Genomic DNA, 119,062 nt, shown 5'->3' on the forward strand with positions numbered 1-119,062 from the left:
CCTATGGATGTCTGGGGCCTGGATCTCCTCCATGCCTGCTTCATGCCCTGGGAGACGGGGCTATGGCTCGCTACATCCTCTTGCAGACCATTACATGTGGAAACCATTTGAATACAAGCACACTGATCCACACAGGTGTGCACACGGGTGTTCACTGCTCGTAGACTTAAATTACACCTTTCTTGGCTGCTACTTCAAAGCACATTGTGCGCTGTCTGTCCTGCTTGCTGCACAACAACATTGAATATTCAGTATTTACTGCTGTTTACACTTAGCTAGATTAATGCGATGGTGTTGTGTTTAGTATGTTGCTTTGTTGTTTTTTTTTGCCTGTTTTCTATTCTTCTTCTCTCAACAGGTGATCCAGGAGATTTTTTTTCCTCCCCCCCTTTCTCACCGTCCCTCTCCCCTTCTGTTTTTCTTTTCCTTCCTCTTTCTCTCTCCCTTTCCTATCCCTCACTCATGTCCATCTGAAAATAAAATATAATAAACAATAAAAACAAAGGTCGATCAAATGGACCAATACGGCAATGCCACGATGATCCATTTGGCAAAGTAAATTCATTGGGTATCCTTGTTGGTCTTCAGACAACAATTCTGATGGCTAAAGAACCAAATGGGACAGGCAAAAAAAAAACTCCACCGAAACAATGTCATTAAATGTCATTAAAATGTAATAAACTATCATCTTGTCTTTATTTTTAGTTAGCACATACCTTACACACTTAAAGCTGTAAGCTAATGATAGTTATATAAGAGCAGATGCTGCTGGTGCAATAAACTGTACGTTGTACATCTAATGGATGCATGATCTGATTAGTTGACTGGAACTGAAGAAGCTTCTCGGATGAGAGGTGAAACGTCTTCAAGTAACTTAAAGAAGTCCAGACGCTTTTCTTTGCAAGCTCCTTTGATTACTAGGGTATATTAGACGTAATAGTTACCAGTGTTGGGAAGGTTACTTTTAAAATGTATTCCATTACAGAATACATGCCCCAAAATGTATTCTGTAACGTATTCCATTACATTACTCAATGACAGTAACGTATTCTGAATACTTTGGATTACTTAACATATTATGATTTTTACAACTACATGAATGTACTATTGCTGTGTGATTTATTACTATTACTGAAGGTCCGCGGCTCCGAACCGTAGTAAAGGGACATCTGACTAATACGGCGGGTTCGTGTCGGGCTCGTAGCCGAAAAAAAGCTTTACTTTGTCTGCAAAGTTGACCCACACAACAGAGAGAGGCGTTGAAAGGCTGCTCCAACGGAACTTATTGTTTTCGGAGGAGAACAGGAACACGGTGTACAGTCGAGTCTTAACAGCTTACTTACAACTGGGCTCGTCAGGCTCTCTTCTTGGCTGCAGTGGTTATTATTATATTTACATGCTTCCAGCTCCTGTTTTTGCTCGATGACAACTCGTACTTTTCCTTTTTCTCCCTCCTCTTCCTCACAGACACATCACGTGTATGGCAGTCCATTCTCCCTGCAGCATGGACTACACTGCCCATGAGGCTACATTCTTTAGAGCTATGCCTGTAGCACTCTGCCTGTTAGCTTAGCACAACAACAACAACAACAGAAAGGCGTTCTCTCACCCAGGAAACACACAGTCACAGAGAGAGAGATCGTCGCTCTGTAACCATGGCAACCTTAGCGCTGCTGCCTGGAACAACAGCACGTAGCTGTCAAACAAAACCCAAACAGTCCTGACCCGCGACAAAATGAAACAGGAAAGTACCGCAGTGTAATCCATTTATTTCAACAAAGTAACTGTATTCTGAATACCACCTTTTAAATGGTAAGTGTAACGGAATACAGTTACTCATATTTTGTATTTTAAATACGTAACGGTGGTACATGTATTCCGTTACTCCCCAACACTGATAGTTACTATATACAGTAATGGACTTCTATACATTTTACATCAGATTAAAACTTTGGGTGTAAGATTCGGATCATTATTTCTGAAAAGCACTTTAAATGAGAATAAGAAAGAAATTTATGTCTTTGTGCCCCCTTTTCCCTGTTAATGCCCTATTGTACGATGGCCCTGAGAGGAACGGACTGCAACTTCAGAAAACACTTGCAAAAAGAAAAATGCTGCAAAAAGAAAAATGCTGCAAAAAGAAAACTTTCAAAAGTAAGTACTGAATATGATGTCACTTATTTATGTGCGAATGTTTACTAATGAGGAACATTAAAACATTACTGTTGGCCACATGTCGGCAAAGTTATGTGACATTAGTGATGTTTGTACTTTCAGCGTTAACTTGGTTTTAAAGCCTTTAAATATACGCCGTTAGATAGTCGACCTTAATCTTACAGAGAATGTGATGATTTTGTGGATAATTAAAGTCAGTCATATATCCACAAACACAACAAGCTGAAAGTCAGTGATGCTGCTCGGTTTGCAGTCCTGAACATCACGGCACAAGCAGGATTCACTGCACTGTTAATGTTAGCTGTGTTATATTGCTGCCTCTGTTCGGTGGTGTCGAGCCAAACGGACTTTAACGTGTGTTTGAACGAGCTGACGGTTCACTCGTTAAGCTGAAAGAAAGATGCTTTAATCACAGCAGTCACACATGTGTCCACTGCACCATCTGGAACTCTTCTTGTTTACACTCGTAATAACACAAACACTAAATCCTGCTTCTCTGGTGCTGTTGTGTAGCAGTGTGTACACCTGAGACTGTCACCTGTCTGTCTGTCCTGCACTCTCTCTCTGTTTCTTTCTCTCTGATTGTGGAATAAAAGTATGAACATGTGTTTATAAGTTACACTTGTGTTTGAATCCTGCAGCTTATCACACATTTGATTTCCATGTGTGACGACTGCAAGTGTCCAGAGTGAGGACAGACTGAGGGACACACTGCTGCACATCATCTGTGAGGCTTTGCACCCCTGATGATCCACCAGGACAAACTCAGCAGTGTGTGAGGAAGAGGAGGAGGAAGAGCCAGCAGCAGCTGACAGATGGAGAGAATAGACAGACTGTTCCCTGTTTGTGAAGGACTGCTAGGAAAGTTTAACATAACTGTCTGTGCTGAATCAGTCTTGTTAGGTAATGTTCACATAATGTGATCATCCCAGTGTTTCCAGTGTGGGAGAAAGTACTCAGGGCCTTCAAGCTACACACTATGAAAGGCAGCAACAAGTTTAATGTTCAGAAACCTAAAGTATGTATCAGCAGCAGAATGGAGCTAAAAATAAATGTTGGTTTCAGTTCTATGAAGCTTTGAGTATTTTGGATCAGTAGCTGCTGTGTGTGTTGCATCATATTGCTGTAACTGTTTATATGCTTTATATATTCTGAGCTAAGTTGATCTATAGTGTTACATCATATTCTATAAGGATGTTATGTGTTTGTAGACTTTCTGCCCAGTTTGACCCATTTAGCAGACGTCAGCCTGTTTAAGGCTCTGATATCTATTCTGTGTGACTTACAGCAGTTATGACATGGTCTGATTTTCTCACCCAATAAAGGAATATTTCATATATCAGTCGACTCTTCATTCTATCAGAAACAGTTATCACAGCTCGTACATTTGCTTTTTACACATATATGTAAGCATTGAGCCAAATTTAGTAATGCCAACGTATTAAACAAACAATATTTGCCTCTTATATATATAATACATCTGTATACACACTGTCAAAGATACTTGTCTTTGAGTGAAGATTTAAGGTGATAGAAAATATAAATAAATGCAACTTGAATCTTTACTGAAGCTCAGTATTTGACACGGAGTTCAACCTCACTGCTGTAATAACTAATAATTATTAATATAATAACTATCATATTGGCCATATTATATTTACATTACCAAAGTGAGATGACTTTAGTCTCATGAACAACATTAGCTAATTGTTATTTACTAGCTAATCTTAAATGACTGTTCAGTACAGAAATGAAGCCCAACAATCATGTTTTACTGTCCTGTGGTCTCAGCCTCAGCTACAAATCACAAAGAGCTCATGTAGAAACAAATGTACAAAATATGTTCTCCTTCATTTCTGTCAAACAAAGCTGTATGAAACGTTTCCAGCTGTTAGTATCATGGTTGCTAGGCAACCTGGGCAGCGCGACGGAGGCTAGACCGTCCCATTTCACAAGCCTACAAGCCTCGCACTTCTGGCCTTAGTGGTCTTTGAGTACGCAGCCCTTGAGGACGGTTAAGGCTGCCTACTTTAAGGCTGCAGACCCTGAATTGGGATACAACCATACATACATGTTTTGGTTCGTGCAACTAGTCCGTCGGGTTATTGTCTCCCCAGAAACATTTCCGTTGTGTCTTGTGTGCTTTTGCTTTTTGCAGCGTTTTTCTTTTTGCAGGCGTTTTTCTTTTTGCAGCGTTTTTCTTTTTGCAGCGTTTTTCTTTTTGCAGCGTTTTTCTTTTTGCAGCGTTTTTCTTTTTGCAGGCGTTTTTCTTTTTGCAGCGTTTTTCTTTTTGCAGCGTTTTTCTTTTTGCAGCGTTTTTCTTTTTGCAGGCGTTTTTCTTTTTGCAGCATTTTTCTTTTTGCAGGCGTTTTTCTTTTTGCAAGTACTTTCTGAAGTTGCAGTCCGTTTGGCCACTCAGGGCCACCGTACTATCGGCCCCCTTGGCTAAACTTTGGTAGATCCGCCCCACAGTTACCAGCCGTCAGCTATGTAGAAAAAGATCCTGGTGTAGAAAGTAATATTAAATAAATTCTAACAACAGCTTATCAAGCTTAAACGTGCTGCTGTTGTTCAGCCGCCGGTTTCCTCTTTCTGGCGCAAAGTGAGCAATAAACAAACAAGAGAGACGGACTCGCGACTAGGGGTGGGTACCGGTATCCGGTGCCATCATGGCACCGGTTCTGACATAAACGGTAGGAACCAGACCGAAAAGTAGCGCACATTTTGCTTTATTTCGGTGCTTTTTTTTCCCTGAGACGTCACACACTTTAGATTCTAGCCAATCATTTTACCTTTGCAAGCGTAGTAGGCAGGCCCAGGTATGTACGTTCTTTTAGAGCAGAGCTACAGATTAAAAATGCCCAAGGCGAAGCGGTCAAAGTCTGTCTGTACTTCACAGCAAACGATGCAGACTCAGCACCCTGCAACAAGTGCTTTAAGGTGATACTGTGCAAAGGAGGTAACACCTCGAATCTGATGAAACACCTAGCGATGTATAGCATTTTGTTAAAAGCCGAGAAATGCGCCGTATTTGATAGCCTGCTGACTTCACACCGACTGATAGACTTCACACCGTGCACATCTACTGCAGGTGGTGTTGTGTTTACATACACTGCTAAGATGGTGAAGGGTTGCTTACAAGGGGGACTGAATATGAACATATACTCAGTTACCAGTAGGGGGCTCTGTGACTAAGGATGATGGAAGGAGAGAAGAAGTGAAGTGTATGGTGAGATGTAAAATGGCGAACTACTGCTGAATATATACGTTCCATTACAAACCAAGCCGTCTCCGTTCTTCTGTCGAAACACCACAGGTGGGTTGCCTGTTATCGGACCCGGAGTTAGCAACATCCCCCAAAAACCCGAAGAGGAGAGTCCTGGGCCCTAGCCCTGCCAGTGTAGCAGAAATGATGACAGATGATGATGCAGCAGCAGCCGTTCTTCTCTGCGTGAATATCATAATATTGTTCGTGTGCAATTTACGTTGAGTAGACTAACCACGTTATTACATTAATGCATGTAAGGTGAACTAGCAAACACCGTCATAGTTACATGCGGCTGTCTTCTTGTTTGATGGCAGATACTCCCTTCACCCTGGCCAAAAAGGCTAAAATGACCAAAGAAAAAGTGGGAAACAGTTAAACTTGAGAGGTTTTTGGACAAAGTTTGTCTTTTTTCCATTGACTAAGCACTGCTTCCAGCCAAGAGTGATGCCATAAATCCCCTATAGCGACAGAAAAGGCTAACATTGTTATCTTTTTCCAAAAAAACAGCTGAACATGAGAGGTTTTTGGACCAATTTTGTGTTCTCCATTCTTTAAGCACCGGTTCGAGCACAGTTTAAGCACCGGCACCATTTCAAAAGTACCGGTTTGGTACTGGTATCGGATAAAACCTAAATGATACCCATCCCTACTCGCGACACAAAAGCCGATCAGCCGATCATTGATCAGTTTCACGTTTGAAGTACCAGCAGGAGAGGGAGGGAGAGAAAGGCAGTCGCTCCATATATCGGTTGTTAAGCTTAACGCTGGAATGCTTTACAAACATTCAGAGATGAACTTACACACTTGCTTTACTTCTCTCTGGGATAACTTTCTCGGAGATTCAATTCAATTCAATTTTATTTATATAGCGCCAAATCACAACAAAAGTCGCCTCAAGGCGCTTCATAGATACAGAGAAAAACCCAACAATCATATGACCCCCTATGAGCAGCACTTTGGCGACAGTGGAAAGGAAAAACTCCCTTTTAACAGGAAGAAACCTCCAGCAGAACCAGGCTCAGGGAGGGGCGGGGCCATCTGCTGCGACCGGTTGGGGTGAGAGAAGGAAGACAGGATAAAGACATGCTGTGGAAGAGAGACAGAGGTTAATAACAGATATGATTCAATGCAGAGAGGTCTGTTAACACATAGTGAGTGAGAAAGGTGACTGGAAAGGAAAAACTCAATGCATCATGGGAATCCCCCGGCAGCCTACGTCTATTGCAGCATAACTAAGGGAGGATTCAGGGTCACCTGGTCCAGCCCTAACTATATGCTTTAGCAAAAAGGAAAGTTTGAAGCCTAATCTTGAAAGTAGAGATAGTGTCTGTCTCCTGAATCCAAACTGGAAGCTGGTTCCACAGAAGAGGGGCCTGAAAACTGAAGGCTCTGCCTCCCATTCTACATCTGGGTCCTGGTTTCGTTCTGACTGTTCCCTGCATGCCGAATCAGCCATGTGGCTTGGGCGCTCGGTTTATGAACAGGTGCTCTTCACTTGGAATGTCTAGCTCCAGCATGATGAGCCTAAGTTTTTTTCTTCATATTCGTGGTGTTGTTATGACTAGTTTGCTCTCTGTTGTGGGCTACAGGGTTAGTTGTTTGCTTGGTCCCCGTTTAACTGGGAAAAGACCCTCAACCGTATTATTCTTTCTTTCTTGTTGTTCTATTTTGTGTTTGCAGCCCAGGTTTTACATGCTCTTTTTTCTCATGCTCGGCTATTGTAGGCACCATTACCTTTCCCTCTCTCTCTCTTTTTGTTGCATCCTCTCTTCCTGTTTGATTTTGCCATTTATATCTGGGGAGCTGAAGTTACTTGAACATTCATTTTACATCTGTGTGTGGGGTACATGATTAGTACTTCAGTTTCTGGTACTATTAAGTTATGTTCGTGGAACGTTCAAGGTCTGCAGAAACCCACCAAAAGACTAGCTGTGCTTTCCTTTTTGGAAAAGGGTGGAGGTTTCTTTGGTGTTTCTCCATGAGACTCATTTACAGGATAAGGACAACATCAAACTTAAGAGGGGCTGGGTTGGACAGGTGTTTGCAACTTCCTATTCTTCTTTTATTAGGGGCGTAGCGATCCTCGTTAGCAAAAAGCTTGCATTCCAGTGTCTCAACTGTGTCAAAAATGACCATGGTCGCTATATAATAGTTAAGGGTACACTTCTGGGAAAAGAAGTGACATTTATGAATCTGTACTGTCCACCTGGCTACTCCCCTAGCTTTCTTGCCTCTTCTTTTGCCACGTTTGCCGGTCTTGCATCTGCAGACATGGGCGGGGACTTTAACTGTCACATTGATCCTGTGCTGGATAAGCGGCCGTCTAGTAGTTCCCCTCCCTCGAGCCAGGCCAGAATGCTCCCTTTGTTATGCTCTGACTATAGTTTCTGTGATGTTTGGAGGCAGCGACACCCTACCGACTTAGGATTTACATTTTTCTCCCTGCCCTAATAAAAATGTTACACCAGAACTGACTATTGGTTCATCCCCGCTTCCAAAATTCCCCAGTCTCTCTCATGTGAGATTGGTAACATTATCTTATCGGACCACGCTCCCCTGTATTTATCTTATTCCCTGCCAGATGTTAGGGTTCTGTCTGGATGCTGGAGATTTTGCTCGTCCCTGCTTAGAGACAAGAAGTTTATTTCACATTCTAATTCGTAGTTCAGGATCTCAATCAGCTCCCCCTCCTTAGACAACCCTTCTATCCTCTGGAAACGTGTAAAGCCTTTTCCCGGGGTCTGATCATCTGTTTTGTGGCCTTTAGGAAGCGACAAAGGAATGAGCAATATTTAGCCCTCAAAACCAAGCTGACCGAGCTGGAGAAATTTCATATTGCATCTCCTACGCCATATTTACTTGAGGACCTCGCTGCCACTCGCACAGCTCTAAATACTCTTATGATCCAGAATTCTGAGCATACTCCTAAATTTGCCAAGCAGAGGATGTACAAATTTGGCGACAAACCGGGTAGATATCTTGCCAACAGGGGCGATTTTAGCCCATTTTTGGGGGTGCTTCAGCACCCCCACAATGAATCAAAGCACCCCCAAAGATCTCTTACTTTTTTAAACAATATTTGCTGTTTGTGGGACACACTACTAAAAATATAAAAAGCATACAGTACTTAATTGAGATGGAACATTTTAACAACAAAAGTATAGATAACCCCTCCCCCCCTCCCAAAATGGTTTGTTCTCGCCTCTCCCCTACTCTGACTCTAGCGCCGTTGCTGCCAGAGCGATAGTGGCTGAGACGCAGCTGAGCGGAGGTATGAGTGCCTGGCTTAAAACAGGACCTATTAGCTGCATTTAACCCTAAGTTACTCTTTAGTTAGGTAGGAGTCAGACCATGTTTCTTTTTAGCTGAAAAACATTACATCCAGGTAACCTGCTGTGTTGAAAACGTGTTTCCCGACTATGTTTGCTGCCCTATAATCTGTCCTGCTCTGTAGTAAAATCAGCGATATTTGACCGTCCTGTTGCTCCTATTGAAATGTATACAGGCTGTTTAAAATCTAAAACAACATTGTCCGTAGCCTGCTGTTATTACCACTGTCCTGTTTGAAATCTAATGAGAGAAGCTGGTTATTTTGTCATATGTGCATGTGCCGATATTGAACCCAAGGTACTAACTAGCCAACTGACTGGATGCCCATTAACCTTATAACTCCTGTTGTTTGTGTGTGTGTGTGTGTGTGTGTGTGTGTGTGTGTGTGTGTGTGTGTGTGTGTGTGTGTGTGTGTGTGTGTTGGATATGAGGTTTTTTCAAAAAGAATGAGCCACATTCAGATAAAAGTGTAAGATCAAATGAGCAATCAATAAGGGATAATGTTGGATCAGTGTTTCAATATTTATATCTTTTATTAGATGTACATGTGGTTTGGTTATTTGCCTTTTGGTTGAAAGTACACTGAGAGAGGACTTTTTTATTAGTGATCTTAATAGTTTTTTTTTTTTTTTAAATCTAATTGAATACAATCTATTTGTGTATGACTGTCAGTCCAAAGAGGGAGAGAGGAAAGAGGGGAACATGAGTAGAAAGTACAAGGTCAGGAAGAACCAAGTAAGAAAACAGGCAGGGAGTACTAACAGGCAAAAGAGAAACTGTTAAATTGGCAAAGAAAAAAACCCAACTAATTTTACTCACAATCTGGAAGTTGTGTCTCCCTATATTAAAGCTGCTATACAGAATCTGCAAAACAAACTGGGTTGTCAGCCCTGGCACTGCATTACCATATTGAGCTTCAGTCAGAGGAAGTCACGGTTGCCAAAAACTTTTTGAAGCTCGAGAGTGAGGCTGGTGCCATCCCAGATATGTTAACATTGTACAATCTTCTGGATAATCAGATCTTCCCCACACTGAAAACTGTTATTCAGGTTGCCCTAACAAACCCAGTTAGCAGCTGTAGCTGTGAGAGGTCTTTTAGTGTCGAGTCAGCTCCATACCTGGCTGAGAAGGACCATGGGTCAAAGCCGACTCCAGCACCTGGCTGTGATGTCAGTTGAGAAAGAGATGCTTGAGAGACTTGACCAGCAAAATGTGATAGACAGATTTGCCAACCTCAAGGTGAGGCGACATAGGATAAAAGAAAAGAAAAGAATCTGCAGAGCCGTAGTAGTATCTGCAGTAAAGATCTTTTCATACATTGTATACATTGTACCAGAGGCCAAGGTGTCTCCATTTTTCTAATTTTTTAATAGTAATTTGTACATTTCAAGGACTCTTCTATTTTTGGAGTGTATTTTTTATGTATCTGTATTATATTATACACACACATTAAAAGTGAATGTCTGTCCAAAAAATGCAAAAAGTAAAAAAATTTAGTTTTTATTCACTGTGAGCATCATTCATTATTCTCCCGCAGTAATTCAGGTTAGCATATGTATTTTTTTTATTCCAATCCATTCTTCTTTTGCAGCATTTAAATAACCTTTATCAGATTTGATGGTTTTGTTACAGACTTTTCAAAAAAGTGTTTTGCTTTTCTTTCACAAATGTGGGATTAAATTGTGTTAAAATGTACAACGAGGACCCAGGCACAGAGAGACTTGATTATATAAATAAATCATAAGATTTAAGAATCTTATGATTTAATAAAGAAATTTGCAGACTTGCACAGAGATGGTAAAATTATGAGGACTGATAATGGAGATGAAGACAACAGACGACGAGGACAGGGAGGAACAAGGGTTTAAATGCACCAAGGAGACAGTCAGAGGGAACTCAGGACAACTGGAGACATTTAAGGATGCAGGGACTGACAGAGACGGGGAAGAAGTCTCATCGTGACAAGTAAAGTTTATCTTGCCTGGATGGGCAGCTCTCTGGGTGCTCAGCACCCCCAAAGCTCTGATTCTAGAATCGCCCCTGCTTGCCAACCTTGTAAAAAGAAGGGCCGATTCTCTTGCCATTACAAGAGAAGAAGCCCTGTTTGCCTTGAACGCCATGCCATCAGGTAAAGCTCCAGGATGGATTTAGCTGTGAGTTTTACAGTTTCAGACAGTCCTTCTGGATCCACTTTTTAAATGGCATCCTGCCCCAGTCCCTCAAGGAGGCCAATATTTCTGTTATTCTTAAAAAAGGTAAACCCCCTGATAAATGTACTTCATATACGCCCATTACCTTGCTGAATTCAGACTTGAAGTTACTCTCTAAGATATTAGCCCTACGACTCGAGAAGGTACTCCCCTATATAATTAATGAGGACCAAACAGTTTTTGTTAAAGGCGTAACTCCTCTGATAACATGAGGAGACTTCTTAATGTTATTCATCTTTCACAAAATTCTGATGAGCCATTCCTTGTACTCTCTCTTGATGCAGAAAAAGCATTTGATCACGTTGAATGGTCGTATCTATTTTTTGCCTTAGAGGAATTTGGATTGGGTGAAATTGTTGTAAATTGGGTGAAAGTTCTCTATAACTCCCCGGTCGCAGCAGTTATAACTAACGGGATGCGCTCCAGCAATTTTGCTCTCCACCGTGGAAATAGGCAGGGCAATCCTCTTAGTCCTCTACTCTTTAATAGAACCGCTGAACCAGACCATAAGACAGGATGTTTTAATTTCTGGTATTTGTGTTAAAGAGAAGATACATAAAATCTCTTTATATGCAGATGATGTGTTGGTGCTCTTATCCCGACCTGAAACCTCCCTCCCCCGTAATTTCATCTTTCGGTGCATTTTCAGGCTATAAGATTAACTTTGCCAAGTCAGAGGCCATGCCCTTGGGTTCCTTGTTGACAGTTCCGGTTACAACTGTTCCCTTTCCATTTCGTGGTCTCCTACTGGGTTTACTTATTTATATAAGGGTTTCTCCCTCTTATCAGCTGTTCAAGCTCAACTTTGTCCCTCTTTTCGATTCAATTAAGGCTGATCTGGAGTCGTTGGACTCGTCTCAGTTTGTTTTCATCAACCTCTCCTTGCGTCCACTTTATGACGGCCTGTATAGAGTTATTGACCAGAGGGCTCCACTCACATCACATGATGATGTAAAGACATTGTTCAGGGACTTTTGAAGACAGGATAAATGTAATCTCTCTTTTTTAAAGCGAGGACACATGCAAAGAAAAAACATTTGAAATTTTCTAGTTTGAACATTGGTCCAGCGGTTTTCAAATGTGTTCCTCAGCCCATGTAGAAGAATTTTCAGCAACGAATCTGAAGTCACATGAGGGCCTGAAGTTCACATGTGCCTCTGTACTTTAGACTTTCCAGAATGAGCCTCTGTTGTCTTTGGTACCTTTGCATTTAGGCTTCAAACTAATTATTTTGTTTTGATTTTTTAGTGTCCCAACAGACCTGTTTTATAGAATATGCAAGCTTAGTGCCAACCTGCTTATTTACAATAAAATTCTATGTTTCAACATGTGGTCATTTGTTACTTTAGTTATAGACAGCATGCTGCACATGGTCGAGGTGGGATTCCAGTTTTATTAAAAGCACGAGGGCTCTGACGTCCACTGACAGTAATCACTCCGTTGGAACACTCACACGCTGTTCTAGAGAGATCACTAGAAAAAGTTTCCAATGTTCAACTTGAAACTCCAGAGTTTTAGTTCTGTTCCCTACAGTCTAAATTTTAAGGAGACCTTTACGGAGGTCACACAATGTTTGAAGCCATCCAGTCTCAAACGGGGTTCTGCTAAATTCATCAGAATAATAGGTTCTATCAGATCTGATAGCACATTGGGATATATTGGCAAAAACTCCAGACCTATCAGATCTGATAGGTCTGGAGTTTTTGCCAATATATCCCAATGTGCTACTTATCCATAACCCATAAGTTCTAATGAGGGTCTAACAAGGTTGTGGTAAAGTCACATTTCTAATGAAGGCTATAAAGTTTGAAGGAATTCTGTCGATATGCTAGTTAAGACGTTCTAAGACCAGTCTGATTTAAAATTGGGCTCCATGTTCTACTGTTGAATACACTACTACTTAATGGGTAAGTAGTAGTGCATCCAAAAAACGTTCTTTAGACATTTTGCTTGTCTAATGAGGGCATTAGAACACGTTTGTGTTCCATGTCAGCGATGTCGATTTCACTAGTTTCTACATTTCTCCCCTAGTTTCACCCCATGATTAACAGAGACGAGGCACGGAGGCATCAGTTCTGCCACAGGCTTTTATTGCAAAGTGGCTTCCTTTGATCTCAGAAACAACGTTCCACTTTAAGGCTCCAAATGTCGTGTTGTTGTGGGGTAGTCTCTCACTGCTGGGGTCAAATCTGCATCCTTTAGTGTTTCTTTACAAAATAAAAGTGCACTCTAACTCTGGTGTGACAGTTACATTCAAACTGAAAGTAAGGCGATGACCAAAACTAGAAAGTAGTGAGTCGAACAGGAATGAAAGCTGAGGTAAACAAATTATCTTGGAGACATAAATACAGAGAATTTAATGCAGATCTTTGCTGTCTTAACCTGTAGTGTTTCAACAGAAAGTGCTGGGTAATCTTTTCTGAATGCATAGTCTAACAGTGTCTGTCTGGCTGAAACATACTGGAGAGAGAGAAAAAACACTTTATAATAATAAATAAAGTCAAAAAAGCATGGTGAGTGTGACCTGTGTGCTGTTGGAGGCGCAACCCTCGCTTTCAACACACGTGGCTGCGTCTTTCACTTTTTGGCAAAAGTGGCTGTGTGAGAGAGACAGCCTTTCCTGTGGTTTGGTAGTGTCATCTCTTGTTTGTTTCTGAAAGGTGAACAGAAGTCATGTGGCAACAAACTGGGAGGTGTTTGCATATCATTATGTTAATGAGATCTTCTTAATGTCGGGGGAGGGAAAGTAAAAAGAACAAAAACCAAAAGAAAACAAAGAGGCCTAAAGATGCTAACTCCTTCAGGACATTGATACAGACAGAGCAAGCTGCTGGGTGAAGCAGTGGTGTTCAGGTGGGGTCAGGTGCTTCAGTCTGGATGGCACGGCGGTTGGCTTGACTCTGCTCAGTTTGTCGCCGAGACATCACAGCTGCTTGCCCTCCAGAGACACCACCGTGTTCCCGCCCAGCTTCTCAGCCAGTGTGCGAAAGTCCTGGATGTCATCCAGCCCGTTTGCCTGCCACTCGTGTTTGATACCTGTGGAGACACACCCACTCAGCACAATGTACAAACACTTCACAATGTTCATGAAGAAATTCCATTTAATATAATATTAAATGACTTTTTCTTTGAAGATGACTCATCCAGGAGAAACAGTATCAGCCCACTTCCTTATCCCTTCCATGTAATTTTCTATTTCATGAAATGCATCTTAACACGAACCAGCTCCCACACTGATGTCGTCAAACGACGTTAAAATTGTTGGAATTGTTTCCTTTGTGACACGGAGAAGAAAGCAATAGGAGATGTGTGTACATAACAACAGAGATGGGCAGTAACGCGTAATCTGATTACTTTTTTCAGGTAACGAGTAAAGTAAGGGATTACTATTGCAAAATCGGTAATTAGATTACCGTTACTTTCCCGTAGGAACGCTGCGTTACTGCGTTACTAAAACCGTGATTTCTTTGCGAGAATGTCTCATGACAGTGACGTAAGCGAGTGCGACGTTCGTGACAACAGCTGTGTGCAGATCAACAATGGATCACATATCGATTGTGGGAGAGAGTGTGAGCGTGCAGCGTTTAAAGCGTGGAAGTACTGACCTTACTTTGAGTTTGATTCCATAAAAAGTGACAAAAACATTAGTGTCCGCTGTGCGTGGGAAGAAAACTTCTTTTTACAGCGAAAAAACCCTAAACTTCCAACAAGCACCGAGTAGCTACGACGTAATGGGAAACTCACAGAGAAACTCGCGGATTCTTCCACTGACCGCGGCACACCTGCACCAGGGTAAACCTCCGCCTACCCCACTCCTGCTTTACAGGTGAAAATAGAGCAACAGGACCGCTGAGTCTTTGACTTTATTTATTTTCTGCTGTGTTTTACTTGCATCTATTTGAAAGACTGAGTGTAAACACAAAAAATATTTTATTTCATGTGCTGGAATGTGCAGAAAATAGGTTTAAATGTTAAACTAATTTCTTCCAGTCAGAGAATGTTGCAGATAATTAAATTTTTGCTTGATGCATAAAGTTAAAAGATTAAAACTAATAAAACAAGTTTTAAAAAGAGACTTTTCCATTTGATTACATTTTGTATGATGGATTATGCAGAAAAAGTAGAATTGGGCTGAAAGATCTATCGCTTTATCACCTACTCAGGTTGTAAATCGTGTTTTTAAAAAGTAACTAAGTAATTAATTACTTTTGAAAATAAGTAATCAGTTAAGTAACGGGATTACTTTTTTGGGGAAGTAATCAGTAATTAGTTACTGATTACTTTTTTCAAGTAACTTGACCAACGCTGCATAACAACCAAAAGAACTTTCCAGACACATTGTGGGGTTTCCACAGAACAAAGCTAATGGGTACTCGTGTGGCTGCAGTCTATGAGGAAACAACCGCTCACTGTGTAACCTCAGCAAACATTTTCCTCCTGTGTTCCTGGTTTCACTCGCTAATCATACTGCGAGCAATGTGTAATTTTGTAAATTAGGGTCCAATTAGTCAGAAAGGAGACTTGTGATTGACAAGTTGTTGACTGGGCACGTGCAGTGCTCCCTGGTTTCTCAGTTAGGTCCACGTTAACCTCACTAACCTATGGATCGTCTCACAGTGGCAGAGGTCATTCTCTCTATTGAAGGCTCTTTACCTCCCAAAATAAAGCTCCTTGAGATGACTGCTGTTGTCATTTGATTCTATAAAAATTAAACTGAACTGAGATGAATGAGCAGCAGCTCTAAAAACAGAAAAATCAATTTGGCAGTTCCCAAATATACACTTATAGCTGAAAGTGCTTCCCTTCTCAAGTAGGGCTGTTCGATATAACGATATATCGGATGACGATATAAAAACATCTGTTGTTTCATTTTATGCTATCGTTTGTTTCGTGGTGTCGCAAAACAAACGGTTTACTGCAATATTTTTTCATGGTTTTGATCGTCACTGTAGTGGCTATGTTAAGTTCTCTCTTTCTCTTATATGTAATATAACCACACTACAGACGGACAAGCGCCTGTTTTTATGCGTTGTCGTTAGCAACAACGACGGTAAAACCATCGCATCTCCACTTGTTTATTTTCCACATAAACCTTTCACAATAAAGCTCAAGATCCTGTTGAGACTTTCCAAAATAAACTGAATCACTCGAAAGAGTATGCAGAGTGTTTACGGACGAGAAGCAAAGAGCCGTCAGGTGCTAAAAAATAAACCTTAGACTCAAACGTTAGAACAGGCTTTTCCCCGCAGCACGCCGTGTAATAAATACAAAGACAATGGCGGCCGTTACAACTTATGTCTAAAAATGCATCCTTTAATGCATCGGTTAAAACACAAGACTCCAGGTACACGACGCCCAGCTGGAAACACTTCACGCAAGTCGAGCTGCCCGAGATTCACAGAATTTACAGAAAATGTTAAATCTTTGTGATTTATATCGTTATCGGACGATAGATGTCTTATATCGGGATATGAGGTTTTGGTCATATCGCACAGCCCTATTCTCAATTACATCACCTGGAATGATATCTCATTCTTAAACCCTCGGGTTTAATGTGCACCCTTTGCAGCTGTAACAGGTTATAACTCTTCTGGGAAGGGGTCAGAAAAATAACCCTACAATAATCCCATCTCCCTCTATGGCAAAAACTACTGTAATGTGTCCTGTCCTCCTGTTTTCTCAGAAGGTAACACGGTAATAAATTTCCTTTTTATTGCCAATAATCATGGAACAAGTTAGTTTGAAAAGTAACGCTACCCAACACTGACAGTAGCATTGCGTTGGCGGTGCTTTAATACATGTTGAGCTGGCAGGAGTGAACCACCCTAACCCTGAAGGTCTTTTTATTACTGTGTGAGTTTTTTCATGCATTTATCATGTTTATTTGGTTACTACGAGTTTGTCTGTTCCGTGCATTACTTTTACTGTAAATCTAGCCCTATTCTTTTTAAATCAGTCACTTGTTCTGACTTGACTAAAATCGCCACGTCTGCTCTTTCATACAGGTTTCTTAACAACACCTGAACCCAACAAATATAACCTGGACCCACTCAGCCAATCACAAATAATCCTAACAAAAAAAACAGTAGCTGTCCTCATCATTGTTTTCCATACTCTGAGTGGGTTTTAGTGTATTTTTAACTTTTTATTCTATTACTTATGTTAGGCTTTCAAAAAAAATTGTGTTTTTTTCCCTGCACTTTGTGTAAAAACCAAGATGATATTCACACAGGAGCCTGGTTCTGCTGGAGGTTTCTTCCTGTTAAAAGGGAGTTTTTCCTTCCCACTGTCGCCAAAGTGCTGCTCATAGGGGGTCATATGATTGTTGGGGTTTTCTCTGTATGTATTATTGTAGGTAGGGGTGGGCGATAGAAACGATATAAATTTGGCCAACGATAGAGATTTTGACTATACCGCTCTATGGCGATAGCGCATGTTGATGATGTCATCAAACTGCGCCTGTTTTGGTCGAAAGCATCGCAGCGGCTAAAACCATTATCATCTGCAAATTATGCCGAGAGTCATAGCAAAGAGATGAAGCACTTTTGAAATATGGGGAAAGCCAAAAACTGCGCTTCCTCCACTTCCGTAATATTGATTCATTAATGTTGAATTCTCTCTCTATTCCCATGTTGTTCCAGTATATTAATAACTAAACTCGTATTGTGGATGAATAATCTCAGTTGTTCTCTTGACTGAAGTTTGGCCCGTGTACAGCATCCTGCTATACGATTGCATTTGTCCCTGACCACCAGAAACCTTCACGTTAACTTTTATCCAGTGGAAAAAAAGTTGGCGTTCATCCTCCAGCTTCACTGTGCTAATGTTATGCTAACATAGCTGTGTTGTTAGCAGTCACGTAGCACAACATTATGTACCAGGTAGTCCAACTTCAGTGACCCTGCAAACGCCACTGCTGTTTAGTTTTCTTCTAACTCCGTTAAATTTAATAAATTCTGTTTTCATGGATGCCTGGATGTAAAACTTAATACACCTGGTAAAGCAGCAACGCTGATCATTTTATTAAAGATGAAAGAATTTAGACCGTTTTTAACTCTCAGTGTTCGTTTGACTTTGGGACCTGAAACGGACGGAGTTTTGGACCCAGATTACTCTGGGAAGCTCCTCACTACGGCAGCGTAATGCTCTGACAATCCATCGAGCAGTGCGGCTTACCAAAGTTGTACTAAAACATTTTTTAACAGATTTCTGCCAAAATCGGTTCGAGGTCAGTAAGCACAACCAGAATTCATACATGAGGCACACTCTCGATTTTTGAGAAAATTAAAGGATTTTAAGTCCTTATAGTGTGGAAAATATGTTATACAGAAGAAAAGAATATATCGCGATATATATCGTTACTGCACATGCTTCAAATTATATCGCGATATGAATTTTAGGCCATATCGCTCAGCCCTAATTGTAGGCTCTACCTTACAGTATAAAGCACCTTGAGGCGACTGTTGTTGTGATTTGACGCTGTATAAATACAGTAAAATTGCATTACAGAGGACAAATGAATAGGCTGGGTCTCAGCCCAAGCCCCCCACCCCTTTAAAAGCTATTTCACAGGAATATATGTTCAAACTTTGGACCATGAAATTTTTAAGCAGTGAATGTCATAACCACAGGTGTGTCAGACGCGTGAACTTCCGACTCGTGCTTCTACCTAAAAATAAGCAACATCATCAATAAAGAGGCTCGATGATGGCCCAAAAAAATAACAGAGTGGTGTATATGCAGATCTGAACACTTACCTGTAAACTTCTTTTTAATGGCATCTTTAGAGCTGGCATAAATCATCTTGCTCTTCAGTGGAGCGCTCTCTGGAGCCCTGAGGAGGAAGAAAAACAGAGTCACATGATGTCATGGTGGATGTTCACATTAAACGGTGACAAAGGTTCAAATAATGAGATCAGCTTATGGAAAAAGCAAGACCTGCGAGCCAAAAGCTCAGGCTTAGGACTAGGGCTGGGCTATATCATACCGTTCTCTGCAACACCGGTATAATGTTGGGCAACGATAAGAAAATGAAATATCGCGATAGAATATGGTTAAAACGTGCACGCGCAGTGCCTATGTTTACATACGCACATGGCCGAAAAAGCATGGCGGCGACGGAGAATGAGAAGAGTGAAAGTGGATCGTTGAATGAAACAGATGAATCTGAACTGGTTTGTAAAAATGCTGCAGCTTCACTGGTGTGGAACTGGTTTAGCTTTCGTCCGTCAGATACACAACAAAGCACTATTTTTGGTAGCGCATGCTAGCGGGCCGTCGTTATTACCGTGTTGTTTGGAAAATATGGCGCACTTAAAATCAATCCTTTGATTTTTCTGAAAGTCGACAGAGCCCCTTATAATCCCGTGTGCTTTATGTATGAACTCTGGTTGTGTTTACTGACCTGGAAACGATTTTATGTGCACGGCGCTCGAAAATCTGTCAAATGTTTCAGTACGACTTTGCTGAGCTACGAAGCCGCACCGCTTGATGGATTGTTGGAGCATTACGGCTATCGTAGGCGGAGCCTCGCAGAGTGATACGTACTGTGCTTCAACATAATGTTACCGTATTGTGTGTGTATGACCTCTTTTTAAGTGTTGTGGATATTATACATGGTTATGCTGAGGATGTGTCGGCCAGTTTCCACTGGAAATGCCTTTTGGTTAAACTGTCAGCGAGGAAACTACAGCAAATCAACTTTGTAAAGAAAATTATTTATAGCATATGTATATACTGTCACAGAGAAAGATTATGTATTCAAAGTCTTGCACCCATCCCATCTACTTCAGCCCAGATTCAGACTGATCTCATAATCCTGACTACTCCCAAATAATACAGTACCAGAAGAGGAAAACCAGGTCCTCCTTCTTGGACTCCTTGGTCTCGTAGGTGGCATCATACAGAGCGTATCTACAATCATTGGGTGGGAGGAGTTTGACAAAGCTGGCGTAGGGGTCTTCCACTGTGTCGCCGATGTCCCCCACCAGGATCTGCTTTCCCTCTTCCACGATGATTGTCTTCTTGTCGTCACTCAGACAGAACAACACCGCCTTCTTCCTCTTCTTCACCTCATCCTGGGTTGAAGACTTCCTGACCTTCATGTCATTGAACACTCTGATGACTTCATCGTTCACTGTCACACCTGATGCCTGCAAAGAAGAGGCAGTAACTCAGTGAAGCTCTTCATTTGTTGCAAAATGTCAAAAAAGAATGAGGAGCCTCAGTCTACAACTGTTTGTAATATAGTCTCCAATAATACCGGTCCAAATTTGATGACATTTTATATTATGTGACATAAAGTTTAATACTGCTGACACCATGTATTTAAATTCTCTAGCACACAGCGAGAAAACAGACAAGCCCAGCAGTATCTGAGAGCAGCAGTCACGGGTCGGCCTCCAACGACAGTAAGTTAGTATTCTTAGGAAAGTCAACACTGTGATTCTTAAAGAGGAGCTGATCAACATGCTGTGAGGTCAAAGTGTGACGATGTCTCCAGCCATCGAGAAGACTTCTATTAAAACACTAGTACCTGGGATACAAAGGAGTTTTTCCCCCCAGCATGGCCAGGAGAGGACAGACTTGCTCATGGGATTTCTACCAGTTTAGTGCCAGTGGTGTAGCCCTCCTGAGATCTTTTTTCCTCCTCTGCAGCTGTGGCAGATAATAATTTTGGAGGTGCTCCAACATCATCATAAGTGTGACCAAGCCAGTCTGTTAGCCCACACGGCTTCCTCATCCTGGCTGGTATGACAGGGTGTCGGTCTGTCATCCTGCTCAGTGATGTCAGATTCCTCCTGAGCTTTATCGCCTACTGGCTCGGGAACGGCCTCTTCTCTTTCTGTAGAGAATCCACGTTGTGATGGTATCCCATACCTGGGTTCCAGTGTTTGGAGCATTTTCCACAATGCTGTACAGACACAGGTCTTTGCAGATAGAGTGTTATTTTCTTGGCTTGCTCTGAATTGGGAGGTAGCCAACCAGCACTTGGCTTGGATCATTTTTCAGTTGAGCTGATTCAGAGTTAACATTAACACAGGAAGGCAAAGCCATCCCTGGGTGTAACATGAGTCCTGATGTTCGTAGAATTTCTATATTTTCATATGACACTCCTTGCAGACCCCATGTATCACTTCCATTTCATTAAAAAAAAAAATGTCCAGAAATTTGATTTAAACACAAATGACACCTTCCTCGTTTCTATCTCTGCCTCCGTTATCCCACATGTGGTCATCACCTCTGCCGAGCTCACTAAGGGGAAAAAACTCTTCAATTGCGCCATCTGGTGGACTGCAAGAGCAACTGATACAAAACGAGTTTGCTTTATATTTGCATTTCATATAAGAAAATATCACTATTTGGCATCACTGGATCGATACATATTTGACAAATATGTAAACACTTTTTGTTTGTTATACTATGCAGCACTGACCGCGCCCCCATACACACACACACGTTTACAAATGTTTAAGTGTATCTTTCTATGTTAAAGGAGGATGATACCCACGACCTGAGGAAACACTACAAGTGGGAGACGGTGATGACCACAGCTGGCATGACAGCTCCACCCAAAGTCTCTGATGATAAAAACAATCTCTGGTTTGGACTTTGGATTCTGAAGACCGAGAGGTGATAAGTGAAAACGATAAAATGCAATAGGCAATATGATGATGATGCTTTTCCAACTTAGGAAAGCATCTACAGAACGGCATCCACAAATACTGAATGAGTTTCCATTTCAAATGAAAAATATTCGAGGTATAAAAACACATCGATGCGCATACACAAACAACTGATCCATATTAGTCAGATTACACAAAGTTAGTTGCTGCATTAGCTGCTTATAAATAACAATAACAACAATGAAGAAAACCGCCGGATGCATTAATAAATTCAGAATAAAGCAAAGAGAATCAGGACTGCTCTCTTTAAAACAATCAGAAGTGACATGAAGTCCCCGGCTGGTTTGACTGGTGCACCACAGCTTAGCCTACAGGCCGCCATACAGACTGCACAGTCACCGTCCGTCTCATTCACTCGGACTCGGTCGGGCCTTCCGGACCCCATTCACCTTAATCTAGCGGGTCCAGCCGGCCGGATCCGGTCCGAACCTCGTTCACACGGACCCGCAGGATTCAGGCCCGTCACCGCACCAGGACATCAACTGGAATAAGATGGCCGCCCCGGGCCACACGGCCTGCGGCTAGGCACGGCCCAGTCTGGTCCGGCCTGGCCCAACTCACAATACGGGCCGTTAATTTGGATAAAAATCTTTGAACACAAACTAAAAAAAGACAATGTACCGACGTCAGTAGACTAAATCCTGATGTCGGAGGTGGCTCGACCACGTAGACACCGAATAATCTGCTGAGAGAGCGGCTAATTAACGGGAGCGGCAGCCATGCTAGCTAACATCATGCTACACGCCAAGACGCAAATAACGGCGTGTCACAGATCCGCACCGCAAACAATGAGCTTCCTCCGAACCTCGGCCCAGCACACGGGACCGTTTCGGCTGGTTCTTACCATGTTGTCCCGGGGTTTGTCCGGACTGCTTTGCTGTCAGAACGGTATTTCTCGTGGGTGAAAGGTAGCGGGGAATGTGGCCGGCTGACCAAAGAAGAAGGAAAGGAGGGGGGAGTCTGGAAGGGAGTGGAAGAGGAAGAGAGGCGGTTCTTGACCGATGTCACTCCGTAAGACTCACCAGGAAGAGCTGTGGAGGCGCATTCAATGTTTAAAGAGCTTCGTTTACTTCTTTCTTCACTGTAAACTTTTACAAGATCAGCTTAGTTTTAGCGAGAACTCCATTCAAATGCATGTAATAGCGAGAAACGCGAAATAAAGCGTTTTTCTACAACTTCATAAAGACAGCTGTAATTTTTGATAGAAGACTCAGACACACCTATTTATGGCTTTCTTATAGAATTCAACACGCCCGAGCTGGGAAAAATAGGCTTTTCAGCTGTTTGAGCTAATATCTATCTATCTATCTATCTGTATATAGATATCTCTCTCTATATATATATAACACCCAGCACGCCCCTGCGGGCGGTTTATCCTTGAAGCTCGGGTCCTCTACCAGAGGCCTGGGAGCTTGAGGGTCCTGCGCAGTATCTTAGCTGTTCCCAGGACTGCGCTCTTCTGGACAGAGATCTCCGATATCTATCTATCTATCTATCTATCTATCTATCTATCTATATATATATATATATATATATATATATATATTAGGGCTGCCACAAACGATTATTTTGATAGTCGACTACTCACTGATTATTTTTGCGATTAGTCGACTAATCAGATCATCATCCATTAGACGTAAAACTACAGCTTATTGCACCAGCAGCATCTGCTCTTATATAACTATCATTAGCTTACAGCTTTAAGTGTTTAAGGTGCTAACTAAAAATAAAGACAAGATGATAGTTTATTAAATTTTAATGAAATTTGCAGATTGTTTCGGTGAAGTTTAATAAACTCCTTGCTATCTAAAATATAACAGGACACTGGAGTAAATTCTGGAGCATCTCACACTTCTGATAATCAGCTGTCTGCTTGATGTTTATTCAGCTGTGTAAAAACTATAACTTTAATCTCAGCCAAACCGATTTACTCAGGAACAAATAAAATACTAAAAAAAAAAAGCCAAACAATAACATTTTAAGTTATCTAAGTGACTCATATATATTTAACCTGAGTAGCGAAAGACAGTGGTGGGTTTGAAAACGATTTGCGGGGAGTCCGGTGTTCTCAGGGCGCTAGTGAGCCTAGCCCCCGGCTAGCTATCGAGCTAGTGGGTAACAGACGTCTCCGAAAACGTCGGAGCGCTTTTGAAAATATGTGGTGTCCTGATAAACTGAGCAGATATTTGAGGTTTACACAGCTACATTCTCGCCTGAAAATATGTTAAACGTTTATTTTGTGACCCAGAAAGAATAATAAGAGTAACATTAAAACTAACTAGCTGCCGCCATTGTTGGAAACTGCGCTGGGCCGCGCTATGAATTCTGGGACACAGCTGCTTCTTCTTCTTCGGGGTTTAACGGTAGCTGACATCCTTGTACATGCAATGCTGCCATCTTCTGTTTCAGTCCGTTATTACACTCTTAAATCCTGCCACTTATTCCTGCGTCTTTTGTGATCGTACAATATGGCAAGCCGTTAGAGCCATAAATCGCCACTTTCCTAACCCGTTTGGTTAAGAAATGGCGTAAAAAACGCCGTTTAATTATTCAAAACGCCGAAAAAAGCGGCGTTCTGTTCCGACAAACGCCGCTTTTTCCGCCACTCGGATGGCGCCCTGAACGCACCATCCGAGTGACGTAAAAAGCGGCGTTCAAAGACAGACGGAAACGCCGTTTTTTACGCTACTCGGCACAAAACGCCGTTTTTATGCATCTTTGAACGGCGTTTTTTACGGCGTTCTCTGCCAGCTGTAACGGCGTTTAAAACGGCGTTTTATTGAAATTATGCAGGGCACTCCCCATGGTTCCCTCATCCAATTACTTTCAACTCATTTCACCCAATCAAAGAAGAGGAAGTGCAGACCACACTAATGCATCACCGATTCACCTTGCTGCTAAGTGATTGCCTATTCAGTACCAGTGCTTGTCACAGTATTCACTTGTATTATAATCCCACTATGCATTTTGATGTGTTTAAGGCATGATCGAGCAAACAAACGACAGAATACTTTTTCTGAAACCTTAACTGTGTTACCTGTTATGGCAGCTAACAGGTAATGAGCAGAGCTAGCTCTGCTCATTTCTGAGCTTCTTTCTTATTTTCCTCTTTACTTCTCTTAACCTTTAACTTATGTTTTAGCAATCAGATCCTGCCATCTTGCATTACCGCTTCGTGCTAGTTATGTTGACTTTTCTCTTCTTTTGTCTCCACTTTTTTCACCCGTGTTTGGACACTCGGCGCATGGCTCCTTTGTTTACATTAGGGATCAGCTGTTAGCGCTGCGCCCTGCAGCTGCGCTACCGGCAGACAGACCCTACATCCCCAGTGAGGGAAGAAACGGGGGTGATGTCTCCCGAGGACACCTCACCTCATCTCTCCTTCCTGTAATCACTTTAAATGTGAGATCGCTCCCTGTCCTCCCGTACTGGTGATGGTGAAGCCAAGGAGAGAAGGCCCAAGTAATAAACACCCGTTTCAAAGAACCGACCTGTGTCTGTGTTGTTGTGAATTCTGTCATGGAAATCAGTGCATTTCCTGAAAGAAATCTCTCCTTCCGGGTCATCCGTGGATCGAGTTTCCTTCGAGACGTGGGCAGCGATAAGCAGAGTTTTGTATAAGATTAATTATTCAAAGTAAGCTCAGGTATGCCGTTCAGCGGGTTAGTTACAGCGCCGGGAGTAGCCTGGGAGAACAAAATGATACAGAGACTGCTTTCCCAAAATCAACTCAAAGTTTATTCTTCTGTGCAGGGTTTTTATAGGCAGAAGGGTTCGTGTGTCAACAAGTTTCAAGTTACAAGTTACAACCATATAAGGAAGTTCCCCCTAGCTCTGAAAGGGGCCTTCTATAATCTCAACATACTTTTGACAGGTCCATTAAACACTAGACAGTTAGAATCCTTTAGTGATATAAGTTTGCACATGGTAGAATACTGCATGTAGTTATTTGCATTAGGAAATGTTTAACCATATATACCTAAAGGCACATAATCAATGGTGTGTGATCTTTAGCAGGCTGCAAACTTGATGTGCACTCGAGGAATGCACTGTCCCACTATACCACAGCAGGATCAACGCAGCTATGCCTGTTCCAGTTTAAGTGCCTTCTTTACATATAGATGAACTGTTGGATTTTCCAGACCAGCAGGCCAAAGGAAGTTGCCCGTGGGGTCGCAGCAAGAGGAGATGAAGTTCAAACAAAGGGCATTGCAGAAACAGGGTCCTTTGTATAATATCATCAAAAAAGGTATTCAGTACATGCTCCCAAAATACTAAAATATCTAACATTTCCTGTATCCTTTGGGGCAACAGACCTGAGTCACACTTTTAGAGAAGTACCTGGTGAGGTGGATTGAGAGGAATATCCATGATGCATGGCAGTTTGTTCACTCACTTCCTCTCCACCACAGCTTCCGAAGTGCAGCCAATCACAGAGCTTGCTCTCCTGATCCAAGAAGAACACATCAAAGTGCGCTGCACAAGCTTGCTCACAAAAAATAGCCTGCCCATACACTGCTTGTGTACAGCTTCTGTTTTGATCTTCCAGTTCAGCAAATGTATATATGTGGGTGTCCAGGTATTTGTGCTCCTCCACCACATCATATCAGTGGGTTCAGTATCTTATACTTTTGTCAAGATAATGCACACTGCAGCCGACAGTTATCAGAAAGAAGCCATTACCAAGTTACATGGATTCTTTTTTTTTTTTTATAACTTCATGTCATATAAACTAGTTATGTTATGTGCAACACTGTCATGTGCCACTCTGGTTTTATGTTTCAAATTCGTGTAAGACATCCACAGTACTCTGATGACATTGACAAGGACATCTCCAGTTTACATGGGAAACTATTATTTCAGGTTCTTGAGATTACTTATTTACGTCACTTTTGAGAAAACGTACATACAGGTCTGATTCAAAACTGTATATCTATTTTTTTAATGCATGTTGAAAGGGCAAAAATATTCCTGAGATACTGTTAACATTATTAAATTTGAAGGCTATTATACAGTGGTATTACTTTAAACTGAGTAAAACGGTATTTTGATAAAAGTTAAGGTCTCCGTTTGTTTCAGTAAAAGCATACTGTCATTTACTTGCTTTTATTATTTATTTATATGCCCTCCGCGGACCATCTCTGCACTGCGTGGGTGATTAGTGGCTCCCTGCACAGTAAGGGCTGCACACAGGGACAAGACGCACTCGGTTACGATCGGATCTTCCCTGGGCAGGGGGAGGTGATGAACTGTATGCCACTTTTTCATTGGCATACATTAAGTACAATGTTTTATTGCCTACGGTGGGGCAGGTCACATACTGGGTGAAGGTGGGCAGTGTGGAGTCCAGCGAGACATGATTAAAGTCCCCTGATATTAGAAGAAGAGCTCTCGGAGATTGCGTTTGCAGTCTGCGGACCACAGAGAGTCACAGGCTACCTCCACGGATGCTAACCGCTAATAGCGCAATGTCTGTGTTGCAGAGTTGTTCTTTCACAGCGATGTGCCCAGAGATACCACAACCGTCTTTAACAAACACTGCCAGCCCCCCTCCTTTCCTCTCACCGCTGTCTCTCGTCTTGTCCGCCCGCAGCAGCTGGAAGCCGGGCAGCCTACTCACAGAGGGAGTACCGGGATACTGCCACTGTGACCGGGTTAGCGTCATTAGCTCCTCAATCATATCAGGGAGCGATCTCACATTTAAAGTGATTACAGGAAGGAGAGATGGTGTGTGAGGTGTCCTCGGGAGACATCACCCCCGTTTCTTCCCTCACTGGGGATGTAGGGTCTGTCTGCCGGTAGCGCAGCTGCAGGGCGCAGCGCTAACAGCTGATCCCTAATGTAAACAAAGGAGCCATGCGCCGAGTGTCCAAACACGGGTGAAAAAAGTGGAGACAAAAGAAGAGAAAAGTCAACATAACTAGCACGAAGCGGTAATGCAAGATGGCAGGATCTGATTGCTAAAACATAAGTTAAAGGTTAAGAGAAGTAAAGAGGAAAATAAGAAAGAAGCTCAGAAATGAGCAGAGCTAGCTCTGCTCATTACCTGTTAGCTGCCATAACAGGTAACACAGTTAAGGTTTCAGAAAAAGTATTCTGTCGTTTGTTTGCTCGATCATGCCTTAAACACATCAAAATGCATAGTGGGATTATAATACAAGTGAATACTGTGACAAGCACTGGTACTGAATAGGCAATCACTTAGCAGCAAGGTGAATCGGTGATGCATTAGTGTGGTCTGCACTTCCTCTTCTTTGATTGGGTGAAATGAGTTGAAAGTAATTGGATGAGGGAACCATGGGGAGTGCCCTGCATAATTTCAATAAAACGCCGTTTTAAACGCCGTTACAGCTGGCAGAGAACGCCGTAAAAAACGCCGTTCAAAGATGCATAAAAACGGCGTTTTGTGCCGAGTAGCGTAAAAAACGGCGTTTCCGTCTGTCTTTGAACGCCGCTTTTTACGTCACTCGGATGGTGCGTTCAGGGCGCCATCCGAGTGGCGGAAAAAGCGGCGTTTGTCGGAACAGAACGCCGCTTTTTTCGGCGTTTTGAATAATTAAACGGCGTTTTTTACGCCACTTCTTAACCAAACGGGTTAGGAAAGTGGCGATTTATGGCTCTAACGGCTTGCCAACGGCTTGCCAATGGCTTACAAAGTTTCAAACGACGCGTCGACTATTAAATCAGTCGTCGACGATTTTGATAGTCGACGTAATCGTGACTAGTCGACAAATCGTGGCAGCCCTAATATATATATATCTATATCTATAGATATATCTATATCTCTATATATATATCTATATATATATCTATATATATCTATATATATCTAGATATATAGATATATAGATATAGATATAGATATCTAGATATAGATATCTAGATATATAGATCTATATCTATATATATAGATCTATATCTATATATATAGATCTATATCTATATATATAGATCTATATATCTATATCTATATATATATATCTATATCTATATATATATCTATATCTCTCTCTATATATATATAGATATATATATATATAGAGAGATATAGATATATATATATATATAGAGAGATATATAGATATATAGAGATATATAGATATAGATATAGATATATATATATATAGATATAGATATATATATAGAGATATAGATATATATATATAGAGATATAGATATATATAGATATCTATATATATATCTCTATAGATATATCTCTATAGATATATATATCTATATAGATATATATATCTCTATATCTATATCTATATATCTCTATATCTATATATCTCTATATCTATATCTATCTATATCTATATCTATATATATATATATCTATATATATATATATCTATATATATATATCTATATATATATATATATATATATATATCTAGATAGATATAGATATCTATCTATCTATATGATATAGATATATATGTGTGTGTGTGTGTGTGTGTGTGTGTGAGTGTGAGATTCTCCTCATATATCTGTGAGACTGATGTGACCAGTGTGGATCTTCAACGAGGCACCCCAATACAGGAAGGCAGGGAGCCGGCTCACAAATTCGATTCAATTTTATTTATATAGCCCCAAATCACAACGAAGGTTGTCTCAAGGCGCTTAAAGTTAATAGGATCTCTCTCTTTCAGAATCATGTATAATAATAGGCTGGAGACACTTTAAAAAAATATTTTCCTGCAGCCAGTCTCACATTCTCTCTCTCACACACACACAACCACCATTCTGCCAAGGTTGAAGTTGGATCAGGTCTACACACACAAAATCCAGATGTTAAAATTATTTTCATTAACTACTAATTTTTTATTAGTCTACATATTTTCTTTGGGACGGGGGTTGGGGTTGTCATCTCTCATCGTATCTCATTGGGACAGCGTACTGGCTCAGGGAAAGTCCGTTTACAGCTAAGACTACACCTGCAATAACCTTTATGGCAGAGGGAGCAAAGCCAGCAGTATCCAGTAAAACCAGCTGAAGTCTACTTCAGTCAGCCTAAGAATGGAAAACAAGAGCAGACCTGAAGAGGAGGCCCCAGGTTCCAGATGTCATCCACACTACCATAAGACCAGTAGTTTTGCTCTCCACAGAGGGAAAAAGATCATCATTGTGTAGTTGGTCATCGGAAGAGGTGTGCGAGGAGCCATGGTGCAGGACTGTGGTGATAAAGACTGGCAGACACAGGTGAACCTGGTCGAGATAGGTGGCAGAGGCTTCTTTGCCCAACTAGTCTGCAAACTGTTTTTGTGCGCTCAAATGTGGACTTTACATGATGGCTTTCATTTTTTTTTAGATCCTGATTAATTTTGATAGTAACAAAGACCGGTGAATATTTCAGTTATCGCCTCAGATTATAATGTACGAAAAAAAGAAAGAATATATAATGTAAGAAAACAGATTCACAACAGCAACTTTCAAGATGAAAGATCATGTGACTGGATGTAGTTGCTTATAAAAAGGCAATTTATTTTTACATTAGAACAACAAACAGATGAAAGCTTCAGGAGGAAGAGGGAGGCTAGCAGTCATAAATAAAGACAATACTGAGGCTAAATAAATACACAGCAGATGGGGAGGGGAGGAGTGAGGCTGCAGCAGCTCCAGTGTAGTGTCTACTGCTGACCTCCATCCTTCAACGCAGACATCATCATCATCATCATCATCACAGCATGTAATTGACAATGCTGACAAAACCAAAACAACTAATGTAGAAAAACTCAGTAGTCAAAAAACAAACAAACAAACAAAAAACTACAAATCCACAGAGGCAGCTGCAGCTTAAAGGACCAGCTCAAATCGTGCACTTCTTTAGTGATCAGATCTGATCAGACTTTTGTGTTTTGTCAGATTAACAAGGAGAATTGTTATCAAGTAGCTCAATGCACGACAGACTCAGATCCACGCCTTTAAACTGAATCCCGTCTGAATGGAGCTTTAAAGGAATCCTTTGAGTCTCAATGCTAAGCTGGGGGAAGGTGTTCCTGAGATGTTGAAGCATCTTCATAGTCTCTCAAACTGCATCTATAACTCTGCCAATGCAATATAATGAAAGGGTTTGCACTACTAGCTGCATGTTATTGGTTACAGTTTGAAATTCACCCAGTAGATCATTACAGAAGTCTGTGGAAGCCACAATCAACACAGTCTGGTTGAATTGATAATTAGCATAAACAGGTGTACATGTACATATTACCTGCGTGTTTTAAATTTATACATCCCAATAAAAACAAGGCTGTTGTTTCAGTGTCATCATTAAATGAAATTTAGCCAAAAAGTTTTTATGGTCTTCTGATTGTATCCTAATGAAAAATCAAGCATTTCCGTTCAAACCAAGCTAAAGTTACTCAGCTCTACGCCCCACAGTGAGTCTGAGTGCATGGAAGCTGCAATCACGTCAGCCCAAGGGTCATGCTGCAGGCTGTGCATGCCATCAAATAACTTCATGTAGAGGAATTAATCAGTTATTTTTCTATTATTAAATGTTCCTTTGTAAACCAATCTGGTCATACTTCACGTGCTAGAAAACCTATTTAAATACAATTTACTGTTGTAATAGTGCTGGCCACAGACTTCCATCGATTGAGCCCCGAATCCCTGCAGCTGCTCCGCTTCAGTAAAACTAGCTGAAACAGTTTACACTGAAATCACAAATCCCTGAGAAAACACTGAGGGCCTCAAGTCCCAGAGTATTTAGTGGTTTTTGCTTTTCTGGATTAAAGGAAACATCAGGTGAAATCAGGTGGGACTCTACTGTCGTTACAGCGCCACAGGAATGTGTCTGTGCCCATCAATCTGCTACATGTCTGTCTATCCAATAGACTAGAAATAAATGCCCTGATCAGCAGGTCATACAAAGCCTAGCTCACAACTTTCCCATGAACTCACAGCAGCTGCAACGTATTTAATTTTGAGAGAGACGCTTTTAAACGCACAACACATGAGAAGGGCAGAGCTCCCAGAACAGATTCATGTAAGGAGCAGTGGAAAAAAGCTCATTTTAACAATGGAACTTTAACTCTTTTTAACATTAATTTAATGGTTCTGCTGACCTTTGCCCTCCGTTATCCCTTTGCTTAACGGAGCACACAGGTTGCTAATATATTTTGACACCTTTTCAGTCCTTCGGGAACAAAACAACTGCAACTTCTACATCTGTCTCCTCTTTCCAGTCCCTGGACGGCGGTGAAGGTGACAGGAGTGCGTCTGCTTCAGTGTCGGGAGCGTTTGGTGGGCAGGGCAGAGCCGTGCTCCAATAGGCCAAGTCTGCTCAGCTCAGCGTGGAAGAACCGCTGCAGTCGATGTCCGGCCTTCGCCTCATTAGTGTGACGAGGATTATACTGAAGACAGTTGGAGAACATCAGCTCCACATCTGAGATATACTCGCCTGCAGACACCAAATGGAGAGAAATGAGAGTCACATGTTCACATTGTGCACAGAAGCACGCATGTTCTGACCGCAGTGATCTACACGTGGCTCACCTGCAGTCTGGTATTCACAGTTGTTGACTTTCTCTCTGATGGTGTTCAGCGCAATCGGCTTCTTAATGATGTCATAGTAATCTGGAACCTGTATGGAGATGTAACGGGTAAAGAAATATGCTACAGGCTGCGTTTCTGGTCAGACACAATGACATCAAATATAGACTCGACCCGGGCCTGAAGTTAATTACTACTGTGGAAAAAGTCTAAATGGCAACTGCTCCATTTCCCAGCATGACAATGATCCCAAACGTACTGTCAAAGCATACCTGCATATTGCTGCATCCATTTCCCTCACAAAACAAAGGATGCACAGTGCTGTGGTCCACAACATCTTCAGAGTTAAACCTCCATCCTGAACCATAGTTCATGTTCCTAAACCTGACTCGTCTGCTTTTCCTACCAAGTTGTGTTTGAGGTAAGTATCTAACTGTTACTAAGATGACTAAATTTAATTCTGATGTAAACGGACTGAGAAACATTTCTGCTTCGTTTTCATCAACTTCTTGTTGGTCTAAACATAAAACTAAAACACAGCTACATGGGTGCAGTACCTGGGTTCTGGACACCAGCTTCATGAAGGGCCAGCTGTCTTCATGTCTGACTAGCTCCACTGTCAGCTGTTCACAGGCGGACAGCTCGTGTACTCCTTGGTTCCTCCCAGAGGAACGACGGTTAGAGGACGATGAGGAGGCTCCTGGAGAGTGTGACGAGGGAAGGACAGGCAGGATGGGTCTGGACAGTTTACGAGGAGCGGCGGTTTCTACGAGGAGCAGAGGGAGAGACCGATGTGTGCTCAGATCAGAGCAGCAAATGCACCAATTCTGCTGGCTAAGAATCAGGATGGTGCCACTGTGGTCCATGCTCCTGTACTGCACAGAAACCTGCCTGGACCACAGTGTTCACCTGTCAGAGTTATTTGATGTTAACTGGCTGGTTACTGATTGGTGCACACATTGTTGAGTGGATGTTTATATGTTAGTTGTTAAAGTTCACCCTCAGCAGGTGTTTACTGTTTGCTGACTGGCTGCTTACCTGTTAATGACCTCTTGCGAGACTCGCTCTGAGCTGGTGCAGTTTTGGTGTTGCGTTTGCTTATGTGACTGTTTGGCTCCACGTTCTCATGGCTCACATGAGCACCAGTCCGACTCCTGGAGCGGGTTGGAATTTTCCCATCAGAGGCCGGAGGGGTTATGGGCTTTTTCCCTGAGGATCTGTGATTAGACAGAGTCAGTAAAGTGGGACTGGAAACACAGCAAACTCATCTAGATTAACACAAAATGAAGTTTCACAGTTAGCATAAGTAAATAGTAAAGTTAGATCAGGACTTGTTGTGACTGCACTAAAGTTTAGTTTCGCTGCTTTATAAGAAAGCCCTCCACAGAGCCAGAACATCTTACTATTCATCACTGATTGAAGAAAATAAGAACAACCCCAGGTTTCTCTTCAGCTCTGTAGCCAGGCTGACAAACAGTCAGAGCTCTGTTGAGCCAACCATCCCTTTAACGTTAACTAGTAATGACTTCATGAACTTCTTCACAAATAACATTTTATCATTAGAGAAAAAATTACCAGTAATCATCCCACAGATGTAATATTATCTACAGCTACTCTTAGTACCATTGATGTTAAGTTAGACTCTTTTTCTCCAATTGATCTTTCTGAGTTAACTTCAATAATTACTTCCTCCAAACCATCAACGTGTCTTTTAGACCCCATTCCTACAAAACTGCTCAAAGAAGTCCTGCCATTAATTAATGCTTCGATCTCTAATGATCGGCTATGTACCATTTACATTATACATGCTTTTCTTAGGCAGTATCATCCCTGAGCCTGGTTCTGCTGGAGGTTTCTTCCTGTTAAAAGAGTTTTTCCTTCCCACTGTCACCAAACTGCTTGCTCATAGGGGGTCATATGAAGTTGGTACTTTCTCTGTATTATTGTATGGTCTTTACTTTATATTATAAAGTGCCTTGAGGCAACTATAAATAAAATGGAATTAAGGTAAGGTCAGGGAATATTGCAAAACTGCCATCAGGACTACATGACCTAAGAGGTCAATCTATGGTAGACACTCACTTGGAGGCTGATGTGTTTTTCCCTGACGTGGTGATGCTGTTCTTGGGTGTGGCCTGTTGGCTCTTGCCCTTGGGGAGTGGAGTCTGCCTCTTCTTAGGGCTGCAGAGATTCAAAAGAAAAGCTCCAGAATGATTCATTCCTGAAGAACAAGGTCATTTATTGATTTATTTTTAACACTTACTTCACGACAACTTCTTGCTCCTCTTCCTCCTCTGACTCTTCTTCAGATTCCTCCTCCTCCTCCTCTTCAGACTCTTCCTCCTCCTCTTCCTCCTCATCATAGTCTCTTTCCTCCTCCTCGTCAATAGACGAGCGCTGACGGGATGGGAGGCGGTTGGATCTCTGTTTGGGTCGACAGTCTGGACAAAACCATTCACCTTCTGGAACAGACTGAGTGAAAACACACTGGTTGGTTCCCTCAAACATGTCAAACACGTGCTCAGCCTGAAGCTGCCTCACAATCAGAAGCTTTCCAACTGTGCACACAGCTCATTCTTTTCAAAGAGTTTAAAAGGCAGATGTAATTGCTCCAGCGTATTAAGGCCTACACATGGGGGTTCCTCTCAGTATGACATGCTCCTCCCATAACAGCTGGGGGCAGCCTCATGGTGTGACAGTGTGAACGGCACAAATCCGATATTTTCAAATCCGCTCTGGGTCACTTTCGTATGTGGTGCTGAATCTGATACATATCTGATGTTTCAGAAAGCGACTGCTGTTTGATGGTCATGTCGCATTAAATCCGCCTTTTACGTCAACGACACAAGACAGACGCCAATTATCAGCGCCGGAGAAGACATCGCGAACGCTTCCTGTCCATCCAGCGAAACTCTTGGGAAGACAACGTAAACATTTTATTTGTTCTGTATAATCTGCAGATTCTGACAGAAATCTGCAGCTATCCTTTGAAGCACCGCTCCTCTCTTAAACAGCAATAAGGATCATTATTTTGTTATTTACATTATTATGTAAATAACAAAGTAACTTAAAGCAAAAATTGGGAAACGTGAAGTCCGAAGTCTTTATATTAAGGCCATCAGTCACACATACTGTTGCTCTGGGTCTAAACAGAGCGCATTGTGTATGACGTCTTCTTTTGCACATGCGGGCGCTTTGAGTGTTCACACTAGAGCGCGTTTGCTGTCACATTTTATTTGTACTGTGAACGAGCAGACAAAAACATCGGATTTGATCAAAAACTCGGAATTAAGCATCAAGACCTGCAGAGTGAACGCAGCCTTAGACTGAAGGACTAGTAAATCCGGTACTGACTAGTAACAACAGCGACGATCACTCAGCCTGTCATGCACATCCCTGGTAACGGTGCTGTTCATGGCAAGTTCAAGAAGGTTGGGTGGAGCAGGAAAAAACATTTACCTGCTTACTGCCCAACCTGCAGGTTTTGCAATCACAGAGAGCACGTTTTTTTAATTCCAAATACTTGCTGGTTCATGGCTCACACACTTCATACATTTTATATGTGAAACTAGAAATTTGTACACAGGAGGAGGAAGGAACACTAGATCTCTGAATTTAGCACATTTATGCAAAATAGTAGATGAAAGAAAACAGCAGCACTGTAAACATGCAGTGTTAGTGCACCTGCAAACAAAGCTGTCCCTCACAGTGCCGGTGTAGTGTGCCTACCTTCATGCGTGGCCTCAGACAGTGGGTGTGGTGTCCTCTGTCACAGCTGTCACATAGCACCATGTTGTCTGCATCTCCTTTGCATCTACAGATGCGACAGCGGGCGTTGAGAATGGAGCGAGACCACAGGATACTTCGCTCCAGACTGGACAGGTGAACAAACACCTGAAAACAAACCACCACATAAACTTGTTAAGACGTTAATTCAACCATAAACATCAGGACGGCGCAGAAATCACCACAACATAAACCTGAATACATTCCTAAAACTATATATTGGCTAAAATCTCTGAAGTTTTTATCTTCAAAAAAGGTTTGTGGAAAAAAGACAAAACTAAAACACCGAGGTGGCTAAAAAGCTCCAAGTTTCTCAAAATTTCATTTCTCAGTCAAAAATACAAACACACAAGAAGAAAAAAGAAAAAACAAAGAGTAGGACAAGAAAAGAACTTGCATGAGCTCAGGGGGGCGCTAGTGAGCCGTGGGATAGCTCATCAGAATTACTTAAAAAATAAATCTTTGAATACGCTCAAACATGCAAATTTATAACCTGTTAATCAATGTGGATAGATTTTTTGAGAGTTTTTCAACAGTTGTGAAGCCTAAACCTAAGAGGAATGATGCGAGCGATGTAGGCCTGGAAGCCTCTTCGGACTCACCCAGTGCCCTCACCCAGTGCCCTCACCACTGCATTTGCAAAGTGCAGATGGATACTAGGTGTTATGCAATATGAAGAAACGCTTTACCGATCCTAAAGAGGCCCTCGACTACACAGTCGAGGCCCCCCCCCCCCAATTAATATTAAAATCTGTAACATAATGTATTGTTTGGAGTTTAGTCTGTTACTGTTGCTATTTTTACCATTTCTTCTTGGAGCAACTGTAACTCTCATAACTTCCTTAGAGATTAATAAAGTTTTCTGACTCTGATAGTTTCAGGATGAGCTGCCATTATCCAATCACACATCTGCTTACCTGCATCTTTTGCTCGTTTCTCCTCCTCTTCTTTTCTCTTTTTTCTAACCTGAGCACCTGATGGCTTTGAACTTTTCTTGTCCATCTTACATTGGTTTTAATTTTGCACTCCAGTATGAACACAAATCCCTCAACCCAAGGATCACCACAACTTAACCTAACAGACCTTAGTTCACAGATTCTCTTTGTCTAAGGCGCATTTCTGGGATTTCACACAACCCAGGATTCAAATCATGAATACATAATGGGCTTGGATTTACAACATTATAAATGAAATGTGCTCTATTTGGAAGCAGCCGGCCCCTCCCCTTTCGACGTCTTGTGTGAGACTTTAAATCATCAAACTGTAAATTTTAAATTGTTATTGATCCTTTACTCCTGGTCCTAAACTGTATATTTATTTTCTTACTCTTCTTATATATATTGTTTGTTTACTTGCACTGCTGTAACTGCAGCCTCGTCGTCTCCTCTCTGTATATGCTGGACTGTCTGTAGCGGAGATGACAATAAAGTTTACTTTGACTTCAGCAGCGAGCAGGTGCACCGAGGGCTCTCGCGCTCACTTTTCGTGTACAGAATTTCGAAAAAACATCGGTGCAAATTATAAAGTTAGGTTATAAAGTCTGTATCATGATGTCTGGTGTTTTCGTGTTTGTTGTTTTGTTTTTATTTTGTTTTATTTTGCGAGTTGGTTATTAGCTGCTGCTCCAGCCAGAGAATCCCCCGCCGCCCCGCCCTCTCCTCTCTGTGCCGCAAACAGAGGGCGCCCTTACTCCCAGCAAATGGGCGATAGAAAACCGATCGGTGCCTGTGCCATTCCCAGTATGCGCTGGCTGACGTCGGGGCAGCATGAGTACGAGCATTTTTTTTTTTTTGCCGATGTCCGTGATGCCCCCCCCCCCCCCCCCCCCACCACCACGATACCGCCCGTATCTAAAACCGCTACTGGTAACATGTGAGTAACTCATCTTGGCTACAAAACCTCCCATTCGGTACAGCTTATGAGAAGTTCACGTATTTGGGTATTCAGCTTACAAAGTGCTATTCCTCGCTATTAAAATCTAACTTCTCTCCCTTAATATCTGAGCTCCAGTTGAGTATACAGTAAACACGCTCCCTCTATAATGGCATTAAGATGATAATTTTACCAAAGTAGTTATATTCATTTCAAAATCTCCCGTTATTTCTTGCTAAATCACATTTACAAAATTGAGTTCACTCATCTTTACTTATGTGAAATTCATGGTTTTTAAAATGTTATTTCGCGTTATTTTGTAATCTTTTTTATTGTTACCTTGGGTTCACTGGGTCTTTTTCTCTGTGTTATGAACAAATCTTCTTTTTTTTGGGTACTGGTTTAATTTTGTTGTATTTATCCGCAACACCTTAAAGGCCGGTCCATGAAAATATTGTTGGACATGAACTGGTCCGTGGCGCAAAAAAGGTTGGACAGTCCTGCTCTACATGGTTGTAACTGGAGCAGGAAGCTCGTCAGCCTATGTATGACAGCAATGTGGTGAAACATAGCACCATACGTATTCTTAAGCAGATTAAACTACACTTTAATTTGAAGTCTTTATCCTATCATATCTATTCTACATAACACATTTAGACTTTGGAAACAGGTAGGACAACCACTAATCAACACTGGGAGAGTGTCTTTGCCTCTTTCAAGCTACCAGGGAGAAACTTTTCCAGATACCTGCAGATAAGAGACTCTGTCAGGAAATGCATACAGGGCTGTGAGAGTCTTAACAATTAATGTCTTGATAAAAGTCTGCAACTTTCACCTCGTAGGAAGAAATTACTTTCTTTGTCTAGCTTCGCTCGGTGTTTCACTATGGGAATCGCCTCGGCATGACCAACTACGGAATCTCCAATGCCACCATGTCTGTCTATGACAGACCTGTCGAGCCGTGCTCAGGGCTCCGCCCCCTCATTCTAACACGGCTGACCAGCTCCTCCTAACTCATTCTCGCTTTCTTCCCGTGACAAACTACTTTTAGCTCCCACAGCGCATCCAGGCTAACTTGATTAGCTGCTTAACAGTTTTCAGGCGTCCCGTGTAGGAGCACGTCGCCGAACGCAGTTTTTCCGGTTCCAGTTTGGATCGTGCTGAGTAAGTCCTTCGAAAGAAGTGTACTTAGAGTTGCACTGTGGAACAGCAATGCGTCAGGCGAGCTGTCCCAGCGGTTCCTGGTTTTAGTTAGCGAGGTAGCCGATGTTGTGTAACTCGGGCTAACGCGTTACGGCGAGCTGTTCGTTCAGTGTCCGGCTAGCATTAACTTGTTAGCAGGCCACGAACCACATTAGCGTCTCACTAGCATTAGCTTGTTAGTCGACCTAGGGTTCGGTTACCATTAAGTTGCTAATGATATAGAGATTGACAGACCACATGACTTTCGCGCATTGCATGTCGGGAACTCGAGGCAAAAACAATCCAAGTACCGCATCAAATGCTGCACCGCAAAACGTTCATTCTCCGGTTCCAATACCTTGTTGCTTTTTCTTTGCCCCCCAAAAAGGTATGTACAAAGACAGACTTGATGAAAAGTCAAAGAAAAGATACGAGGAAAAAAAAATCAAAGGAGTGAAAGGGTTAGACCCTTACGAGCACACAGAGGGACAAAAGACGTTAGCGTGCTGCCCAACTTTCACCACGCTCATATTTATAATTATACGGTTCTTGGAGTGAGTGCATACACTCATGAAGTTTAGTAACTTCAGGTCACTGCAACAAGCCCAGGTACAGTTTACGGACGGATGGGTGCAGGACCTTGAAATGCACCGTGTAGAACGACAGACCATCGTACGTATCATAAGTTTACCAGTCTCACAAATTGTCTTCATAAATACACATTCGTTAACCGTTTATTAATAGGACCTTTGAGCTCAACGGTAATTAATTAGTAGTGGAAATAATTTCTGGTTCGTTACAGAAATGTAGCAGTGACGATAATATTGTATGTTGTAATCGTACTGGACAATTAGTGATACAAAAAACCTGTTTTACCCTGTGAATAAAAGTATATGTTTTTGTCAATGTACCATAATAACAGAAGCGAAACGCAATATTGTGTCAGGACAATTCACTATTTATGCACAATAAATAAAGGAGCATAGCACGACCATTTCTGTTCAGCAGACTGACCTTTGTGGAAATGCTTGGAGCAGACTAACCTGTGAGCTGGAGGGTTCTGGGACGTTATATTTGGTCTTTGAATGGCTGCAATCCAGTCGCCTCTTTGTTACTTCGGAAACACGACTCGAACAATTTCTCTTCAACGACGTAATCCGATAAAAACCGATCTCTTTACCCGTCGGCTTCCCGTGGCTGTCATGCGACCGGCTATTGCAGTTAATAATACAACAGCTTCTTGCCATTTTTGTGTTTCTTTTTATTGCTGTGTAACGGATTTTAATTGAAAGCCTGCGTGCGCTAGTACCTCTTGCCATGAGTTCCCAGAATCCTTTGCGGTTTTACCCCTGAATGACGTCACATTTTCAATCTCTATTGGCTAGAGGAGTGCAGCTAACGTGTCATGACGAGCTGACTCTCGCAGCGACTGGCTCGGATTTAACACCCGCTGCTAGTCCTAGCTACTTACGGGCTAACGTGTCGAAACGAGCCTGGTGTAGCCTAGTCTCACCCCTTTCCGCTAACCATGTCTGCGGCTCCTACTCCTGCCAAAAGGTCGGAGCCGAAGGCCAAAGAGGCTGCATCCCGCCCGTGCCCCGTCAATGCCCCCATCTCGGGCAGGGACCCTCATCCAATGTGCATCATCTGTATGGGTGCCAAGCATGCTCAGGCTTCACTGGTGGCCCTCAGGGATGCCCACACTGTGCTTTGATGCCAGAGAAAGTCCTGGAAAGGAGGCTTAGAGTAGCAGTAACGAACAGTCAGGACCCCTGCCTGTTGGCCGCTACTGCTACGAGCAATATCCGTCATCCGCGAGCCTCCACAAGCTGGGCGGACATGATGGAAGAAGAGTACCTGCTCATGCCCCCATCGTTCGAGGACCTCCTCGATCAAAACGTGGGCGAGCCGGGTGGCGAGGACGCGGAGGGCAATGCCGACTCAGACCTCCTCGACCTGGTGGACATGGATGAGGAACAGGAGGATGACTCTACCTTTCCTCCCCAGCAGTCCAGGACACCGAGTGTGGCTGAAGTTGCATCCCCGGTGGACGGCAATTTGTACGAGGTCTGCAAACGGGCCAAGCTAGGCATCCCATGTCCAGCCGCCCAGGATGCCGAAGGGGCAGAACGCGACCTGTATGACTGCAAAAGGCTCCCTCCAGCCTTGCCGCCATCGAAGCAGCTTCTGCCAGCAGTCCCGGCCTGCATGAAAGAAATGAGTCGCTATTGGTCAAGCTCTTTTAAAAGCAAGCTTCTGACCAAGGGCTTCTCTAAGCTTGAGATCCAGGGGATGGGTGAACTGGGGCTGACCGAACCTTCACCCTAACCGCAGGGCAATCTCAGCTTCTTCTAGCATTTCTTTGCCCAACAAGATAGATCGCCTCACGGCATCTATTTATCAAAGGATGTACAAATATGCTGCACAGTCAGTTTGCTCGCTTAATGCAGTCACACTGCCATCAGCATATCAGGCAGAAATTCTGGAAGACATGGGCCGTCAGCTTGACTCGGGTTCCCAGAACCCAGTCCTCTGGGATGAAATCTGCGTGGTTAATGATCTTGCAGTCGCGGGTGAGAGAGCCTTGTGGCTAAACCTGTCAGGCCTAGGTGATGCTCAGAAGGCTGAGGTCATGGATGCAGCCTATGACCCAACTAAGGGTCTCTTTGGCCCAGCCCTGGAGAGAATGAGAGAAACAAGCACCCGCAGAAAGCAGGAGGGAGAAGCATTCAACCTCTGCTTACCCAGAAAACCTAACTCTCAGCCCCAGCAGGTGCCAAGAGCTGGCTTTGCCGCAACAGCAGCAGCTGTGAGAGGGAGACAGAGTGGGGTCAGAATGCAGAGAGGAGCAGGAGACCAGCAGGGTGCCCACCAGGCCAAGGTAGAGAACCAAAGACCTTGGGGCAAGCATTCCTTTTCAGCAGCTGCTGCAAAGAACAAGCCGTCACACCCCAGAGAGGGGAAAAAGAAGTGGTCAGCCAAGCACACATGCAGCATTCTGTGTCACCCCTCTCTTATCCCCCAAAGAGAAGGAAGGTGTTAGAAGGGGTAACCAAATCACTCCAAGGTTCAGGGTCTCTGGAAGTTTCCAGTTCACCAGGAGCACCCTCTCAGTCTCCTCCTCCAGTTCAGGGAGGACAGACTTGTGGACAAATGGCGCAGTGTCACCAAGCATTCCTTCTGTGTCACCAAGCACTGCCCAGAGTCACCAGACACTTCACTGTGGTTTGGGGGTAACAAAAGAAATAAAACGTGCATTTCTGCAGCCAGGCAGTTTGCCAAGGGCAGAATGTGACCCCAGTTTCAAAAATAAAAACACAAGAAAGTCACTGCCATTTGTCTTTGTTCCCAGCGGGGGGAGCTCACGCTCTTCCCGAGGGGGAGACCCCAACTCCTTCCGGGAGACAGGGGTGACGTCACGCTACCGCTTCTTCAGAGGCCCGCTCGCAGCGCGGCCGGAGCGGTGGCGCGCATGCGCAGTTCATCCCTGGGTCTCGTCAACCATTTCCCATGGTTACAGACTACAGTTTGCGGTAAAACCACCGAGATTCGGCGGAGTGTTAGCTTCTGTGGCCAGTCGCGATTCAGCGAATGTGCTGGAGGAGGAAATATCCTCCCTGTTACACAAACAGGCGATCAGTGCGGTTCCGAGCGAAGAAGCTCAGCAGGGCTTTTACTCCCGCTATTTCCTCATCCCGAAAAAGGACGGAACGTCACTCCATCCTATTCTGGATCTGCGTGTGTTAAACAAGCATTTGAGAAAGTACACGTTCAGAATGCTCACACACAAGACGCTTTGTCGCTCAATTCACACAGGCGATTGGTTTGTTACAATCGACCTATCAGACGCATTTTTTCACATCGCCATTTATCCTCCACACAGGAAATATCTCACATTCGCTTATCAGAGCGTAGCGTACGAGTTTCAAACTATCCCATTCGGGCTATCCTTAGCCCCAAGGGTGTTCAGCAAATGTGTGGAGGCAGCGCTGCCTCCGTTAAGGAACGGCGGCATCAGAATTAGGGCTGCCACGATTTGTCGACTAGTCACGATTACGTCGACTATCAAAATCGTCGACGACTGATTTAATAGTTGACGCGTCGTTTGAAGCTTTGTAAGATCCCAAAAGACGCAGGAATAAGTAGCAGGATTTAAGAGTGTAATAACGGACTGAAACAGAAGATGGCAGCACTGCATGTACAAGGATGCCAGCTGCCGTTAAACCCCGAAGAAGAAGAAGAAGAAGCAGCTGTGTCCCAGAAATCATAGCGCGGCCCAGCTTAGTTTCCAACAATGGCGGCAGCTAGTTAGTTTTAATATTACTCTTATTATTCTTTCTGGGTCAGAAAATAAACGTTTAACATATTTTCAGGCGAGAATGTAGCTGTGTAAACCTCAAATATCTGCTCAGTTTATCAGGACACCGCATATTTTCAAAAGCGCTCCGACGTTTTCGGAGACGTCTGTTACCCACCAGCTCGATAGCTAGCCGGGGGCTAGGTCACTAGCGCGGTGAGAACACCGGACTCCCGGCAAATTGTTTTCTAACCCACCACCGTCTTTCGCTACTCAGGTTAAATATATATGAGTCACTTAGATAAATTAAAAATGTTATTGTTTGGCTTTTTTTTTTTTTGTATTTTATTTGTTCCTGAGTAAATCGGTTTGTCTGAGATTAAAGTTATAGTTTTTACACAGCTGAATAAACGTCAAGCAGACAGCTGATTATCAAAAGTGTGAGATGCTGGAGAATTTACTCCAGTGTCCTGTTATATTTTAGATAGCAAGGAGTTCATTAAACTTCACCGAAACAATCTGCAAATTTCATTAAAATTGAATAAACTATCATCTTGTCTTTATTTTTAGTTAGCACCTTAAACACTTAAAGCTGTAAGCTAATGATAGTTATATAAGAGCAGATGCTGCTGGTGCAATAAGCTGTAGTTTTACGTCCAGTGGATGATGATCTGATTAGTCGACTAATCGCATAAATAATCGGTGACTAGTCGACTATCAAAATAATCGTTTGTGGCAGCCCTAATCAGAATATTCTTTTACATCGGCGATTATCTAATATGCTCACGATCGCACGAGCAGGCGATAAAAGACTCCGAGGTGGTAGCAAATCACCTACCACCTCGTGTGAATCACAATCAACCTGGAAAAGAGCCACTTGGAACCCGCACAGTTTACAGAGTATCTGGGGCTCAGAATAGACTCCATCTCTTATCGCACTTTCAGAGCGGAGGATCGCATCCTTCACTCACTGTCTTTCCCGTTTTCAGCTGGGGAAAGTCGTGCGGTTCCGACTCTGTCTGCGCCTCCATGGCCTCGGTGATATCGGTGGTACATTTGGGGCTGCTTATGATGAGAGACTTTCAGCGGTGGGTCGCTTCTCTGCAGCTGTGCCCTCGCCGACATCTCAGTCGTGGTGTAAAAATAACGCAGCCGTGTATCGCAGCTCTCCGGCCTTGGAGGAGCCCGACAGCTCTTGCTGGTACCTCTCGGGGGAGTATCATCCAGGGTGACGCTGACCACAGATGCATCCCTGTCAGGCTGGGGTGCGACTATGATGGGCAGAGCAGTGAATGGCGTTTGGTCACAGAGACTCACTCTGAATCACATAAATGTGCTGGAGCTCCGCGCGGTGCTCCTAGCCTTACGGCATTTTCTGCCGTATCTCCGGGGTCAACATGTTTTAGTGAAAACAGACAACTCCACTGTTGTTGCTTATATCAACCGCCAGGGCGGCACCCGTTCCCGGCAGCTACACAGGTTAGCCAGGGAAATAATTGTGTGGAGCAGCACTCGGCTCCTCTCCCTTCGGGCAACTCACGTGCCAGGAATTCTGAACAGGGGGGCGGACCTCCTGTCCAGAGGAAATCCACTGTTCGGAGAATGGAGGCTTCACCCACAGGTGATGGAGCAGATTTGGCAGAGATACGGCCAGGCTGCCGTAGATCTCTTCGCCTCGTGAGAAAACACACCGTGCCCTCTGTTTTTCTCCCTGTCAGACGCAGATGCGCTGGCCCATTCATGGCCAAAAACTCTGCTGTATGCTTTCCCTCCCCTCAGCCTGATCTCCCCAACACTGATCAGAGTGAGGGATCAGGGGCTGTCACTGATTTTGATAGCTCCACGGTGGCCATCCAAACACTGGATAGCAGAAATCATCCAGCTTCTGGTGGACGAGCCATGGCCACTCCCCATCCGCAGGGACCTTCTGCGGGGGGGAGATATACCATCCCTATCCAGACCAGGTTGCTCTCTGGGCCTGGCCCGTGAAAGGTGGAATTTGAAGGCAGCAGGCATGCCTCCGAAGGTTATTGAAACCATTCAGAATGCCAGAGCCTCCTCCACTCGTTCCATTTACAGCAGTAAACGGCGTGTTTTTGAAAAGTGGTGCCATGAAAAGCAGATTATCCCTTTTCAGTGTTCAGTGGTGGCGCTGTTGTGTTTTCTTCAAGACTTGCTGGACAAAAGGAAAGCTTTTTCCACCATAAAGGTCTATTTAGCAGCTATTTCAGCCTGCCACATGGGGTTTGGTGATAAACCTGCCGGGCAGCACCCCCTTGTATGTCGCTTCATGAGAGGGGTGCGTCGAACGCTCCCAGTTTCTAGACCACTGGTCCCTTTATGGGATCCGTCAGTCGTTTTAGACATCCTCAGTGGGGGTTGAAGTTTCTCTCTCTTAAAACCACTCTGCTGTTGGCTCTAACCACAGCCAAGCGAGTTAGTGAATTACAGGCTCTGTCTATTCACCCCTCTTGTCTACAGTTGGCCCCGGGACTCACTAAAGCACACCTGAGGTTCAACCCAGCCTTTGTCCCTAAAGTGTTGGAAACATCATACAGGTGCCCTACAGTAGAGCTCCTAGCTTTTCACCCCCCTCCATTCTCTTCCGAGAGGGAGCAGAGGCTGAACACTTTGTGCCCTGTCCGGGCCTTGGGGACTTATGTTGACAGAACAGCTGGATTCAGGAAGTTGGATCAGCTGTTTGTTTCCTGGGCCTCACCTCACAAGGGCAGGCCCGTATCACGCCAGAGGCTAGCTCATTGGATTGTAGAGGCCATAGCTCTGGCTTATAGCTGTAAGGGCTCGCAGGACCCCCCGGGACTCCAAGCTCACTCCACTAGGGGTGTGGCCACATCCTGGGCTTTGTTCAGAGGTGTATCAGTCCAGGATATTTGTGCGGCAGCAAGCTGGGCTACGCCGCACACGTTTGTCCGGTTTTATCGGCTGGATGTTGCACAGTCATCCCTGGCTCAGGCAGTGCTGGATTCTGGTGCCTCAGGTTCGACCTGAGATCCTTGAGTAGCACTGGAGAGTAGCTTCGGGAGCTGGCGCAATCTGGGAGTGGGCCATGTCTCCCATAGTGAAACACCGAGCGAAGTTAGAAAAAGAACGTTGGGTTACTTAACGTAATCCCTGGTTCTTTGATAACAGAGTGAGGTGTTTCACCAACACTTCCCTCCTTGCTTAGGCACGGAAAGAAATCTACTTGGAATGAGTTAGGAGGAGCTGGTCGGCCGTGTTAGAATGAGGGGGCGGAGCCCTGAGCACGGCTCGACAGGTCTGTCATAGACAGACGTGGTGGCATTGGAGCTTCCGTAGTTGGTCACGCCAAGGCGATTCCCATAGTGAAACACCTCACTCTGTTATCAAAGAACCAGGGATTATGTTAAGTAACCCAACGTTCTTGCATCTATCAGAGCCTAATGTCAGTGAGCCCTGTGAACTCGTCCTTTAACTAAATGAGAAGAGGGATTAGGTATTACAATCACTGATATTCACTGGGAAAAGGTTTTGGAGAATATCCATAAATGCTCTTATGATGCAAGACAGTGCTTGACTCAATTCAATGCTCTACATCTACACTTTTAAAGAGGAAGGTTAATTTTCTCCTGTGAGAAATGCTCTCCAGCTGAAGAAACCTTTTTGTCCCAAGGGGCAGACATCTTTGATTCAATGTGTCAAATTCTTCGCGTGCAGCTGAGCTCTGATCCACTGACAACTATTCTGGGCATTTTTAATGATGCTGTGGGGATAGACAGTGCAAAGCCATGTTTTATATCCTACTGTATTATTTTTGCAAAGAAGCTTATTCTCACTCGTTGGAAGGAAAGAGACACAACTCCCTTAAAGCTCTGGCTTATGATGATGTTGCAAATGCATTACATCTGGATTGAACACAACATACTCTTAGTGACAGACTCTCCTCCTTCAGTAGAGTTTGGGTACCCAGCTCTACATTTCTGCAGCTGTAACCAGCAGGTAGTTTTTAGGCTTCTCATTAAGACAGACTAGCTGGACAGCTGGGACTGTGTGTGTGGGAGGCTGTTGTATCACATAGTGTTGCATAAAAAAAACAATTACTGATTCTGTAAATTCCACTCTGTCATACAAACATGTGAACAGCTCAATAAACATATCTGGGGTGGAAGAAGAACTTGCATGACCATAAACAGATTTTCATTAAGATAAAATAAACGCAGTGAACATAACTGAGATGGGATATGTAATAATCTGACCTGAGACAGGCTGGAGCAGGACTGCAGAGATTCCCTCCATCGCTCCAACACCGTTTTACTGACTCTACCACAGTCGCTGCCATCTGACACACACACACAGACACACACAGGTAAGACCACAGTGATTTTTATTTTTAAAATAGAAACCCGGCTCTACTGAGAAATGTAGAATATCAACCAGATGATAATATTATTAGAAGACAGTCATACCATCACTGGCTTGGTCCTCATCTTTCTTCTTTTTGTTCTTCATCTTATGGTCCTTCTTTGAGTCTTCATCAGCTGCAGATGTGAAAGAGGCAGTTGTTATGCGGTAAACATAAGTGGAAAGGTTTAGTACATTTAAACATGTAGCTCTAATAGTTTTGGTGCCACCAACATTTTGCCCTTTCCTGCTCTTCTGTCAGGCAGTCACCTTCACTCTCACACACCATTTACATGCGATCATGTAAAGAAACTCACCGAGCGGAGCTTTGAGGAAGCGTCTCTCGATGCCTTGCTCAATGTTGGTAAGAGCCTGAGCCAGGATTCGTACAGAGTTGCTGACCACCTGAGGAGTTCCACTGCCGCTGGACCCATACGCTGCAGAGCTGTCAGACTTCACCTCCTGAAGCCTGAAGAATAAGCAGCTGTTTACACCGCACACAGGAACGTTCAGCTTTGAACGCACGAAGACTGAAACCCTGATTTGGACACTGGATCATCATGGCCAAACTACGCACCTGTCTCTGGCTCTCAGGTGGGCAGAGTCCACCTCCATGGCCTCCACTCTTCCGTTCATCCCCGTGTTCTCTCTGCCATCAGAAGCGAGCAGCTCATAATTTCCAGCTTCTAACGCCAAGCGCCATACCTGTCTATCCATCACCTGAACATCAAAAGAGAGATGAGTCAGCTGTGGCTTAGGATACCCATCCTTTACCATCGTCAGCAGGAACTCTCACCTTCAGAGTTCCCAGAGTTCCCTGGTGGATCCGGTCCTCAATATCCAGCAGAAGCTCTCTGAGTCTCACCTCCATCATAGACTCAGCTGCAGCAGTGCATTCTGGGAGTGCCTGGGATGACTCTTGATCCTCTGGGTAAAGAAAAGGTGTGAGTGATTACTACCTGCATCTGAATAATATTTGTAGTCCTAATGTCCACCCATGTATTTAGGCTCAGGCTCTCTTACCTGTGTGCTCGTATTTGTTTCTGTCACAGCTCTTCAGCAGGTGCTGCAGCCTCTGTCTCTCCTGCAGCAGCGCCTCCTTCAGGCTGCTCTCTCGGTGACCTCGAGGATTCAGAGCCTCGATTAGATGATCAACCTCCTCCAGTGAACTGTAGAAGGACCACTGGTTGGACTGGTTGATTGGTGGGCTGCAGATGTGGAGCGGGGCGGGATTTGAGGCGGCACTTTTTAGTCACGTCACCATCAGAAAGCTGTGTTATGTGTGTAAAACTAACTGGTTCACTCCCAGTATAAAATGTTACCTACCCTGTACTAGCTGCTTTATCCTTGGCCATTTCCTCTCCTTTCTCCACCTTGGTGGTGCTTGTGTCCTGGTCAGGTTTTGGGCTAGGCTGCAGCATGTCCTCGGTCAGGCCGAAGTGGTCTGCCTCCACAAAAAGGGCGGAGGCTGAAGGGAACAGCCAGTATCGGCGATACAGACGATCTCTACCCAAAGGCAACAGGCAGGTGCAGGCTGCAGCTTTCTGGATGCGTTCCTGCAGCTCTCTGACCTGCAGTGACGACAGAGCTGGATCAAACTGAATTCTTCTGCTTTTTAGGCTTTTGTCATTCTCACTAAGAAAGTTGGCTGAAGAAGACGCCACGAAAAACAAAAAGTGCTTTATGAATACAGACATGTTCACACACACACACACACACACACACACACACACACACACACACGCCTCAGTACCATTCAGTATTTATTATTTACTGTTGTGTGGTTGTTGCCATGGTTTCCCTGCTGTGTTGTTTTCTTTCTGCTTGTTCTTTCTGCTTCCTGTGCCCCGGTTGTGTTTGTTCTGATTGTAATAACTTAAAAAAAAAAAAAAAATAAAGACTGAATAAACTAAGACAATCAAGTGGAACGGTAAATCATCCACTTATAATTCTGATTGCTACAGGGGGAAAAAACGCTGGTTTTAAAAGCAGTTTCAAACGCCTGGACTTTGGCAGAAGGCTTTAATTAAAAGCCCGTTCAGATCAGACGACAACAAGAACTAGGATGTTCAAAGAACACTGAAGTGTTGGTGACTGATATAGCTGCTGTATGACAGTGCTGTGCGTACATGCTCTCTCTTTGTATCGATGACAGTGTGAACAGCAGAACTGTTCCCGACTCCCTGACAGAGAGACTAATAACCAGCGTCTGTTTCTGACCTTCTCCTGCTCTCTCTCCAGCTCCTCTGCCGTCAGGCTGGTGGGAGGTTTCAGGTCAGACGCCGTCTGCTGCTGCTGTTCTTTCTGGTTTCCTTTGGCTGGAAGACAGAACAAACACATCTGACTTCAGACATTCACAAACGTTATCGTTCTTCCTGCTTCTTCTTGTTGTCTTTTTCACCTTTCATTATCTTGCTGCTCTGCTCCTCTTCATTTCCAGTGTGATGTTCTGTACACGAGTCACTGCAGAACAAATACAAGAACGTTCTGATATCTGTCAGAGACTCAATGAAAACCAGTAGGAAGGCAAATAAAATCAAAGATTTTATAATATTGACCTAAGTATTGCTAACACGACTGATGGAGTGTCATACACTCGTGGTAAAGATGCCCTTTTACTTGGTTTTTACCAAGACTGTAACCGACATGTGAAAGCCAGCTGTTTATCTTAAGTCTGAACGTTTCAGGCAGAATAAAATGACTTTGCACTTCCCAGTTACTGAAGGAGGCAGTTCACTAAAGTTACGAATGTCTGCAGTTCCCTGCGTACCCATTGGTCTGAAGTCGTCCCTTGAGCTCCTGTTCCTTCATCTTCTCCTCTTTCGCCCTCATCCTCTGCTCCTGCTCTCTCATCTTCTCCTCCTTACGGAGACGAACCCTGGAAGTACACAGCAGGTTAAACCGGTCATGTTCAAGCTTTGACTTTTGTATATACGGTCATGTGTCCCTGCATGTCTGCATTGTGAGCACACTATATAGGAGTACCTTTGTACATCCTTCTCATTACATACGGGTTCTTTTAACTATTGTACATGATGTATAATGTTTTTGAAGGCTCAAAGTGGTTTGTTATTTTTTTGCCACAGTTGACAATGTAACAAATTACATTAACTTATGCACTGCATTGCTTTTAATGTGCTCCCGATCTGCTGATCTCCTTCTTTTTGGCGGCTCCATATTGTGCTTACATCTCTGTGCAAGCTCGTGACGACCCTCCGAATGTGTCTTTTCAACAGCTCGAATCATTTCAGAGAAATGGGACCTCGTTTATCTTTGGTCTCGTGATGTGAACAGCCCTTAACGTGAGCTCTATTTGGACACGCCGCCCTTGCTCAACTCATGGCTTCAGTGTCAGATGTCCTCAATAGGCCACATGAAAGGATGAGGCAAGGTCACACAGTGGTTTGACCCCAAACCTCTAGTGGCCACTCTTTTTTTCACACCTTGGCTCATGTGATGAGGCAGATGATCAATGGGTCAACGACCCTCGAGGGGGTTTTAATGCCTGGGACTCTCCACCGTTTGAGAGAGGTGAAACGTTTTCATGACAGAAAAAACAAAACTACAAAATTTGACAGGGTTTCACAGGCGGGTGGTTATTTGTCCTCATCTGTAGGACAGACTATGAAGGAACTGGGTCCCGTAAACACTGCAGCACAGAAGCCTGAACCAGTCTGTTAACCAGTTCTGGTGACTGAACATTGATTTCAATATTGACAAATCTACACTGCCCGATAGATAACCTTCACTCTTCAGCCGAGTTGTGTGTATTTGTTGGTAAACTGTGCCCGCCCGTGTGCATATACCTATGTGCAGCCTCCTCCCTCTCCCTACGGTGCTGCTCAGCTCTAATCTCCCTCAGTTCGTGCCTCGCCGCTCGCTGCTCCTCCACACAGTCTTCAATCAAGTCTCTGCTGGACGCCAATGTCAGCACCTTCCCCACCAAAGCCTGCAGGATCCTCAGCTTTTCCCCTGTAGACAGCAATGCTGACTGATGAAACGTGCACACAGCACTATCACTGTATCATTATCTGATCTGTTACATATTCGCTGACTCTTGAACACAAAGCAGATGGTATCTGACCTGGGGTGAGGTCATACACTGCCGTGGATGACAGCTTCTTCAGCAGCGCTGGATCTGCCAGTCGCAGCTCCACACAAGGGTCGTCCATTACGGTGAACCCGCCTTGCTTCTGGTAGCGGAACTTTGCATTCCCGTGGTTACAGTCAGCACCAGATGCCAAAATGTGCAGGCGCAGGATTTCAGACAGCGTGCAGCTGTCTAGGTCGAGCTGCTTCAGACTGCAGCCCTGATGCAGCTGAGGCCAAGCTGCAGCCAATGAGGCGATAGCACTCAGAGCCGAACACGTGGGGTCAGAATCGTCATCCAGAGCGTCTGTCAGGTCTGAAGGCACATGCATAGTAAGAACAAAAGACACATGACACAGACTGTGCACACATGCATAGAACTGAACAGGACCGCTGAAAAGTCTCACCATTCAAAAACGTGAAAAGTGTGCATGTTCCTCAAGTGCAAAATTTAATAAAAGGGAGGAAAATTTTAAATTTCCCCTTTTCTGTTTCACATCCTGACTGAATCGACCAATTACAGACAATAAAACTCAACACAGCTTAACAGTTGGGAAGTTTTCGGGGGCTCACATTCTTCCCCTCTTTTAAGTGTGGAGAGAATTTTGCTGTGATGCAAATGTTTACGATACGATCGGCATGTGTAACACATTTTCAAATGTAAAACTATTTCCATACATATGCCCAAACCTGAAGAAATATCGATCATTTACACACATTTAAGTTCAGCTTCATGAATCTGATCATTTTCTCTTTCAAACACCTGTCTGTGTGTACAAGTGTCCACTTTATTTACAGTAAACAAACAAACAGGTACACAGTGGAAGGCCCGGTGTCCCCATGTTACACTGGGACTTGAACACAGCTCATAGAGAAAATGATCAGATTCAGATACTGGGACAGCTTGTGGGTGTAAGGTTTTTCTTGTGTTTGTCAGTTTCCTGTAGTGTACTGCTAACAAAGACAGCAAGTGTGTCTGACCTTCAACCTGGTCTGCAGCTACCTCTTCCTGCTCCTCATCTAGAGCCTGAAAGATGGCTGTCAGGAAGAAAAACAGCAGCTCACACAGAGGACCCTCAGGATCAGAACCCACCAGAGCCTCCTCCAGAACCTCTGTAAGGAGACAGCAGTCAAACATCGCAGTCAGAAAACTGGAAAACTGAACAATAAAGGTCCTGCATCTCTGTACGTTAGAACTAACTCAGTGTTTCACTTTGATATAGGTATTTGAAATCAAAGTCCCTTCTACCAATGACTGAGTAACAAAACTGTAGAAGTTCTAAATAAGTTAAAGAAAAGAATTTGTCTGTTCTGCAAAAAGTCTGATGGACTTTACATAGAAGAAAAGAAAATGAAAGAAAAGGCAGCAGATTATAAATGGCCTGTATTTGTATAGCACTTTACTAGTCCCTAAGGACCCCAAAGCACTTTACACATCCAGTCATTCACACACTGGTGATGGCAGCTACATTGTAACCACAGCCACCCTGGGGCGCACTGACAGAGGCGAGGCTGCCGGACACTGGCGCCACCGGGCCCTCTGACCACCACCAGCAGGCAACGGGTGAAGCATCTATAATTAGAACCTCCTTTATCTACATATCACTTTAGCCACAAAACAGCCCAGCATCACACGTAACCAGTCTGGGAGCAGAGTACAGACGAGGACACACTGGAAATGTTGTTAAACAGAACAGTAACACAGATTTTAGAAACATTCGTTTTAGTTGGGTTGGTTATTGTACTTTGAACATAGAAACAATAACATTTCACTGAAACTGAAAACTACCAGAATCAAAACGATTAGCCCACTGATGGCGACGAGCATCCTTGTTGCTGGATAACAGATGCAGCATGTTCAGCCCACAGGATTTCAAAGGAGGCATTTCTTTACCAGAAGCGATGTATGTACTGTCACCTCTGAAGACAAAGCAATGACCCAGACCCAGTTTTGCCGCTGACAGCTGAAGGTTTTCTCCTGTCGTCATGATTCCCCCCACCTTGACTAGATGTATATCAATTTCCTGCTTTGTGAGCGACTCTTAAATCCAGCCTGATTAGGATGTTTTTGATATGCTGCTTTCCAAATAACACGTCAAACCCCTGTCAGAGTTTCTGTACTTTGGGTAAATTGGGGGATAACCCCTAAGTTTAAGCTTTGAGCATTACCAAGTTAAAACCAGTGTTGGTCAAGTTACTTGAAAAAAGTAATCAGTAATTAATTACTGATTACTTCCCCAAAAAAATAATCCCGTTACTTAACTGATTACTCATTTTCAAAAGTAATTAGTTACTTAGTTACTTTTTAAAAACACGATTTACAACCTGAAGAGGTGATAAAGTGATAGATCTTTCAGCCCAATTCTACCTTTTCTGCATAATCCATCATACAAAATGTAATCAAATGGAAAAGTCTCTTTTTAAAACTTGTTTTATTAGTTTTAATCTTTTAACTTTATGCATCAAGCAAAAATTTAATTATCTGCAACATTCTCTGACTGGAAGAAATTAGTTTAACATTTAAACCTATTTTCTGCAGATTCCAGCACATAAAATAATTTTTTTGTGTGTTTACACTCACTGTTTTAAATAGATGCAAGTAAAACACAGCAGAAAATAAATAATTTTCACCTGTAAAGCAGGAGTGGGGTAGGCGGAGGTTTACCCTGGTGCAGGTGTGCCGCAGTCAGTGGAAGAATCCGCGAGTTTCTCTGTGAGTTTCCCATTACGTCGTAGCTACTCGGTGCTTGTTTGGAAGTTTAGGGTTTTTTCGCTGTAAAAAGAAGTTTTCTTCCCACGCACAGCGGACACTAATGTTTTTGTCACTTTTTATGGAATCAAACTCAAAGTAAGGTCAGTACTTCCACGCTTTAAACGCTGCACGCTCATACTCTCTCTGCACTCGATATATGATCCACTGTTGATCTGCACACAGCTGTTGTCACCAACGTCGCACTCGCTTACGTCACTGTCATGAGACATTCTCGCAAAAAATCACGGTTTTAGTAACGCAGTAACGCAGCATTCCTACGGGAAAGTAACGATAATCTAATTACCGTTTTTGCAATAGTAATCCCTTACTTTACTCGTTACTTGAAAAAGTAATCTGATTACAGTAGCGTTACTGCCCATCTCTGGTTAAAACACAATAAAAAGGACAGTTTTTCAGGAATCTTGTATTTTTAAATGGTGTGCATATAGAAATAATTTATTCTTTATAAAGAAATCTAGCATGTTTAGAAATGCTATGTAGAAAATTCATGGCTCTGCTGAAGCATTTGTGAACCTTTCACTGGAAGAATAATTCTGCCATCAACTGCAAAGAGCATGTAGAAGTATTCTCACCCAGAGAGACCCCATCAGGGAACTCATCCTTCAGGTCAAAGGCCTCACCAAAGGCCTGCAGGAACTCCAGAACCATCAGAGCATCTCCAAAGAGCTCTGCTGGAAGCCGGGTTTTCACTGGAATTGGCCTTGGCAGCTCCTGGTGGGAGAAGCAAAAGAGGAACACATTCAGTAAAATTATAAACCACGTCAGCAGTAATGACACCCGTGACACGGCTATGTCAATCAGAGGTCATTAAAATCAATCAGTGTGTAACTTTGCCAAAACAATGTGGGACTCTGGTCTTCTCTGGTCCCCTCCCCAATTAGACCAGGAGTCACATGTTTAGTCACATGTTCTCCTTAAATTGCTGTCTGTCTAGGTGGTGTCCAAAAAACCATGTGGGCTTTATAGATAAAGCATTATGGCCCCGCCCCTCAATGAGCCTGGTTCTGGTTTCTTCCTGTTAAAAGGGAGTTTTTCCTTCCCACTGTCACCAGGTGCTTGTTCATAAGGAGTCTTGTGATTGTTGGGTTCTGTATGTATTATTGTAGGGTCTGCCTTACAATATAAAGCACCTTGAGGTGACTGTTGTTATGATTTGGCGCTGCAGAAATAAAACTGAACTGACTCAGTGTTTACAAAATGAAACAACTGAAACTTGATTAATGCTTCTGTAGCAGTGACCTATACTGACTTCAGTGCCACGTCACCACAGACAGGAGGGCACAGACTACAACAGACACCGTCCTCTGATTTACATTAGACCAAGCTCCTTCTAAAAGCTTGTCTCACGGCTCCTCAGACAACAACAGGCACTACTGAGTCACTCTCTCATGTAAAGATGACAGTGCATGGATAAATGCAGGCATATTATTTTTGTGCGCATGCGCCAACCAGCGTGCAGCCTGTTACAGTCGCTCCTGCTTTTCTCTTAGTTTAGCTCTTTTTTCTTACGTATTCTTTTTTTTTCTGACTTGTATTTTCCTCCGTTTTCTATGTCTTACTCAATCATGTGGATTGAGAGAGTTTTTGTTCTTCTGGTGGCCGTGGAACTGTTACTTTTATCATGGAACGGGACCGCGGCACATCTCCTACACGCACGGACTGTTTACTCCAGAGATCAGCTGATCGCCCTGATGCCGGCCGGCTCGCTGGCCAGGCCCGCAGAAGTACCAGCTGAAATTTGGAGGAAAACACATCGGGGATGCAGAGGTCAAGGACAGAAAAGAAGAAAAAAGGTGACGGTGAGACAGCGGAGGCTCGAAGCGAGGAGGAGGTTTAAACCGTGTCTGCCGTCTATCGTGATGGGAAATGTGCGATCGTTGGCAATTAAAATCGACGAGCTCTCAGCACTGGTACGGAGTCAGAGGGAATACCGAGAGTGTAGCCTGATGTGTTTCACCGAATCATGGCTGCACCAGGTCATTCCCGATGAGAATGCTTCCGTGGAAGGCTTCCACACTGTTCGGGCGGACAGGGACAGCATCGCTAGCGGTAAGCGCAAAGGAGGTGGGCTTGCTGTTTTAGTTAACAACCGGTGGTGTAACCCTGCCAACATAACAATCAAAGAAAGGATTTGTTGCCCGGACACTGAACTGTGTGCTGTTGGACTCAGGCCGTATTATTTACCCAGGGAATTCTCTCACGTCATCTTGGTGGCTGTTTATGTTCCCCCCTCTGCTAACCCCACAGCTGCATGTGACACTATCCACTCTGCCATAGCTCGGCTACAGACTCAGCACCCGAGTGCCTTTATTGTGATCTCGGGTGACTTCAACCATGTATCACTGGACAATACACCAACATTCAAACAATATGTGGACTGTCCCACCAGGGGAGAGAAAACTTTAGACTTATTGTATGCTAACGTCAAGGATGCATACAGCTCCTCCTCCCTCCCCCCACTTGGTAGGTCAGATCATAACCTGATTCACCTCACCCCCCGCTATGTGCCAATTGTGAGGAGGGAACCTGTGACCACCAGGACTGTTAGGAGGTGGTCAGAGGAGGCCTTAGCAGAACTACAGGGCTGTTTCGAGGTGACCGACTGGGAAACACTCTGTGAGCCTCACGCCGAGGACATCAATGGGCTTACTGAGTGTATCACAGACTACATAACTTTCTGCACCGACTCCATTGTTCCAGCTCAGACTGTTCATTGTTACCCAAATAACAAGCCGTGGGTGACTAAGGACATCAAAGCCCTCCTCAACAACAAGAAGAGGGCTTTCAGAGGGGGCAACAAAGAGGAGGTGAGGAAGGTCCAGGTGTTACTAAAGGACAAGATCAGAGAGGCTAAGGACAATTACAGGAGGAAGCTGGAGTGGAAACTCCAGCAGAACAGCATGAGAGAGGTGTGGAGGGGCATGAAGACCATCACTGGATTCAGGCCAACCAACAGCAGGGGAGCTGAGGGAGGTGAGAATAGAGCCGACGAGTTGAATCTGTTTTTCAATAGATTCGACACCACAGTGTCTGCTCCCACCCCCACAACCTCACCTGCAGTCAGCCTGGAATCCAGAGCCACACCACTGTGCCAGCCTCTCTCTTCACATGTTGCCTCCTGTGAGATTCCTGACACCCCTCCCCCACCCATCACCTTCACTCAATACCAGGTTGAGATGCAAATGAGGAGACTTCACTCAGGCAAGTCTGCTGGACCAGACGGAGTGAGTCCCCTTGTCCTCAAGACCTGTGCCCCCCAGCTGTGTGGAGTCTTTCATAAACTGTTTATGCTGAGTCTGAGTCTGCAGAGGGTCCCGGTGATGTGGAAGACATCATGCCTCGTCCCTGTACCAAAGACGCCTCGTCCCAGTGGCCCCCAGGATTACAGGCCCGTGGCACTGACCTCCCACATCATGAAGACCCTGGAAAGGCTCATCCTGGACCAGCTGCGACCCATAGTAAGACCACATCTGGATCCCCTTCAGTTCGCTTATCAGCCTCGTCTCGGAACTGAGGACGCCATCATCTACCTGCTCAATCGTGTCTACACCCATCTGGACCAGCCGGCGAGCACTGTGAGGGTCATGTTTTTTGACTTTTCCAGTGCTTTCAACACCATCAGGCCGACCCTCCTGGGTGATAAGTTAGCAGCGATGCAGGTGGATGCTTCTCTGGTGTCCTGGATTGTTGATTACCTGACAGGAAGACCACAATATGTACGTCTCCCACAGTGTGTGTCTGACAAGGTGATCAGCAACACAGGGGCACCACAGGGGACTGTCCTCTCCCCCTTCCTCTTCACCCTCTACACCACAGACTTCAGCCACTGCACAGAGACCTGCCATCTTCAGAAGTTTTCTGATGACTCTGCGGTGGTTGGATGCATCAGCAGGGATGATGAGACAGAGTACCGGGCTGTGGTCGACTCCTTTGTCACGTGGTGTGAGCAGAATCATCTGCAGCTCAACGTGGCAAAGACCAAGGAACTGATCGTGGACTTCAGGAAGACCAGGAAACACTTGACCCCTGTTTCAATCCAGGGGGTCAGTGTTGACATTGTGGAGGACTATAAATACCTTGGAGTACACATTGACAATAAACTGGACTGGGCTAAAAACACCACAGCACTTTACAGGAAGGGCCAGAGTCGTCTCTATTTTTTGAGGCGACTGAGGTCCTTCAACATCTGCCAGAAAATGCTGAGGATTTTCTATGAGTCTGTTGTGGCCAGTGCGATCCTCTATGCTGTTGCATGCTGGGGGAGCAGGCTGAGGGTCGCAGATGCCAACAGACTTAATAAACTGATCCGTAAGGCCAGCAATGTTGTGGGGATGGAGCTGGACTCCCTCAAGGTGGTGTCGGAGAGGCGGATGCTGTCCAAGATAAAGACAATGTTGGATAACACCTCCCACCCACTCCATGACATGCTGGTCAGTCACAGGAGCTCGTTCAGTGAGAGACTGAGATTACCGAAAAGCACCACTGAACGACACAGGAAATCATTCCTGCCTGTGGCCATCTCCCTGTACAACGCATCCACTTAACACACTGTTTGCTGCTACAGCTACACATGTTTCTTTTCCAACTATTTATTTATGAGTGACTTATGTATGTATGTATGTATGTATGTATGTATGTATGTATGTATATATATGTATATATTGTACTATTCTTAGTTAGTGTATTGTCTGTCTTGTCTTAATGTTGGTTTAAAATGGAGCACTGTAACAAAAAATAATTTCCCCCAGGGATCAATAAAGTATTCTGATTCTGATATGCCGTCAGTGAGGAACAGTGTAACACAAAACAATGAGGAAGTGAAAGTTTCCTCATCCCGAGTATTCAGACACAGCATTGCATTTGCTAATGTTTCTTCTTTTAAATGTGACAACTGTGTTGTATACTGTGTAAATGACGTCCACTGGCTCGTTCCCCTGGACCAACACTAAAGTTTCAGTCAACACGCTTGTCCAAATGTGCTCATGGCAGAGGCGGTGCATTCACTGACCTTCAGGTCTTCACACTCCATGTCCTCTCTGGGTTTGCTCCAAAGCTTCAGCTGCTCTGCGTATTTCTTCTTCTCCTCCTTTAACTTCTCTCGTTCCTGTGAATCAGAAAACATGTCTCAACATCATTCCTGTAATTTTTTCTGATGTGCAGCTTTAATCATCAGACGTGCAGCTACATCTGATGATTAAAGATACTTACCCGGTCTTTCTCCAGCTTCCTGCGCTCCTTCTCCTCCCTCCTCCTCTGCTTCTCCTCTTCAAACCTGCGTCTCTGTTCCTCCCTTAGCCTTTCCTTGTCCTCCCTCTCCCTCCGTTTGGCTTCTTGCACCTCCTCCTTTTCTTTCTTCAGTCGCGCCTTGTCTTGAGCTGCAGCCACCATCTCCTCCCTCTGCTGTAGCAACTTCAGTTTCTCCTCTGCAGCTTTCAGTAGAGACGAACTCGCCTGAAAACAATGTTTACATGCTTTATTTCTACACAAACGTAACATTTCAGGTTTACCTAATGAGAGTAAACCGCAGACACCACTGACACTCATTCCTGTTATACTACAGTTTGAAGGGTGCACACATGTACTCTTTGTCTAAGGATGACGTTTATGTAACCTGGACCAAATAAACCTGTTCATCTTGTGGATACAGAAACTTTAACACAAACATGGAAACTAACATGTGTGAGTGGTTTCCTCAAAGATCAGCCTGCAGCAACAATTAATATCAAGACTTTTGAAGAGTTTGCAGTTTTTAATGGAAAACATAACAAGATAGCAGCGTGTCAGGCTAATGTCACCAGCTCACATTTATAAACACAACGTTTAAGTAGAAGTTGTTGTGAAACTGTGACGTTTCAAAGAGAGCATGCAGGGCGTGCCTGCCCGGCTGATTAGACGCTTAAAAACACTGTGGACTAATCTAATCAGATTTCATTGATGTACAGCATCAGTGTGATAATCCACACAGCAGCTACTTCTAATGACTGTCAAAAAGCTGCCACTAGATAGCAGCAGGCCCCTCTGCCTCTCGTTGGTGCGACTAAATGCAGACATCAACCCTCACTCTTCCCAACGCCCTGCAGGAGCAAACTCAACTCTACACCTGGAAGGCTTTTGGCAACCACAAGCCTGGACTCACCCCCGTTTCCTGTTTCTCGTTAACGGCTCCATGTTAAACTGTGCTGGCGTCATCGTCACTGCTGCTGTTGTGATGTCAGCGTTTTGCTTTAACACCCGTGTGGGCCTGATGTTGCCAGACGTTTTATTTACACTTATGGAAACAGGCTCCGTCTTGACAAACTGACCAGATATTTAAAGATTATGTCACTACATTCTCTGCTAAAAAATATTAAAAGTGTATTTGGTGAAGCACAAACAGGCTATTTCAAAACATCAAGTATAGTTTGGGTGACTTTTACACGGCCGGTACAACATCTGCCCCAATTTGTCGATCAATGTCAAACTGTCCCCTCACTGGTCAACAGCACAGAGCTGCTTCATCCTCTGGGGTCGCATCCAAATCACTCGACCAATTTAAGATGATATATCACTGAGGAGCAGTCACACCAAGTCTCCATTTCGACTTGTATATAGTTTGAAGTCCGCACCTTCAACACAAGTTTTTAAAATTGTGTTAATGGGCCAGTCAAACCAGAGTTATACGTGGAATATATGCGAAGCTTTTTCCTGAATACTATCATCATGTTTAGAGCAGGAAGGACAGGCTCACAGGCGCACTCTGCTCGCACTGAACCCGTTTACTATTGGTGGGAAAATGCACCACGTCAAACACAAGAACAATGACATGACCACGTCATATTTGGTTGTTTAGGAAGAGGAGAAAGTTTCAGGAGCGAGTGAGTTTTAGCGGGATTTGAGACGAGAGATTGGTGCCACACAGTGTGTTTGGAGTGTAGTCGTTTGTTTTGTGTCAGAACAATGAAGACAAACCAAATGTCACAGTCGCTGCCAAAAAGCCACCAGAGGCCGTTTGCAGTGTAAACGCAGGGGAGTGATACACCTGCTGGCAGGCCTGTGATTGGCTCCTCTGTCTTGTGTTGGACAGAAACTATTTTGTGGAGTGGCACAAATAAATTCTGTGGCAGCGAACTGTTCTGTCATTTTATTTTTAGTAGTTTGAAATTGTTGTACAAAAAAAGACACTGGCTGCATTTTTAGGTAAATGGTTGCATATAACTTTGCTGTTTTTAAAATCTGCGGATATGTTTTTAAAACTGAGACTTTCTCGTAGCATTTCATGATGATTTTCGCATTTTCTTGTGATTTAAGATCAACTGTATTAATGTCAGAATGAAAAAATGACTGTAAATTCAGAAATCAACCAGTCTTGGACTTGGATGTGCCGACTGTCACATTGCTTCACACTCGGCCGCAAACTGCTCCAGTGTAAGCTGGAGGTCATAACTTGATGAGGCCAACGTAGTGAACTTCGAACCGGTGAACGTCTACCGCCGCACCACCCAGAGCATCCTGACCAACTGTATAACAGTCTGCTACGGGAGCTGCTCTACCTCGGACCAGAAGGCGTTGCAGTGAAAACCACCCAGCGCATCGCCAGAGCACCACTTCCTGCCATAAATGACATCTAAAGGAGGCGGTGTCTGAAAAGGGCTGGGAAAATCATCAAAGACCCCAGTCACCCATCACATGGACCCTCCTGCCCTCTGGGAGGCGCCACAGGAGCCTCCGGACTAAGACCACCAGGTACCGGAACAGCTTCTTCCCCACAGCTGTCAGACTCCTGAACTCTGCCTCCTGACATCTGACCCACGTTAAACTCACGGACTGAACATACGCACGCGCGCGCACACACACACACGCACACACACACGCACACACACACGCACACACACACACACACACAGAATGGACACAACAAACAAATGGACACAACTCATACACACAATAATAACATGGGCTGAACCACCACTCACAACCACCAACACTTTATATAACCACTGTGGAAATTAGCCACTCTCACTGATCTAAACTGCACTACTGTAATGCTGTACAGACAGTCATTCTGTACAATGTGATAATTATAGTTCTACAACTGTTTAATAAAACTCACAATTGTATATCTAAAATCTGTATAGTTTTCATACGCATAACCTGTCCATAGCCTGTGCACTCACTACAGCTATAGCCTGTACATACACTCAACAAAAATATAAACGCAACACCTTTGTTACTGCTCCCATTCCCCATGGGATGGACGTAGAGACCTAAAATTCATTCCAGATACACAATATAACCATCCCTCCCAAACAGTGGTCACAAATCAGTCCAAATGTGTGGTAGTGGGCACATCTGCTATATTGAGATAATCCATCCCACCTCACAGGTGTGCCACATCAGGATGCTGATCTGACATCATGAGTAGTGCACAGGTGTACCTCAGACTGCCCACAACAAAAGGCCACCCTGGAATGTGCAGTTTTGTCTCACAGCAAAATGCCACAGATGCCACAAGCAATGAGGGAGCGTGCAATTGGCATGCTGACAGCAGGAATGTCAACCAAATCTGTCGCCCGTGCATTGAATGTTCATTTCTCAACCATAAGCCGTCTCCACAGGAGTTTCAGAGAATATGGCAGCACATCCAACCGGCCTCACAACCGCAGACCTCGTGTAACCACACCAGCCCAGGACCTCCACATCCAGCAGGTTCACCTCCAAGATCGTCTGAGACCAGCCACTAGTGATGTGCGATACCACTGATTTCCTTTCCGATCCGATACCAAGTAATATTCAGGGTGGTATCGACGATACTGATCCGATACTTTGTACAAAACGGATTTTATTTATTGTATCTCAAATTATAGCGTCATAATGATTACAGGACATCAGAATACCTTCTTCTTATCACTTAATAATGCAGAGTTCATCATATAGAAATAAAAAAACTAAAGTTGTGTGCTATTTGAACACCTTGCCTGCCTGGAGGACTAAAGGACTCCGTGAGAGACTCTCACCCTAGCAGCACCTGTCCCTCTCCTCCTCTTCAGTTCGCCTCAACATACGCTCGTCATATTTTGTGATATGATTTACTCTGAGGTGTTTGACAAGGTTAGTGATGTTGCCACAACCATACATGCCAACCCTCCCGATTTTTCCGGGAGAATCCCACCTTTCTCCAGATTTTCCACCCAGACAACAAAGTTGAAAAACCATATCGCAGAATTCATAGCGCGGCCAGCCAATTCCAGTTTCCAACAATGGCGGCAGCTGCTTAGTTTCAATATTACTCTTATTTCTCTTTCTGGGTCGCAAAAAAACTTTTAACATATTTTCAGGTGAGAATGTAGCTGTGTAAACTTCAAATATCTGAGCCGACCGACACATCGTCTTCAAACCCCCGCGGTCTTTCACCACTCGGGTTAAACATGATGTACAAGTCACTTTGATAACTTAAAAATGTTCTTGTTTGGCTTTTTCAGTGTTTTATTTGTTCGTGAGTAAATCGGTTTGGCTGAGATTAAAGTTATTAGATTAGATTAAATTTAATTAAACTTTATTATTCCCTCGGGAGGGTTCCTCCGGGGTTTTCACACAGCTGAATAAACGTCAAACAGAAAACTGATTAAACAGAAGAGTTTACGTCAGTGTCCGGTTATATTTTAGACAGCAAGGAGCAGACGGCAGAGTTTCACTCCACCGAGGGAGCTCGTGACGTACTACCCGGCTTTCTTTAGACTGCGAAGGCCGGTCCTCAGGTGGAAGCAGCCTCTGAATTTGGACACCCCCGCTGTTTCCGGGCCGGCCAATAATAACGGTGACATTTAACGTATTTTATCCGATAAATAAACCCTGTAAAATATATTTATCCGCCCAAACAGCCCTTTTGAATGTCTCCCTAATTCTGAGGTCTCAAGGTTGGCAAGTATGGCCACAACACCTCACTTTTTTTGCCACATTTATTGCAAACCACGGCTCAGCTGTTTGTGGAGGTAAAATACATCCGCACAATTACGCTCAGCCATTGTCGTGAGTGCGCACGCCAAGGGGCTGCGAGACATTTATACAGCCGTATTTCGCACATGACTATGAAAGGCGGAAGAGGAAGTAGTTCCTTTGAATGTAGGCAATCCGAATGTTATAGTTTCTTTCCACTGTGTTCCTGTTAATGATAAACTACAAATTTACTCTAAATTACTAAAATATCGATATTTTAATGTGAGAATCGATTCTAGAACATAAATGATTGGTATCGGAGGAATCGATATTTCAGGATCGATCCGCACATCACTACCAGCCACCCAGACAGCTGCTGGAACAATTGGTTTGCACAACCAAACAATTTCTGCACAAACTGTCAGAAACCGTCTCAGGGACGCTCAACTGCATGCCCGTCGTCCTCATCGGGGTCTTGACCTGACTCCAGCTCGTCGCCGTAACAGACTTGTGTGGGCAAATGCTCACATTCGATGGCGTCTGGCACGTTGGAGAGGTGTGCGCTTCACGGATGAATCATGGTTCATATTGTTCAGGGCAGATGGCAGCTGAGAATGTCCCAGTTCTTGCATGGCCAGCATACTCACCGGACATGTCACCCATTGAGCATGTTCGGGATGTGCTTGACCGGCGTATACGACAGCGTGTACCAGTTCCCACGAATATCCAACAACCTCGCACAGCCATTGAAGTGGAGTGGACCAACATTCCACAGGCCACAATAGACAATCTGATAGACTCCATGCGACGATGTGTTGCACTGCATGAGGCAAATGGTGGTCACACCAGATACTGACCGGTTCTGGGTCCCCAGACCCCCAATAGCGCAAAAAACTGCACATTCCAGGGTGGCCTTTTGTTGTGGGCAGTCTGAGGTACACCTGTGCACTACTCATGATGTCAGATCAGCATCCTGATGTGGCACACCTGTGAGGTGGGATGGATTATCTCAATATGGCAGATGTGCCCACTACCACACATTTGGACTGATTTGTGACCACTGTTTGGGAGGGATGGTTATATTGTGTATCTGGAATGAATTTTCGGTCTCTACGTCCATCCCATGGGGAATGGGAGCAGTAACAAAGGTGTTGCGTTTATATTTTTGTTGAGTGTAGTTATAGTATATTCATAACATGCCTTCATACCGTGTACATTGTAACATTCCTATAATAGATCCATACTCTGCAATATATCCATATTACTGCTAAAGCACTTCTGGATGGATGCAAACTGCATTTTGTTGCCTTGTTCTTGTGACATGTGCAATGACAATAAAGTTGAATTCTATTCTATGCACGAAAACAAAGCTGAAATCCTGAAACTACTGAAGTGGAGATCCACCAACAGCTGGTTACACACCTGCTGATGGAAACTATGAACAGAACTAGGGCTGTGCGATATGACCAAAATCTCATATCCCGATACAAGACATTTATCGTCCTGGCAACGATATAAATCACAAAAATTTAACATTTTCTGTAAATTCTGTGAATCTCTGGCAGCTCGACTTGCGTGAAGTTGTTTCCAGCTGGGCGTCGTGCAGCTGGAGTCGAGTGTTTTGACCGATGCATGAAACGATACATTTTTAGACGCAAGTTGTAACGGCCGCCGTTTTCTTTCAAAGTTTGAGTCTAAGGTTTATTTTTTAGCACCTGACGGCTCTTTTTTGCTTCTCCTCCGTAAACTCTCTGCACACTCTTCAAAATAAACTGAATTACATGCAAAAGTCTCAACAGCGTCTTGAGCTTTATGGTGAAAGGTTTACGTGGAAAACAAACACGTGGACGGCGGAGCCACGCGATGGTTTTACCGTCACTATTGCTAACGACAACACGTACAAACAGGCGCTTGTCTGTCCGTAGTGTGGTTATATTAAATATAAGAGAAAGAGAGAACTTTAAGAAATTAATAAAGTCACTACAGTGACATCAGAACATGAAAAAATATTGCTGTAAACAGTTTATTTTGCGACACCACGAAACAAACGACAGACGTTTTTATATCGTCATGCGATACATATCGTTATATCGAACAGCCCTAAACAGAACCTGTGACAAGCAGCTGGAAGTCCACTGGGAACAAGTCCAGCATACAGCAGACATTCAGACCAAGTTCTCCCTGCATTTGTATGGGACCATTCCTCCTGAATCTGAGGGCTGACCAACACGTGGACTCACCTTTCTGCCACAGATTTTCTTAAAGAGCCAGAGTAACTGGGACATATAACCTCAGATCTGGGATACAAACAAACTCTTTCATCGACCTTCAACTGAGGATATGTGGTCCTCCTGTGGACGGTGGGCCCACCGGAGAGGGGACCCAGGTAGCTTCTTTGGCTGGGCCCCAGGGGCTAAGAGCCAGCCATCAGACTCTGAAGCCCGGCTTCAGGGTAGGACCCCGTTAATCCTTTGTCACCCCCCATTAACCCTACTGTATGCCAGTGCATGATAACTCATACGTACCTGTCCGGGTGAGTCACGCCTTCCACATTTAGAAGAGGGGCTGAAGGAGAATAGTGGGGGCTCGTCAGGAAAGAACTGAGAGAAGGTCTGTTTAGACAGCTGGTACTTTGCCATGGAGGAGGGCTGAAACACAGCGAGAGACGACAGCAAGGTTGTGATTAGGGTGCTGCAGCTGCACCAGATGCTGACTTTAGCAGTAATATTCTCACCTTTAGTGTGACGATCCCACTCTGAGGCTCGCAGTGCTGCTTGAAGAGCAGCTTCAGTCTCTCTCTGGACAGAGCGCTTTTCTTGCGACTTAATACAAAATAAATCAATTAGTTTAACAATGAGAAACCACTTTCCCATCAGTGCCTGAGCGCAGTCATTCCCACTCCAACTCAGCCCACATCAGTTTTATTAATGTGTCATGCTTCACCTTTACAACATGTATAGTCAAGATATGGAACAAAACACTTGATAATTCCAGCACTGAACAGTGAACAGACAAGGAAGTCCTCTCACACCACATCTTTAAGTGCCAATAATATCACATCGATTTAGGATTAAGAGTCTGACACAGAGCTTGTAAGTTCTCCCTGCTCTGAAATTTGTGTTTCACAGAGTATTATGCACCACGACGTTTACCCCGTTGAACGCAGCAGATTGTTATTTTATTGCATTATGAGAATACTTTCCATGGTTGTACCTGGGAGCTTCTCACCTGATCTGATTGGCTTTGACAGTGAATGGCTCGCTGTGTTTGTTCTTCATCATCCTCACTGTGTATTTGAACACTGATGGACTCAAAGACTTCTTCCTGCTAACACACACACACACTTTAGATCACACTTCAATAACTTGAGATCGTAACATTGGCATGACCTTTCACCTACTGACCCATTGACTTGTACTGTGGAACTCTGGAAGGCGCTGTGCTCGTCATCACTATCACTGATGACAATCGTGTCATCGTCAGCCATCTTGCCGTGGCCGTTAACATCTGGTGCTCGACTAACACTGGAATCAGGCAGGTGTACCTGCAGGATCTCACACACATATCTGAAAAGCAAAAGCAGAAAATGACCTCACTCCACCTGGTTTCACCTTTGCTCTTTAACACAGAAAGATGGAGGCTAACAATCTGTAAGTACACAAACATGGATATATTTCAAATGTGTACCTGGCTCCGTTACATCCACTGACGTCCACCACCTCCCCAGGAAAGAACCGGTCTTTGACAAAAGTGTAGACATCCTCACAGAGCTCTGTCAGCCTGCAGCACTGGCTCAAAGCAGCAAGGTGGAGCAGAGGCACCACCAAAGACTGAGGGAAGCTCTCCAGACTCTGCCTTGCCCGCCGCTCACTCTCCACTGCCTCAAGATAAGTGAGTCCCGCTCGCCCCGTCAGAGCACAGCTCCACACCAAGCTGTTACACAGAATGGTCCTCTCAAAGAACTCACTGAGGAAGAGGAGGGTCACAATCAGATATTAAGGCGCACACAGCCTCTTTATATTCAAGTCCAGTTTCTAGAAGCTCCAAGAATGTTTACAAACACACATCAAGTACCTCTCATCTCGTTCACTGTCCTGTATGACATTCAGAACTTATCCAAAGACCAGAACCCTGCAGACAGTTCTCTATAAGGCAGGATTGACAAATATGACCCCCATCATATGCTGGTCGAAATTATTTTAAAGTTTTTCCCCACACAGTTATTTTATTTATTTGGCTGTCAACTGCTGTTCAGTCAGTTACTGATCCCAGTACCAACTCCACCAATGGACTCCAGCAGGTGATGGCTGTCCTCGTTTTGTTCTGTAGGCTTGGTAGGTTCACTGCAAAGGAGTGGATCAGTTCTTCACCTGATTCAGGTCTTGGTTAGAGTGGCATTTCAAGTCACACCAAATCTACAGTTCAAAACAAGGAGTAACACCATCAGCTGCAGACCAAGACAGTCCAGTGCAGAGCAATCAGGAGCAACATCCAGGACCACTGAAACAACCTGAGCCCTGTACTACAAAGCGAGTTCAACATGCACAGGTCCAGTTCTTTGGATTCACTTCACTAACACGTGCCATCAGAATACGCAGCTACATGAAGGCGGTGATCAACTGACTAAGCTATCCCAGGGTTTCTCTGCTCGTTCATGTGAAAGGGGTGGAAGGAAACATCTAACCAGTCACTTTTATGGATAAGTACACTGGCAGGAGAAGGACTGACTTTACAGAGAATGATAAAACTATATTATGAGAAAAACAAGGGATGAACCACATAATATGGACTGAAACAACACAGCTGCTGCAGAAGAGTGAGAGTGATGTGAGAGTATGAAGGGAGGAAGTATTTAATAGAATCCGTTTGTCTGCCTGTTTTATAGCAGTGTAGCCTCCACAGTTTGAGATAGTTTAAAATTTCGGGTAAAAACCAAAAACAGTTCAAGCTGATTTCATGTTGGTGAAGATTGGATCCATATGAAGGTCAAAGTCACACCAAGTGTGAAAGCATGCAGAGTTCTGTGAAACCACAGAGAGACAAAGAATGGAGACTGAGTCTAACAGCTCAGGATCCAACGCACACCAGCTCGTCTAACATGGTGGAGGCATCATTATAGGATGGCTGTGTACTGCTGCCAGTGGAACTGGGCCATTAGTGTTTGCTGATGGGGAGCAGATGAACTCTAAAGCGTAATGCTCTCTGCTCAGAGTCATCTAAATGCTGCAAAACAGACCGGACTGCATCTGCAGTGCAAATGATAATGACACCAGATATACATGAGGACAGCATTACTAGACTCAAAGTGTTAATGAGCTGTTAACAGATTATTAAACAGATTTTAACACAGCTCTGCCAAACATTCAGTTCAGCACTTTGTTGAAGCAAGTGAGTAATGTTCACTTTGTCCTTCTGCAGGCAGTTCTTCACCAGGAGGGAAGGGGATTGTTGTATCGTCATCATTTTGGAAGACGAAGCGTCGACACAGACCTGCTTTGGCTGTCTTTCAAAGTCTTCTCCCATCATTCTCTCTTCTTGATCCCTCCCACCTTAAGAAGATTTCCAGCTCTGATCTCTCCACAGTATGATACTCCCACCACCGTGTTTCACTGTGGAGGCTGGGTTCTGTGGGTTGTATGCATCTCTCTTCAGTCAACAAACATAAACAGGCCTTCTCCAAAAAGCTCTAGTTTCACATCATCTGCCGAAAGGAAGCACTTCCAGTAACACGATCTTTCTGGAACCTCAACCTGAAATCTTTATATTATGTTGGAATCTGAAGATCCCCATTTTAATTTGACTTTGAAAGCACTGAGCATTACATTAATTGCTAAACATTTCTACATTTTTCAGAGTACTAATAAGATTGACCCTGGTGGTTTTCTGAAATAATTTGTATGCAAACCCCCCCCCCCCAAAAAAAGCTTTCTATAGAAAACCAGCATGTTTAGAAGTTCTATGTTATGGCCAAGTCAGTCATCTGATCTCAGCCTAACAGACTTCTCCATTATTAAATACAAAACTGAATGCAGTAAAGGTCTAGCACACCGATGCAAAGGAGGAAACTGGTTGTAGACTTCAGGCAGACACTGAATATTACATGAATTTACTTATGTAGAGCCAAAACACAACAGTCGCCTCAAGACACTTTAGATTTTAAGTTAAAGACTCCACAACAACTGCAAGTGTGCACTTCAACATGATATCGATTGATTTACAAAAGGCTGTGGTGGTGTGCAGAAAGAAAGAAATACATAAAAAGTGTCTTTGCCCCAAACATTAGGGAACCATATGTTTCCAAAGTGCTACACCTCAGGAAGTACTGAAGCATCTTCGAAGCCCAGAAAGCTCCAGGGTTAACAGTAAAGTTATCTGGATAATTCAACCTTCTGCTTTGTAGAACAGGCTTGTACAGTACGGACTAACTGTTATGAAGCAGGCAAACATCCAAAGTAAGACTGAGGGTGGTATCCCTTACTAAAGCCAAAGCAATGTTGTCTCAGACAAATGAAAAATATATATTAAAATCCAGAATTGCAAAATGTAGCAGGAGAGACTGGCCAAGTAAGTTTCTTTAGTAAACTCTGTTTCTTTCTAGTTTGTAAATCTAGCACATTTTAATAATCTACTTAGTTCCTCCTACACCGGGCAGCGCATCGCTACTTGATCTACTTGATTAAAACTAATCAAATGATCTGATTAGCTCCCAGAAAGGGAGAACAGTTCCCAACAAACTAAACCTGATCTAAAACTGAGTGAACATTTGTACAGAGAGCGTAATAAACACAAGTGATACAGGTTACGGGTGTGCCATCAGTCGCATACGTGGACAGATATATTTGCTCCTTCTTTAGTGTAATTTTACATTCTTTGTATGTTCTTGTTTTACTTGAACTTAATTTTCCCGATCGTCTCTCTAGGCTACAACACCCCCCCCGCACATTTGGAAGCCCAAGCTTGCCTTTATCAATTATGCAACATCTGTTAACTGCCTTGTAGTCACTTTTGGTTTTCAGTGCGAAGACGTCCACAGAATGTGAACCTCTTTTTGAACCATACTTGGCTTTTTAACTTTTAACTAGAGGCAGTTAAAATATTAGGAACTGTTCAACACGTAGGAACCAGGGATACAAATATGCAGGCGCTAATCTTAGAAAACAAACCAGCAGATCCATCTATCATAATAATTATATGCACAAGTAATTTTCAGTTTCGTCAATGTCATAACAAAGGCTCCTCTAAGACCTGTACGGTATGCCAATATGAATAATGCTCAGAAATACAAGTGTGCATGTAAATGTAGTCAGTGAGTACACCATGTTAACTTCATCAAATGAAGAATTAGTACAATCTGCACATATTTCAACTCTCTGCCAAAACAAGTAAGCATGTCTCTATATAAAAACAGAGAAACAAAGTGAAAAGTTTGTCTTACTTGAATATAAATTTGAGGTGTGCCACCTTTTGTTTTACACCGTTTTTATTGCTAAAGCTGTCAGAAAAAACAGAAGTTGTGACGTATCGCGTCATGTTTGCCACTATGTTACAGTGGAGCAGATGTATAAAGTTACACATAATGTTTGAGTACACTCACCCAACATGTACCACTATATACTGAAGCTGTCAGCTGAAGACGTCCACGGTCCATTTGGCCCGAGTTTCTTCAGACTGACGTCGAGTTTAGCGGAACTTTAACTTCAGTTTGGAGTAAAAACAGAGAACTTCTTTGATTTTTTCCGCTCGGGAAAATGACCGAGTGAGTTTGCAAACTTCATGTGTGCTCTTAAAAAGCACTCTTAGTGCGCTGGACCTCAGCAGGTGGGTGCAACAGACCTACACTATGAACGGATACCGAGCCTCACCACATCAAGCTAACTGCTAAAACTAGCTGAGCTAACCGCCGGCTCACTGACAGCTTCAGTGTTAGCTTACCCAGCTAACCCACTTTAGCTTCAGTTGGCTAACTGACTTGGATAACATTACACCTGCCAAATCCCACCTTCAAACCCGACTACCTGCTTTAACCTACGTTTTAATGGCGCGGGAGAAGGGGGGCATGCATCCCCCCGCCCGAGCCCATAAAAGTTTTTTGTTTTGTTTTTTCAGGACAAAAGTTGTTTTTTGTTCATCTTGTTTGGAAGTTTGCTAAGCACCAACTGTCAATGAGACATCGTTCAAACTTCAGTTCAAGTGACTCTTTAAAGGACCCTCCAGGTGAGACAAGTGGCTGTAAGGTACTTACTCGTAGGTCCTGAAGATTTCGTGCGTGATTTTACAGAGAAACACCTCCTCGTCTGGTCGTAGGTCCGCCGGGGGTTTCTGTCGGATGAAAGGTTTTCTGTGGAGAAGCGGCATCTTTCAGCTCCGCTTCCACCGGCCGCACTTAGAAAATAAGAAGGAAACTGGATATATCAATATCCGAAGATCAGACGTAAACTCTGACCAAACACTTCAAAGTAAAGTAAACCCGGAACCCGGACTGTGAACGCGGCGGGGATTAACCGAGTGGTAGGAGACAAGAGGAGGTGAGCGGGTCTTTTGTTAGACGCGCTGATAATCTGACCACATGGAAGTGTACTCCTCACCGTGTAAATCGACACACTCAACTCTTAGAGAGTAAAATAAAAATCACAAAGCCCACATCCACTCGCTCCTAGTGGAGAACAGCTTAAAAACACGCTTCTGGTGGTCTTTACCGAGTTGTGTAACAAAGAAGCGATAATACGCCGTCCAATCTGAGGAAGAAGTCCGGGCTGAAAAGCCGCTCACTGGCGGCTTGTTGACCAAGTTTTCGTGTACTTCACGGACCCACAAAGAGCTGGGAAATATTACGGTTTCGCTTAATCTGCATTCTTCACCAAAATAAAAGTACTAACACCACCATTTAAAATTAGTCTGTTACAAATATAAATACTGCATCTGAAATGTTATTAAAGTAGTACGTAAGCATGTAAGTGTTATTATGAAATCAGGAAAATCAGAAGAAAGAACAAATGATGGACACTGAATGAATTATTTCCAAATAGTTCCAAACCGCTCTCCCTGACCCATCACACCGTCTCTACTCCACAGTTGTGATTCAGCAGAGCTCCTTCTCCCCCAGACTGATTCTGCTTGGTTCTTTATAAGAACCTTTATAAGACGTCCTCACAGAGCTCTGTCAGCCTGCAGCATTGGTGCAAAGCAGCAAGGTGGAGCAGAGGCACCACCAAAGACTGAGGGAAGCTCTCCGGACTCTGCCTTGCCCGCCGCTCACTCTCCGCTGCCTCCACATAAGTGAGGATATTGGATAGATATTGAATCTGTAAATTCAATATCTCTATAAAGCTGTATAATAACTATGCATTCAGATGATCCCAAAAGTATTCTTGTACTATACCTTCATGCAGCTGTATTTCTTAGATTTATAGTGTACATGTAATTTAGTGCACTTTGCATCATTTACACAATGCTAGTCTTACTTTTACTGCTTTTAACTAACTTCATTTTTACATTTCTTTGTTTTTTATCATTCCTATAAATCTCATCGTATAAGGTTCTTACCAGGAGCATGTGGCACTTTTATTTTAACTGTGTTATTTATTTGTTGTTCATTGTAGACTTTACTATTTTTACTCTTTATCACGCTGCTGTAACAGCAGTGGGCTCAATAAAGTATCTGTCTGTCTAGTTTTTGGTCCACCGATTCTATTGCTGTTACTGGTTCAAAGGGGGCAACAACTTATTATTATTTTTACCTACGTTTTTCTCATTTGTTATTATTTGCTGTATAGAAAAGTATTAATTACAAAGAACCCAGTGACACAGACACAAAATGTGTTTTTTTTCTCAAACAAATGACTTTTATCCAAGCCTTTACATTTACAGTTGTTACAGTTTAACAAAGAAAAACATACTTAAAATGGGTTAAAAGAAAATAAATTTAAAATAGCACATTGTTAAGATGTCCTTGACAGTGTCTCACCATATTTTCGATGTATATAAATCACCGTGGCTGCATAGTAACATAAGTGTTGGGAGATAAACACAGTGCATAGAAACATAGAAAACGTATAAAAATGGCAGCCTGTGCGGCTGAGCGGCTGAAATTCTACCAAGAATATTTACTTCAGAATTATAGCAATGAACTATGATTAAAGCAATAAAGCAAATACTCATAAAAACAAAAACTGTAACTAAACTAAACTCCAGAGCATGATCAGAACATGCAACAGCAAGTAAGAGAAAACCGCTTACTAAACCATTAAAAGACTTTGTTACTGAATTGCTTTGCTTCACCCAAACGCACCATCCAGAGTCTTGGTGGGAGGGTTTTCCTGTCTTCCTCAAAGGCTGTTGGTCCGCTGACCTGCCATGTTGTAACTGCCAACCAACCAGGCTTTATGAACCCCCCCACCCCCTTTCCGCAGCTACACAGGGAGGCTCGCGTCATCATGGTTAATTCCTCGCATTAGTTCCCGGAAGTCGGCAAAATGCGCTAGCCGCGCCCATATCGGCGCATAAGTTAGACATGCACGTGTAAAAGGTTAGATGTTTTTGAAGAATGACACTGTATGTTATCCGCACACTTAGATCATATGAATTTGTGAATGAAAACATAGTAGTGGATTATCCACAGAAAATTAGTAGTGTTTTAAACAGAAGACAGGTTAGAAACATATTATTAACCAGGAATACCAACAATATTAAATCAGAAATAAGGGCTTCAAAACTTAGTTTTACTGGGCTGACCAAGCGAAATACTAGCTAAGTAAGACATTATGTAGCTGTCTGATCTGTTGTACACTGGTATGTATGACCTAGTATGATAAAAATGATAACTGCACAACAATCAGGGGGAAAACTGTATTTTTGTGACATGCAGCTATAAATAAAGATTAGAAGAGCAAATGTAGGAAGTTTTGTTAACAGTGCTTTTGTGGTCCTGATGATTACTAGCATCTATTTTCTCTTACAGTTTTAAACAACTGTACTACACTAATCTGACAATATACTATTACAATATTAGTATATATTGATTACACAGTTTCAGAGTAACTGATGACACTTGTCAAATATCATCAACCACGCCTCACGTCCTGATGCACTTACCTATACCAAGCTTGTACAGGTGTGGGCAGCACTTTCTGTCTTTTCTCTCTTCTAACTCTGTCAGCACAAGAACCACAGGAGGATTCAGGCTGGAAATTGCACTGAGACAGCACCCTGAAACTCATCTCCCTGAATGCTTCTGCTGCTGCCCATTTCCCTGTTTTTGTTGGTGTTGTTCGCTTTCTTGCGTGTGTGTCATGGCCTTTCTGCTCGCTGGGTGCATGGTCCTTTACACTATATATGAATTAATTCAATTCAAAATTTAGTTTATTTGAATTCATATCAGTTTTGTTTTATTTATATAGTGCCAAATCACAAAAACAATCAGGATTCAACTTTACTGTTATTTCACATGTATAAATACAGGGTAAGAAATACAGTTTGCATCTAAGCAGTAAGTGCAATAGGAGCAGATTATATACAGATAAGTTAAGTAGAGACCAAATATACAGATGAACTGCAGACAAATGTACAGATGTAATGTTGTATATGTATATACAGATGATCTCTATAGCATACAGATGTTCTATATTGCTGTTCAGAGCTCTACAGCAGTGGAAGCACAGAGCTCTGACAGACTATAATAGTGAACAGTGTGAGCACTATAACAGAGACTATGTTATGTCAGTGTCCTAAACTATAGCAGTAACCAATGTGAGCATATGGTGAATGTTGAGAATGAATGACAGTCCTGATCATGGTCACTGGGAGGGATGGGGGGAGGAGGAGTGTAGAAGGGTTAAGTGAGTGTGGATGGAAAGGTTCAGCAGAGTTCAGTACGGTGACAGCTGTGGGGAAGAAGCTGTTCCTAAACCTGCTGGTTTTACTGGTTTCTTATTGGTTTCACTCTAAGCAGCATATCAAAGACATTATATTCTGCAAATAAATTGTATGCATGTCAAATGTTTGTGCATGTGCGAGGTATTTCCCATCTTTGTTGTGAACACTCTTGGGGTCGTTAGTCAAAACAAGTAATATATTACACATATTACACAGAAGACTTTTCTTAAAATTACTTGATAAAATAGCTGAAACACACTGTCTCGCAATTACCTACCTCATTTTACCTTTCGTCATTTAAAAATAAAATACAAGTAATATCCATATCTTTTCTTTCTCCGGCACACAAACTGAAATCCACTGATTGTAGCACAAGTGCAAATGAACCAGTCGATCAAGAGGGATCGATATGCATGCAGACTAACAATTCAACTAAAGGTTGAACTACTGGGTACTACTCAAATCCCATTTGTACCTCAAGGCGCTTTATATTGTAAGGTAAAGACCCTACAATAATACAGAGAAAACCTTAACAATCATATGACCACCTATGAGGATGCGTTTTGGAAACAGTGGGAAGAAAAAGCTCCCATTTAACAGGAAGAAACCTCTGGCAGAACCAGGCTCTGGGTGGGGAGGCCATTGCTTCGACTGGTTTGGGGTGTGTGGACAGGACAGAGACATACAGTGAAAGAGAGCCAGAGATGAATAAAAACGAATGATCAAATCCAGAGGTGTCATCGGACCTCCCACAGACACGGATGGAGGAGGGGCCAAAGGGCTGGAGTCCAGGTGAGACGGAGGTTGCTTTGGAGATGAGGAACTGGTGTTGGCTCTCTGCGGTGCAGTACCACTTCCTGTTTCGGTTACAACACACAGTGGTGTTTTCATATAGTTTATCTGTGTACTCAATTGAATACAAAACTTAACGTCTTATTTCATAGTCTAATCTTCACTGTATCTTTAGGTATAGGCTAGTCTACAAACAACAAACCCAGTGGAAGAATATAGAGGGGTGGAGAGATGTACAGGAAACCAGTGCTTACTCACCAGTTTCAGATCCAGGAAACTCGACCGAGAAGCGGGAGAGGGTGAGGGACTCAACTGAGAGCTACAACACCTGAAGACTTGCTTCAGGGCTGTCCAGAGCCTCCCAGCACCATTGTAGAGGTGTGGGAGGTTACTCTGACCTGCTGTCCTGTTCTATGTAGCTGCGTCATCTTCCCCCACAGGAGCAGCGACATCGTGGGTTCCACCATGTGGATCGAATTTGATGAAACCTCCAATTTATATCATGAATCTAGGATGTATCAGGCCAAGGTGTTGTTGCCGCTGCTGTGCCCTCTGACTCCTTTCTGTTCTCCGCAGCATTCGTAATCTGTTTAGTATGGCTGCTGGCACAAGGGGTAGAGTGGGTCGTTTACCAATCAGAAAGTTGGTGGTTCACTTTGAGATTACCAGTTTCTCTCTATATCTTGGGTGCAAATCTCGTATCAGAAAAGTCATTCTGCTCTACTTGATGCATGCTCAATCATCCATGTAAGCAAATCCCCGAAAGTTGATTGTGTTCATCTGTTCAAAACGCTACGTCCAGATGAACAGAATCAACTTTTGGGGATTCTGCTCTACTCTTACTGCAATTGTCAGATCAGTGACACATGTCCCCACAACACTAGCCTTTCTTACACAGCTAATTTTTCTACACGTGCTTCAGTGCTAAAGAAACTTTGGTTCTGTTGATGACATTTCATCTGTCACTTTCCTGAATACTGTCCAGCACTGAATTAGCTTTTACTTCAGACTCAAATATGTACAAAAGAGCAATAATAAGTGAAGCTTAACTAAGTGAGAGTAATACTGTATGCCAGTTGCATACACTGCAGTAATGTGTGCATCCATCAACCACTTTATTAGGTACACTTACACCGCATTTTGCCTTCAGAGCTGCTGTAGTTTGTCTTTGCAGAATTTCAGCTTGTTGCTGGAATCATTCCTTAGAGATTTTGTTCCATATTAACACAACAGCATCACAGGAGAGGAGAGAACATTAGACCACTGTTACAGCACGATCAGCGGGGCCTATCGCGCGGTGCCCCGCGCTTCACTCGGACTTTCTGACCACGTCATGATCCACCTAATCCCCGCGTACAGACAGAGGCTGAAGCTCTCCAAACCTGTCGTGAGGACCAAAAAACTGTGGAGCAACGAGGCTGTGGAGGAGCTTCGCACGTGTTTGGAGTCTACAGACTGGGACACAATGAAGGCTGCTTCTAACAGCTTGGACGAGTTTACGGACACTGTCACCTCCTATATCCACTTCTGTGAGGACAGCATTGTGCCATCACGCACCAGGGTGAGTTATAACAATGACAAACCCTGGTTTACTCCTAAACTCAAAAAACTGTGGCTGGAAAAGAGTATGGCGTTCAGAAGCGGAGACAGGGACTGCTACAGAGAGGCCAAGTACAGGTTCACTAAAGAAGTGGACATTGCTAAACATCAGCACTCTGAGAAGATGCAGCAGCAGATCTCAGAGAATGACTCGGCCTCTGTGTGGAAAGGTTTTAGGAATATCACCAACTACAAGCCTAAAACCCCCCACTCCACTGATGACTTGCTCTTGGCCAACACCCTTAACGACTTCTACTGCCGTTTTGACGAGCCATCAGGCAGCCTTCACACCTCCAACGACCCCAACAATAGAGACACTTTGGACACTCATTCCCCCACCTCTCCCCCCTCCATAGAGCCATCACCACCTTCAAACACTTCACCTACAACACCCCCCTCCTCACCCCACACAAAAGAGGATTTCACACCACCTCCTCCCACCACAACTCTTCATATTCATGAAGCAGATGTGAGGAAGCAGTTTAAGAGTCTGAATGCTCGGAAAGCTCCCGGCCCAGACGGTGTGTCTCCTGCCACCCTCAGACACTGTGCAAACGAGCTGGCCCCAGTGTTTTCTGGCATTTTCAACTCCTCACTGCAGGCATGTCATGTGCCTGCCTGCTTCAAGTCCTCCACCATAATCCCTGTCCCCAAGAAACCTAGGATCACTGGACTAAATGACTACAGACCCGTGGCTCTGACATCTGTGGTCATGAAGTCTTTTGAGTGCCTAGTTCTCTCCCATCTCAAGACCCTCACGGCCCCCCTCCTGGACCCCCTGCAGTTTGCATATAGAGCCAACAGGTCTGTAGATGACGCCATCAACATGGCCCTACACTTCATCCTGCAGCATCTGGACTCCCCAGGAACCTACGCCAGGATCCTGTTTGTGGACTTCAGCTCTGCCTTCAACACCATCCTTCCAGACCATCTCCGAGGCAAGCTTTCCCAGATGAATGTGCCCCCCACTCTCTGCCCCCCTCTCACGGACAATAACCATATCCAACTTCTTAATAGCAATGAACTGGTCTGCATTGGTGCATCATATCTTTATTCTCTTCCCCCTCCTGCCCCCCCCCCTCTTTCTTAAATAGATAACTATCATATCTGATATCATATCTCACAGTACAATAATATTGAATGGGTTGCATTGTTGTATTTTGTCATGTTTCTCAGGTCTTTGTCTGAATTTCTACGAACATTATTGCTAAGGATTGTCTTATTGCATTGGAGTCACACTGGGTTAAATATGTACACTTGGGTTTTAAGGGGTATTTATTATTTTCTTCTTTTTTTTGGGTTGTATGGAAGCCCCAAACGCAATTTCATTGTTCTTGACAATGACAATAAATAAATAAATACTAAAATACTAAATACTGATCCCATCTGCCGGTGGATCACTGACTTCCTGACGGACAGGAAGCAGCACGTGAGGCTGGGAAAGAATGTCTCGGACTCCCGGACCATCAGCACCGGCTCCCCTCAGGGCTGTGTTCTTTCTCCTCTGCTCTTCTCCCTGTACACCAACTGCTGCACCTCCACCCACCAGTCTGTCAAGCTAATCAAGTTCGCAGATGACACCACCGTTATTGGACTCATCTCTGACGGGGACGAGTCTGCCTACAGGAGGGAGGTTGAACGTCTGGTGTCCTGGTGCAGCCACAACAACCTGGTGCTGAATGCCCAGAAGACAGTGGAGATTATTGTGGACTTCAGGAAGCACACAGCCCCACTCCCCCCCACCATCCTGACTGACACCCCCATCACCTCTGTGGACTCATTCCGCTTCCTGGGTACCACCATCACCCAGGACCTGAAGTGGGAGCCCACCATCACCTCCGTCATTAAGAAAGCCCAGCAGAGGATGTACTTCCTGAGGCAGCTGAAGAAATTCAACCTGCCAACACGGACGATGATGCAATTCTACACCACAATCATCGAGTCCATCCTCACCTCCTCCATCACCGTGTGGTACGCTGGAGCCACTATCAGGGACAAACAGAGACTGCAGCGTGTTGTGCACTCTGCTGAGAAGGTGATTGGCTGCAGACTCCCATCTCTGCAGGACCTGTACACCTCCAGGACACTGGGGCGTGCAGCCCGGATCTCAGCTGACCCTTCTCACCCTGGACACAGTCTGTTTGACCTGCTCCCCTCAGGCAGGAGGCTCCGGTCCATTCGCACCAGAACCTCTCGCCATAAGAACAGTTTCTTCCCCTCTGCTGTTGGACACATGAACAATAACCGTATGACTGTTCCCTCCACTAACACATGACCCTACGCTGTGTTCACTGCATCATTCCATGTTTGGCACTGATCACCACCTGCACTCATGTATATATCATGTATATATCTATCTATCTACTTAGTACTTTTAATTCTTATTCTCATTCTTATTTTCATGTCTATTTAAGCTTAATTTATGACAGTATGTTTGCACTGAAGCATCGCAGCGATTTCCTAATGTTGTAAACCTGCTCAACATTTGGCAATAAAACCCTTTCTGATTCTGATTCACTGTTTGTCAGATTTGTTGTCTGCTCATCCCAATGGTGCTCTACTGGACTGTGGAGGTCACTGGAGTACAGCATCTTTTCTTGTTCAGTTTCAGTGAGTCATTGTGAACTGTAGCCTCAGTTTTCTGGACCTGGCTAAAGGAGTGACACCTCTTGTGGTCTTCTGCTGTTGTAGCCCATGTGTTGTGCGTTTATAGATGTTCTTCTCTCTTTTGTAACTAGTGGTTGATTGAGTTAGTGTTGCCTTCCTGTCAGCCTCTGACCTCGGACATCAACAAGGTATTTTCACTCAGAGAACTGCCAGTCTCTGCATCTCTCTTTTTTAAGCCAGTGTCTGTAAACCCTAAAGATGGTTGTGTGGGAAAATTCTGGTAGATTACAGTTTTTCTCAATCACTATGGCACAGTTCTCACAGAAAAGTGATGCTTATCACTGTAATGAATGTCCTCAAAACAGTTATGCCTTTTTTCACAACACAAACTGACCTGTGCAAAAGACCCCATTTACTTTGACAATGTGTTACTGGCGTTGCTCCCTCATACATAGATTGAAGTCATTTGATAGTAAAAACGAATTAAATGATTGACAGTATTCAGGAACGCAAGAGATCTAAAATTCTGACTGACAAAAGTACAAACTGTTTTGATGAGTTATGAGATCCAAGTGATAAGTGCATAAACGCAGTAACAAATATATTTAGTAATGAAGTCAGTTAGCTTAGCTTATGAGACATCTGCTTATATCTTACTGAATTAACCATGGCAATTAATATTGAGGCTCCTCCACCTGCTCCACTTAAAAAATAAGAAACAGAAAAAGCACAGATGTTTTTGAGTATTCCGGTGCAGCTCAGAAGGTGACAATAACACAAATGTCACAAAACCCCACAGATGTCAAGAAGGAGTGAAAAGCGACAGACGGCAGAGGGCAGCACTACGCGGAGACCAGTCGGCTAAACAAGAGAAGTGTTCTGGTCCACTTCCGGTTACAGCAGTCCCAAACAAACACGATTAAGCTGTGGTTTTAAAAGGCAGATTTACAAGTCATATCGTTCTCAAAATGGGTAAGTTGAGGTCGCCTTTTACCCTCACGTTTCCTCACATGATACCTAAGGTGTTGAGAGACTTTGCGGCGTTTCTCATAATATGTATTTTTATAAAATGTGGAAGTTAGCCTTAGCTGTGAGCTTGGAAGTTTAGCTAACAACCGCCCGGCCTTTGAAGCTTATCTAAGTGACAGAAATATTGCATGCCGGTTACATACACTGCAGTAGCGTGTGTACAGTTTTCCTAAGAACTGGAGTGGATATGTGTTAATCTCAAGCTCACGCAACGTGTACGTGTGAGTGGGGGGTCTTGTTGTTGTGTCCCGTCTCTGCTGCTGTGTTGCATGGGAGGCTTACCTCAGAAATAAGACGCGCAGTTATCCCACTGAAACCGAGAGGAGAGAGATGCCTGACAGTAATGTCTGTGTTTATAATTACATTCATTTTGACAACCTCTCCAACACCACTGGCTGGAGAGCGCATCCGTTGTGTTTTATAGTAGACAATCAGTCATTAAGCTCTATACACGCTTTCTATGTACAAGTTTGAACCAAAGATTTTAGAGTCATCACTCCAATAGACATGTCGCTCCTTGTTTTTAAAGTTCAGTTCTTGTGTAATTTGGTCTACCTTTTCTTCCTGTTTCCTTTCCTTAAACATTGCTTCATGACAGCAAACCCTCTGCTGTGACCATTTCTGATCCGGCTTCAGCAAACGAGAGAGGGATCGATTGAAGGGTCAGATGCTCTCTCAGGTTCTGCGTCCTGCAGAATTTTTTTTCCATTTCTTAAGAAAAAGACTTTGTTTGTAGGCCTGCTATTTTTTTAACCCTCTACTCTTTACCCCTCAGCTGTTAAAAGCTGACGGGGTATCTTTATCCCCCTGCTGGGCCAGGGTCGACACCCAAGTTTGCGGATGTGATAACTGAAGAAATGTTCAAATTCATACCATAGGTCTAACATTGAAAATCTCACATGAGTTGAAATCTTAGTGATCTCAAGGTCAGATGTCAAACTTTATTAAAAAATCTTGTGAGTATGATAACTCAAGAAAGACGGCATCTTGGATTTTTGAAATTGATACCACAGGTGCATCTGCTCAGTAGATGATCCGAGATGTCGCTGAGGATGGAGCCTCAGCGCTTTGTGTTCTCATGCTTTGCATGTTCCTGTGTTTTTTGCTCCGTCTTTTGCTGTTATCCTCCCATCATTTTACCAGAGAGGAACTCTTAAACGGTCCTCTCTACGTATATTTTCCCTGGTTTTCATCGACGCAGACAACCTAACCATGATTCTGATTGGAGGTGCAGTGGTGCTCTGTGGGATTTACCTTTGACTTTGGAGTGGGCTGTATGATGACCTGAAGTCACATACACACAACACAGTAAGAACCACTTGGATCTGAACCTGCTCAAGACTGTGGATATGACAGTGGACCTTTAGAGACCCCCCCTCTACTCTCGCCATCTTCAACAGTACTGTGCACCCACTGTGGATTGCCTTAGATTCCTAGGATCCATCTTTTCATGGGAAGTACAATATTCTTCACATACACTGTGTCTGGAAGAAGGCCCAACAGGTTGAACTTCCTGCGGCAACTCAGGAAGTTCGACCTGTCACAGGAGCTGCCCGTCATCTTCTGCACTGCCATCATCATCCAGTCTGTCACCCAGGACCAACAATCTTACTCAATCTTTTGTTTTTGAGATATAATCATTATTCTTTCAAAAATCATAATAATAACAAAATATTTTCAATAACACAAGAATTACAAAATAAAACTACTTTTCATTTGCATATGGAGAGTGAACACAAAGATCAGGCTGTGTGGGATAAAGCTGCTGAATCTCAGGTTAATTTTTAAAGAGACTTACCATTGTGTGTATTGTGTTGGTGTATACACTCACTGGTTACATCTCATGTTGCTGACAACATGAGGAACAGAGAAATTACACTTTATTAATCCTGTTTGTGGCGGTGGGCCACAAATGATACATTTTAAGGTAGGCAGAAAGGGCCATGATTGGTTCCCGGGCCAGACTTTTTGGACATGCCTGTTTTAAATGAACTTTATACCACCACCAAGCTAAAAGAAAGTTTACAGCTCAATTTTTAAGTTTCAAGCATCCTGATTGTTTGAAAATACTGTACTATAGTATTGATGCTTGCACACTTCACAATGGTTTTGTATGCTTGCAGCTGTGGCCGTGAGTTCAACATGTCCAGGGCTGTACTGTGGCAGGATGATGGTCAACGGCTCAGTGGAGGGAGAATGTGGTGTGAGTACTAAACATTAGTTGTTGCTGATGTGCTGTTGGATAGACAGTACGTGGATGTATGTCTAACTTTGCGCCTTGCATCATAAAAGAGAGCGCGGCTCATAATAATTCAGGTTTCCATATTGAGATCCAGTCATTGTGGTGTAGCAGACTGTTCTGAGGAAATTCGGAAGTGCTCGTCCTGCTTGTTCGAGTTGTGAGCCAGTAGAGCCTATCACAGCCTGGACTATCACTAATTGTAGGAACAGTGCAGAGACATGAATGGACATGTGGCAGGAAGCTGGAGAAGCCAAACTCTCACAGGCACAGAGAGAACATGCCGTCTCCACTTAGAAAGGTCATAACTAGCCAGCACTTAAGAAATGCTCATTACTCTACCAGTGTTCTTATTTTCAGTTACAATAACCGTGTGTAAAATAGATAATGAATCATTTTTTCCTCCCACACGCTGCAAATGCATCATTAATCCCCCCTCCCAACTGGAAAATTTTCCACCTGGCGCACTGTGCTGAGCATGCGTCTTTATATTCTACCAGTTAGGGAAAAATATGGTGACAGACGAGCGAGTGAACGAGACTCGCTGTTGACTCGTTTTCACAAGGATGATGCAGAACGAAATGCAGAAATTTGCAAAACATGCTGTAAAACTATTGCAGCAAAAGGCAGCAGTACCACGAAATTATTCCACCAGCTGAAAGTCATCCGCTGCAAAATGAAGAGTGCATGTCAACGTCTCCCCACACACCAAAGAAAGCGTTAAATAAACCAGCTGTGACACCTGCGACTGCTCCTGGTCAGTCGTTTTTATAGTCACTGTCTGGACTTTTGTTCCTGTAATCTGAGGTCATCACGTTTTTAATTTTACTACGTTTATATGTTGTAAGCACAAAGCAGTAACTGTAATTGTTAAGTTGTAACGTTCAGTTGTTGTGTTCTGTATTCAAAGTATTAAAAAAGCATTGAATGGTGGATTTGAATGAATGTAGCAGCGCAATTAAATGAAAGACAGCTTTAAGAGTGGATTTGGATGAGATTCAGATTGTACTCACAATAATGTGTTTTGGCAGGTTTGTCCTCGAGGAGAGCGGGCCAACATGCAGAAAGTGTGTGAGCGCTGCATCGAGTCTCCTGAGATCTACGACTGGCTCTATCTGGGGTTTATGGCCATGTTGCCTCTTGTGTTGCACTGGTTCTTTATTGAATGGTACTCTGGAAAGAAGAGGTGAGACTGAGTTCCAAAGCTGCTGCTGTACAGAGGAAGTTACTTCTGTGTGAAGTGACCAAAGTGATCATGTCCATAAGTCATATTGCATAACTTCAAACTTAATGAAGAGTTTATATAATGAGCACTCAGTGGCACTTCTGGTCTAATGTGTAATTAATATTGTAAACACATCTCTAAAGGCCAAACATAAAATATTACTATATAAAATAGCAAATGTAAAGAATATGTAAACTGTAGCAGTAATGTACTTTTTCTATTAAGTGAAATAAAATAGTCCCAAATTTGAATTATAACATTCAGACTTCTGCTGTTCTAACCTTTGCTTCTATGAAAACATGTAACTGAAAAAAGGCAAATAAGCAGTTTAAGCCTGCACACAGGCCTAACATTAGATTATGTTTAATACCAGACGCACCTGAAAGGTTAATCTGTGGCAGCAGTACGGCTTATGACAAAAACACTCCGTCTTATAACTGTAGCATTATAAGAAAGTCATAATGAAACAATAAATAGAAAACACTTCAAATAAAAATGAACACGGGGCTGACGTGACCCCGCCCCCGCCCGGTCAGCATTTACTCAGCTTTAATATCGCTCTGGCTAGCTTAGCGTTGTCTGTGATGTTCTGTTAGCAGTACAATGCAGTTGTTTCTGTTCTGGATGCAGTTTGAACTTTACTAACATGCTGTCGTCCTTTTGTGCAATAACAACAAAAATAACGTCCACATCTACGCTGCAGACTGTTCCACTATTTCCCTCCTCCAGCTGACTGTAGTGTAAGTGGAAACGACAAGCAGAATCCACAGACGAGCAGACTGATAATTACAAGGTTCTTGATTGCCATCCCTTAAATTTCAGCCCCCTATCTTTCTACAAGCCTTCAGTAGTGGAGACCTTACTATTATGTTTTCAAACAAATTCAAGTTCTCAGGATTTCATGTTGAACTACACTTTTTTCTATTCCTGTCACAGTATAATGTTGAATGGTATAGCTTGGCTATATCTAGGGAACTACGACTAACTTTAATATTAGACAAAGATAAATCAAGTAAATATAAAATGCATTTTTCAGGGTACTATGTAGGAAAAGTAATTGCCCCCTGCACCAGAGACTTTGGACAAAGCAAAAGCATGCTGTGCACTGACAAGAAGAGATCTGAAGTCACATTACATCTGTTGTAAAACTAACATAGCATTTCATAAAAACAACACATGGCAGCAGTAAAACATGGTGGTGTCAGTTTGTTCTGGGGCTGTTTGCTGCTTCAGGACCTGGTTGACTTCCTGTAACTGATGGAGTCAATTCTGCGCTCTACCAGAAAATCATGGAGGAGAAGCTCAAACACACTTGAACAATGATCAGTAACAAACCCCCACGTCCACCTGTTAATGGCTTAAAAATAAAAAAATGAAGGTTTTGGACTGGTGTAGTCAGTGTCAGGGCTTAAAATAAACAGCTTTGACCTTAAACAGGTCATTCACGCTGAAAAACCCTGCAGTGTAGCTGAATTAAAACAGTTTTGTAAAGAAAAATGAGCTTCTAGTTACGTGACAGACTCATTGCCAGTTATTGTAAATGCTTGATTGCAGTTCTTGCTTCTAAGGGTCTAGTTAGTAGGTTTAGGAGGCAATTACTCTTAAATAAGACCATATACAGTAGGTTTGGAGAAGGTTTTGCCCTCAGCACATTTTGTACTTACTTGGGTTGTTTTTGTCTAATATTACTATTTGTTTTGTTCTTCAACACGTGTGCAACCCCCCCCCCCCCCCCCCCCCCCCCGTTTCAGTCACTGTGGCATTTTGAGTCTAATTAGTGTTTGATAGCTGAATAATAAGGAATTCAAATTGTGCTGCTGTTAAGTTGCGGTATGAACTAATTTTTCAGCATCACTCATAAATGTCTAATTTTGAAGGTCTTGTTCAGAACATTGATTTGTCTGAATTTGGAAGTAGAAAATAACTAGTTACCCAGGGCTTTATGTCTTTAAGGTTTTCCTGTAGTGTGACAATTTTTGGCTTCATTTCAGTGCCTCAAGGCACTTTATCTTGTAAGGTCGACCCTACAATAATACATACAGAGAAAACCCAACAATCATATGACCCCTTATGAGCAAGTCGTTTGGCGACAGTGGGAAGGAAAAACTCCATTTTAACAGGAAGAAACCTCCAGCAGAACCAGGCTCAGGGAGGGGCGGGGCCATCTGCTGTGATTGGTTGGGGTGCTATATGAAACATGTCTAACTTAGGGAGTATTTGTTCCAAGCACAGAATCCCTTTAGTGCTCTTGTCTGTGAGGACAGTGTGTTTTCTTTCTGTCATTTGATCTCATGCTCTTCCTTTGTAGTTCCAGTGCTTTACTCCAACATGTGACCGCCATGTTGGAGTGCAGTATGTCAGCTGTGGTCACTCTGCTGGTCACAGAGCCTGTGGGAATGCTCACTATCCGTTCTTGTCGAGTGCAAATGCTTTCAGACTGGTACACGATGCTGTACAACCCAAGTCCAGACTATGTCAACACATTACACTGCACTCAGGAAGCTGTGTACCCACTGTGAGTATTACCAGTAATCATTTTGCCAAATTCTACAATTAACCATAAAACAATAATTCCCAGCACTCCACAGAAGAGGACAAAGGTGTGTTTGCAGCAGGGCATCAAGGCCATACTGTGGGACACTGAGCTCTGTGTCTTAGGGCAAAATTTAAAAAGAGAAAATACAATTATACGTTAAATAAGAAAAAGCTTAGTTATGGACAGCAGAACACGGTTCAGGTCAAGCAGGTGGTTCCTCCCAGTCAGTGCCTTCAGCCTCACTGTTGATGCCTACATGAGTGACAGCAGAGACACGGAGCGCTCTCAAACACCAGCAACTTTAAGAAGGCTGGGTACTCTGAACTGTCGCTCGTCAGGAACTGTTCCCTGACCCTGAGGCACAGGGAACAAACCCTGTTATCAACTGGGGAAAAAACCTCAACGTACAGGCAGCAAGCTGAGGAGAGACCAGCATACCCAGTCTTTATTCAAAAGATTGAGGTTACTTATTGGATCTTAGTGTTTCAGTCAGATGAGTTCTTAGATGACTTTTCCTCCTGTTACACTGCAGATCATGACAGGTGGACACATTGATGCTGGGTGGTGGAGGCTGGCAGCAGCGTGCTGACAGGAGAAACACTGGGAGGTTCATTCGATATGAAGCAGCAGGAGAGTAGCCTCACACTGACGAATGATCGAGGCTACTTTGTTTATTAGACAAGCTGAACAGACACCTGCTGAATGAGTAAACCGATCAACATGCTTCTGATTCTTTATTCTCTTTTTTAACTCTTGTGCAGTTTCCTTCTGAACTGGTGCATAGGCTGGTGGGAGGTCACCTCAGGCTTGTCATTCATTCTGTATCTGTTGCATCAGCGTAACACGAACTCCTCAATGTCCTTTTTCTCAGCTACACGATCGTGCTGATCTACTATGCATTTTGCTTGATACTAATGATGATGCTGCGTCCTCTGTTGGTGAAGAAGATGGCGTGTGGTTTGGGCAAATCCGACCGTTTTAAGAGCATCTATGCTGCTCTGTACTTCTTCCCGATCCTCACTGTGCTGCAGGCTATAGGAGGAGGACTGCTCTGTGAGTACCTGTGGGACTCTGCTTCTTAGTTCACACTGTGGTATCATTTTTGTTTTACAGCTTTCATAAGACTATGACTAATGCCCTTTTTGTTTAAATAACTCTGAGTAAAGACGACTGTGTTATTGTTTCAGACTATGCATTCCCCTACATCATCCTGGTCCTGTCTCTTGTCACGTTGGCTGTTTACATGTCTGCCTCTGAGATACAGGTAACTACAGTCACTGCGGTGTGGGCATTTCTTATTTCCCAGTTTAACTTTACAATTGTGATCAAGAAGTTCTTCGATTTGATATGAGGTTGGATACTAATTATACTTCTTTACAGTGTTTATTCATCGACTTGTATAAAGTTACAACAGCAAAATGACTCCTCCAAACTAATTGTGTGGGCACTAACCATTTAGGAATTAGGAACTACTCTAGACTGTAGATGGTTGTTGTTGTTGTTGTGTTTTTTTTAAACCCCTTACCTGTAAAAGGCTGATGGGGTATTGTTGCCCCCTCAGCGGGCAGGCAGTGTAGACAGACCCCACACGAACATGATAACTTGTGAACACACACACACGTATGCATGTATGTTCAGGACTCTGTCTGGTTTGCTGTCATTACTGCACATGTTTGTTTGCGTTTGGAAGCTGACATATGTGTATGGGTTATTTCTCTTCTCTGTCCACTTACCATAACCCATCTCCTTTGAACACAGTCTTTTAAGAATCTGGTTGCCAAGAAGAAGCGTCTCATCGTCCTGTTCAGCCACTGGCTGCTGCATGCTTACGGCATCATCTCGATCTCCCGACTGGACAAGCTGGAACAGGACCTGCCGCTGTTGGCCCTCGTGCCAGGACCCGCTCTGTTTTACATCGTCACAGCCAAATTCACTGAGCCCAGCCGCATCCTCTTGGAGGCTGGCAATGGACACTGAGCTGGATTTATCAGGAGTTCAATAAATAACTCTTGAAAAAAAGTCACAGCAGCTTGCCCCTGCCCAGTGTGATGTCTTGAAATTGTCTGTTTATTTTTAGTTCAAAATCTCAGTCAGTGAGGAGTCGGACTCAAAATGCCAAACGTAGTTTGTTAATTTCTTTAACTCATGAAATATAAGCTCAGTAATTCATTCACGCTCAGCTTCAGTTCTCATGTGAAGTGTCTACAGGTCTGACATGACAATGATGTGGTCCCAGAAGTCTGGCGTGTACAGTAAAGTGTATGCACTACTGCTTTGTCAAGTGTGGTAGAAGATGTGGAGCTGAGCAGCTGTTTCTAAAGCGTTAACAGGTCGCTGCTTTTAATGTTTATTTTAAATTTTGATTGGTGGTGAATTTCTCCAGAGGAAAATCGCTCCGACAGATATACTTGAAAAGGTTTGTATGTTGACTCCTGTTGAATATTTCAGCCTTCACAGGTTTGTGGAGGTGAAAGTGCACTGTATATACTGTACATTGCTTGTAAATGTTAGTGTATTCAGTATGTTTATCTGCATATACATAATTTAAAACTAAAACTTTGAATGTTATCTTTGTGTTCTGACTATTGATCTTTGTTACCATGAGATTCAACTTTTATTGGTCTCAAACATTTACCTGATATCAAAGTGTACACCTGTGTTACTGCAGGTCGATCTGTGTGACGATGCACTTTCATTTTGCTCACAGTCATCTGTATACGCTGCAACATATGTTGATGTTTCTTTGTAAATGAATAAAGGTGTCAGAAAATGATTTTGCGCAGATCTTTGGTATCATTTTGACTGACACGTCCTGTAACCCGGCAGTGCAGGTGGGAAGCTTGTTCTTCTCTCAGGTTGTCAGATGACAAACAGGAAGGTTGCTGCATCTGGAAATGTGGAAAAATCCTCAAAAAGACTGTTTCCTGTTGTGATTCTTCATTTGTATACTGAGCTTTTGCACATACCCACACCAACTGTTTAGAAGAATGCAGCTACAGCAGACCTGAGTGCGTTTATGTTTTCTCATCTTACAGTTAATGCAAGTAAGGATTCATCCACAGTAACCACATTTTGGATGGTAGGTAAATACGCTAACAGATCTGACTAATACGTGAAGATTTTACGCTCCTGTAAATCGTATCACATCAACCATAACTTTGTGGGCATGTGTGTGAAGAGAAACTACAGCAAAGCAACAAAAGCTGAGACAAAAAGAACATTTCGTATCATCAAAAAGGCAAAACTGGTATTGGAAATGAAATGCACACAAATTTGGGAATATTACACTCAAATCACTGACACACATACCCACACAGCAAAGTCAAAAAGGTACAAGGGCTACGTCCCCCGAGGACGTGAAAGCCGGTGTTGTGCCAAAAGGAATCTGTGCTGCTTCTGTGTTTATATCTATTGTCTTTACTTATCTTCAGAATACCACGGGGTGACTCCTCTGATGTGATGGGATAAGATAAACCTTTATTAGTCCCACACCTGGGAAATTTGTTTGGTCATGGCAGGAAGTGGACAGTTAAAGTTAAAAGCAGCAACAATTAAGAAAAGAACAATAGAATAGAAGATAAAGTAGAATAACATACTATACAAAAGAGAATAAAATACTGTGTTGCAACAGAAGAAGTGCACATCAGGGAGACTAGGCGAAGGCTGATCCATGGTGTATTAGATGTTTGACAGCCAAACCAATGACACAGTGTTCACATTTCTGTCAGCGTGACATACAAATAAACTATAATATAAATCTCAAATATTTATACACTTACAGTAAGTGTATAAATATTTGAGATTTATATTATAGTTTATTTGTATGTCACGCTGACAGCTTAGCACGAGCTGATTACCATCCACTGTGAATACATGTAATCTGTAGTTGTGGGCTCACACACAGAAAAGTGAAGAACAACGTTTCACTTGTAGAATGGATCCGACTGTCTACCCTGATGACTAGTACAGACTGTTGCATACAGATTTAAAATATATAAAACATTGCTGTACTAATAATCTGAATGACAGATGCATAGAAATGATCTGTTGGGGCTTATAAGGTAAACGTTTGCAACAACTGCCTGAGCTCAGCTCATTCAAGCGGCAATGATGTACCGCTTTGGAGGAGAGCAGACGTGAGTATTACAGCCAGTTATTACACAAATGAAAAACAATGTGATAATAAGGTATAAACTGTGCCAGTGCAGAAACACCTACTGTTGCAAAACATGACACTGAAGTTCTGCAAGCACCTGCAAAGACAACATGCGGACGTGACATCCAAACCAGATGCAGCTCGATGCTCAAAGTGTGTGGTCTCACAATGTCCTGGCACTTTGATCTCTTCCTAGTCTTACAGACCTACAAACTTACTGTAAGCTTGTGCTGTTTAATGGCAGACAACTTTCCATATTAAGTTGCCAAGTAACAAAAATATGATGGAACTAATGTAACAAATTACTTTCTACATGGTGTGATTACTTATGTTTTTTTAAGTAAAGAGTAATTTGTTACTTTCTGGGAATAACTTTTTTTTTTTTTAAACACAGTACAACCAGAGAATATTTTTAAAAACATTTTATTAATACACTGGAATATCATTAGATGACATGTTTGCCATATGAAAAATACTTTATTTTGATAATAGCTGATTGCAGCATCTTAAAGGAGGGACAAATGTAGCTTGGCCATTGGAAACCAGTAGCTTACCATCTGTGATTATGCATTCCCCATGATTAGAGTGTAGTTAATGTAGACACCTGCACGTCTGAACACAAATATACTTAAATAACCTGAGACAAGAGCAAAGGCGAGTCCAGGGTTTACTCACATCAGCATTTGCTGTTTTAAGCATTCAGCTCTTTGGAAACCCGAGAGGTCACAGATTAGTTTGCACAGCACACATTAAAGTGTGCGATGTTAGGATTTCAGCTGAACACGCTGTCACACACTTGTGTTTAACAAAATAACAATATCTTCATTATCGCATTTAGTTTAGGAACATACAACATCCTGGCCTGATGTTCACAGCCACTCTACCACACTAGCAAACACAAAGTGGAAGACTGCGGTGAAATACTCGACTGCCCACAGAGACCATGCAGTGGCTCTGATCAGCTGCATGGGGCAGGAATTAGTCCTCAAAGTTCACCAGTGTATCATTCTAGCTTAATTTTTCCACTTTCAAGTCAAAGAAAAAAACTCCAGAACCACTAAATCATTACGTGCTCAGATAACCTCGCTCTTAAGTAAACTGGTTACATTGTGGTGAACTGTGTGTTCTCTTCTGGTCATCCTGGAGGCGGAAATAAACTTTTCAGTCTCTTCTTTTCTCTCCTTTTCCCAGCAGCATGCATGTCATACTATGTGGGTGTGGGTGCGACAACACTCCATTAATGATATTCACTTTAAATCTATTCAAATAATTTTAACCATCTAATAAAATCCTGCAGAATCATTGCAAAGGAGACTAAAGGTGTTTCTGGCAATGACACGATATTAAGAGATTACGGACTGTGTTCACTATTAGCATGACCGATAAAGTCTTCAGATGAGCTGATGGGAGTTCAAAGTTCGATGGCAATTTAGATAATTTGATATCGAGGCAAATTCTGTTAGAACGGACAATGCACTGTGTGGTCATGCAGGCTGACAGCGATTCTCTGCATAAATCTGACAGGCCAGGTGTAGTGCAGGACTCAACCAGAGGAGGGCGCTGTTATTACAATTCCACCATATAAACCTGAAATCTGAGCGTAACCGCTAAGTTGTTCATGTTACCGTTACTCTTAAACATGCACAACACGGTTTGTTTTCAGCAGGCTGTGTGAGGGTGCAGGTATGCGTCAAAGTCAAAATTCCACATCGTCACATCGTGCAGCTCCGAGTCTCATTATTGTCACATTGGAAATTACATTTCAATTTGCTTCGTAACAACTGTAAAATCAGAAAGAAAGAAAACAGTCGCCATATTTGTGCAGGCTGAGAAAACACACAACAGATTGTGTCGTTGTGGAATGATCTTTGACACACTGGAAGCCCATCAGGTCACTGTAACTTCCATGCATCGGGATTCTCCTCCTCTGTCCTGATGCAGAAACATGTGGATGCAGAATGAGGACTGAGTGAAGCACGATGAGCCAGAGCTCAGCTACTGTGCTCACAGCATGAAGGCCTCTACATCACTCATGCACTCGATAAATCAGCCCTTCTCTGTCCAAATAAAGACACACAATCACAACCACATCCGGCCCAAAATGAGACACTGTTAGCATTACACTCAACACAGTTCACAGTGAACTGTGCACTGCAAACATTAGTGAATCATCTTTGTGGGATTCATTTAATATTTCTCCCAAAAATGTACATGAACATAAACGTGCATGCAATCAAACCAGCCACAAAAATACCCCAAACTGACGCCGCGTCCTCTGTGGTAAATACAGCAAGATGATCAAATCCATTAATCTGGCTCTGTGCTGGTTTTTCTTTAATCAGTCTCCATTGTTTGCATCAACTGTGGAAAGCAAGTGAAGGCTCCAGATGGACAATCACAATTATAAAGCATCGTAAATCACCAAGAGTGTATAAGTACAGGCCTCTCCAGAGTTTCACCAAGCACCACTCAAATCATCAACATTATTTCTGGATGTAGATGATGATAATACACAGAGTTCCCACCAGTCCTAAGGCCTGGATGCCCAGGAACCAGAGCAGCAGCCAGAAGAAGACGATCACGACCGGCTCCACTATTTTGTCCCCAAAGTACATCTGGCTGAAGCCCATTCCCCGCAGACACTTGTTGAGCGAACCAAACAGAGTCCCCATTCGCTCACAGTCGTCCAACAGAGGCTCTCTGGTACTGGGATCATTCGTGCGGGACCAGGTTGCACTGGGATCAGTTCGAGGGCGGTTCTGGCTGACATCAGTCTGTGGAGGCAAAGATATATTTACGAATTCCTAAATTCAGATGGCAGGTAAATTAATGCAACACTTGTATAAAATGTAAGACAGCTTATAGTGCATCCTGTAATATATTGGGCAAGAAAATGTCTGATTGTGAAGATTTTTGTCAACCACTTACTCGACTAAGTGAAAAAAATGAAAAGAAACATTGTGAGAAACGAGTATGCGCACGCTTGACCTCAGAGGTTACTTTTACTCAGAATAATTCAACTTGTGAACAGATGAATAGCAAACGTAAATAAAAATGTTAAACTATACATAGACAGTATGTAGAGAAACTGACAGCCACAATGTGTTTGCACTGTGGAGATCTGCAGAGAGCTACAGTCAGTGACAGCGGAAGCTTTGAGAAGCACATAATTATAACGCTCAGTTACTTCTTTGTATCTGTAATGATGTGCTGTTGTTTTAGCTTAGCCAGAGAAGTGAGCTGACCGGTTTAAAGAGCAGTGTGGCTATCACACTGGATGTGCATCTACTAATGAACTGCTCTTATTCAGCAGTGTGCTCCAACAGTTTCTGCTGCAGCGTAAAAAAAAGACACTCTGTTATGATTTAAAGAAAGTCAGGCAACTTAGTAGAGCTCCCATTTTTGTGGTCTAAAGTTGTGTCCTACAAAAGCCTCATCTAGTGATGCCAATGACTAGGCAATCAGTGACATGCAGTCCTCTGATGTCACATTTTTGGATCGTCTCAGACTGCTTGCAACCCCAGCTGAGTAGGTACTTAAAATACAAAGTACCTGGTACTAGCACCTAATGGAACATGCTACAAGCTGAGTCTAGAAGCCTATCTACGCAGAAGTTAACTGTGTAGTAGTTCAGTCTCTCTCCACAGCCTCCATTTGTGCTGCACAGTAGAGCAGGGCGATATGGCCAAAAATATTTATCACGATATATATTTGAAAATTTGCGATAACGATATAACCGACGATATAATTGATGCGAGACAAAATACAACTCCACAACATTACTAGTGCAAAAAGACAACCTTCCATTTATTTTCACTTAAACAAGAAGCTGGTTTTTATGTACATTAAAGCTTTATAAAAATGTAACAGTGCAAATGCAAATTCCTTGCTGAAAGTTTAACCAAAAGGCATTTCCAGTAGAAATGGGCTGACATATCCTGAGCATAACCATGTATAATATCCACTGAAGTTAAAAAGAGCTGCTTTGCAACATTAAACTGCAGTGTGCAGTACGCATTTTTTGGACCATAAGGCACATTGAGCTAAACAAAGCAGTCAGATAAATCAAACTTTATTAAACTCATTCTTCTTGCTTCCTCCACTTCTGTACCATTGATTCATTAATGTTGAATTCTCTGGCAGCTGCTCTATTCCCATGTTGCTGCAGTATATTAATGACTAACCTCGTATTGTGGATGGATTATCTCAGTTGTTCTCCTGACTGAAGTTTGGTCCGTTTACAGCATCCTGCCATGCGATTGCATTTGTCTCTAACCATGAAGAACCTTCACGTTAACTTTTATAAGTGGAAAAGTGTTAGTGTTCGTCCTCCAGCTTCACTGTTTATGTTATGCTAACATAGCTGTGTCGCTAGCGATCAGGTAGCACATCATTATATACCAGCTAGCCCAACTTCAGTAACCGTACAAACGTCACTGCTGTTTAGTTTCCTGTCTTCATTTATGTTGGAAGTGATAGCAGAGCTGTACGTTTGATTTTTTTCAGAAATCTCTCAGTCAGAACATGCTATATCATGCTTAGGTAACTAGCGAAACTAGCGAGCTAACTTCCGCTAGCTTCCTGCTAACTTCTAACTCCGTTAAATGTAATAACTTTTGTTTTCATGGATGCCTGGAAGTTAAACTTCATAGTTACACCTGGTAAAGCAGCAATGCTGATCGTTTTATTAAAGATGAAAGAATTTAGACAGTTTTTAACTCTAAGTGATGCTGCAGTGTTGTTTGACCTGAAGCATACGGAGTTTAGGACCCAGATTACTCCCAGATTTAAGAGCATCTTAGTCCGACAAATATGACAATGACAACGGCCGCTTGCATGTTCTGCAAAAAAATGTGCTTTGTTGTGTATCTGACGGACAAACACCAAACCAGTTCCACATCACTGAAGTTGCACCATTTTTACAAACCAATTCTGGTTCATCTGTTTCACTCAACAATCGGCCATGTGCGTATGAAAACAAAGGCACTGCGCATGCGCGTTTTACTCCCATTCTATCGCGATATTTCATTTTCCTATCGTTGCCTAACATTATACCGGTATTACCGTGAACGGTATAATATGGCCCAGCCCTACTGCACAGTTCTCATACTGTCCGCTTTTGTAACAGTTCAGATTCCATAAAGGCAGCATCTCACCCAAGATAGCAAACCAACCAGTAGGACTAGTAAGACTCGACAAGATTGGACAAGTCAAGCTAAAACTTCATTCCAGCGTGGCATTTCTACAGACAAACCAACACGCTGATCAAACACGATTATGTGTGTTCGTGTTTGTTTGGTTGAGGATAAAGTAAGTGTCCCTTTAGATACAGTTCAAAGCTTAATGCTGAATCCATTCAGCTAGGAAGATACAAATTACTATGACGATTAATGTGGTAGTATTTATAATGAATTAAAAAGTGTCTGTGGGTGGCCCCGGCCTTTGGTACTGCTCCAAATGCTACATAATTCTGTGGGAAACACTGCATTACAGATGTAACCAGTGGTGACGAGATGTGAAAGAATACAGCAAGGCCCGGGTTTAGTCCCTGCCAAACACACTCACATCTACTGAGGCCAAGACTGCGCTCAAAAAGTAAGATCATTTAATGGACCTTTGTCAAGCAAATCAAAGCTTTGCTGGCACGTATCACGTCTACATACGAGCTTACATTTCCACGTCGGCACTTGTGTGAAAAAGCATCACATTTATAGTTCATATAGAAGAAAACTCAACTCAAGCATAACGTAGGGCTGATTCATCGAGTACTTGGAATAACTCGATTATAAAAATTCATTGTTTCACTGCATCACTCTATAGCGCCAACCATAGCAGACCTGCAATAATGAAAGTATGGATAAAGAGCCCACCAGTTTCCCAACAGGAAGACAGAAAAATCAACAGCAGCAGTGATGATGAGAGTTTAATGTGGAACCGGGTCCTCCTACACTCCGGAGAGCAAATGCTTTAGAAAAATATAAGAATAAAGGCTTTTTTTTTCTTTCTACAGGCCAATAAAATGTACATGGGCTCTGAGCCACTGACCTGGGGCTGTTAGGTGGGACACTGGATTATTATTAACATCTACAGCATTACAACATCCGTTTTCAGCAGCACAGGCTTCAGAGTGCTGATAACTCTCTCATTAAACATGCAGACACGCTGCTGTCAGGGCTGTTTGCCTCCGATTATTGGAGATCATCTATTTACTTTTGCATTTGGAAAGTGGATGCTGTAAAATATTAAATGTTTCTTTGACAGATGTTGGATGCAGTGAAATTTTAAAACACTGAAATTTCCAAAAACACAAAACAATGAGCAGATCAGTTTTGAAATGCCTGTTTTTCCACTTTGGAACATTTACCGTTGCTCATTAATAAGGCAGCAGTCGATTAAAAACTCGCTTGCTGAACTAATAACACCACAATAGATGCAGTTTTCTTTATTAAATGAAATAATAAAGAAAACAATTAGAAATAACAGAGGATTTGTGATATTTAAAGTAGGGCCCACTGCCACTGGTGTACTTTGACCGATCAAGTTTACTGTGGGTTCAATGATCAATCGCGTGTTCTGACACAAAGCAATGCGTCTTACAAGAAGACGGGATCGTTAACTTCATATTGTATGATGTTACATGGCTTCTATAATATCCCGACTTAAGTTATATCCTGTCCTGTCCGCGGATCCTTTGCTTAATTCTTCGAATAAAATAACATCTGAATGGAATCTGACTCAAGTGTTTACGTTAGGACAACAGATAAAGCTCAAAAACAAAGTTAAACCTGACGGCAGGCTAAGCCGACACGGTGAAACCGCTCCCAGATCTTGACAACTCGGCCCTGTTTGCCACAATGTTAGCATGAAATCTGAAAAAGGCGGCTACGGCTAGCTCAACAAACGCCGCTCGGCCGCTTTACCCGGTGCCGCTGGCTGTGCAGTGGTGCCTGCCTTCCACCCTGGACAGGCGGAGGAATATGCTGTCTTCTCCGGTTTTCCGTTGGTAGCTCTTCTAACTCACGTCGATGAGAAACATGCCGGCCATGAACAGGAGGCGTCACAGCAGACATAGTCCTGCTAGTACAGTGACAGGAACTTTTAGGAGTAAACACATGCTGGGGAAGCGACTCAGAGCGCGTTCTCGATCTCGGGAGCCAGCAGATTTTTTTAAGCGTCTAAACTTCATCGACCCTGTGACAAGGCGCCACCTACAGGGCAGGAAAGTAATGACAGCGTTGTTATCTCCCTTCACTTATGTGGAACACTGAGCCAGACAGTCGTGGAAATGCTCGGAAAAACGGCAAATAGTATGGAAGCTTGTTTCTATGGAAACATGCTTCCTCCACTAAAAAGAACCACATTAAGGAAACAATTATTATCGGTCATTTTGAGAATAAAGCTGAAATACGTCGAAATATGGAGACGCAGTGGTTTCAAGGCTGCTATACCCTGTACAAACAGCCTCGTGTAGATGAGTCAGCGACACAAACTGATCAGCTGTCTTATCATGTCTTGTCCTCCATCCTCTTTACTGCACGATATCCTGTCCACTGGCAACATTTCATTTTGCACAAATCCATGTTTGTGTGTTTTTTCCCTTGTGACCAGATGCAACGCTCTGCACTGACTTTTTTCACCCCCTTATACCCATCACCACACTGTGTTTAAATCGTTTCCTTGAAACTAAAACTGACTCTGAGGTATGATTTCACTAACTCATCTACACAAGACATTTTGTACAGGGTATAGCAGCAGTTTGCCTTGAAACAACTGTAAGCTCCACATTTTAAAAAAATAGTATTTCCACTTTTTTCCTTGAATTTCTGGAATAGAATTTCAGCTTTATTCTCAAAATGATCAGTAATATTTTTGTCTTAATGTGGCCTTAACCATCTTCATATATTTTTTTCCTGGTAGTGTGCCAAAAATTTGTGTTCCTATTACTAACATTTTGGGTAGATAAGCATACATTAGTTAATTCATACAATTTTATAGTTGGGAGTCATGTTTAAGTGCAGTTTCAGTAAATCTCCAAATGTCTGCTTGGAAATAGGCCCATCAATTTTCTTCTGCTTATCCATTTGATGTTGGGTGGGCTGAAGCTGCTGTCCCAGGGAAACAGATGGCACACGCCCTGTCTATTACAGGGCTAACACACCAATTAACTTAATCACAGTCTTTGGATGTGACGGAAGCCGGAGTGCCCGGAGAGAACCTGTGAAAGCCCCAAACAGAACATTTTTGCTGTGAGGCAACAGTTGCTAACCACCACATCACCACGTTTTTCATGACTTTATTTTTTTAATTTAAACAAAACCTTTTTATTTTATGTAATGATTTCATAATCAGACTTCCTTAGGTATGTGATCACTCGCGTTCATTTAGTTTATCAGCATGATTAAACTAAATCTGAGTCTAAAGTAGAACCCATTAAATACCGGTGTGGATGTGCATCATTTTGCATCACCTTCAGAGAGGAGCCCTGTGCTTGTATGTGGTGTCTCAGTGTGCTTCTGCTGAGTTATGTGACATGCTTTGTATGTTGCTTTGTGCTACTTTGTAATGTAGCAGTACAGTTTTAAAGTTTTGAGGTGATGTGCATTTATGGGGCAGTAAAACAAGTAAAAATGGTGTTTCCGTTAATTCACTGATACAATAAAGTGCTGTCACGGGTGTCATTTTCCGTGTAATTGGTAATGTTATTTTGATTTAATTAACATGTCTGCACTAGTATTACCTTACTTATAATGATATGGACTCAACCAGTTAACCTAACATTAGACTGTGGGAGGAAACTCCAAAGGCTCCAGCTGATGTTGACCGTCCTGTGCTAACCACAATACTTCAGTGCCCCTTCACTCCTCTTCCTCTCAACCACCTCCACCCCCAGCATGGTGTGTGTGAAAACATTAGCAGGACTGTTTAATGCTTATGCTGCGATGTACAAAACTATTAGGAGGCGGTGCACAGGCGGACCCCCCACAAGGTTCAAAAAGCCTTAGGCTGGCCCCGATGTTTTAATGTGTTATTCTGATTGAAGTGTGGGATTACATGCCACTCGTAAGCAGCGTAATCCCAGCTAATCTGGGATTCCTTTTCACTCTGCACCTTGGAAACAACATCAGAGAGATAGGGCTACTAACATGGATATACAAAAGGCTGTGTTTTTGTAAGGTTAATTTGACAAAGGATGCATCTGCTGGTACTTTTTCACATTTTGCAGTCGCTTCTGTTAGCGGCCCATTCCTGTCCATCCTTATGTTCCTGCCATGATGGGAAAAGTGGAATAGCAGAACTCAGGTTAAGTGAGGCTCAGATTTCATTTCTGTGTTTCTATGTGTATGTAATCTGTTTCTCAATGATCACTGCTCATTTTGTTAGTATATGGCATCACATTGCAGTACTCTTGTGACAACCGAGTATCAGTAGTGCCAATAGTATAAGTGCTGAACAGCAGTGCTGTTTTATAACATTAGATACTGCCAGTGTTGGGAAGGTTACTTTTAAAATGTATTCCACCACAGATTACAGATTACATGCCCCAAAATGTATTTTGTAACGTATTCCGTAACGGGTACAGCAGTCCATTCTCCCTGCAGCACGGACTACACTGCTCATCAGGCTACATGCTTTAGGGCGATGCCTGTAACACTCTGCCTATTGCCTTCATATTAAATCATTTTGTGAATAATTTTTTAAAATATTTCTTTACGTCATTATGAAGGCTGCAAGTAGAGGTGACATGGGCTGCGAGATTGAAACACAGACATGAGAGCCTCTTAATGCGTGTTTTGTTTGGGTTTCCACCGGCATGGAAACCAAAAATATGGAGTTCATAGCCTTATGAAACAGGAAAAGACCGCCGTGTAATCCATTCATTTCAACAAAGTAACTGCATTTTAAATACCACCTTTTTAAACGGTAACTGTAACAGAATACAGTTACTCATATCTTGTATTTTAAATATGTAACGGCGGTACATGTATTCCATTACTCTCCAACACTGCTCATGTCTGATGTGAAAACAAAAACGCAGCACAAACAGAAAGAGAATCGTGACATCTAGAAAAGACTGAGAAGTTCACACCAGGGGACAAGGTGTTCATCAGAAACTACTCCTATGGTCCGAAGTGGATTCCAGCAGTCACTGTGAGATCATTGACTGGCCTTGATGATCTCTCCCTCGATGGTCTTACATCGTTGCAATCGAATCGGGTCAAACTGTGAAGCAACGTGTGGATCAGGCGAGAGCAAGAGTTGCAGACACTGTTCCTAGTGCACCGGACAGGGAGGTGGAGCCATTACATGACATGGAAGCCATTCCTGAGTGCTGCTTGCCATCAGGGGTGGGCACCACGCCACAACCATCATCGGAGCCCCAGGAGCTACCATATGCTCCGGAGACTCCGGCTCTTGTAGACTCCTCAGTGGCACCAGTGTTGCAACGTTCCCAGAGAGAGAGACGTCCACCAGAGACTCTAATGGACTTTGTTAGATAGAATGAGATCTTCCAGGAATAGAGCAAACAATGCAGTCTGATCTCACAGGAAGGACGTATCGTCCTAGTTAGCATTAAAAAAAGAAACATATGTACAGTTGTATGGTTACCATAGTTATGTGTTAATTCCTTGTTAAGCATTTTTCAGTATAAGCATTTGTTTGTAGACAAGTAGGAGTAGTTGACTTAAGGGCGGAGGAGATGTGATATTGTAACGAAGCATTTGCTTATATAAATATATGTATACGTGTATGGGTATGCATAACAGTTATTATTTCCAGGTACAGGCATTGTTAGTTCATGTTTATTGCTCTGGAAAAGCACACGGAGTGGGATGGGTGTGAGAAAGGGCATTTTGTGTTGTTATACCAGCAAGGCCAGGAGAGGTGGTATTGGTGCTGTGTTAAGATAAGATAAGATAAGATAAGATAACCTTTATTAGTCCCACACGTGGGAAATTTGTTTTGTCACAGCAGGAAGTGGACAGTGCAAAAGTTATGACGCAAAAATTAGAATACAATAAGAATAAATACAGTACACAACTGTACAGAATAGAATAAAATAAAATACTATATACAGTAGAATAAAATAAAATAAATATACAATAAGATAAAAATAGAATACAAATACAAATACTATATACAACTGAGTAAAAATACAACGATGACAGAAAGGATTATTGCACTTAGTGTTATTGCACATGTGTGGATGTGTGTGCTTGATCAGTTAAAGTCTTTATTATGGAGTCTGACAGCAGTGGGGAGGAAAGACCTGCGAAATCTCTCCGTCCCACACCGTGGGTGCCGCAGTCTCCCACTGAAGGAGCTGCTCAGTGCTGTCACAGTCTGCTGCATGGGGTGGGAGATGTTGTCCATCAGGGATGACAGCTTAGCCGCCGTTCTCCTGTCACTCACCACCTCCACTGGGTCCAGAGGGCATCCTAGAACAGAGCTGGCCCTTCGGATCACCCTGTTCAGTCTCTTCCTGTCCCCAGCAGAGATGCTGCCGCCCCAGCAGACCACGCCATAAAAGATAGCAGAAGCCACCACAGAGTCATAGAAGGTCTTCAGGAGTGGGCCCTCCACTCCAAACGACCTGAGTCTCCGCAGCAGGTACAGCCTGCTCTGCCCTTTCCTGTAGAGGGCGTCTGAGTTATGAGTCCAGTCCAGTCTGTTGTTCAGATGAACACCAAGGTACCTGTAGCTGTCCACAGCCTCAATGTCCATACCCTGGATGTTCAGTGGTTGCAGTGGAGAATGCTTGTGCCTGCGGAAGTCTACCACCAGCTCCTTGGTTTTACTGGCGTTGATCTGGAGGTAGTTCAGCTGGCACCAGTCCACAAAGTCTTGAGTCAGTCCTCTGTACTCCTTGTCGTCCCCATCAGTGATGAGGCCGACTATTGCAGAGTCATCAGAGAACTTCTGCAGGAAGCACTGGGTGGAATTGTGGGAGAAGTCTGCAGTGTAGATGGTGAAGAGGAACGGAGCCAGAACCGTTCCCTGTGGGGCCCCCGTACTGCAGACGACCCTGTCCGACACACAGCCCTGAGTCCTCACATACTGTGGTCGGTCGGTGAGGTAGTCCAGGATCCAGGTAGTGAGGTGATGGTCCACTCCAGAGTTCTCCAGCTTGTCCTTTAGAACCGAGGGAAGAATAGTGTTGAAGGCACTGGAGAAATCAAAGAACATGATTCTCACAGTGCTTCCAGCGGTCTCCAGGTGAGCGAGGGAACGATGTAGGAGGTGAATGACGGCATCATCCGCGCCAATGCCAGGCTGGTAGGCAAACTGAAGTGGGTCCAGTGATGAGCTTATTAGGCGCCGAAGCTGAGCCAGGACCAACCGTCATGTAAGAAGACAGAAGAGCGTCATGTACATGATGAACATGGCGCCTGTGTTCGACTTGGCCGCTGTTCGTGCTCCGTGTTTTTGTCGACTGTGTTGAATTTTCCCAATTCTTTGAATCTTTGGGCTGAAGGAGGGACAATACTCGGTGTATAAATGCTCAATCAACAATCATTTATTTCCATACAATTCAACAGTCAGAGCATTACAACGTCCGGACGGGAGAGATGCTACCAGAGGGTCAGGCACATGTCTCAAAATGGTGACGGGTTGCTCAGCTTTTTATAGTCTCTAGTGGCCCCCAGCTAGTCGTAAAAGCCAAAACATCACATTTTTCTCTGTTACAGCGCCTAAGTTATGACCTCGGCAGTTGTTTCTCTGCTTTCTGTAAGGTGGGGGTGTGGAATGTGGTCTATCTATCTCCCCTGTCTTTAGACACAGAGTCTCCTGCTTACAACCTTCTCTTCATGATTCAACAATTAAGCATGTCAAGAAAACAGTGTAACACATTCCCAGCAGATCAAGGATACAGAGTGATGCACATTTATCTAATGAACTAATATGTGAATATGTTCTGTTAACTCAAAAGTATAATGAGAACTAAACTACATACAGCTCACACACTCTATATTAAAGGGTATAATATGATCTACAGCAGTATTCTAATTCAACTACTTTGATTACATATATAAGGTAACATATAATAACAGAATAATCTAATAACTGCTTCAGTATATTGTTTTTTATCTTGTCATCTCATCTGTGATATATCATGAAGGTCTTGACTTTTAAAGCTTTGAATTGTGATGCCCCTGCTTACATTTCTGATCTTTTAGAACCCCACGCTCCCTCTCGCAGCCTGAGATCTTCTAATCAAAGGCTGTTGGTAGTCCCTCGAACATATTTTAAAACCAGAGGTGATAGATCTTTTAGAGCGGTGGCCCCCAGGTTGTGGGATGCTCTCCCATCATTACGTTGCCTTGATTGTATTTATTCTTTTAAAAAGCAGCTTAAGACTCATTTATTTAGATTGGCTTTTAATTAGATTTGTGCTGTGTGTTTTATTATTAATGTATTTTATGTATTTCTGTGAAGCACTTTGTGGTTTTTATCCTGTGAAAAGTGCTATATAAATAAATTGATTTGATTTGATGTAGGAAGTAGACGGACACTGTGATGTTGTGAACATGTGACTACAAAAGGTTCAGTAAACGAGAAGCAACTATGTTCCCCGTGTGTGGCTCAGTGATTCCATTTTTGTTTGGTGAAGATGCAACACCCACAGAAAGCCTTCTTCACCTGCACAAATAGATGTCATTGGTTAAGGCAGACCTTCCCAAAGTGTGGGGCCCGCCCCCTAGGGGGGTTGCAGAGCCACTGCAGGGGGGGCGCGGTATGAAAAGGGGAAAAAAAAATGCTTGGACACTGCTAGCATGGGGCACCTACAGAAACGCTAGATGATGCTGATGGCTAGTGTGGTGTGGCAGGCAGAATAGGACCCAAATGCAAGACTCAAAAACAAAGGAATAAACCAAGGGAGGCAGCTTTATTGCTGAATCAAGATCTCCAAAAAAGAACTAAGAAAACTAGAAACTAGAAACACGGAACTCAAAACTAGGAAACTAAGCCAGAAACAGAGAACTAGGACTTACCAGGAGCAAGAAGGGGACCACACAGCAATGTGAGGTATAATGACACGACAATGGACAGAGGAAAACCCAGGCCTTAAATACACCAGGGAATAATGAGAGAATGGGAAACAGGAGGGAAACACAGCTGGGACTAATCTGACATAATAAGATGGGGAGGAAGCAAAACTGAAAACACTGAAGACAGGACATGAGACTGTCAAAGTAAAACAGGAAACATAAGACAGGCACAAAGACACGGACTTCACAAGGAGACACGACTGACAGGGGAGACACAGGAGATGAATGAACACAGAGACAAGGGTGACTCGACATGAAGCGAGGAACACAGGAAAGGCACCGGGAAAACATGGAGATAGAGACTATACACTGAGGGAGAGAGAAGTACGATCACGAAGAACCTAAGACAAAAGATAATCAAAACCATGAATAACAATAATCAAAGAACAGTAAACCAAAAACACAAACACTGGGACACCGATCCAGTGCCGTGACAGAAAGCACTTAAATAGAAAAAGCATAGAAAAACGTGCTTGAATGAATAGGTGTGAATGGATGAATGAGTGCTATGAGTGCTTTGAGTAGAAAAGAGCTATATAAGAACCAGTCCATTACCTCTATTCCACCTCGCTCTCATTCACACTTGCACTTGACTTGCTTTTGTCGTGCTTCTTCCTGTGCACACCTCCACCTCTCAAGCCTTAACTTGTTCCCTACTGTCACTACAGATCATAATGTTTTATCTGCCTGTTTGTATACGATTTATTCATTCAGACTTTACTCCTGTTTTTAACTCATCAGGTTGGTCCAGTGCAGTGACCCTGGAATCACAGCTGTTCCCATTAGTGTCCCAGCTGACACGGTCAAACTTCGTCTAGAAAAGACGCCGATCTCCAAGGTGTCCAGGGCAGCCTTCTACAACCTGTCAGAGCTGCGGTTCTTATGGCTAACTTATAACTCAATAACTCTGATCCACCCAAGCAGCTTTGTCAACCTGAAAGCCCTGCGAGAGCTCCGTCTTGATGGGAACCTCCTAACATCCTTTCCCTGGGAGGGACTCAGAGACATGCCCCGTCTCCAGACTCTGGGTCTACATAACAATCGTTTGTCCAGTCTTCCAGCCCATGCTGCTCTCTTCCTTCCTAACATCACATATCTGGATCTGTCCAGCAACAGGTTGGTCCAATTTCACAAAATCTTCAACAGATTTGCTCAAGTTTTCAGTTCTCTTTTCCTTTTCTATCAATAGGTTGACTATATTACCAGCTGAGCTGCTGGATCTTTGGTTTCCTCTTCCAGGACAAAGTGAAGGGCAAGTGGAAAGAAGAATTTTGGGTACAGTATGTTTTGGAGCAATAGTAAGACATAATCTTTTATTGTACAGTTGATATCTATTAGTTGTGGTCATCATTAAGTCAAAAAAGTGAGTGAAATGCACATTAAGGGATAGTTTTACTAACGCGTGGTGCCAGTGAAAGGATAGACTGCCCACAACAAATGTACTTTTACTTCAATTATATTTTTCTGCAACATAGTGCCTTAAAAATTCAAAGAAATTCTGGATGGCCATAACGTTTTTATTATCTTGTCATAATCTAGTTAATTTTCCATCTAGTATATTTCTTTAATAATTTTTTTCTGTTTTTTTATTTTATTTAATTCTGACAATTTGACTGAAAGAAGCAGTAGCAGTACCCAGGTTTTTAATTTGACTCCCTTTACAACAACAGAGGTTATGAGGGCTAAAAGAACTTAATCCTTGAAAACCAGCTCTCCTAAAACTAGCAGCTGAAACTATAATTGGACCACTGTGTCACATTTTCAACCTACTTGGTTACAAATAAAGTTCTTTCGGATTGCAAATCTGCCATTGTTGCTCCTCTATTAAAAGAAAAGTGAACCTAGTATTTTAAATAATTATAGATGGATCTCTAAACTCTCAGTTCTGGTAAAGTGCTTGAATCTCGGGTCAGTAATAAGGTTAAAGATTTTCTGGCCATTAACGCCATCTTGTCTCCTTTTAGTCAGATTTCCATAAAAAATCACAGTACTGCTGCTGTTGCTGTACTGCTACTGCGCAAGGTCATAAATGATATAACCGAAACTCTTGATAAGAAGCAGTGTTGTTTATTTGATACTGGCTTATCAACCATTGTTTTTTCTCAACCAGCACTTGAGTGGTTTGCAAATGATCTCACAGGCAGTTGTACAGATAGAGGAGTCATTCAAGTATTGTAAGTAAAAAAGAGCGTCCCATTATTATTCAATATTTATAAAACTACTCTTGGAAACATCTTGTTGAAAACATGAAAGTTAAAATCACAGATCTATGGATCTTCTGCAATTTGTAGTCCACAGAACACCGACTGAATTGGGAAGCATGCAGATTTCTGGCAATAAATGCTTGGAATAAATTACAGTCAGAACAACATCAAACTTACTCTTGTAACATACTACATGTGGTAGTACAACCTGTTCTTAAAAAAAGTAGCCTTGACCAAAATGACCCTGCAAACTATAGGCCGATTTCCAAACTTCCTTTTTTGGCTAAAATTCTAGAGAAAATTGTGCTTTTGCAACTACAGGCCTATCTAGATGTGAATAGCATCACTGATAAATTCCAGTCTGGGTTCAAACACGTCATAGTATGGAAACGGAATTGTTGAGAGTCTTCAATGACCTTTTAATTGCTGATTCAGGGCGCTCAGCGGTTTTAGTTTTATTTGATTTGTCCTCAGCGTTTGATTTAGTGGACCACAATATCCTTTTAACGAGGCTAGAGCACATGGTAGGCATTAAGGGTAGTGCTCTTAGTTGGTTACCTTTCTGAAGTTGGACGTACCTTTCTGAAAGGTCCGTCGCTGCTACGATGGGAAGTTACTCTTCCTCTGTTGCCCCCTTTTCCTGTGGTGTGCCCCAAGGGTCTGTGTTGGGCCCTATGTTGTTTTCTTTGTATTTGTTACCTCTAGGTCGCATCCAGTGTTGGGGAGTAACGGAATACATGTACCGCCGTTACGTATTTAAAATACAAAATATGAGTAACTGTATTCCGTTACAGTTACCGTTTAAAAAGGTGGTATTCAGAATACAGTTACTTTGTTGAAATAAATGGATTACACTGCGGTACTTTCCTGTTTCATCTTGTCGCGGGTCAGGACTGTTTGGGTTTTGTTTGACAGCTACGTTCTGTTGTTCCAGGTGGCAGCGTTACGGTTGCCATGGTTACAGGGCGACGCTCTCTCTCTCTCTCTGCGACTGTGTGTTTCCTGGGTGAGAGAGCGCCTTTTCGTTGTTGTTGTTGTTGTTGTGCTAAGCTAACAGGCAGAATGCTACAAGCATAGCTCTAAAGAATGTAGCATCATGGGCAGTGTAGTCCGTGCTGCAGGGAGAATGGACTGCCATACACGTTATGGGTCTGTGAGCGCGAGGAGGGAGAAAAAGGCGAGTGGAAAGGTACGAGTTGTCGTCGAGGAGAAACGGGAGCTGGAAGCATGTAAATATAATAATAACCACTGCAGCCAAGAAGAGTGCCTGACGAGCCCAGTTGTAAGTAAGCTATTAAGACTCGACTGTACACCGTGTTCGTGTTTTCCTCCGAAAACAATAAGTTCCGTTGGAGCAGCCTTTCAACGCCTCTCTCTGTCTCTCGCCAGAAAAGTTGACCCACACAACAAAGTAAAGCTATTTTTCGGCTACGAGCCGACAGGGACCCCGCCGTATTAGTCAGAGGTCCCTTTACTACAGTTCGGAGTCGCGGACCTTCAGTAACAGTAATAAATCACACAGCAATAGTACATTCACGTTGTTGTAAAAAGCATGATAATATATTAAGTAATCCAAAGTATTCAGAATACGTTACTGTCATTGAGTAACGTAACGGAATACGTTACAGAATACATTTTGGGGCATGTAATCTGTATTCTGTAATGGAATACATTTTAAAAGTAACCTTCCCAACACTGGTCGCATCTTTGAAAAATATCAAATTTCCTTTCACTGTTACGCAGATGATATTCAAATTTACTTTCATCTGACTGAGGATGTCTTACCGTCACTACACTGATTTTTGATTGTAAGAGAGAAGTTAAGGATTGCTTATTGAGTAACGCACTCATTTTAAATGAAAAGTAAATGGAAATTGTTTTTTTCGACAGCCATATTCCTAGGGGCCAACTAACAGGCTCACTTGGGCTGTTTGCTACCTTTCTTTCTGACACTGCAAGCGACCTGGGTGTTCTCTTAGACAGTTCTTTTAAACTCGATAAACAAGTCTCCGCTGTAGTTAAATCTGGCTTTTACCAATTACACCAAATTGCCAAGGCCAAGCCTTACATGCCCTGTAAGGATCTTGAGAAACGTATCTATGCCTTTATTACCTCTAGATTAAACTACTGTAACTCTCTCTATTTTGGCCTCCAATCTACCCTTCTCCGCAGGCTGCAGCTTGTTCAAAATGCGGCGGCACGCCTCTTAACTGGAACTGGCAGGTTTGACTGGCAGGTTTGATTGATCACCCCTATCCTCGCTGACCTGCATTGGCTTCCCATCAAATACCGTATTGATTTTAAAATACTATTACTTACCTTTAAAATTATAAATAACATTGCTCCCAGCTATCTTGTTGAACTTCTCAGCTTGTACACTCCTAGTAGAGCATTGAGATCAACGGGCCAATTGCCCTTAGTACAACCTAGGGCACGGTTGAAGACCAGGTTTCCCTTGATCTCAGTAGGACTAACCTGGTTAAATGAAGGTTAAATAAACAATAACAAATGACATTAAATGTGAATAAGTTAAACTGTCTTGGATACCCAGGTCTCCATGACAATCCCTGGTTGTGTGACTGCCAGATCTCCATGCTGATGTCTTTGTCCATGACCCTGGGGAGTACTGTAGTTCTTATGGACCAGTTGCTGATGTGCAGTAAGTCTCTGAGTCAGTCAGAGTTGCTGCAGACCCAAGCTGAGCTGTCCCGCTGTATGAGGCCTTCAGTCCAGCCTGCGGCCACCAGGGTAATTTCCCCAATGGGCAGCAATGTAATCCTACGTTGTGACGCCACTGGCTACCCAACGCCAACACTGACTTGGATTAAAACTTCAACCTACACAAGTAAGCTGGCTCGGGTGTCAAGTAATGTCACTAACATTTGAGAATTAGTTGAGTCATGCTGTGATTTGTTTTTCTGTACAGATTGTTGCCAACAAGACAACCTTGACAACTCTGAACAGCTGCCTAGGATTTTGGAGAGTTGTAAGTGCAGGTGCTTTGTCGCTTCTAATAAACATTTTTATTTCATACAGTGATTCAGATTGTCTTACTACTTAAAGTACTGTATCTGTATTTGCGTCCATAACGGAGAAGGTATTTAAAGTATTTAGAACTGAAGTGCAGTGAACACTTCAGTTTCTGTAGGTAGGCTGTTTCATTGTTCTGACCAGTTTTTAAGATAAGATAAGATAAGATAAGATAAGATAACCTTTATTAGTCCCACACGTGGGAAATTTGTTTTGTCACAGCAGGAAGTGGACAGTGCAAAAGTTATGAGGCAAAAATTAGAATACAATAAGAATAAATACAGTACACAACTGTACAGAATAGAATAAAATAAAATACTATATACAGTAGAATAAAATAAAATAAATATACAATAAGATAAAAATAGAATACAAATACAAATACTATATACAACTGAGTAAAAATACAACGATGACAGAAAGGATTATTGCACTTAGTATTATTGCATATGTATGGATGTGTGTGCTTGATCAGTTAAAGTCTTTATTATGGAGTCTGACAGCAGTGGGGAGGAAAGACCCTTATCCCTTGGTTCCCTAACTCCATGGTTGCAATAGTTTTGAACAACTGACAGTTAATACCGGAGTCAGAGGACATTAATGCATGTGAGACTCAGCACTGCGATGCACTAAATTTAAAGATTGGGAATTTTAAGTGGATCATTACTGATGAATTTAAAATGTCAATATTATGGCCTTTATTACTTTTTTATTTATTCACTGCAGACAGTAATCTTGTACACTACTTTACTACAGCACTGGAAATATTATGATTACTACCACTAATAATTAATATCAAAAGTAATAGTAGAAGTAGCAATGGAGTTTACTCTGCAGCATCACCTGATATGCAGATCAGTTAACTCATAAAAGCCAAAGTCCCTGTTTTAATAGGAAGACGTGCACAATGTACATTATTATCATAAAGCTGAGAGCAGAGCTGTCATAGTCTGACTCAGAGTTTCTGTGTTTGGACTTTTTAAATTCATATTTGTCAAATATTTGAACCTACGTAGTTTTTGGCTCTCCTCATAGTTGTAATGAGTAGTAGATATCATGATGAATTTAGTCAAAAAACATGTTACAAGATGTTACTAGCCTGTTAGCCTGACCCCAGATGAAAGCCATGAAAGCACTCCCTGTCTCATAACATAGACATCCAAAAACTCACTGACACTGACAAACAGATAAAGTTTTTGAAATACTTTAAACACTGTGACGTCGGACCCCAACACTTGCACACACACACCGTGGGTGTGGTGACCAGAGATGGGCAGTAACGCGTTACAGTAACGCGTTACTGTAATCCGATTACTTTTTCAAGTAACAAGTAAAGTAAGGGATTACTATTGCAAAATCGGTAATTAGATTACAGTTACTTTCCCGTAGGAACGCTGCGTTACTGCGTTACTAAAACCGTGATTTCTTTGCGAGAATGTCTCACGACAGTGACGTAAGCGAGTGTGACGTTCGTGACAACAGCTGTGTGCAGATCAACAATGGATCATATATCGAGTGCGGGAGAGAGTATGAGCGTGCAGCGTTTAAAGCGTGGAAGTACTGACCTTACTTTGAGTTTGATTCCATAAAAAGTGACAAAAACATTAGTGTCCGCTGTGCGTGGGAAGAAAACTTCTTTTTACAGCGAAAAAAACCCCTAAACTTCCAAACAAGCACCGAGTAGCTACGACGTAATGGGAAACTCACAGAGAAACTCGCGGATTCTTCCACTGACCGCGGCACACCTGCACCAGGGTAAACCTCCGCCTGCCCCACTCCTGCTTTACAGGTGAAAATAGAGCAACAGGACCGCTGAGTCTTTGACTTTATTTATTTTCTGCTGTGTTTTACTTGCATCTATTTGAAAGACTGAGTGTAAACACAACAAATATTTTATTTTATGAGCTGGAATGTGCAGAAAATAGGTTTCAATGTTAAACTAATTTCTTCCAGTCAGAGAATGTTGCAGATAATTAAATTTTTGCTTGATGCATAAAGTTAAAAGATTAAAACTAATAAAACAAGTTTTAAAAAGAGACTTTTCCATTTGATTACATTTTGTATGATGGATTATGCAGAAAAAGTAGAATTGGGCTGAAAGATCTATCGCTTTATCACCTATTCAGGTTGTAAATCATGTTTTTAAAAAGTAACTAAGTAACTAATTACTTTTGAAAATAAGTAATCAGTAAAGTAACAGGATTACTTTTTTGGGGGAAGTAATCAGTAATTAGTTACTGATTAGTTTTTTCAAGTAACTTGACCAACACTGATTATGTCTGGACATGTAAGTGTTGTTTTTTTCTTTGTTTGTTAGCTTAGTGCATCAGTCTACATCCTTTGAAAAAGCAAATGAAAAAGCTAAAAAAGTCCAAACACAGATTATCAGTCTTTGGTCTCAGGTGCGCTGTGTTTAGTTTTGCTTCTCTCGTCTTGCTTTCCTGATGAGTTTCAGCTGTGTTTCCAGATGTTTCCTCTCTGCCCCAATCACCTTTCCGACTGGCCCGAGGGTGTGCCTCAAAGTCTCCCCTGTCTCCCGACTCCTATTTCTAACCTCTTTTTCTTGACTTCAATAAAAACATCACTGAGGTCAAGGAAATGCGGGTAGGAGAATTGGACTGGAGCATGGATCAGCCTGACACTAGTATCTCCTTAGTGTGAAAAGTACTGTTTAATTTAATCTGTGGACTCCCAGGGCCAGATGTTCAGGCCGTGTTTCTTGAACATCACAAGAACTAGAGGAAGGACAACTTACTCTGTCTGCATGGGGTTGTTATATAGTTTCTCCCCTTCTCCCTCCTCCCTCTCTTTCTCCCTCCAGTCATTGTTGATATGCAGTCAACCAATGTCCAGCCTCTCTCTCTCTCTGAGTTTTCACCTACTTTAACTAAGGAGGAGGTTACTTCATTAAAATCACATCATTTCATTTTCTCCTTTTCTATGTTGTACTTTCACACGATTTATCAGTAACTCCATCACATATGAATATAGTTTTCATGTTTCATGCAGTTTATGCTATTTTACCTCAGCAGGATTTATCATAAGTTCAGTCACATGACTACCATAACTCTTTGACAGCTAACGACTTCAACGAATGTTGGAGGCAGAAGTAAGTTCAGGGCTTTTTACTTCGTTGTTAGTCCAATGGTTGACATCTTTTCCCCCATAAAACTAAAAACAGACATAAAGTAAATATTACAAAATGTCTTTTCCTTAACTTATACTTCTAGGTTATAAACTATAAAATAAACAATAAAATACTATACGACAGCATAACAAGCAAGCTACAAACAAAATAACTGTACCATAGTAACAACAGCGGTTCAGTAGTGATCACAATACAACTTAGTGAGTTTGGCTCCTTTGATGAGAAACATAGCGGATGGAACAAACTTGTTTCTAAACAAATCTCTGTGACAGAGATGTGACAAATTGACTCAGGATAATTAATATTATATAGAAACACAATGAAATGTACAATGAGTACAGTTATGCATTACCAATAGTAGTGATTGAAATAATCTCCCGTTCGAGATGATCTTCATGTTGTGTAAGAACATGGATGGATGATTATTTGGTGGCGATGGGTTTCTGCTACAGCAAAGCATTTTTAATAATATGAAAAATTCCTATTTTCTAAAGCTAAAGTTGGATCAGATTCACAGGATCGGGCTCTGTTGTAACCCTCGGAGGCACTTGCAAGAGAATATTCACTAGAAATGAGCTGAGCTATGTGGCTATTGTGAGCCGGATTGACTGCATCAGAAGTACAGGAGACTTTGGCCACACAGACATAATATTTTCTTACTCACCACTCATCCATCACAGAAGCACAAGTGCAAGCACCCAGAACAGGACTTCCATTGAGAGAGCTACAGATGGAATGCACAATGAAAACAGCCCAGAGGTGCATGAGAAAATAATTTTGAACATGAGATGGGCCAAATTTTAATCAAGTGAAACTTTTGATTTTATAAGCTCATTCCTAAAGTTTTTAACTACATCTTGTTTTAATGTGTAACTCCAAAGTTTCTTTGGGTCTCTGGTTTGTTAGGGACTCAGGAGTACCCAGGCCTGTAAGACTTCCTTTGTAAGGTACTCTTTTAAGTTAAAAGCAAAAAGCTAAATGTAGGGTGCCGAGAGCTAAGATTGTACAACTCTCTCTGTTCCAGTTATGCAGGAATCTCCGCGGGTGGGGGTCCGCTGGTCGATTATCAGCCTGAACGGGTTATCATACAAGGATGCTGGTGAATATCGCTGCCAAGCCCGGAACATGGCAGGAATTTCTGAAGCCCTGATTAAACTGAAAGTCATGGGAATCACAAAACTACCCCATCTTCCAAAGAAGTCCAGAAAGATTTCCTCCAAATCCCCATCAAAGTACAGGAAACCATACCAGATGTCAGCTATCACCAACGTCCCCTCAGTGAAGGATAATCAGATACTATCAAGTATCACACCATTTTCCAGTAACCAGGCCAAGAAACCTCAAAGCCTCGTGACTTTTTTGGAGCACGTCAGAAAATACTAAATGAAATCAGCAGATGCAAAGAGACAGGAACATGATATAGATCTAGTCTGTGGCTACCTGACCATTGTAATTTGATTTACTGTTGCTGAAGTTTCTCAGTGTTTGTTACAGAGCGGAGGTCATGGCGGTGGGAAAATAAAGGAAATAAACGTTACTGTTTGTTAAAGCTCTAGTGTTGCAGCAGTTAATGTGAATTACTCGCTAAATAAAAACATAAGACAAAAATGTGCGTGTTGTTTCTGTGATGCAGTCTGCATGTTTGTGAAAAAAAGTTTTATTCAGTTCAAATTTCAAAATGTGCCTGTTTGTGTTCTTGGCAATAAATCTTATACAGGTGAAAAGCCCGTTTATTCCCTTTAAATGGTGCCACATTTATAAGGAAAATGCATTTGTGAGTTGAGCAGCAGAGTTAAGTTTGTGGGATGCACCCATCAAAAACTTCACAAAGCTTCCCTGCAGTGTCAAACACCTTATTCTGCTATTGACTCTTGTTTTGAGCTTTTGGTACCCCAGGCGCTGACAACCAGGTGCCTGATTTGTACCAGATTAGCAGCATATGTGAGCATGGACCCTGCTGCAGTGGTCAGTTTTGTCTTCTCCAAGCAAGACATCTTTGACTGAAAACGCTAGGGCCCATGTCATGGGGCGAATTCAACCTGGCATGCTTCAAAACCAAGATGCAGCATGATGGGGCATGCCAGAGAAGGGCTGGAAAGTGGGCTCCCACCATGTTTTCTTTACCCTGTCAGCACTTAGGAACCATAGGCAGTCTTCTACAGAGTCGCAGTCAAAGTTTGCAGGACAATATGGCCAATGGGTCTCTACCCAGAGAACTTGGAGAAGACTGCATACAGCCAATCTCCGGTCTCATAGGGCTGCCAGGAGGCCCTGACTGCTCTTCACAGTCAGGCCTGTTTGTGCTGGTGTCGGCAACAAATGCATTAGAACCTGAACATGTGGAAGAAGACAGAGAGAACTCTATGTTGACTTCTAGCGTCAAAAACCTTGAGACAGGCTTTTGTGTTTTTTACCAAAGTATCTCTATGTTTTGCTGTAAAATGCAGCACAGGTTTCCTTTGAACACGAGTCAGGCGACAGACTTGTAGCCATCAGTTTAGCTGTTCTCATCATCAGAAACCATGTTGTCATTTTGGCAGTATGCTTATTATTGTATTGATGACTGGCAATCATGGCGTCAGCCTGTACCTGTACAGTGCATCAACAGCCACCCACTGAAGCATTTTAATCTAATCTCTCTCAGCCTTCTTCACTCATGCAGCTCCATATCACACCTTTTACTTCACTGTCTGCACTATAAGCTCATTGTGATAATCCTGGTGAGGGTCATGGTAAAACATGCTGTACCTGAGCCCAACAGATTTATGTCTGTGAAAAATAAGACACACAAAAGGTTCATGGCGTCTCATAAACGTCATGAAAGAATCATGACTTTAGACGGTGATTAAAATTTTGAGTGACAGTGATTGTTGTCTCTTATGAAGATCCTATGCACAGTTCAAGGATAAGGGAGCCATTACATTTACGACTGTCTTATCTGTATGATATAACAGGGCCAATAAATCCACAAAATGCTCACTGTCACATGAGCTGTTTGTTAAACGTTTTTTTACACTTTAACTACAGTAGAAACAAAACTTACTACATAACGTCCTGGTGTCAACACCTTCTATAAAACACTTACATAAATATAATAAGTACATGCTTTCACAAAGATCACAAGTGCTCACTGAAGTCACCTATGGGAGGTTTTGGAAGGTCATGAAATACATAATCAAAAGACCAGAGAAAGTAGAGACTTTCTTTACTTAAGTAGAAACACAGGTTAAAAACTCGTCCAGTAAAAGTTGCAGTAATGAAGCAACTTTTTTTTACTGCTCAGTATAAAACTACACGGTACTTTCATGCAACATTTGAATAAGATAAAGTTTAGCAGGATGTTTCACAATATGAAATCCAATAATGACATCGCATGTAAGCTTTAAATTAGCGGTTTATCAAACATCACTTTAAATCTAACCGCTCTTCTTCCTCTCCGGTCCTGTCTTTATCTTTCTCCTGATCTCTGAGTGAAGTTAACTCTCTTAAAGTGATAGAAACACTAAATAGAAAACTCAGTTCATACTCCCTCCTCTTCTATAGAGGTAGCTATAGAAGACGGACACCTGCTCTCCTTCCGACCCACTTCAACCCCTGAGTATAAACACTATGGATGATACTGTTGAACCTAAAATAACTAGCCTGCTTTCAACATGTAAGAAGCAGAAAGTACGGATATTTGTGTAAAGATGGAGGGAGTAAAAGTAAAGTTGCTAGAAAAATAAATACTCAAGTAAAGCACAGATACCTGAAATTTCTACTTAAGTACAGCAAATACAGCAAGTATTTGTAAGTTTTTACTTTCCAAAAGACACATTGGTTGAGGCTATTCAGCCTACCAGATTTGTGTGTGTGTGTGTGAATGGACAACTGCCCACTTCAAAATGTCTATCTACTACCACTATAAACTATAGTACTATATACTACAAACTATAACAAACAAACGTAACACTTACTGTAGTTCCAGTGCACACTTTGTACTGGGTATTTCTCTGGGTGTGTTCCTAATATTAGGAATTTGTGCATGAACACCCTTACATATCCTAGACTTAGCTGTAGTTGATTTCAATGAAAATTCTACACCGTGATTAGTTTTCCAGTCAAAACATCATCTGTGTGGAC

The 119,062-nt window shown here is 42.9% G+C and overlaps 5 protein-coding genes and 1 pseudogene across 7 annotated transcripts; 3 read left to right on the forward strand and 3 right to left on the reverse strand.

The window, feature by feature from the left end:
* Positions 1 to 13,056: 13,056 nt before the first annotated feature.
* cfl2 (cofilin 2 (muscle)) lies at positions 13,057 to 22,649 on the reverse strand. Its single transcript, XM_085342937.1, has 4 exons — positions 22,513 to 22,649; positions 19,828 to 20,135; positions 18,741 to 18,817; positions 13,057 to 14,019 (listed from the first exon to the last, which is right to left on the reverse strand). The coding sequence occupies exons 1-4, from the start codon at positions 22,513 to 22,515 to the stop codon at positions 13,907 to 13,909; spliced, it is 501 nt and encodes a 166-aa protein (XP_085199063.1). The 5' UTR covers positions 22,516 to 22,649; the 3' UTR covers positions 13,057 to 13,906.
* A 7,542-nt stretch (positions 22,650 to 30,191) lies between these two features.
* On the reverse strand, positions 30,192 to 73,229 carry baz1a (bromodomain adjacent to zinc finger domain, 1A). The gene is made up of 29 exons (XM_085342523.1): positions 72,696 to 73,229; positions 68,141 to 68,419; positions 67,858 to 68,019; positions 67,682 to 67,780; positions 67,188 to 67,275; positions 66,979 to 67,101; positions 59,750 to 59,992; positions 59,550 to 59,645; positions 55,114 to 55,252; positions 52,750 to 52,881; positions 51,764 to 52,084; positions 51,486 to 51,651; positions 50,450 to 50,557; positions 50,081 to 50,142; positions 49,900 to 49,997; positions 49,006 to 49,250; positions 48,703 to 48,887; positions 48,476 to 48,606; positions 48,257 to 48,399; positions 47,997 to 48,148; positions 47,745 to 47,816; positions 47,535 to 47,617; positions 35,892 to 36,056; positions 34,426 to 34,634; positions 34,245 to 34,343; positions 33,201 to 33,379; positions 32,720 to 32,928; positions 32,166 to 32,253; positions 30,192 to 32,070 (listed from the first exon to the last, which is right to left on the reverse strand). Exons 1-29 carry the CDS (start codon positions 72,806 to 72,808, stop codon positions 31,895 to 31,897), a joined length of 4,365 nt encoding a protein of 1,454 aa, XP_085198649.1. The 5' UTR covers positions 72,809 to 73,229; the 3' UTR covers positions 30,192 to 31,894.
* On the forward strand, positions 40,531 to 41,330 carry LOC146611532 (uncharacterized; annotated as a pseudogene).
* Positions 73,230 to 82,218: 8,989 nt separating the features above from the next.
* jkamp (jnk1/mapk8 associated membrane protein) lies at positions 82,219 to 91,067 on the forward strand. Of its 3 annotated transcripts, XM_085342414.1 has the most exons (7): positions 82,219 to 82,294; positions 84,475 to 84,554; positions 85,622 to 85,776; positions 88,124 to 88,330; positions 89,223 to 89,404; positions 89,539 to 89,615; positions 90,110 to 91,067. In XM_085342414.1, exons 1-7 carry the CDS (start codon positions 82,291 to 82,293, stop codon positions 90,326 to 90,328), a joined length of 924 nt encoding a protein of 307 aa, XP_085198540.1. In that variant the 5' UTR covers positions 82,219 to 82,290; the 3' UTR covers positions 90,329 to 91,067. The 3 variants fall into 3 exon arrangements, with proteins under 3 accessions (XP_085198540.1, XP_085198541.1, XP_085198539.1); XM_085342415.1 differs by lacking the exon at positions 84,475 to 84,554; XM_085342413.1 differs by lacking the exon at positions 82,219 to 82,294 and having other exon boundaries at positions 84,465 to 84,554.
* Positions 91,068 to 92,945: 1,878 nt separating this feature from the next.
* On the reverse strand, positions 92,946 to 99,645 carry fam241a (family with sequence similarity 241 member A). Its single transcript, XM_085343284.1, has 2 exons — positions 99,428 to 99,645; positions 92,946 to 95,281 (listed from the first exon to the last, which is right to left on the reverse strand). Exons 1-2 carry the CDS (start codon positions 99,575 to 99,577, stop codon positions 94,991 to 94,993), a joined length of 441 nt encoding a protein of 146 aa, XP_085199410.1. The 5' UTR covers positions 99,578 to 99,645; the 3' UTR covers positions 92,946 to 94,990.
* A 2,052-nt stretch (positions 99,646 to 101,697) lies between these two features.
* On the forward strand, positions 101,698 to 116,323 carry lrit3b (leucine-rich repeat, immunoglobulin-like and transmembrane domains 3b). The gene is made up of 6 exons (XM_085343472.1): positions 101,698 to 101,807; positions 107,300 to 107,674; positions 107,748 to 107,833; positions 111,314 to 111,607; positions 111,689 to 111,748; positions 115,965 to 116,323. Exons 1-6 carry the CDS (start codon positions 101,698 to 101,700, stop codon positions 116,321 to 116,323), a joined length of 1,284 nt encoding a protein of 427 aa, XP_085199598.1.
* The last annotated feature ends 2,739 nt before the right edge of the window (positions 116,324 to 119,062 follow it).

The sequence above is a fragment of the Diplotaxodon limnothrissa genome, linkage group LG19 (genome assembly GCF_057381915.1).
Source record: "Diplotaxodon limnothrissa isolate DT_005_m linkage group LG19, D_limnothrissa_male_GT1.1, whole genome shotgun sequence".
NCBI lineage: Eukaryota > Metazoa > Chordata > Actinopteri > Cichliformes > Cichlidae > Diplotaxodon > Diplotaxodon limnothrissa.

Excerpts from the sequence above, each read along its gene's own strand:
- baz1a (XM_085342523.1), bottom strand. The coding sequence starts at position 72,808 with ATGCCGCTTCTCCACAGAAAACCTTTCATCCGACAGAAACCCCCGGCG. Across the intron at positions 50,143-50,449 it reads GGACGACTTCAGACCAATGG|TGACTCGTGTACAGAACATC; the intron begins GTACGCAGGGAA and ends TTTGTTCTGCAG. Across the intron at positions 48,400-48,475 it reads GAACTCTGGGAACTCTGAAG|GTGATGGATAGACAGGTATG; the intron begins GTGAGAGTTCCT and ends TTTGATGTTCAG.
- jkamp (XM_085342413.1), top strand. The coding sequence starts at position 84,465 with ATGCTTGCAGCTGTGGCCGTGAGTTCAACATGTCCAGGGCTGTACTGT. Across the intron at positions 85,777-88,123 it reads TGGTACTCTGGAAAGAAGAG|TTCCAGTGCTTTACTCCAAC; the intron begins GTGAGACTGAGT and ends CTTCCTTTGTAG. Across the intron at positions 88,331-89,222 it reads CAGGAAGCTGTGTACCCACT|CTACACGATCGTGCTGATCT; the intron begins GTGAGTATTACC and ends CCTTTTTCTCAG.
- fam241a (XM_085343284.1), bottom strand. The coding sequence starts at position 99,577 with ATGTCTGCTGTGACGCCTCCTGTTCATGGCCGGCATGTTTCTCATCGA. Across the intron at positions 95,282-99,427 it reads TGCACAGCCAGCGGCACCGG|ACTGATGTCAGCCAGAACCG; the intron begins GTAAAGCGGCCG and ends TTGCCTCCACAG.
- cfl2 (XM_085342937.1), bottom strand. Across the intron at positions 18,818-19,827 it reads GACCTGGTTTTCCTCTTCTG|GGCTCCAGAGAGCGCTCCAC; the intron begins GTACTGTATTAT and ends CTTCCTCCTCAG. Across the intron at positions 14,020-18,740 it reads CATTAAAAAGAAGTTTACAG|GTATCAAACACGAGTGGCAG; the intron begins GTAAGTGTTCAG and ends GTGTCTCCACAG.
- lrit3b (XM_085343472.1), top strand. The coding sequence starts at position 101,698 with ATGCATCTGCTGGTACTTTTTCACATTTTGCAGTCGCTTCTGTTAGCG. Across the intron at positions 107,675-107,747 it reads CTGGATCTGTCCAGCAACAG|GTTGACTATATTACCAGCTG; the intron begins GTTGGTCCAATT and ends TTCTATCAATAG. Across the intron at positions 111,608-111,688 it reads TAAAACTTCAACCTACACAA|ATTGTTGCCAACAAGACAAC; the intron begins GTAAGCTGGCTC and ends TTTTCTGTACAG.